Source organism: Zonotrichia leucophrys, chromosome 3 (assembly GCF_028769735.1).
Source record: "Zonotrichia leucophrys gambelii isolate GWCS_2022_RI chromosome 3, RI_Zleu_2.0, whole genome shotgun sequence".
NCBI classification, from domain to species: domain Eukaryota; kingdom Metazoa; phylum Chordata; class Aves; order Passeriformes; family Passerellidae; genus Zonotrichia; species Zonotrichia leucophrys.
The window spans coordinates 24,246,317-24,380,396 of record NC_088172.1 but is presented as its reverse complement, the minus strand read 5'-3'; the positions used below and the strand labels follow the sequence as shown (position 1 = coordinate 24,380,396).

The following is a 134,080-nucleotide window of genomic DNA, read 5'->3' as shown; positions in this document are numbered from 1 at the left end:
GCTGATCAGCTGTCGGGGAATGGGAAACTTACAGAGGGCCCAGGACACTGCACAGCAGAGTGCAGAACAGGAGGGCAGGAAAAGCCATGCAGTCAACCACAGAAATCACTGCAAGAATGAGGAAGATAATCTACATGTATACATAATGTGATACAAATGTTTTTGTAGGTAAGATGTGGAACATTTCAGAAAATCTGGTCTTCTGCAGCATCATATGCAAAATTTTAATCTTAATCATTCCTATATGATCCATTTTCTAACCTTATGACACTATGATCATGTGTAGCTATAGAAGTTATTTTCGTATTAGAATTTGATACCTCCAACTATGAGACTTTTTGTAGGGAAAAAAACAAAACCACAACGAACCAGCAAAGCTCAAAAAAAGAATGAGAAACAGCAAGAGGTGAACAGATGAAAAAAGTGAACATTTGGAGGATAGCTGTGTTTCAAATCTCAGCACACCATGTATGAGGCAGAGTACATAAAGGCATCATGTTCTCTACATTAGTAGTCAGATGAGCAGTGAAGTAGTTAATGCCACTCCCTTCTTCTGTCTCCTGCCAACATCAGTATCTTTTCTGACAAATCCTTTTGCCAAAGGATATAAGTCAATTCCTCTGGTCTTGTAGGACCATTTTTCCATTGTTTTGATCAACAGGCACTCTGTGCTTGTGAACTTAATCCTTCTTGAACTTTTTTGACTTAGTCCTTCTTGAGCCTCCTGTGCCCAGTATCCCAAACAATGTCTTCATAAATAACACTAGACCTCTCTGTTCCTATTGCCCCAAAATATTTTGCATGTCGCTACATCCTTGTATTACATTTTGCTTTTTCTTGATCATTCACTGACAGCTCTTAGACCTGTGACCAACTGCTACATTTTTATCAAGTTTTGTAATGGATAAAAAAAATTCTATTATCTTTAAATAATTTCTAACCTTGTCTTTTTATTTAGTCCATCATACCATCAAGTTCTTTATGTATAATATATCAGTTCTGTGCTGACCAATCTTCTGGTCTTTGGTCATTTCTGGTTTTGTTGTTTCAAATCACTAATGGGATTATGTGCTTCAGTAGTACCAAAAAGACAAAAACTATGTCAGAAACTCTGTGCACAAATAACTTTGAGGTCTGTCTTGTCACTAAATATAGAGTTTTACTTCCTCATAAAGCAGTGGGGAAGATGTGGAATGGAGCATGTGCAATCAATTATTCATTCAGCATTTTTTGTGGTGAAAAACAGATCTAAGTCTAGAGGAAGAGTTTTCATTACAGGCACTTTTTTCAATGGATTGAAATTGATCTCTATGTTAAATGTTCTCTAAGCAGAACATTTAACCCAGCTGACAGTAGACTTGATTTTCTTCACTACCTCTCATGAATGATAAGGAATAATTTGGGGGTTCTCCAGATTCACTGACTGTACATTTAAAATCACTTCTCTTGCAAATGCCTTCGAAAAGCATGATTAGCCCAACTGTCTGGGAAAGGATCAAAACACACACACAAAAAGAAGCTGCAGAACAAGTAAACATGGTCAGTAAGAAGTAAAAGAAACAGGACTATCAGACCATCAAAAATGCAGACATACAAATTGAGCAAGTAGAAAAAAAAATATAGGAACACTCGTGATGGGATAATGCACAGCCCTTTCGAGAAGGAAAAGAATGCAGGATACAGTGGAGCTAGAGGATGCCACAGACATGCCAAGTGGGTGTTTCTCAGAAGCAATTAAGTTTTTCTGATATTCACCCATTGATACTTGCACTTATTCCTTGTCTTTGCATTATGCCCTGGACTCTGCCCCGTCCAAAGGTTTTGATACTTTTGCTACATGATTCAGGCAGCCAATGAGAGAAGGTTTAACCTCAAATTAGCTTTAGATGAGTCTGGCTTTTGTGATCTGAAAATAAGAAACTCTTAAGACTGAAAAGTCAAACTGCTTCACTAACACCTGTCTCCTACTGCACACCAAACATTAGAGCTGCACACACTGACATTGAGCATATGTCTGAGGAGCAACCAGCAGTGCTGTGGAGGTGACTGATGAAGTTTCTTTCTTCAGCCCTGAAACACTCCTTATGTCGGACGACCTGCATTTGTGGGTACCTGTTACTTTGCTCAAGCACCCACTTTCCATTTGACACTTAAAGAAAGTGAATATCCCCCTGAAGGACAGAACCTCAGGCCAGGTTATCTTTGTCAGATCTTGTCAGATCAAGCCTCACTGGAGGACTTCCCTTGCTTCTGGCTCCTCTGGTGATGCTTGTCCTGCTGTTCCCTCGCCCATGGCTCTGGGGCTGCCGGCACCGAGCGGTCCCAGGGGCATCAATACCTGCAGCAGCTTTGGGGAGAGCAGCAGCTGCAGCAAAGGCTTCACTGGGGTGACAGCAGCACTAACTGCTTCAAACTGTGCTTTAGGGAACACTTGTGGTTTAGATCCTTTCCTGTGGTTATTTGTTATGAAAGTGAGGCATAAATTTATATCTATCCATTACTTGTAATAGGAACAATTCAAAAGGCAGTATGTTTTTTCCATTTTTTGGTAGTGATTATGAGATGGCTGTGGTTATTTTTTAATTGGTTTGTTATTTCAATTAATAGAAGTAAATGTGCTGAATTCAATGGTATCTGAACAGTACGGAGCTAGAAAATAATATGGTTTATAAAGAACAAGCTATTTACTGACCATTCTAACATCTGGAATTGCTTTTATTCAGTTCTTCACTGACCATGGCCTTTATAATGAGAGAATGGAAGTCATTACTGGATTTACACATTAAGGAAATGTTAACAAAATGAAAACAGATTTTCAGACAGAAATTGTTTTCTGTATGGACCACCTTGTCCTTGCTTGAGACATTTTAAGGAGATTCTCTACGTGCATGAAACTGAAAATTTCTTTTTTTTTCTAACACTAACATGAAAGACTAGTGTGTGCACATGTGCATATAATCCTTAATTGTGAAGTGTGCTACTTCACAAAATCCACATACATGCCTTGGAGCCCTGGGAGTCTGCCCAGATGGATGTCCAAGATGTGTGAGCCACATTCATATTCAAGCAGATTATTGTTAATACATCCACCAACATGTTCAGGCCTAGACAGAAGTAAGGTCTTGCTCAGATATCAGTAATATCTAACCTTTATTGCTAAAAATCAATATTTCAGCTCTTCTGACTACACATGACATGACACCTATTTATCTCTCATGTCCATGTTCCCAGATACATATGTGGAGTTAATCTCCGATTAAAAATGCTGATACCCCAAAACTCTATTTTCCTAAGAAAAAATGAAGAGCCCTTTCTGCGCTATACCTCTTGGACCAAAAAAGAATTTTTTCTTTATATCACTAACACTTTCAGAAAACTACAAGAGAGAAAAGTTCACAGTAAAATCTAGTTTTGTTGCTCCTCCTGGGAATATGGCATGGTAACAGTAATAGCAGCTAATTTAACCAATTCAAGCTTATTCAAGAGAAACTTCTTTCTATCAGGTGCCAATTTCTCTGATTCTCATCTGCTTAGTTATATGGTCCTTTACAAAAAAAATTATCTTCTGAAAATTCCCTTGTAGTTATTTCACTCCTTCTCATTTGTACCATCTATTGTTATCAGAATGCATGTGAGGACAATTTCTGAAAATTACTTAAGCTGAATTTCTATTCCATGAGTAAGGTCTAGAGCATACTGTCTGGAAGAATAATTCATTCCAAGAGAGAGAAAGGAATTATCTTTTTTAAGAAATAGCATTTACTGCAGGACAGCTGATACAAAATACTTAAAACCAAGAGCAAAATGTGGTATGTCTAAAAACAGATATTGCAGTATCAACAGAACTGCTAAGTTTTTGTAGCCATAACTTTTGGGAATGTATAATTATAAGCCATTTTGAACTGACTGGCATGAAAAGGGACTTTTTCAGGGTAGGTGGGTAAACAAGCAAGAAGTGATAGCAATATTCATGGCAAAGGTTGCACCTCTCCTTGGATGTGCTGGCTCAGGCGAGGCTGCTAGCACTGCACAGGAGGTGATCTCATCTGTAGATAGGGATCATGAAAACCATTCCATGGTGCATCTTGTCCACACATGATCAGCAGCTGTCTGAACAGAGATGATCAACACCTTGGGAAGTCATTGTTCTCACATGCTTCCCTTTGAAAATCCTGGATAAACCTTGCTTTTACCTTGATTTTTTGAGCTGCCGTTTGAATTCACCCACTATTTCCTAAGGAATCTGATACACAGTTAAACATTCATGACAAACAAATCCATAGATAAAAGGCAAAATAAAAATGGTAAATTTAGATAAAACATAGATAAAAGGTAAAATAAAAAAGGTAAAACAAAAAGGTAAAGTATATATGCCACCAATAATGGCATATAGCAGCATATATACTCATAACAGTACTCATCTATTAAGTGATCTGTTTTAAATGTTCCAAGTGTTCTTTCTGCAAATCTCACTGCAGTCAAGAAGAAGTATGACTGTAATGAGCAGGACTGCAAAATGTGAGTGTGGCAAGGCCCTGAGCTGGCTTTGAAAAGAATATGCCTAAGAATTCTTTTCCAAAAGAAGACCAAAACTATTTTAAACATAGAAAAAGACAGGTTTTTAACAAAAGTAGGAGGAGTTTTTTTTTTAAGCAGCTGGAAGAGAAATAGAAAGATTTTTCAGGTGTTCTCACAAGCTCCTTGCAAGCATGTCCTTGCTTCCAAGCTAACCAACAGTTAGTGCCATTGGGTAAGTCCTGGCTTGTGTCCCCTGGTCCTAGGGGGCTCCCCAAACCTTCTCTGAGAAGGAACTCCAGCTCTCTGCTCCAAGTCTCTCAAACACTGCCTGCTCTGGGGCCCTGCACTCGCACAAAGGCATGACCCTTGTGCCACAGGGTTCACCTTTCTTGGTATTTTTCAATAACACAAATTTATAAGAGTCAAATAAAATGAACCTCATCACTCAAAAATAGAAATGGAATTGGGAGTCACTCTTCTAATGTTTTGGTTTTTAATCTAAGACCTAAAAACTTTGTGCATTGAAGAGAAGCGACAGGGAAAGCATGAAGAAGGATGAAAAAATAAAGTAAATTAAATTTTAAATGGAAAAATAATGACTGTGTCCTTTCAATTCTGGTGCCTCTGAAAAAAAGTTGCAAATAAATATTAGAAGTATGTTGTTCATATTGGTCTTACAAATGATACAGGGATTTTTTTTTTCCATTTAAAAGCTAGTATTTTGTACTAAAATGCCTGCCAGCTGCCAGCTTCTTAATAGATACTTGTTAATGAGGACAAGGTCTCTTGTGATCTGTTTCTCTGCAGAACAGGACATCTTAATTGCACTGGGGTTTTCAAATATTTTGCTTTTTTCATGAAACAACAACAACAGAAAAGCAATTAAAAATCAAACAACAATCTTGTCTCTTTCAAACTTATTACTACCTAAGAGCTGTTTTGGCTGTTCTGCTAGAAAAATGAGAATGAGAATAGAATGAGAATTGGCAATGAAAGAAAAGCAAACAAAATCCGAAAAAATCAGCAGAAAAAATATAAAATTTGATAATTTTCCAAAATTATTCCACCTAACTTTCAAATAATAAGGATAAATAATAGAGCCGTAACTCATATTTTGAAGATACTGCAACTTTCAGTCAGAATTGGATGGGAACAAATTATGCTTTCCCCAAGCTATGCAAAAAGAGAGAAAGGAACTGAAGCAGCCAAATGTCCATTTTGTGGATGAGATGGGACAAACAGATGAGTGGAGGCCAGTGGAACATGTACAGCAAGGATTGTGGAGAATAAGATTGCTATCTGTGCAACTGAAGAGAATTGTACATTACATTGATTTGCCTGCAAAAGGTGCCCATATTACTACAGGTTTTAGCAGTGAATTTTTTTCTCCATTTACTAATTTAGCACACTCTGTTATTCTTACTCTTATCTAAGCTTTGTATGTGGAATGGCTGTTTAGCCTTGGCAGGTCATTATAAATTCAAGAGCCAACAGGAAAGAGCACGGCTGCAAGTGTGATATTTTGGTGATGATACCTGAGTTACAAATCAAGATCCCCCGATTTCACTGACATTGTGACAATGCCCTGGGGCAAAGAACATTGTTTTGTTTTGTTCTCTTTTTAGTAATTATTTGTCTGCATTCCCGTTCACAGGACTGTCTTACTGTCTAAAATTGCTTAATTCTAACCAGAGACTGTAACAAACAACAGAACATCAAAGGTGACTAGAGGAGGAAGATCAAACACCAATTAGTCAATCCGGGGAGCAATTAGAGGACACTGAAAGTGCCCTTAGGGAGAGAACAGGACTGAGCTGGCCCACCCTGGCTGAACAGTCATACTGGCTTTGATCAGCCTGGAAAGCATGGATGAATTAAGGGAGGTCTGTGATAGCCTCAGCCTCAGACAACCTAGCTGAACACACCCTCTTGCCTCTTGGTGCACCTTGGTATTTGACCTGAAAGTTTGAGAAACTGCATCTTTCTGTTTTTAAATACAAACATCTATATGGAAAAATAGATATTCTTCTGAATGTCCTGTTAAGTATTGCATTACTTCTGATTTTCCAACGACCTTTGTTAAACTATTGCTGCAATCAAACTATGGTAAAATGATTTTGCTCCAGACAAACTGTTGCATTTCACTGGAAGCTAAGGTCATGATGAAAAGATCAGACCATTCCTGTTCTAGATTGTGTCATTTTGGTGAAGTTGCTCATGACTCACCCTTTAAGCTTGTGAGGCATCTTGCCCAGGCGGGTCACCCAAGCTCAGCAGTTGTTAACAGTGAGGTGTCATTGCCAAAGGGTAAGTCAGGTGATGAAAAAAACAGATGATGCCTGGAGGGGATGTCTGAAGACCTCTTGGCCAGCCTCCTGCTGAGGTAAGGGCTATTGCCAGCAATGTCTCATAGCAGCCATGGCTTTGTCTAATCAAATCTTGAGAATCTCTCAGAAAGAGGATTCCCAGCATTACCATGTAACCTGTGCTCGTGCCACACTGCCACCCTAGAAAAAAGTATTTTTACACAGCATCTAACCTAAATTTCTCAAACTGCAATTTATAACCATTACACCTATATCATCTGCCACTGCAAAAAATTGCTTTGTTATATCAAAGTTGGTACTTTCTCTTCCAAGTGTCACAGATTGCTGTTGGATCACAACCTTAACCCAACTTCACCAGATGAAATAAGCCCAGATCCCTCAGTCTATGCTCACAGTCATGTACTCAAGGCCTTTGGGCATCTTGGTGTTCCTTCTTCTAGCTTTTTGTCATCCCCTTAGATCTGGCAAGGCAGAAGAGGATGTGTCCTTCCTCACAGGTGGCACCTCACCTGCACCAGCTGTGGCAGAAAGCCTCCTCCTTTGATTGCTGCCTCTGTTTATCCTGATTATGCTCATTCATTTAAAACTGAGATCAGAAAACATCTACACTGCTCTGGAGAGTTGAACAGCACTGCCTCCAGGATCCTTCCTAGGATTCCATATGCCCATGGCTGGGGCCTGTCCCTCCTGCCATGGGCATATGGAATGGGCTTGGGATCAGCCCCATGGGGGAACCAGCGTCCAGCACAGCCCTGGGATGCGTGGGCAGGGCTGTGGGGATGGGGATGGGCTGGAAATGGCAGTTTTGTTTAGAAGCAGGTCTGCTTGCCCTCACAGGGGCTGTGGCCTTCCCCACAGCAGCTCACTCTGCCCAGGGACCAGCTCTGCTCTTCCCAGATTGTCCCAGCACCCCAAGAGCCAGGCCCCTGGGCTCCGGGTGCCCAGGATCAGCCCAGTACCCACTGGGAAGTGGGCACAATGCCACAGCATTTGTCTGTGTTCAGCAAGGGCATTGCGTTTTATTTATGATTGTAAACATGTGGCTGGTGGCTCTGATCCTCTGAGGCCTCCAGGCACAGCTGCAGAACAAATCATAGCCTGGAATCTCTTCTGGGTGAGGTATTTCCTCAGTGTAGTCGAGGGATTAAACTAATAACACCCAATTTCCCGCTATGCTGATATTAAGGAAAATTACTCTGTGGGAAAACAGGAGCTCATTGGTTCAAGTACATTTTCCTTTGGGAAAATCTCTTCAGGGGAGTTTTCTTATTTTTATTTATCATCAGAGGCAAACTCTTCCATTGTATGTTGGCTGGCCATGTTTCTTGGCATTTTAAGTGGCTTGCCAAAGCAGAGCTTAATATTATTTATTTTATTCAGTATTTTTCTTAGCATATAATTAAAAAAGCCAGAAGGATAAAAACAGGTTCTCCTCCTGTGCTACTTTTCAAGCCTGGCTTCACTGGCCAGTGCAGGTTGGTAAGTTTTATACCTCTACTGTGTTACCTGTGAGAGTTTTGTGGAAGCAAACCAAAGGAATTAGGTCTAATACATCCTTATTGCACAGCTGGTAAAAAACCAAGCTTATGGTTTATTTTGCTAAATATCAGATAAGGGGTAGGCAAGGTCCATTTCCTGCATGTAACAAACTGTCCCTTTGAAAGGGAGGACACATTAAAATGCATTGTCTGGAAGAACAGAAATATGTAGCAAATGTAAGTTGTACTGTTTGATTTAAGACACAGTAAGCATCTTTCCTTGAACACATTCACTAGCATCAGGTAGTCTGGTTGAAGTGAAGATTCAAAGGTAACCTGGAAGACAAGCTTCTCCTTTTGTTTTGTCAATCACAGGAATTTATTATTATAAAGAAACTAGCAACACTTGTTCAGGTGTCTGCAAGTCACCAGGCAAATAAAGTTATCACATTCCACAGCTAGGCACACTCTTGTTCAAACTTGGACAGAACATCTTTTATGATGGAGCCAGTGCAGGAATAACTTCCTCCAGAAATTCATACTATATTCAGGAAAGGAGAATGGCAGTTTTTAAAGATATCAACATCACTATCCCCACTGAGAGGAAGAAGGATTTGTGAGTATTTGGAGACAATATCCTCAATGTTCTTTGCTGTGCCAGCAGATATCATAAACCCTCAAATGCCCATGGTCAGAGAAGTTACCTTGCCTCTGACAGATGTGGCTGTGAAGATGCATGAGGAGTTTCAAGAATGATGTATCTGAGCATAGCCTAAAGCTTTCCTGGACAATTGAGAAATGCTTATGAATTTATGAATTTTAATAATTGCTGACATGCCATCCAGCTACTCTATGACATTCACTTGGCATATAGAATAGAAATAAAAGGAAGATTATGTGATTTCAAAACCAGTTTGAGTTTTGTTTCTGCCTTTAAAAAAATCAACAATCATTTGTTTTTAATCTTTAGATCCCTGTGCTGAAAACACTTTAAGTATACATTTCTATGGTGCTCCATTCAAGATTTTGTCAATCTGGTCCTCTTAACTCTCACTATTATTATTGCCCCAAAGGTTCTAATTAATGATCTAGGTCATGATTCAGTGTCTGCTAGAGACAATGCAAAGCATTTTCACTGTCAGGTATCTGAAGAAATGTTGAAATGTCTAGAATGTTTGATTTTATACCCGAAGATAGAATGTTAACATGGAAATATAAACTAAACTGAAGAGGATTTGAGTATATATTTCTTATACTGAATTTTTAGAAAAACAAAATATAAAAGTATTACCTATTTGATCTTTTAGAAAGTTTTTTTAGTACCTCACCAAAGCAAAATCTATGAAATTAAATTACTGGTATGGAATAAAACCAGCAAGTGGCAGTATTTGACAAAATTTGTGAGATGGATAGGAAGCTTTTAAAAGCAAATGGAGATTTACACTATATCTAACTATAAGGTAATAATTTCTGCTAGCATTTGGAAAGAAACATATCTCATTTCCAGCATATTGTTTTTCTTTTTCTTTCTTGCTAGGTCAACTCTTCAAATAGAGAAATTGGAAACAGAAGACAAATTTCCCATGGATATTTATATGCAAGGTCAACAAAAATGACCCTGCACATTTTATAAAAATTCTTCTATAAAAACTGGCTAAGAATAGAAACACATATCAAAACCATTTGGAAGTTTTATTTATCAGAAGTCTTCCCTGCCAGCAATTTAGAATAGCATGCAATGAATATTAAAATCATAAAAATATAGAACTGTTTAGGAAAACATCACCTTTAAGATCACTGAGTCCAACTATAAACATAACACCCCATTGTTCTGGATTCAACAGGGCATAAAAAAAAGTCTAACTTAAATGACTTATGAGGCATCAATACCATATTCACCAAGAGCCTGGAAGTTGCATGGCAACTGAATGGCAAGAATGCTATAGCACATGTTACATCTAAATTGCCTAAGGACCATTAGAGTATCTATGCACTTTTATTCTCACTGTCAGAATTACAGGTGTAATAGCACAGATAATTCTGAGGCATAGCACAATAGTCTATCAAGATCCCAAATGCTAAAACCTTTTCAGAACAATTTTAATTTCCTATAGAAAACATAATTTTAACTATGTACTTTTTTCTGAAAAATAAATCATCATAAAGCACCAAAATTACACAAAGTAAACTGTCATCATATTTTCCTAAATGCTGCAAATATCCCAATTTGGTGCTATCTCTCTATGATTGTGTTTAATTATCTAACCTCAGATGTTCTGCTGCTTTCAGTACAGGCACTGCAGGATGACAGATTTACAGCTGCCAAGATGCTCTAATGGGAGTGGCATTTCTGCAACAAAAACTTAATTGTGCCAACATTTGCACTTTGTGGGTCAAAAGTGTCAGAGGTTTTCCTGGACCAGGAAAACAAAACAAATAAATTTTTCAGTTTAAGACATGCTTATATCCCAACACTGATTACAAATGCAGAAGAGGTGATAACATAGCAGCTGCTTGCTGAATTGACATTGAGGTGATGAACTTTTTAACCTGATTATTCAGTAAATTCTCTTCTACTTCAGACTGGTATCTTCTGCTGTAAAACAGCTGATGGGGATGCATACGGTTTCTGAGCAACTTAGGATGTTGAAATAGAGGATTTAAGCCCAGCCCTGCAAGAGTATTTAGAAATGCACCCAATGTAGAAGTGTAGAATCTTACCATCTTAACCGGTAAAATTCTTCTAGGAGTCTCTGACCACCCTAGAAAATCAGTAATCATACTGATGGCAAGTCAGCAAGCCTTCCTTACCTCCAGACACAGACTGAGCCCACAGGCTCTCAGTTAACCACTGGGGTGGTGAAGGGAGCAGTTCTGTTGCTTTAGAGAAAGAGGCATAGTGACTCATGGAAAACACAGTCAAAGATAATGAATCATCTCAGTGTATTTTAATTATGGGGCCATTTGTGACTTCCAGCATCACAGCAGACTTCCATGGTCTGATTTTCTTGATGAGAGGTATTTGACTTGATGTTAAAAAAGGAAAAAAAATGTGTCCAAAAGTAATTCCCAGACTCATGGGCTAAACACAGGTTTTCACAGTGAGATTCAGAATAACAGAATCACACAGTGGAGGAGGTTGGAAGGTACCACAATGAGTGATGTGGTCCAACCTACCAGCTCAGACAGAGCTGTTCTAGAGCACAAGAAAAGGATTGCATCCAGACAGTTATCTCCAGTGAGGGGAATTCTACAACTTCCCTGAGCAATCCGTTCCATGAATTACTATTGTTAAGTTTTAGGCAAGAATGGCCTTTACATTGTTTCTTGAAGAAAAAGAGATTCAGGCAATGCTGCAGAAGTGCCATGGCTTATTTTTGAGGTGGAACTGGGGGTGCTGACATCCATCATTTATAAGAGAACGTGTTGTTGTTAGACATATTAGGTTAGTTGTGATCACTGTTAGTGTCATCATAGGAATGTTGTGCCAGTGCTCACCTGGGATAGGCAAAGGGTGGATGATAAAGTATTGATCTGCTTAGGACTGACTGATATCACATAAGAATGACAAAGTATTTAGGGCAATGTTAGAAATTTCAAAGCCAATCTAGTTTTTTTTTGGTTTTGTTTTGTTTTCAGGCAAGATTTGTTTTGAGAAAGTGTTAAGATCATGTCAGCTGTGGCTGCAAGCATTATTCCTCTACGTGACATTCTAGTGGGTCTCATACCTCCTTGCCTCTGCACCCACCTACCCAAAACCACCACCAGAAAGTAATTCAGGGCAAATCCAACAGATTGTCCTGGCTCAGCAAAGTCAAAGTCAAAGTCACAGTGAACAGTTCAAGGGTTGTGTATGTGGGTTTTCAAACCAGGGCAGAAATGGAAATTGGCTTGCTGGACTTGGTTCTTCCCAAAAGGGTTTCTCTTTCCCTGATCTGTTTGTCCTCATCTTTTCTCTTTGCTTTCTGTTCTCCTTTCCTCTCCATACCCTTTCTTTCCCCTTCCCCAGTCCCCTCATTTTGCCTTCTCTCCTCTCCTGTCCCGAGGCGCAGGGTGCCGTCCCGCTCGGAGGGACCCCCCCGCTGTCCATTCCGCGCACGGCGGAGCAGCAGCAGCAGCCCGGGGGGCGGGCGGCCCCCGGCCCGGCCGGCTCGGTCCCGGAGCGTGCGGAGGGCGGCGCGGAGCCCCTCGGGCGGCCGCCCCTCCATCGCTGCGCCGGCCGGGGCGGGCCCAGCGCCGTCCCCTCCTCCAGCCCGCGCGGGGCCGGGATCGCCCCGCCGCCGACCCGAGCGGCAGCCGGGAGCGGAGCGGGCGCGACGTGGATCTGCAGGAGCCCCTCTCCTCCTCTTCCTCCTCTTCCTCCTCGCCCTGCGCCCGGCAGCATGGCCCGGTGCGAGGCGGCGGCCGCCCCCGGGCTCTGCCTGCTGCTGCTGCTGCTGCTCCGCAGTGAGGGGCTCCTGGCCCCCGCCGCCGCGCAGCCGCCGCCGCAGCGCGGGAGCGTGTGGTGCCCCAGCCGCTGCCTCTGCTTCCGTACCACGGTGCGCTGCATGCATCTCATGCTGGAGAGCGTCCCCGCCGTGTCCCCCCAGACCACCATCCTGTGAGTGCCCGCGGGGGCTGCCGCGGGGCCCGGGGCAGGGAGGGCGGCAGGAAGGGAGGGAGGAGGGGATGGATACCTGGGGCGAGAGGCGCTGGGCTGGGTGGCGGCGCAGCCTCAGCCCTTTGTCTGCGGTCGGGGGAGGGGGCCGGACCCGCGGCCGTGGCTCTGCCCGAGGGGCCCGGGCGTCGCTGCTCTGCTCCGGGGCTGCGCCCGCCGCCCCCGGCCCCGCTCGGCCCCGCCGTGCCCGGAGCGCCCCTGCCCGGGTCCCGCGGGTCGGAGCGGTGCCCCCGGCTCTGCCGGGCTCTTAGCGGTGGGTGTTCTCGTTAGCGTGCGGGTGCTGTGTCCCAGCATAGTTCGTCCCTAGAAGGATTTCAGTGCTTCCTTAGTATCCTGTTTAAAAGTGTATTCAGGCGGCAGGGGGATCGACAGGGACGTAGGTGACACTTTCTGCTCAATTCTTAGACATGTTGGGAATGTACGAGCAAACCGGGACACAAGCCCTGGGCTTGCTGGAAACGAACCGGGCTCAGATTCCTGCAGGGATTTGCGAACATTAGTTAATACCCAGTTTGTTAGTTCAGGCACAAATGTGTCAGTTCAAGTGCCGTTCCCGTGGTCACTGTTTTGGGTGTGATTGCACTGGTATAAATTTCAGTATTGGCAATGATTGACATTTAATTCACATTGATTTGACTGAAGCAGTTACCTTTCCAGGCATATTTCCCTGCAGTAAAGGCAAAGTTCCAAATGAACATCACACACTATTTTGTTTCGTGGCTTACTAAGAGGAACAGATTTGTTCCACTGACCTGCTTATATGTTACTTGGGCTCGGAAAGCTCTTGGCACCAGCCCTGCCCTTTCCTTACACACACTCAGCCGTGGAAGCTGAGCAGAGCTTGGCCCTGGGAATTTTCTGCGGGGCCTCCTGTCATAAATTAACTTGTGACTTTGTCAGATATTTTCAAAAGGGGTCTATAAAGCCTTGCTGTGTTTCAGCTTCCAACTATTATTTAATGTGAAGAGTACAGTCATTTAGCATTAACTGAGTCCCTCTTTGGCAAGAAGTGCAGGCTTTTGGCAGAATTGGATTAGTCCTGCAGTACTTGTAAACCTTTTAGGGAACAGTACAGGAAGTGGGTGGTTAATGTTTCTTACATTTGAAACAAAGTACATTTACAGAACACCTTTTGCCTTGAGATTACAGGAAACCGTGTAATGCTAGTTTTTGTGAATCATCTTAAATGAAAAAAAAAAGTCTTAGAGTGGAGTCAAGTCTTAATGGCTTGGTTTCGTCTTAAAGGTAGAAGGGTCTGCAACAGCAGAAAATATTAGATTAAACCTCGCCGGGTGGAGCTCCCCTTACGGTGGGTATTTATAATCTTGCAGTGAGTCAGAGGAGAATGTGTGAACAATGCAAGCATTATACTCGTCTAACTCCACTAATATATCAAGTTGTCTAGTATCCCAAATGTGAATTATCATTCTGGTAGAATGCAAGCTACCATGCTGAAGAAGTAATGCAGAAGAAGTTTATGTTTCCAGCTTGACAAAGAATGGTTGTTTTCAAAATATGCCTGCAGATGACCAGCATTCTTCAAAACCTAGTGGTGACCTTACTTGTCATCTAGTGATGGGTATTATCCTTTCTGAACAACTGACTGGGGAACTGTTATAGATGAAATAGGCAGTATTACATCTGTAAATACTCAGTTACTCCTTCTGCAACAGTTCTGCTGAATGGAAATGAGCTGGGTCAGAAGATAGTCAGGCAATATGAGTCTTTGGGACAAAGAACAATGGTACAACTGATTAAATAATCAGTAGTTTGAAGGTACCAATCATACATAAATAGCTTACCTGTTTTAAATGAATTGCTTAGTTTTAGCTGTAGGAGGCACTTTCAGAATAACTATTACATGTCTGAGGTACTCACTGAATTACCACTCATTTTTCTTACTTACCTGCAATGTTGAACTGTAGTTCTACACTGCACTTCACAGAGGTAGCCCATCACCCACAGAGGGCTTTCTACACTCAAGAACAGTTTCATTTTTAAGCATGAAAGTAAGCAGTTATTTAATCTCTGGTTTGACTCTCAATGCTTGACTTTCAAGTGGTGCCTGGATATTAAATGTATTTTCTTTAGTAGTGGTGTTGATAGTTAGATAATTAAAAATAATAAATTAATTTAAATTGATCACCTTCCCCTTTCAAACAAAAATTTAGGAAATCCTGCAAAGTATTTGTTGATGGGTTAAGTCCATTTTTACTGGCATTGATAAATTCCATGTTCTCATCTGTTTTATTCCTTACTTACAACATAGATTGACTGTGCAGAGTAATTTTGTAAAAAAATATCACCCTAAGTTTTTCCTGGTTTATAAGTATTTTGCTGCTTCTGAAAAATGCCCCATTTTGGAAGCTGCATTGACTTTGCTCTACTTCACATATCATTTGTTACATGGATTAAAACAGCATGGGGCCCAGACCAATGGTGCAGCCAAGTGTTTTCTCCCACATATCAAAAATGTCTACTCCCAATCTCAGGCTCTCTTTTGAAAGCTGTTCATAACATTTCTGGTTGCTGACCTTGCCAGTGCTACTTCTGGCTGTACATTTTCTCACTCTTCCCTGCTCCTTCACTTTCTGGCACTTCCCCTTCCCTGCTGCAGGCTCGGAACCATGGTTTAGATTGATTCTGCAGGGTGGGTTCTGCCAGTTTTGAAAGAGCTCAGGGAGCCTCGCGTAAGCATGGGGTTTCATTTTTACCTGGGACAATTTGGGACTTTTTTGGACAAGGGCCAGCATCCCAGTCCTGTGCCAGCTTCTCTTAAAAATGGAGACCCGTGTACAAAATGGTTTGAAAAGCTACTTAATGCTATAAATACAATAATGGAAATTTCATTTCATCTCTGACTAAATACAGAGTGCTTATTTTCACAGAAATAGGTGAAACATATTTATATTAAACCCTTTAAACTGTTGAGGAATGTAAAATTCTGGGTATCTCCTCTTGGTCATCCCCCTCCTATAACGGTATCCTGTCTTACACTTTTTAGAGAATGTCTGTGTTCTAGAGCAATTTCGTGTATGTGTTGTTAGAAATTCTGACAGAAGACTTTTGAATATTGATGCAATATGTTACTATTTGTATCTAAACACAATCCAAATCCAAACCTGTCTACAGGACTAGCTACACATACTCAGACCAATACTGAAATTTGTTCACAGTTTTTCTTGGCAGCACCTCATTGCTCTCTTGTTTCTTGCTAGCTGTACAAACAAAATTGTATTCGCTGCACATGAGTCTAACAGACTGAACAAGAAAAGAAACTAATGTTCTCTTAATAGCAGAAAAGGTAAAAATTGACAAAAATAGTTGTCACAAAAGAAAGTGGACTTCATTTGCGCTGAGAATGACTTGTAAATTATTGAGGAGAAGATTTAATTTTGAAATAAGTCATCCTGTCTTTGCTATGTGATTATTACTTTGTCTGTAATTATTATTACACCTGCATGTCTGCTACAAATAAAACACCTTTTCAACATGAGAGTATAATTTTAAGTGATCAGACTTTAATAGGACTTCTTAAGTTGCAGCCATTCCAACTGAATAGCTTTTGAAGGTAGGCTCTGAATGAAATTGAAGGCAACAGTTCGTGTTGCATGTTACTGCTTTTGTTACATTATTCTAACATATACTCAATATTGGATAGTTTAGGGTGTGTACTTTTTTATTTACTCATTTATCAATGTATTTTAATTTCTGGTTTGTACTGTAGATGTCAAACGGGGGAGTTTTAGTAATTTAATTCTATGGTGATTTTCTGGACAGCTGAGTAAGAAGTACTTACATTTTTTTCATCTCTCCATAAGAGCTTTTGGTGGAATCTAATGTATGTTCATAATGCCAGTGAAAACCATTATTGAGGCTTCCCAAGAGTATCTGTCTTAATACAAATAAAAACCCCACAACACTAAATGACACAAATCACATCTATTTGGAGAATATGTGAATCACTAAAGAGGTAGGGGTAATGGAAATATAATGAAATTTCACATTTCATGGTTGATTTGTGCTAACATTATACCTCTTAGCAGAGATGTTTAGGAAAATGAAATGGGTGATATATATGGAGACTGTGAATGCAGAAGTCTCTGGGCTATCACAGCAGAAATCTGCATGCTGTTAGCAGATCTACTATTTGAAATGATGCATTTTCAGCCTGCAAACAACCATCCCATTTTCATCTGAAAATACAAGATCATTGTGTTCTGTTAGATCTTTGAAACCCTTTTAGAAAAATTCCAGTAGATTAAAATTAAGACAAAATAAAATAAACACAACTCATCAGGGTGAAGGATTGCAATCTCAAATGTGGACTGTGAGTAAACTTGATCACTTTATGGGTAAACATCAGTTTGCATGTAGGAGTTAGTCGTGACATAACACACCAGAAGATTTTGTTCAAGATGCAGGGATTTATACATACTTAATGTTAAAAAAAGAACTACAGATTCTGAAGATTTATTTGAAGGGTTTGAAAATAACTTAATACTGACACAGCTATTGGCACTCCTGTTTGGTCAGCAAACTGCAGTAGGTGTCAGTGATGATTTTCTTTAATGACACAGAACAGGGGAGGATAAGCACAAGATTATTTCAATAAAAATTATCTTACATCCTCTTTCATAGAAATTTTATGAACAAGTAAAGAATTCAGTTTGAGATCAAAACAGCTACATTTAGGTCTCCATGCACCAGAGTTTGCATCTGTATTTGGTTTGTGAATTTCCCTTCTAACAAGTACCAACTCAGCCAGTACAGTTCATAGTGCCTGGAGCAGAGCTCAGCTCACTCAGAGGGGGACACCTTTATTGGAAATGATAATTTCTAACCTCAGACTATTGGGCCTGTGTCATAGCTGCTTGCTCTCACCCTAGGACATCTAAATCAACAGTGGGCACCCCTGGTCAGACAGCTGAATTGATTAGCTACTGTTTGGACAGATTATTAATTTATTTGTGCCTCCTCCAGCCCAAGTGTGTTGACTAGTCTTCTGTTGACAATAAAAGGAGATGAAATGTCTGTATGTAGATGTTGATATTTGTCTAAATCAAAGTTTAAAGTTTTTTTAAGATGAGAATGTTTTCATAGAATTTTCAACAGAAAGAAACTACTTGCAAAAAGTAGGCAAAGGAGTCTTAAGAGATTTTTAAAAATTAGCTTTCAAAGTGCGTAAATTGTTGCTAAAAATGGTTGTTTTCTCTCTATTAAGCCCCATCCTGAGTCCCAACAAATCAAGTGGATACTGCAAAAGATGCCAGTCCTCCCCAGCAAAGCAGCTGTGGAGGGTGTGTAGGAGGTAAAGCCTGCTCAAACCATTCCCAGGCCGTCTGGTTGCACTGCTGATGGAACGAGCCAGGACCAAGGCATGAGTGTGTTCAGGAGACATTTGCAGAGCTTGCAGAATGTGTTTGGCCATTAGCAGGGGGCAGGAGGGCGCAGCACTGATAGTGTTTGACATTTACTGGGAGACAAGAGGCAAAGCTGCTGAGGGCTGCAGCAGAAGGCCCAAACGAGTCTTCGCTTCCAGTCACGGGATTCACTGGTGGGAAGATATTTTTGTCATCTCAAAACTGTGCTAGCCCTCATCAAATCCTTTGCTGAAGAATGGGAAAACATATGGAAAAAAATCATATCCATCATTTGCTGCAAGTAGCTTACTATACCCTTAACACACTGTCATCAGAGCAATACATTGTCATATATTACAGGGACTAAATACAATTTCTTATTTTCATCTTGTTTTACTAAGATGCATTTTTAAGCAGTAAATACTTAACATTTGAATATTAAAATGATAAATATGTGTTTATTTACAGAAAGATACCTTTAATAAGTAAACCATAAGATCTGTTTGACCTGACATCTGTTTTTAGAGGGTGATGGAAAGAACAGCTTATGAACAAGTAGACAGTATAGAGCAGCATATAGTTGTTTATACCTATAATAATTTTCAGATGTGGATTTTTGGGGCTAAAGATACTTCAATATTTTCTGTGGATCTTGATGGATCTCTCCTCCCCAGATTGCTTAACCTCTTTTTTTTCAACTAATTTAGCTGTTAAGTTACATTCTAACTTTGAGTGACAAGGAGTACTACATGGTGGAAATTGCTGTCTTCTGTTTGAAGCCTGAAAGTTGTTAGCTTCACTTAGTGTTCCCCATTTCTTCCATTGGAAGAGACAGTGAGTCTCCCTCTCTGTCAGTGAGCCCTCTCTATCATTCAAATGCAGCCGTGATTTTGTGGTCTTTGATCCTAAGCTTCTCCATTCCTTTCTTTTTAATACTGGAGTCTTCTCAATGAAAGGTTGGTATTAATTTCTCATCATCTGGGGTTGTTTCCCTGCTCTGCTGTGTTTGGAGGTGAGGGATTTGTAACTTTGCCCAGTATTTGCATGGACAAATGTGGTATGAGGTCTCATGGACTAATCAAGGGAGGCTTAAGATCTTGTCTGTAAGTAGTAATGATCTCTTCTAGGCCTGCCATTTTATTTGTAAAGTTTGATTTTCTCCATATACATTATTTCTCCATATACATTATTTTATATTAATACGTGCATTAGGTCTGCATTTTAATAGCCATTCATGGACTGTTGGTAGTTTTTTTTGCTGTTCTTTCTAGGGGGACTTTGTTAAAATAGACGAATATCATAAGCAAAACTTTGTTCTTTCTGTGGTTCATCACTCTTCCATTTAGGAATGAACTGAGCAATGCGCAACTCAGCACAGCTCTCTGTAAAACTCTACTGGTGACCTTTCCCAACTACAAAAATTCTTCATTTACTGCAAACATCTCTTCATATGCTCATCTGGACTTGTGGAGTATTTGCTTTATATCTGTTTCAAAAGATTGTCTTCTGATTCCCAAAGCTTTGGGAGTTTGGACTGTTGTCACAACAAGGTTTTTTGTTTGTTCTACTAAAATGTTTTAGAAATCTATAAGGATTATACAGATCAGTGGATTGCTTGGTGTTGTTGTCTACATCCACTATTCACAATTTTTTAAAAACATTTTTCTGTCTTTCTGATTCTGTTTAACAAAGAGCTTCAGTGTCTCTGCTGTTACTCAATTTTCCCAAACAACATAATTAAAAAATGATGAGTTCAATGAATTTTCAGCATTACTTTGGGGAATTTAGGGGCATGAGGGACAGTGAATAAGAAATTTTTGTGTTGCAGAGACAAACATGGGATTACGTATTGGAAAGAGTAGGAAATGGATGCTTGGGCATGAGTAAATGTATTCTTTCTCTCTTAATTCCCAAAGGCAGCTGGTGGAAAAATAACAGGGAGATGCCTATCCCTGCATCATCTGAAGGGTCTGGATCTGAAACAGGGAGAGGAGTGTCTCACCTAAAATGGTGGTAAACACATGCCTAAGAGAAAAACATGATTAATAAATATTCTAACCTCCTCCATTTTCTGAGTAGCTCCTACTGATTTTTCTCCCAGCTGAGGTCAGTGCTCATTAAGAGATGACATGGGGATGCCATTAGCCTGCAGAAAGCTTTGTCATTTAGGTGTTAAATAAATGTTAGGCCTGTCATATGTGCTTATGGATTGCCTTGCAAGTAAGCTAAGTTTAAATTGAAAGGTTGCAAGTCTAGCAGAAAAGAAAATTAGGAAATGCAGCCAGTGAAGAATAGAGCTTGGTATAAAGATAGAAGGAAACTGCAGAAAGAAACCAACATAATATAATAGAAGAAATCGATATTGCTATTATGATGTGAAAAAATAGCAGACAGCTATTCAGGGAATAATAAAAGAAGAGAAGTAGTGCATTATGCTTAAAATTGCATATTATTTTATTTTTTTTTAAATTGCAAAATAGCCTTTAGAGGAATATTTTACTGTGTATAATGGGTAAAATGAAAATGCTAGATTAATGCTTGAGACTCCAATTCTATTTTGAACAACTAAAAGACCAATTAAATTTTAATCCATCTTGATTCATGTTTTAATATGGTATTTTTTCTATTATTTATTTTTGGATTCAAATTTCTGGGACTTTCAAAGCTGACTGTAGTTTGTTTACAGTATTTTGTGATCAAATATTTTGTAGACTCTAGATCTCATCTTGCAGAACTCACGCATAGCTTTGTATAAATGAGTAATTCCCAGGCTTCTGATTTTTCCTGGACACGGACATTTGCTGAGTCTCTTTCCAGCAAGCCAAAGTGTTTACATCCTTAGAGGATAAGACTTCACTTACAGAAAAGATCCATTTATAAAGGTGACATTTAAAATCTGTATCACACAATCTAAACATTTATAGTTGCTTGTCTTTCTGGTGAAGTCTATGTATAAAAAGAAGTTAGTATTTCAAAAACTTATGTATATATGTGTTTCTGTATATTTATATGTACACATACTGTACATAATGTGTGTGTATACAGATAGATGGATAGATAGATGTAGGGAAACAACTGAGCTAAACTGTCTAATTTTTTTCCATTTGGATTCAATGAAAAAAAAAATCCAAACCAAAACAAAAGTAACTTTAAAGGCTTTCTTATTGCAAATGTGGGCAGAGTTTCAAGACAATCCATAGAGATGGTGCAACAGGAGCTGACTGAGCTGGAACGGAATGACTCAAATGTTTCCTTTTCCTTCCTTTGCTTATCAGGCTGCCAAATTTGATTTCTTTTTGGTATGGCATTATTACTGCTGCTAATGAGAGTCAAGTGATTCTGTTAAACAGAAAATTGACTGTTTACTACAAATAACAAAGAGTCTCAAAATCTTGAGAAAGACTCACAGAAGAGAGATTAATGTTGTCTCTCATCTTCATGTCTTTTTGTTTAATCTGTATTTACAAAGATAAGCAAAGATTAGGACATTGAAGAGTTTGTGCAGTGGCTGGTAGGGTATCTTGAAACTATGTGAAAGTTTGTAGAATAAAAAGTGTGACATTCTGTGTGATGTAGCGTTCTCTTTTAGTTTTCTTTTCTGAGTTGTTTTTTAAGTTTCACTAAGGAAAACAATGAGCAAATGTATTTAACTCCAAATTAGTTTTACTGCCTGTGACATTGCTCTCTTTTTTGGTGTGATCTGTTGTTGTAACTTTCAGATTTTTTTATTCTCTTTCCAATTGCCACTCCCTGTATCTTTCGGAAACATTTTCTTTCAGCATTCTTTCCCCTTAAATCACTTATTACAACAGACTGCTCATTGCCTGGCTGGTCTGAAAAAGGAAAAATATTACTTGGTACACGGTGTTACCTTAACTAATGACTGTTTTTGGTAAGGAGGATGATGACTGCTAAATGTCAAGTTCTTTGCACTGTGTTAGCCAGACTGGATTTAATAGCCTTTTATTAGCCATTTTGCTGCTGGTTTCCTTTGTTGCAGAAAAAAAATAAAGAATAAATGAGTCCTTGCATGCTTGATTTATCTCTAGGCAGTGTGAGCATTGTGACTGGGACAGCATGAAATTCAGTGCAGACTTCTCACAACAGTGAAATTCAGAGGTTTATAGCCTCTGTCCAAGGTCCATCATGCTCTACAGAAGCAAATATTTCACTATTACAAGATCTTGGTTGTCCACTTTAATATAAAGTTTCACTATTTGGTGTCTCATGGTGGCGTCTATTTAATGATAGATTATAATCATAATCAGATTAAATCAGTCACCAGTTTTCAAATCTTTAAATTGATGTCTTGTCACTTTTTAATGGTGAGAAGAGAGAATTTTTCTTCCCAATTTTTTCAAAATATTTTGAAAAATATGAGGGGCCATGTTTGTTCTGGTACACAGACAACCTTAGCGAGCCATTCAAAACTGAAACATAAATAAATGCCACATTACATTGTCTGCTAAGATCAAGTAAAGAGCTAGAGCAGCAGTATGATGGTGTGACATATGTAGATTAAAAAGCACATGGCCTATCAAAGCAGGATACCTTTTAAGGGATATTTTGTCACTCTTTGGGATAATAGCTAATTTGGGTTCAAGAAAGAAGTTTTGGTTTCATGGCATTTTGATAAACTCTCCATGGAATTGGAGAAGTGATAGTATTTTTTTCTTACAGCCATAAATTGAATGAGAAAATTCAGATCTTTGACTTTGGTAAGGTTCTCAGGCTCCTGTAAAAAGGGCCTAGGTAATTGAATTAATATGTCAGTAGAAGGAGAGACTTATACAGGCAAAGAGAACTGCAGAGCTGTGGCAGAGCTGTAAGAGCAGGGAGAGCAATTTGATTTTGTGAATTGGTTGCTTGCTCTGGCCAAATTCATGACATTAACTTCCTGATTTAATTTTATTGCCCTGGGAAAAGCTTAAGTAAATGCAAAAGCACCTATGTAGGGGGTAAAATAAATTAAAATGTTTCCTAGTTAGACATTTATGTATAGCTAAAGGATGTTAACTTGTAGATTGGAGACTTAGTTATCAGGTATGTAAATAATGGCTACCAGACAATTATTAAAGGTCTGTAAATACCTTTCTTAGTATGGTAACATTTATAATTTATTTAAACCATTTTTAAAAACTCAGGATATTATATTTTTTCCTGAGTTCTCTATCAATAATCTAAATCACTTGAAATTTCTAAAATGCTGATACACGTTGAAACATTTTTCTTGATTCAGTCAACAACAGTTTTGAAAACTTAGCCAGAAAATCCTCTTATCCTCCATTGTGATATGAGTATTTTCTTGGATGTTTTATACTATGTCAGCTTTGTGTATTTTCTGGAGTAGATGTTTTCTTCTTGATATCCTCTATTTTACTTTAAAAATTTGGATACATCTTGCATGGGAATAATTGAATGTAAGATTTAGAAAAAGAAAAAATATGTAAAAGGAGTCTGGGATCCAGTATTCATTAGAGATTTCTAATGAACAGTTATTTCTAACTGAACAGCAATTAATTGGCTGAAAGCAAGGTTTATTTAAGAAAAACAACAAAACAATCCATCTTTCAGTGTCAATCTTTATACTGGTCATATCTGTATAAAATATATATATCCATCAATAGGTGTAAGATAGACTTGTCTTTTGAAGAAATCTGTGGGATTGTCAAATACCTCAGATAATACAGAGGAAATTTTCTGGTTTTGATGAAGTTGCAATGTGAACAACACTTAAAACAAATATGACAGGTAGGCAAGTGACTTGTGTACAGCCCTCACACTCAGGTATATTATGTAGGCTATTTTTGTAACTCCATGGTGTTTATAATCTCTTATTCATCAGAGAAAGAAATAAGAACTAGCTGTGGTTTGGCACTCACCATTTAACAATATCAAGTTAAATTCAAACTAGTTTTGTCTTTTCAATGTTGGTAAAATTTTGAATTCACACTGTACATAGAACACAAGCCAGATTACTTAGATAAGAGTTTTTCATTACCTTTCATTTACTTTTTTTTTACTCTGAATATCTACAAGGAATTGTTTCTTAATAGTGCTAGAATAGAGCAAGTGTCTGTCTCACATGTCAGACATTGTCTGCCACAGAATTTCTGTCCTGTTTGGTTGGTTGGTTAATTAAATAACTTTTATATACTTACTGGCTTTTGCAGGCTGACTTCACTTTAAAAATACCTGTATTTCTCTGAAAGAATATTTCATTTGTCAGGAATCAATCTTCTGGACAGTGTAAACAAAAAGTTGTTTTTTAAAAGAACGTTATGATTTGAGTGGAATTAATTTATTTTATTTTTTTAAATTTTGAAATTTGGAGATAGTTCAACATTAGGGTAGACCCATAAAATAAATTAGTTTTAACATTCAGACCCACATGTAAGAAACTTCTGATAGCATCAGGATTTGTAAATCTTTTTTAGTGCCTTTGGATATTTAAAATTTGGGGTTTGTTTTGTTTTGTTTTTTTCTTGATTTGTGTCTCTTTCCTTATGTAAATCTGTTGGTTTAAACTGCATAGTGATGAAGCTTCAGTGGGCAGGAAATAAAATGTTCATTCAGTTCAGGCTTCTCTTCAGCTGTGTGGTTTGGACATGGGAAGGAGTTGTCCCTCCAGAGCCCTGTACAATCTCTCAGGAGAGATTTCAGCCACAGGACTGCTGCAGTAGCGCAGTATCTGACAACTGAGGAAACTTTACCAGTAGAAAATTTTTCATTTAAGTGCTGAGTTCTGGGTTTGTGACTTGCAGTCTTCAGCCTCTTCAGTTCCTGAAGTGTTTGAAGTGTTTGTGGAAGTCCCAGCCACAAACTGGTGTTTGTGTGCCTTTGGATCAGAGGGTATATTTGTACTTCTGACCACTCTTAGAACAGTGATCGTTTAACTGTGGGTCCAGAGGATTCTTTTGCAGTTAAAATTTGGTGATTAATACTTCTGGGAAATAATTTTTTCACAGGCTTTTAAGCCAAATATTTGACATAGCAGTGGTCTTAGTTAAGTGCAATATTACTAATTTATTTTTCAAGTCATGTAGATGGGTTTTTTAGTAGTAGAAAAATTATAAGACTCTTTTATTCAGAGCTGGAAATTATTTGGTAGATATATCTGCTTATTGAAATATCTGCTTATTGAAACTAAGATTTTTTTTTTAAATGGCTGCAGCTAGAATTTTTTTATTATTTGGATTGCATATTAAAAGAAAATAGTAAGTCTAATGTATTTAAGTAGTTGGTCTATTAAGTGTATTAATGCTAGTATATAGCTACTTGTTTTCTCCAACTTTCTCTTTTAATTTACCAAACAGAGATTGTACCCTTTTGCAGTAAAAAAAAAAAAAAAACAAAAAAAAACCAAAAACAAACCAACAATTCAGAAACACCCTGTGAAGGGTCCTTGGCTTTTTTTTGGCCAGCAGTAGTTGCTCATTCCTGCCCGTGGTCTTCACCATTTCTCAGAGTTATCTGGAAAAGAAGCAAGAGAGGAACATTTGGTTTGTCTGAATCATTTCCCTGGTTTGGTGGCCCGGTGGTGATGTCTGAGAGAGGGGAGGAGCTGCCTCCTGAGCAAGGGGCCTCCTGCCCCTGGGGCCTCATTACACCTCAGAGAAAACCATAAAATTAGCTGAGTCTGTGATGCAGCTTGAAGGGGCAGTTTGGGCAAACACAGAGCACTGAGTGCCCCTTCTAGAGAAAAAGCCCCCTTGCACTTTCTGTCCTTGCCAGGGATGCGAGTGCCACCAGTTCTTATGCTAGGTATTTATTATGTGGGTATTTTAAACCATCTGATATTCCTTAAAGGCAGGTTTGTACTTAATTGAATATTTTAGAGATACTTCTGGTATTTTCATGCTACTTTGGCAAGAGTAATCAAATGTTTGCACTTTTTTTTTATATACACACTAGTCAAAAGTGTTGTTCTTTATGTTTGAGCTGAGGAAAGACCCCTTGAGAATCCCCATTTGCTATTACTGGGCAGCTTGGCTGCTCTCCATGTGGCCCAAATGGTATTTATATGGCCTGGGTATAGCTAGTTTGTATGGGGTAATTAAAGCAAGAATGTCTGTTGAAACATGTTCAAAATAGAAAAATCAGATTGAATTAGAATTTTAAAAATGGCATTACACTGTGAAGACTGAAGAAGGATAAACTTGTCTTTGATTTTATTCAGAAGTTACTGTTTTTGTATTATGAACAACGTGGAAGTATGTAAAAACATTCTGTCCACACATGTTTAATATTTTTTTCTGGTATCTTCAGTGTTGTGTCAATAGAATGGAATAATTACAGAGAGATTCAGAAGAGTGCTTTCTAATTGATTGTAGGCTTAATGCTGCCAGTATCAGAACTGCTAGGAAGAGGGTGCATGACAATGCAAAATAGATGTGATCTCCTGAGGCTACTGGAATTAAAAATACTGACAAGACTAGTAAGATTTACTTGGAAATTTCAGATACATCCATAATTTTCAGCAATCCAGTTTTTCTAGCTGTTTTTAAAGATAGCCAATCAATTCAATTTAGGTAGAGAAAGAAGAAAAGAAATGTGCAGGAGAAGAAGTTGTAGGCTAGTATTGCTTAGCTCTACTTTTGCAATGTGAGGTAAAAGACAATGGGTATTGATTGAGTCAAGCTATGGAATATAATAAAAATGTATAAAGCCTAATGTTTATTATTAATCTTCTATTATTCTCTTGATGCATTCTATAAGGTAACTTGTTCCCTAATGAGTAATAGCTCTAAAACTGCTTTTTGTTTATAATTTTGCTATCTGTGTGAGAATGGACATGATGTAAGAGGATGAGGGAAGCAATAATCAGTTCCCAGATGTTCTCTTCTCTGCATGTCATTAGGTTGGGTACTTTAGGGTTGAATGTAGCCATTTGCAGTACACTTCATAGAGAGAAAACAACTTCTCCCAAGAGACAGGAACGCCCAATTGCCTGCCTTGAGGCTGTCTGCACTCCTGAGGAAGGGGGAGATAAATATCAGAGGAGTCCTAAGGCCCCTGGTCCTCTGAGTGTTCTTTTACTGGAGCAGGAGGAGCTGGAAGCAGAGTCAGAAAGCAGCTAACTTATCTGCTCTTGCAGCCTGTTGTTAACCTCAGGAAGCAGAAAATTCCATTCCAAGAGTTGCAGCTTTTTCATTGAGGTGACCTGGGATTTTCCATGAAGTGGAAGGAAGAGCTGTTGCTTTGTCTGAAACCAGGGATCCAGTCTGCAGCCAAGTGATAGAGTGCCTGAATTTTTGTTGTTACTCTTTATGCAAGCCAACAGTGTTTCCATTTTAATAGTAAAATGTCCTTAGCATTCTACAAGAACAACTCTCCAAGTAAATTCTAGCACCTCCAAGTCTATTGGAATCTAATATACCTATCACTATTGGAAACAAATGGGAAGTACAAAACAGTTGGAAATATATTCCAACAAAACCTGCCTAGTGTATGGGGAAGAGTGACGCATAGATTTACAATGAATAAAAGCTTTTGAGTCAAATTTAGATGTTATTTTTAGATGCAGTAATTCCTTCAATTTTCCTCATCCTTTGGCTTGATGTTGGTCCTGAATTGCAGAACTTTTGTTTGAATTGAAGGAAACAAAATGGGCATTCTTTAGTGAGGTCATTGGCATTTTAGATGCCGGATGTTATTTATTGGCATAATAAATATAATACAAGCTCACAAGCACTGCATCAATGAGGCTGCCTGCCTCGAGGAAAGTCCCTAAAACTGCAGTGATGGGGAAACCACTCTTTTATACTGGCTCATTAGTTCACCTGTCCAGCTTGTTCATTCATTCAGAGCCCTCTCTCTCACCCGTGTTCAGCTGTAGGGTCTTTGTAGCTGAGAGCTCAACCCTGCACTGATCCTCACCCAGCACAGGGGGTACCCAGATGGATGCTCCTGTGGGAGAGGTGCTGAGTGGCAGAGTTAGAAAGAAGCTTAAGGCACTCTGGTAAAACACAGGTGATTATTCTGTGTTGGTTTTCAATTATGAATATGCACACTATTTGCATCCATTTTCCTGAGAGGTCTAATCTACTACAGAACAAAATCAGAGTTGTGTTTTTCCCTACCCATAACTATTTGAAGTTTTATGGTTTATTTCTTTTTAAATCTTTCAAGAGCTGCTGAAAAAAACCCAAAAAAACAAAAAACCAAAAAACCAAAAAACCTATGAACTTGATGAACTTCAGTGTTTGAATTTTTTAAAGAAAAATTATCAGTGCTATTCTTCACTTAAAGGTGTTTGTTTCTGCTGAGCAGAAACTGGAAACAAACATGCTCAAGCTGAAATTTGGGAGCAGACTATCTGATTTGGAAGCAGACTATTAGAGTCTGTCTAATTTTTAACAGTGAATATAGTTTACTGCTATAAGGACTAGCAAGCCATTAGATTTTGCTTGATTAATGGTCTTGAATCACAATTTTATATATTTCTCAAAGGGATGGCTCAGCTCTGACAGCAATAATTGCCTTAAGAAAGGAATTTCTCTGTTGTTGTGTGACTTATCTTGTGTGAGAGGTTCAGGAATGATAATGTTTCTTTCTGGCTTTCAGTTTTTTCCTCTGAGAATAGCAGTATTTCATGGACATAGAGTTTAGAATTAAGCATCCCCGTGAGACAGAGAAGTGGAGAAACAGTATTTATTTTACAGAATGGTACATGGGAGGAAAATAAGACTAATTTATGACTGCATAACATCAGAATTTCTGTGGTCTTTTCACAGTAGTAATTCACAGGACTGCTAACTTTAAAAGCAAACAAAACTAGTGCATTTGTTTCAGTGGTTCATGCTGAGCCATAAACTAGTCAGCTTCATATTTTGGTGTCTTCTTTAGCCTACTATAGAGGAGAAATGTAACTTTTTATTCAAAAGTCCAGTTGAAACTGCATATTCTTAAATATTAAAAAGGAAACCAAGAAAAGGTTGCATCTCCAGCTGCCACTAGTCCTCTAAAATATTGCATTGTATCACAGCTCTTTGCACAGACTGTGCCAACCATTAGTTTGATCCAAGACCTTTGCTACCTCAGATTTGTGGTAGTGCAGCCTGCAGATACAGCTGTTGTACTTTGTTTTATTGGGCATAGCACAAACACAGGACGAAACATCAGCCCTTTCCCAAGGTCATTTCTGTGAAAAATAATCAGTAATGAAACATGTGGCTGTGCTGTCAACAGCCTTTTCATTGTTTGGTTTCAGCAATAGATCCCCCTGAGAGAAATAAAGACAGATTTTGCCTTTTCTTGTAATTTCTCAGACTGCAGAAACAGCAATTGCATCTCTGAATTCTATCCATGCTGGTAAAACTAACACTAGTTGTGTTAGTTTGGTTTTGTTTTGGTTTTTTTTTTTGTTTTTTTTTTTTTTTTTTTTTTTTTTAAAGATAGCATGAGAATTAGAAACCATTATAAAATAAAATTTCTAATTTCAAAATAATTTCTGTAGTGGATGAATATTGAAGGACTCTGAAAGTGGATAAGACAAAGAGCCACAATCACACCATGGTAAAATTTCCATGTATAATTTTTGGCAAGCCTACAGACCTAAAACTTTGGAGCAGCAAATCCCACTTGAGTCCTTTTAATGGCACTTTTAATGGCTGGTTAGAAATATTGGTGACAAGGGCAGCAAAGGGATCTAAAGACTTAGTAAGACAATACTGTAGTGCATTTGATTGAATTAACATGTAAATGTTTTCCTTTCAACTGTAATGGCAAAAAAATTGTTAGTTAAAACAAATCCTTAGCTCTTGGAGAAGGATATGTAATAAGCTCTGTGTTCACCAAAGCTGTAGCTGAAAAAATAGTTCTTAAGACATGTGAATTCAAAATTCCTGTTAGCAAATCATACATATTTGTGCAAATCAGATATTATTTTAATTAGATAATTGATATATCATCTAGACTTCATTATTTATATTTTCTGAAGCCTGGGTTTATGATGAAGGCGAGTACTGCCGAATGTTCTGCATCCTGTTCAACAGATTTCAATATTTTTATGGTCCTACCATTTACTTTTGGTACTGAAATTACAGTATACTAAGTACTATTGACTATGATACACCCTCACAATGTAAGAATAATGTTTTAATTTCCCATCTCAAAATGCAGTGGCTTTTTTATGTGCTGCATGCTAATGTACAGATAATAAAAATATCTCAATATAAATTAGAGAAAATTACATATTGTATGTAATAATTAGACTGGGGAAGATTAACCCAGAAAATGAAACACCAAGAAAAAGAAGAATGATATAATTTTGTTTGTAAAAGAAGTTCTAGGGCTAAATCTGAAAAGGAGGCCAAAAAACCCCACAAAAACTTGGTTTCTCTAGTGTTCCAGCCAGTGTTACTCTGCTAACAGATGATTACTGTAAGTAGTGCTGCAGCTGCAAGTAGGATTTGGTTTTATGTTTTTAAGTGGTGTCTGTGTCTTTGTTTGTTCAACAAAGTGGCACATTTTTTTTACAAAGCAGTAGTTAAAGCAGCATTAAAGTGTCATTGACATCATCCAGTTACTCCACTGACTTGATTATATAACCTCTTTTGTGCAATTTTCATGCTCTGCTCTGTTTGAATGTTTTTACTATGCTGATGGCTGTTTTTCATTTCCTGCTGGGATGACCTTGAATAAAAAAAGAATAAGAATAAAGTAGACATAAGCAATGTAGTCTTGCTGGCATTTGCAGATCTTTTGTTCTGTATTGAGAAACATAGCAGTTTGGTGTTCAAGGTATAGGTTATTTCTGCTGAATAGTAATTCATCTGTAGTGGTTAGGAAAAAAATGTGTCTTATTTTGTTCTTTTGGATTTAGCAATGGTAAAATCATCTGGTTATGACAACTCCTACCTTACAAACGCGTCATAAAAGTGCTAAATGCATGAGGGCAATTATGTAAACTTAAATTATTGATTTACCTTTTAAATCTAATAGATCTACAAATCTAATGTTTGTCTATTAATTTGCTCCCTTCCTTTTTTTTTTAGAGGAAAATGAGATTAGCTAGTTTGCACCATTTTTCCAGATCCAGTATATATCACACAGCTGAAGGAATTTATTTTCCGTTTTGTCACTTCTTGTTGCCAGTCAGTATTTCGTATCTAGCCTTACAGATGAATGAGTGCACTGTGTTTCACATAAGAATCTTTCTCAGACTGTTTATAACACTCAATAGCAGAATGTTATGACAATGATAAATGCATAATTTTAAAGCTTGCATTATTTCTCCCACTACCTCCTTTTAATTTATCAGATTAAAGTAATGAAGATTATATTACCTTATACTTTACAATCACTTATAGAGGAAGAGATTTAGATTTAAATAGTTTTCACTGGACCTTTAAAAAGCATCTACCTTCACAGCAGAAGTTGGACATTTGGGAACCTGTCAATTTTTAAAATACTTAAGACAGTAGTGTTCTTTCAGATTTTCTTTTCGGCTTTTACTGCTGTGGTGATTTTGCTTAGCTGAGGAAATAACTCTAAATTTTAAGTTCATTCATGTCTTGAATCGATGCTGGTGAACCCTTGAAACAAGGTAATGAGATACTTGCCTCCTTTTATTTTTGCTAGTAAAAATCAGGATTTGGTTTCATTGGTAAATGCTTTAGTATTTTTCTGTCAAATGAGAACTGGTAATAAAAGTCATTAATGGGTCAGCATGGCATTTGAAACAGCATATTTATGACTAAGTTGGTTTTATCCAAATTGCCTTTGTCTTGTCCAAAGCTAACAGATATACAACTATTTTCAATTTCAAGTAGGAAATCAGATGCTTTCAATATGGCAGGCTAAAAAAAATGCAGCTCTTCAAAACTTCAGTTTAAATACTTTATTCTAGTGTGCCAGTAGTAAATTTGCTTTATTCTGTATTTACAGATACTGGTTTTGGAGACAGTCCTAGGATTTGGTGTTTTAAAAAAAAATTGTTTTGTTTTACTTACTCTCCTTTTCATGTAGTGTTCCTTAGCATGAATGTGTGAATGTGGTCCTTACTCTGTGATACCTGGGAGCAATATGCTGGTCAATAGTCCCTAAAATAACTATAACAAATGTAAGTGCAATTTGGTGTTTAGGTTGATCTGTTGTTTGCATTTAGTGTTATTGAGCAAAGTAAGAGGATATTTTCATGTTTGGACTAGAAAAGCTTAAAACAGATCCTTGGAGATGAACAAATTATTAAAGGGATCTTCTGAAGTTGGGAAGTTCAGGCGATATGAAGTAGTAGGTCTAACCAAAAAGTACTGAGTAAGACATAGCTTTATGTTGCACAATTGGTTGGTGTCAGTGCAACTAATGAGTGCTTGGTTTGACCAGCTGTGTGTGTCTTCCTCAGCCTTAACAGTGAAAACAATAACAAATTTGTTCTTTAATGTGACAAGGAAATGGGATCAAAAGTCTATTTTTGCATTTATATTTTTCAGTATCTATTGTATTTGTGGGGACACTTGTGGCAGGAAGGAATGATGAATCTGACTCCATGTTCTCAGAAGGCTAATTAATTATTTTATGATACTATATTATATTAATGAATACTATACTAAACTATACTAAAGAATAGAGAAAGGATTCTTACACAATGCTAAAAAGATAATGAAAACTCGTTACTTTCTCCAGAGTCCCAACACAGCTTGGCACTGACTGGCCATTGAGTCAAAACACACCAGAAATCCAATGAAACAATCACCTCTTGGATAAACAATCTCCAAACACATTCCACATGAGCAAAACAGAGGAGAAGCAAATGAGATAATTATTGTTTTCATTTTTCTCTGAGGCTTCTCAACTTCCCAGGAGAAAAATCCTGGGCAAAGGGATTTTTCAGAAAATGTGAATGCCTCAAGTATCGGGAGAGGTATAAACAGAAGATCAAATTACATGTTGTGGTTAAAATCTTCCTTTTGCATATAGAATTCCCCTCTCAAGCATTTTTTAATAACAGGTGTCCAAAGCAAAGTTATCTCCCTTACTTAATCTAAGATTTTGGGGCTGTATTGGTAATTCTAGATTTGAAATCTCTTTAATTGTCTCATTTCTGTGACATGCAGAGTGAGTTTTTTTGTGAATGTCCTGATGTTATGCTATGCATACATACAATATCTCCCAAGATAGATGCTTTTAATTACATTATCACTTAATACATTGTTTCTATATCCATGTTACAATTGGCTAATTATATGTGTATATATAGAGAAGGATGACTGTAGAGGAAGCAGTAGCATAACATGTTAAATTTTGGGTTTAATTTTTTTATTAAAGATCTTAGTATTGGATCATGACAATTTTTTTTTCTGACACAGATTAAAATTGAAAAAAATGAAAGGCATTTTTAGTATGCTCTCTAGCAATGAGGGGATCTCTGGGACATCCTCCAAGCTCTAATAAGTCACAGGATGCCCAGTCCTCAAGGAGAGATGAGAAGTGCATGGCTGGGATGGATCAAGCAGAGGAGAAGCCCTGGTGTCTTTCCTACTGCTGCTCCAGCAGTTCTTTATAAGGAATTTTCACATTTGTCCTGCTTAGGATGATACTTTTTGTAATAACTGCTGACTAATGAGTGCTTATTGTCTGAGATCAGTAGGTTACCATTGGTGGAGTGATGACTTGGACTGACCAGTTCTGGTGTGAAGTATGCACAATCTGATCCAAAGGTGGCTGCCTTTTGAGGTGCATGATGAGAGCACATGATATGTTCTTCACAACCCTACTTTAAATCCATCTGACTTAGAGCAGTTAATGATTTTTCTGAATTTGATGAAGCAACAGAATCTTTAAGCATATGCAAAAAAGGGACCTGAAATAATATTATTGAAATATGTCAAGTCTAACCCTTTATAAAAGTAATGAAATCATAATCCTTACCTTTCCACCCTGTATGTTGCTTAACAATAACTAGAAAAAAAAGAATAAAGGAAAACTGCACTTTAGGCATTTTATATAAAATGTTGCACTTTTACATTCAGTGCATGGTTCGATCTAAGCAAAAACAATCCTTTCTCTCAGAGATTTCAAACAGAAAGTTCTTTAATTAGTTCTTCCTGTAAGTTGCTTGATGTTTAAGGTCAATTTTGTACTGTTTGCTGTGTACCCTGTGTGACTGTCATATGTCCAAATAGTTATTAAGGTCTTTAGTATTTATAAAGTGTTAATTTGTAAACTTGCAATGAATTCATATGGCCCAATGTTGCCATACCCCATTAGGATGTTTTAAGAGAGAAACCCTGTCTTTCATTACTGCACACTGCCAGTGCAAGCTTTAAAGAATGTCCTGTCCTACAGTGCCAGGATGTGCCATGGAAGCATTGGATCTTATGGGACAGCAATGGTTTTCAATTTTTATATACTTAGAAATTTTCACTGTGTTTAATTAAATAAAAATATTGTTGAAAGTTAATTTTCAATGCTAAATTAGAAATAGTTTAAAATGGGCACTGTAAAGAGGGGAGATAAATGGATGCTGTTAGCTCACATACAGAATTTATTAAGAACAGGATTAATTTTCATCCAGACGAAAAGTGTCTGCAGCACATTTCTCATTTGCTTTGTGACAGAAAAGGAAACATACACAAATATTATATTTACTTCCATGCCATCCATGTGGGCCTTAGGGATCTTCCCAGAGCCCTGTTCAGGTAACAGAATGCAGGAGCCGGCAAAGCCAGAGTGTGTGTGCACACCCTGCCTGGCACATGTCCTGGCCATGGCTGCTTGCAGGGCTGTGGGACCACGGCCATTCCCAGGCGCTGGAATGTGAATCTCAGGAGCATCCAATTGCTAAATTGACCGCCTGCTCCCTGGCACGTTCTTGGCCCACGCAGCCTCGTGCTCTGCCGAACATTTCCTGGTCATGCTCCATGGATTAGCGCAGAACAGAGCTCCTGAGTGCAGCCAGGAATAAAATAACCCTTGAGAGTGTTCAGTTTGCTGGCTATCATGGACGTGTTTTGTTTGTTATTCAAGCAAGACATGCTTCAAAATGATGGGCTTGGCTTCTGAGGAAGCCTGTGCAGCTGAAGTGGATTTTTCAGCTTGAATTATGTTGTCTAGCTACAATTTTAAGAAGTAAATGTTTTCACTTTGAAACATAGTAAAAGAGACAATCTGAATTAGTTGTAAGAGATTTTTATTTTAAAAACCAAATGCATGACATTTATTTTTGAGTTGTTAGGCAAAAATTGTTAAATACCCTAAAATTCAATGCCATCATCACAGGTGTTTGCATTTCTTTAAATGGTAATTTCATTTACTGTTTAAAGATTAGGAGAGGGAAAAATGACAGTGACAACTGAGTGGCTTCCCTGAGTCTGCTGTTTTAACCTCCTGGTGCACTCTGGCTGGTCAGTGGGAGTCAGGCTTGCTCTGGTCCAAAGCACAGCATCCAGCCAGGATATGTCAGTTTGTCAGAGTGAAATGGGGAGCAGTGAACAAGGTGAAAGAGAATTGAATGGGCAGGGAACAGGCTTTTGTGAGTGAAAGTCATGTGGCACAGTTGGGCCGGAACTAGTCAGAAAAAAAGGGTCAAGAAACCTCATCATGCTGATTGACCACACATTATTTCAGCCACACAAAATGCCTTTGAAGATCTGCTCCACAATGGCCTATTTGTGCTACCCATACTCATTTTTCAGTTTTAACACAGTCCTCATTCCTGCCATTCACTCTCCAAGGGGACATTTCCGATTGCTGTTGGGCTTTTGCTTTGAGCTCTTCTGTTCCCTGAAATCATTCTGTTATCATAAGCTGGATATGGTGTCTGTGCTGTGGGGGCATGGCATTTCTCTGATTTCTGCCAATTCTGTTGGATGCAATCTTTCACTTCAATAAGTGAAGATTTCGTCTATTGTTTATGTGAATTGTATATACCACACCCCCTAAATTAATGCATGCAATGAAATTTCTATTTCCTTTATCCACTTGTTTATTTTCTTGTTGTATAGGGAAATTATTACAGTTTGACAGATTTCTTCTTTAGAAGTCTTCAGTGGTTATGATTTAACTTTTATCTTCTTAATTTGTGAGCTGTTTAACTCTTTATTTTGGGGGATTTTGTGCTGAAAATTAATGAAAATACTTTGAGTGAACACTGATAAATGTTACTTCCTTTGAAGGAGGAAATATTCTTTGAATGAATGGACCAAAATTATAATACTACGTTGTAGTAAGGTTAACATTGTTTTTTCCCTCCAATTTTAATTGTAGTACTGACTTTGAACAATACATATATATTCTTCATAATTGTACTTGCAGATACAAAATATACTGTGCTCTAGAGAAAATTTATGTGCTGTGTTTTATTGCAGCTCCCTTTTCTCATATTTTTATGTAGAATGAAAATGAATGGGTAGAATTTCAAACCTGATGTCTTCTTTAGCTTTAACAATATGAGAAGGGCAATAGTGTTAGGAGTTGAGATAAGTATCACTATATATGATGTTACATGCAGCTTGGTACTGCATGCAATAATGCATGTAATTACTTTGCCTGGTGTTCCTAATCCCCAGATATCCTCAAGAGTTACTGCAGAGTCGATTGGATACATCAAAAGGGGGGTGATTTTGCTGCTGACCCAGGGGGCTGGCTCCTTGCTTGCATTCATGAAAGTTTTAAATTTTTATTTATTGCCTTTGCACTGGTGTAGGGAATAGACCTACTTGTCATATGGATGAATGTACATTATTTTATACCTAAAAAAAGAGGGTTTTAGGAGCTAAATATTGCTAGTTGTAATGGTAATTTGAGGCTTTTGAGAAACACTGTTTCCAATATTCCATTCAAGAATATTGAATTTTTGCACTTTTGAGTATTTTAATCAAAATTAAAATGCTCTTTCGGAACAAAATAAACTTTCAGATGATCTAGAAAAATCAAGAAAAGTAAAGTGGTATGTCATGTCCAATGATTCTTACTGAGGGATCTGCTGTATCTTCTCTCAGTGCAGGATATGACATTCCATGGTTGTTTGGAATATCTTGGCACCTGAGGTTCAGAGGCAGCATCTCCTTCTCATCGGGAACATATGTGTATGACACATAAAACGTCTGAGTGATGAGCAAAACAATGCTGTTAAAGTAGAACTAAATAAGTGCTTTTGTGAAGAACAAGTTAGGGTTTTAAAAATTTGCGTTTCTAAATCTGGAAATCCTCAGTTTGCTGAGTGTTGTGTAAAAGGGCTTTCCAGCACATCTACAGGCAGTTTAACTACACATCTAAATAAAAGATAGAAGTTTGCATCCCTCATTTTTTCCAGTCACTGATCAAGTATTTTGGTGGAGTGTAATGCAAACAGAACCACATGTCTAATCCTTTCTCTGCAATGAACAGCAGGCCACATCCTAAACCACTAACATAGAAAAAGTCCTTCTGAGGCCATTATTCCAGAGCAGAACAAGTCCTGATGGGTGGATTCATGAGGAATGATGCTTAAGTATGTTCTTCATAAAAGACTTCAGACAACGATTCCTGCCATTAGTGCAGCCTCAGCCAGTGGGGTTGTATGGGATTGGGATGCAGCTGATTGAGTTTTGTCTGCTCTTCTGTATTTCCTTTAACCAAATTGCAGAGAGACTTTTGTTAACATATTACCTGTGAAAATGCAGAGCACATTTGTTTTAATTGAGACCAGGCATGGTGCAAAGATTACAGTTGTGACACATTTCTGAATCCTCTCCTAAACTTGTCAAACAGCCTTTGGAATTGTTTTGCTTTGGAATTGTGTTGTGTTTTATGGACAGAAGCTGGTCAGTCATCACAAAAGACTTGTGCTTAGTTCATTTTTTCATATTAAAAAACACGAAGCTTTTTTAATTACATGATTTTTTTTTCTTTTTTTATTCTACAGAGACCTGAGGTTTAATAGGATTAAAGAAATCCAGCCTGGAGAGTTTAGAAGGCTTAAAAACCTGAACACACTGTAAGTCCTTTTTCAACCCTAAGACTCTTTCCCTTTTGACTTAATATGATCAATTTGATAATGTGTCATATTTGCTTACTTTTCACAGATAAGTAGTCTCATAAATTTGAGCTGTAGCATTTACACAGATGGGAGAAGTGGGGATTAAGACCAAAATATTTGAAGGCAAAAATACATGTATGTTTATCAAAATAAAAAGAAAATTATTTGCATACTAGTATTTTACTGATATACTTTAATTGAATTTCATGAAAAAATGCAGACCATTATTGTAAGATTTTTTTTTCTGACATGGTGCTAAATTGTTTTGCTGGAATATCACATAATAAACCATGGGGTTACAAGAAAGCTGATTAAAGGCTGAGATGTGCAAATGTGTTACAGTTACAAAATATTTGACAAATTCTGATATTCTGAACACTCCTATTCTAATGTGCTTACCAGGACTGGCAGGAGCAGGAGTCAGATGGTTTTGTTCCTACTGAGCTGCCATTTATGGAGATCTTTGTTATCGTTTACGATTGTAAAGAAAAGTCTTTCTAAAAGACCTTTTACAACCAATAATACAATTAGTATGAGTATTATAATTTTAACTTTGTATCTGCTCTATCATTCCTTCAGGCATCACTTTTAAAACAAATGCATGAATGTTTCTCTTCTTTAATATATTAGCAGGCACAAGGAGGAATTAAGGCAAACAATTATTTTCACTTTTAAATGTACATAATTTATGATTGCAAATGTGACTGTTTCCCAGAACACAAGTAGTGTAAGAGCTGAAATACAGTTGTGATGTCAGTGAGCTTTGGATCACTATTTATCTGCAGGTAATCATGGCAAATGTACTGAAACATCTTGTACTCTATATTCACACCAGAAGAAATGATAGGACTTTCCCCAAAATGTATATTGTCCAAATCTGTGCTGCCAAGATATTCTTGCTAACTGTCCCTATTTCCAGTCTCCTTTGCTCATACTTCTGTTTGCAGCTGATCCCCAGTTTTGAATTACAATTTCTGCCAGATATCCAGCTCAAGTTTTAACTGTCCAAATCACTGGTCTGATATTCACAAGTCCCAGATAAAGACAGGATACATTTGAATTCCTTTTGCTTTATAAAACCAGTGTATGAGGGATGAGTGCAAATCTGTGCATACAGACAGTTGTGTTCCTATACGATGTAAAGGCCCAGTACACAAGATATTGCTGAGAAACATCTGGGAAAAGTCACTTCAACTTTTTTTCTCTAACAGATACTCTTAGGGGAAAAAGCATTTTCCATTTCATACTATGTTGCCCCTGCTTTTACACTTTTTTCCCTAGTGTTTCTTTATGTTAAAATAAATGGTTATTTATTTCTTTTTGTAGGCTTCTAAACAACAATCAAATCAAAAGAATTCCTAGTGGGGCATTTGAAGATCTTGAAAATCTGAAATATCTGTAAGTTAAATGAAATGTCACTTCACTGTGTTAACAGCTTCTTCAGTGAGAAAGTTCTAATCTGACATGGTGATATCTGACCCACTATATCAGGAGATAAACTGCACTGAAAGTCTGTGAAATGAATTTATGGGTGGGGGCAACTGTTTTTCTTTAAGTTATTGCTAATAAAAGACTGCTGTCTGTAGGCAATCCATTTTAAAGGACTTACTAGTTGCTGTTCATTATATGCAACTTATAATTTAAGAAGGGATACATTGAAAGGTGAAGGAAACCACCTCTTTAATTGTTCACTGAAACCTTCACACAGGTACTTTTTGTCTTTTGAAAAGTGATTCGAAAGTAGCTAGTCCAAAGGTTGTGTCAGCAGAAGCTTGTAATTTACCTAAGCGTATTAACTATCCCTAAATTTTTCACTGAATTCATAAGTGAAAAATTCAGTCAAACCCAAAATATTAGAGTATGTATATGATTTGCTGTTCCAGGTTTTCAGTCAGCCTGTATATTTTAAGCCTAACTTCTCTCTTTTTTGACAAACATACCAAGGTTGTTAATTATATGAATAAACAAAAGGCATCAAAATGTTATTTTTGTCTGCGTACTAGACTAAAGCTGCATAGTTAGTTGTCATGGATTCTCAGCTCTAGTTTCTGGAGACGACCTTATGGATTGTCATTTAGAAAAGTTTCACTCCATTGTCTTGGAGTATTGATTGATGGTTACTTGAATGACATACAGAAGAAAAAGGTCACATTGAGTTTTCATTGCTTCGGAAACAATTCAGAAGCTGAAATTTCCATGCAGTTTCCAAGAATACAGCCAGAAGACCTCTAAGGAGGTGGGAGCAGGGAGAAAATCACATAAATTTCTGCAGACACATTTGCCTGTTTTTCCAAGTTGTGCTTGATTACGTTTCCTGCTCTCCTTTTTATGTGTATTGTCTTTCAGTAATGAAATTGTTTAACATCTACACAACAGGAGGGAAAAGACTATTGAACAGACAGTTGCCAATGGATTATTAAAGTCCATGATGATTGTATTTGTTACAAGAAATGTCTGCATGTAGTAGTATAGTACATAAGGTTTTACTATGTGAGGTTTGCTAAACTTCTTTCCATAGTCAGCAACTGTACAAAGATTTTTCTTGATTCTTATTACTTTTTTGTTTTCACATGCCTGCCTATACCCAGCTGTAGTAAAGGTGAAATAAAACTTAACAATGCAGAATGTTCAGTTCAATGAAAATGTGAAAAAAGATGACTGAACTCTGATTTGTTTTCATATACATGTAGTAATGGCTGTCAGTATCTGTATTATTAAGAGGAAGATATTTTATTTTCCTGTTGTTCCCCGGGAAATTTAAATATAAAGTTCAGTGTGGTAATTTATTCAACTGCAGGGAGCTCTTTAAAGCTGTCCTTTGTTTTGAAAAAATAAATGAAGGGGTTTTTTCCTGTTTCAAAGGCTGTGACAAATGTTTAAATTGAACAGCCTTAAAGTTAAAAAATTTGTGGTACTGGTCAGGTTATCAATACAGAAGACTTAGATGTAACAAATCAATACTGTTCAGCAGTTAAAGTTTCAGCTGAGTTACTGAATGCTAACTGTATTCTATTAAATGAAGGGAATAAATCAAAACATTTCTTTCCAAAAGGATTCACTGAAGTAGAAATCAGGGGGGAGAGATTGTGCAAATGTTAGAAATACTGCTCAGATTGCACTATTATGAAGTCAAATCACCTGGACAAGTTGAGATCTAGTATCGTCTGGTCCTGTTGATATTTGCAAATCTAACTTGTACTGTCATGTTTCATAAAACTAGATCATTGATCCATGATGTTACTTCTGTTCTCGTGACAACTTGTACTGGATTGCATGTGGTTCTGAAAATGTATAATTCCCTGACTAATTTTAAAAAACCTGTCATTTCTCAGTGTCCCTGATTTAGCAAAATGTGAGTATATATAAATATAAAATCTATAACAATTAGTAAACATGCATATTTAAAACTAAAACCAGTCACAATTATATATTTTTATATAAAATATATAAAGTATATCACAGCGTATTTATTTTTTTTAAGCCAGTCACTGAGAGATAGATGTTAAGTTCCATTCCTGTATGACTGCTGAAGATCAGCTATTGCACTTTCAAACAAAATTTTTTTCAACAGGATCTAAATCAGGATTTTCAAATGCTTCTTTGTACTATCCCTTTCTGAAGTTGAGCTTTTAGTTTTATGAGGAGTGCATGTTACCACAGTTATCTGTATGAAGAACACATTTTGATGAAGAGTAATATTTTGTCAATTTTCTCTGCATTAAAAGTATTCATCACTGTAAAACTCGGTCTTTGCATCATCAAAAGAAAATTGTGCACATAATTTTTTTACATTTTTTTAGGATTTTTTTATTGTCTTGGTTTTTATGTAATTGAAATTCTGGCAATTATAAAAGCAGTTTTGTGTGATTTTGCTGTGCTGTTTGTGGTAATAATTTGGTTTTGTATTAATATACTAAAGGTTGGAAAGAATGAAATGTAATTATTGTTTTGTTGTGAAATCAAGAGGATACTTTTTTTTTTCTTTTTCTTCTGATTCTCTGCTTTTCTGTCATTCTGTCTTTACTCCATATACTTCAGTGTTGGCAATAAAGCTCTTTAGTAAGCTTCCCAACCTTATAGTATAGATGCAGGTAAATTTGTGGAAACATGATAAGATAATTCTTCCCAAGCCTAAAAGTCAACAGTTTATTCTCCAAGAGAGAAGATAGCTGGGAATTGAAAGTAGGCACATTATTACCATTGCAACATGTAGAATATTAGAAGATTTTGGAACCAGAAGTGGAAAAAATGAATGTGAGTTAAAAAAGGAAGAAGTCAGGAGGAGTTAGGGAGAAATTTATAATATTGGTTAGCAATTAAAAACCTTTCCAGATAAGGAGAACATATATTGGGCATTTACACAGCAGTGAGCTAGAAGATAACATGAAGGAAGTGAAAGCAATAAAACTGGGGAATGAAATTTGTCAACAACGTTGTATATTGGCCTGGTATGAAATGCATAGATGAGGAAACAGACATGAAAGTATTACCATGAGCATATGGTAAATGGTAATTTGTAAGACTTATGAAGTGTGTCAGTTCCAGAAATGCCAACAGGGAGCATGCAAGTTTTGTTTTGTGTCTGGTGAATGAAGTAATAATAGGAGAGGTTGTGTTTGAGATTAGGTGTCATTTCCTTCCATACCTTCTGCCACTCTTGCTGTCTTGGCCATGTTACTTGGTCCTCTGGGCACCTCCAGTGGTTCCAGAGCTCTTCTCTTTGCAATTCATGTTGCTGGTTCCACTGTCCTTCGTGTTCCTATGTAAACCTGTGTTTGGGTGTTTATTTACTTGTGAGATTTAATGCTGCAATGCTTGTTACTTTTTGCCTTTTTTCTCTCCAGTTCCAAACAAATATATCTGAATCTTACTTTCCTAGAATCACATGATTTTTAATATGGTCCATTAAAAAAAGAAAAAAAGAACTCCCCAATAATATCCTCACAATCTAGCAGGCTTGTTAATTAAAGCTACTTTTTCTCCCAAATTTTCTTGTAACTGATTACCTATTTGTTCATTTCTGAAGTATATGGCCAGTACCTCTGATCTCTAGCAGCCTTGCTTGCATTTCTGGGAAAAAAATACTCTTTTATTTTTTTCTTTAACATTTCTAAAAATAGAAATTAATAAAAATAATAAAAATTGATATTAATAATTGTCCGAAAATAACTTAATGTCTTAATGGAATATATCCCTTTTCCATTTCAATCCACTGTTTATTCATCTCCTGAAAATTCTAATATTCAGTTCTGTAAGAGAGCCTTTAGGTAAATTAAATGATAAATAATTTTTTCCCTCATTGTACTACATTTATTTTCAGATAATGTAACTGAGATAAATTTTGAGAATGTTAGTTAAAATTTAAGAATGTTTACAAAGCTTTACTTCTATAACACTGTATGTGCATGCTACCATTTTAGAGGGACGAATTTTTGTTGTGAATGATACTTATTTGTACTTTATATTCTGACATGTCTCTGTCCATTAGGCAAATAATTATATGTCTTTCTTTCTGTTGTCCTCAGTGAAATAGCTACAGTTAAATGGAAGTTTGGTTAACACATTTGTCATAGGATGTGTAGCCTGAGGTTACTGGGGTTTCTCTGTGAAGGGAGGATATGGTTGACTGAGGTTGGTTGAGTTTCCTGCAGCTGAGGGTTTTCTGGTCAGAATGGAAAAAAGCTTTGATTTAAAGCTGAAAACACCAAATAAAGGCTCGCTGCAGTGGCTTGGTAAGAACTCCTAGAGCCTGCTCCCTTCCCTGCAGTATGCTGGTAAAAGTCTGCAGTACTACAGGCATTATCCCAGTCTAATTCAACTCCGATTTTCACCCTCTGCTTCCTTCTGTCTGCAGAGAGTAAATGAAAGTTATATGAATGGTTGTGGTAAAATTTTTTAAAAATCTGATGAATTCAGATTTTTTGAATAAAATTGTTGAAATGCCAGAAAGAGATGATTAACTGAGGGCAGTTTTCAAAACTGTCTAAGCCCACTTTGGTTCTCTGGTCTGACCTGAAGTACTCAGAAATAAGAGAGATTTCCACATTGCCAAGTGGAATTAAGTGTATTAAGAAAGATAAATAACACTTCAGCTGATCATTCCTCAAAATTTGCTAAGGAGTCAAAAGGTGTGTTTAAAATTCTCACAGGAAAATAAGATAGGAATTGAATTTCAGAGAGGACAATTAAGGAGAGAAAATTGTAATGACTGTGATCCTCAAATGAATTGGTAAATCTGAGCCAAAACAAATATTTTAATACTCATGAAATATTTTTTTTCAAATAGAATAAAAACCAGTTCCACATAAAGAAAAATCACTGTTTTCAAATGATTTTAAAAGTTTTTACAGTAATTTCACAAGGCAGTAATTTTTTTCTGGTTTTTGAATATTTTTAAAACCTCAGAAATTTTTATTTCCTTGTTACCTGTTCTTGGAAGAATTCTGCTTTTTTATTCAGATGTATATCTATGTTAAAAAAGCACACAGGAATCTCTGTATATTAACGTGGTGGATTGTCAGCAAGCAGTGCATTGGAAGTTAATTTAGATTCAAAGGAAGGATATTACTCCTTATTGTTCCCCAAAGTTGTCATTAGTTTAATATCAAATACCTACAACTTCTTTCCTTGTTAGGGCCTATTGTGAAATGTTGCCCATTGTCACATCAGTGTAAAAACTGCCACCACCTCCAGCAGAGCCAGTATTTTTTCTGTTGCACCAAAAGGAGTTTGCAATATTTCCAGTAAGTTACTGAAAACTGTAATAGAAAACCCAAAACCATTACTAATAAGATGCCTGCTAATAAAGTCATTTGTGGTACAAAGTGTCTTCATCCCCTTTCCATAGAAACCCATGCCTGATTAACTGAGTTTCAAATCATTTGTCAAATAATTGTGAAAAAGTTCTTAACCACAAACCTGTGCCTATCCTAACACAAAAAGAGTGACTGACACTGAACCCCCAAAGTATTTCATTTGCTGCCTCCATGCAGAAACTGCAGTCATCAGCTAAACTGTGTGATTTTTCTCCAATACCCCCTCACTAAACCATCCTTGCTGCTAAGAGCATGATGAACATGAGAACATACACTGATCCTTCCTGATTTATTTTAATTCCATAAAAAAGGTGTAGACAACACATATGATCATACTGATACTCTGCATGTGTATTTGTTTATTTTGTTGAGTATCAGTGGGGACCTAATGTCCATCTTCTGCACAGTGATAAATATACAGTGCCGCTTTATGGGTGTGATACCAGTATTATAACTTGTATTTTTTGTGAATATTCCAAAGGTGACACAGGCGGAGTTAGAGAAATTTCTCACTGTTTGTTCTCCAAGTCCAGTAAAAGACCCACTCTATCCTAATTTGAATATTAGCACCAGTATTCAGATGAGTATTTTAAAGAAATCAAGAGGCCATCCCTGGTGTGTTCTGGTAAAGACACCTCTAATGCAATTCTGTCCCATTAAGTTGAATTTATTTTGACTTTTGGCAAACCAATCAAGAGAACAAGGGACAAAAATCCAGTAAGTTGTGCTATGAGCACTGGAAAGCCCAAGTCCATCCGGGTGTGAGCCTCAGGGTCTTCAAGGCCCCAGACTTATGTCATTTGGGATGAAATCTCAAGGATAGAATAATTTTATGTTTTTAGTTTTTGATTTGTATTTTTTTTTCTAATATGTAGTTGAAAAACTGTCTTCACGTGTCAACTTAATTCTTCTTTTCCACCTTCATGTAGCTCTTGTTTGTGTACTAATATTACTGATTGTTTCTTGTTTCAGCTATTTGTACAAGAATGAAATCCAGTCAATTGACAGGCAAGCATTTAAAGGACTTGCCTCTCTAGAACAACTGTAAGTGCCTTTTCTCTTCTGTGCTGTCATCTCCATGGTTCCCCTGCAGAGGAAAAGTGCACGCCTTGATCCGTACATCCTACCTGCATGCTCTGCACGTCTGCACCCCTGGGTTGGGCAGAGAGCCCCTTAATCATTTGCATGTGAAAAAACCACAGTTGATCTCTGTGTCAAGTTCCTCATTTCTATGTTTGTCTTTTATTTGTGATTTGAATTCCTGATGTCCCTTTACATTGTTACATAGCTTTGACAAAGGAGAATTACTGTGGAAAATGTTGAAAACTAATGTGTATTGCTTAGAGATAGATTCTGCTTTAATTTCTGCAGGTTTTTATTATATCTTACTTCCTTTCACTGCAGCAGTTACTTTGTTTTATACGGCATAACTGAAGCTGAATTAGCCTCTGCAAGTTCAACCCTGTTTTGTTATACTTTGAAACAAGAATAGTTTTTAAAATAAAAACCTTGCTATAATTTATATGTGTTAATCATTGCCATATACAGATACAGATGTTTAAAAAGTAGGAAAGTTCATCATTTGCAATGTAGATATTTCAGTAATGTCCTCCAGACAGATCGATTAAAATCATACTTCTTTTCCCGGATAATGAAGAATAATTTCTACTGAAAAAGAATGAAGAATACAGTTCTAAGCATGACAAAACTCAGTTGGATTGATTCCATTAAGTTCAACTATGTTTTGTTGTATAATCACTGTAGGAGAGACATTGAATTGCTGGCGTGAGTCCAGAGAAGGGCAGTGAAGGGAGTGAAGGGGCTGGAGCACAAATCCTGTGAGGAGCAGCTGAGGGAGCTGGGCTTGTTTAGTCTGAGCAAAAGGAGTCTCAGTGGAGACCTCATTTCTCTCTACCCCTACTTGAAATGAGGTTATAGTGAGCTGGGGAGTGGTCTCTCCTCCCAGGTAACAAGAGGAAATGGTCTCAAGTTGCACCAGGAGAGATTTAGATTGGTATTAGAAAAAATCTTTTCATGGAGAGGGTGGTAAAGCATGAAACAGGCTGCCTTGGGAAGCAGTGGAGTCACACTTCCTGGAAGTGTTCAAGAAATGACTGGATGTGGCACTTGAGTTCATGGTTTAGTGATGAACATGATAGTGGTGCTAGGTCGATGGTTAGACTTGAAAATCCTAAATGTCTTTTCTAGGCTTAACAATTCTATTACTCTATGATCTACATTCATTGTGATAAGGTTTAGAAAAAGGAAAAAAACTGTAAATGTGTAGTTGTTTCACAGTTTGACTACCAAATAACAGTAGCAAACCAATGAGTTCAGTAGTGTATAAATTGGGAGCTGAATATAAATTTTTAAACTGATGAAAGATATCAGTGTATTACAAGTATTCTCCATGTACCAGTTTCCTTTTTACTGTGAGCCTCTAATGGATATTAGTAGACACACAGTATATATTAAATAAAATGACACTTTATATGGGTACAAAATCATACATGCTCCTTTTAGAGTGCAATGGATGCCTTTTGAAGGAGGAACTTCTATGCAAAACAGAGGTGTTAATTAGAAAAAGTATTTAAATATGTATTTTTTTTCCTTAATGCCTTTCTCTTCCTTCTCCTTTTACTCTAGAAATTATTACTGCACCATATTGACAGCAACTGGTAGGGCATACTTGCATGCTAATAGCAATACATAATTTCTGTGTAGAATTTGGAATACCAAGGCCCATTTATTGAATTACTAATATTTCCAATAGAGTGTTCTTCCCCATGCCACAAGCCCCATATGTGCAAGTGGCAATATTTGTCCTTTTTTCTTGTGTTCTTTTTCCCTGTTGACCTATGTTATTACTGAAAAACATAAATCAGTTTGGAGTATTGACACCTTCTGAATGCTCTTCTCCACTATGTGGCAGTTAAGCCTCTCTGCCTACTGTGATATCACACGGTATCAGCTTAAGCTCAAACTTTTGAGACATCCACATTATTCAGTATGAAACTGAGATTCAGGCTCAGGGCTCGAGTCTCATCTCCAGCTGGGAAGATTGGCTATGGAGCCTGGCAGAGTCACTGCTCATTGCCTGCCCTGTCAGCACCTGCAGCTGCTGGGAATGGGGGGCAGGTGCCACCCCACTGCCTGCATCAGAGCTCAGTGCCTTTTCGAGCTCCTCTGCTCCTCTCCTGAACACAGAGCTTGCCAGGAGGGAAAATGGGACTACATGAAGCCAGTAGCAGGCTCAGAAATAAATTCAGTGCAGAATAAGCTTTGAGATTTTTAGTTTAGGAGAGATTTGGCATTTACGCATCTTTAGCATAAAAATATGTTCTGACTCTACAGGGTCTGTTTTAGCACATTAGCTTTGGAGAAAAACTGCTGACAAGACAAGAGTTACCCTTGGCAAACAAGTTTCAAAGTGTCTTAATTTCAGTTTTGAACTGTATTGACAGTATTAACTCAATGTTTCTGTATTTGTGGTCTCTGTGGCCACAAGTTATTGAACACATTTTGCTACTGGTTGTGTTAACTCAGCCAAATGCTGTTCTCAGTGCTCAGCAGTGTTCTCAGAAGTCGACACTGTGGACCACATTTCAGGGAATGAGTTGTTTCACAGCTATTTCTTGTACTCCAGTGAAGCAGAATTCAACTGATTGTTACTTTTTAAAAAATATCTGATCAGCAAAGCAAACATATTTTTCGTGATTGTTGTTGTTACCTGAAACTAAATGTAGTTAAATGTAACTAAATTACACTAACTAAAACCTAAATTTACTGTTGCATGTATAAGGGACAAAACCCCCCAAGTGTTTACTACAGCTGGCAGGTTCCTCCTTAAACCTCTGAAGCAGAATTCTTAGCTGCTGATGTAGTCAAAATAGCTTTTCCTTTGGAAATTTCTGCCAAGAAAATAAGATCTTTGAATCAGATCTTGAAACCTGTTTGTGCTAGGGTAAATTCTGAAGAAAAATTGGCAGTTTTAGGTGCTTGAACACACTGAGCCATACATATTTCGTCAGCCAACTTTTCACCTGTGGCTGGGCATGAAGGGAGAGTGTTGATGAAAAGTAGCTGCTTAGTACCAGTTTAGACACTGTTAAATCTGCAGGACATATGTTTGGGTCTGGCACAGAGAGCAGAGAGCTGCAGGAAACTTACGTTTTTTCAGACCAGCAGCCGGACAGCAGACAGAGCACCCGAAAGGCAAGGAGGGCTGCCTCTGTGTGCCTGGGCTTACACAGCTGCTCTGTGCCTCTGTGCCTGGCCTTGACCACTGAATCCACCTGAAATGGCACCAATACCCTGCTGGGGAGGTCATGAGTTTGGATCCCAGGATCTAGCTCTAAATGGAGTCCATTTCCAGATGTATATACATTGCTTTCCTTTCAAAGATCTGTCACATTTTTGAGATCTCAGTTTATGAGTTGTATATATCAGGGACAGAAAGTGTACTCCACTATTTAACTAGTGGTATCCCCAATTATTAATGGAATTATTTAAATCTGTTTACCTAATCCTAGTTAGGCATTTTCTTGTAACTTTCATATTAACATACTAATTTTGTTCTTTATAACCTGTTATTAGTTATGCTGTAGGTTATGTACACCTATACATATTTTTGGGGGAATTAATAGACAAAAACCTTAACTAACATATAGTGATACAGTTTGTTATATTAAGTATATTTCATTCAATTCAGTTTTCAGTGTTTTTGAAGTGTTGCTATTTATTTTCTTGTTTTATACTACAAGTTCCTGATTTTTGCATCTGACTCTATGTCAGATATTAGTTAATTAGTTAATAAACAAACAAAGGAACCCAAGAGGTATGACAGGGGTGTTGAGAAGTTAATCCTTATTATTCTACAATAAGATTAGCTAGGCACAACAAACTGGAAACAGATACTTGTCTAGCCTTATTTTAAAAGTCTTTAGTGAGGATTCCATAATCTCCTTAAGTATCCTGTTCCAGAATTTTATATCATTATCACAACATACATTTAAATATTTTTCCTTGTGGTTTAAGGCTGCTACTTGTTGTCCCTGAGCAGGATAACATCCTTGATAAATATGGAACATATATGTTTGGTCATTCTTTTTCAAATAATCAAAAGGGCAAACGTGCTGTTTAAATATTCAGAACATGGATTATACTCAGCTAATGAGTATTTCCCCAAAGATGTGATGATGCTATTAGTAAAAGAACAACTGGCATATTTAATAAAAGTCCTCACCTACAAAAAATTCAAAGCTACATAAGATATAATCCAAAATTTAATGCTGTGAAAAATGTCACTGGGACTGAATTTTACAGTAATTTTTTGTCCTATGAGATTAATAATAAGAAATCTATACCATGCTTATTTGATAAAATCTTAATCTTCCTCTTGAGGTGTTTTATTTGGACTTTTTTTCCCTATAGGTATTTCCTTTCCTTCTATTTAATTCTTGATAGTGTTTTTAGAATTAAAAAGGACAGATATGTTGGTATTTAAAAATCACTCTTGCATGCTTTTTCTTTCAATTTCATTTTGAAAGTCTTTTTAATATCTAATTTATTACATGATACTACTATTTTTAATGCTTTGTACTCTGAACATAAAAGATGCCTATAAATATATGCTAGTGTGAGATTATTTCCTGAATATGGTTACCTTTAAAGTGAATTTTAAATCCAAGGATCCAAGGAAATTACCATATTAATTAAAATATTAAAATACCTTTACAAAACTTTAATGTGGTACATGGAATAAAATAATAGAAGTGATAAACCTAAGTGATAAAACGGGATTAATGTGTAGGTCATAATGCCAAGGATTTTTATGTTCTCTTTAGCGTAGACTTGAAATGCAATCTGGTTTCTGCATCTATTTATTTTGAATTACAAATTATTTTGGCCAGATATTGAATACCTTGTTCTATTAATAAATTGCATGATAAGTTGTTCAGGGTCTTTTTTAGGTCATAATTTAAAGACCTGCAAAGCCCAACTAATTTGTGTAGCCCAACTACTATGAAGCAGTTAAGAGTATTTTCCAGCTGGATTTCATGATTTGATATTTTTGAGCTAATTTAGACAGTGTGATATTTGATGAGATAAAGTTAGCTATTAAAATGTTCTTCAGCACCTGAATTATTGTATCTGCAATGGTGTGAGCTTGTAAACAAGGCTAGGTTTATAACAGAAATATTTTTTTTAAATTTGTTTGGAAAAACAAGGTGACTTTTCAGGCACATATTGATTACATCTGTAATTCTAATAGTGAGTGCTAAACAGCCATTATGGGCTGGAGCTTTGAGTTTTGCAATGTATATACTACTTAAACTATCTGAGAGAAGTATTCTTTCTTTTTCTCTCTTTCTAATTTCACCCTGATTTGTGGCCCTGAAGAAGGGGTCGTGTGACTCAATGTATCTGCTTTTACCAATGTTATTTTTGTTCAAATAAGAGATGCCTACAAATCTTGCCTTGTCAATGCCAAAAAAGTACAGGAGATTAATTTATTTGGAATATTAAGAGATGTGTTTGCAAGCTGCTCATGAGGCATAAAAATGCAAGAAGAATTAAAAAAGTTAAAAAGGAAAAAATCACTGCTGCCTGCAAAAGAAGTAGTGTTTATAATTTTTTTCCAAAACAAAAGCTGCTTCAGAGATAACAAACCCTACCTGTAGTTGTGCCTGGTTTTTCCCTTCATCCTTTTTCATGGCAGTGATCCCCACCTTGCCTTGCCCCTCCCAAATGCTGCTGATCCTGGAAGGTGGATGAGCAGAGCCCTGGCTCCTGGCAAGCAGGGCCTGCCCACCTCATGGCTGGGCCATGCCCAGTCCTTGTCCTGCCAATCCTTCCTCACTGAGGTGTCTCTCCTCTCTGCTGGCAAATCAAATGAATCTTGCAGGAAATATCTGCCTTTGAGATCTGTCTTTTTAATGTAGAAGAAATCGCTCTGTATTTTCAAAGGGGAGATGAAAACTGGCAGTCCCAGCAAGGTGATGCAGTTCTTGGTTCTTCATGCTAACAAGACCATGCTCTGTGCTCAGGACACTCTGTGGCGCTGCACTGGCAGTAGGCAGGCGTGACACTCCGATGTTCTTGATCAGGACACCCCGATGTGCTTGATCAGGCCCGTGCTGATTTATTGGCTTTTTCTGTGGTCCCCATTCACGTGACACCCCGATGTGCTTGATCAGGCCCGTGCTGATTTATTGGCTTTTTCTGTGGTCCCCATTCACATGACACCCCGATGTGCTTGATCAGGACACCCCGATGTGCTTGATCAGGCCCCTGCTGATTTATTGGCTTTTTCTGTGGTCCCCATTCACGTGACACCCCGATGTGCTTGATCAGGCCTGTGCTGATTTATTGGCTTTTTCTGTGGTCCCCATTCACTGCTCGCTGGCATCGCTCGCTGGCTCGCGCTTGTCCTGGGCGGCTGCCAGGCACGAGCCTGGCTCCCCCTGCACGCGCCTTCCAGGCTCCCTGCAAGGCTTGGCTGGATCCACCGCTGCTCCCGCTTTTCCCTCTGCACAGCCACCATCTGGCTCAGCATGGGCAAATCCCCATGTCCTCCTTGGCCTTGTCGTGCTGAGGGATTGGTGTTTCAGGAGACACTGAGCTCAGAGCTGTTCTCACTGTTTATAAAGGACAGGCTTTTTGTTCTTCGGACCTCAGTGATTTCTGTATAAACACATGCTCCAGAGGTTCCTGAGTTTGTCAGAGGTCAAATACGAAACTTAAAGGGTTTTGAATACATTTGGATATAATCAAGATCCAAAGTCTATAAATCATTTTCACAGTTTCTTGTGCCAGTCTTATCCATACATCTTGTATTCTCATCTGCAGGGTTCAAGGGTAGCTCCACAAAATAGTAGATGCTGGAATGATCCTACCTTTGCAGTCCATTTTCACAATAGTTGCAGGTTAATAGTCTGGTTAATGGTCTTGTTGTGTTAACTTTGTCAATTTTACAGCATTAACAGCTGCCTAGATTTATTGTTGTGTAATGTTCATAGCTTGGCATCAGCATCAGGAGAGCTCAAACAGCACCAGTTGGTATGAAGCCCTTTGTCTAAAGTCAAATTAGTGAAACTTGGGTTTATATTACAAATTTGGGTTTGAGAACATTCACAGCTTTAAATGCCAGTGTTCAGGGACTCATGGAAATGAAAACATTTGGCCACAAAAAAAGTTATTGTGCTGGAAACTGTAAATGTTTTCTGAATAACCTCTAACATTTTTCCTATTTAAAATAATAATTTTCTTTTTTTGATAAATTGTTTCAAGCATGCATATAATAAACATCAGAGTTGGCAAAATAGCATTCAAAGTATTATCTCCAAAATCTCCACAGCAATGTTTGGACTTTTTTGCTTGTATACACACACTCTCAATATAGTGATCTGCAAATACGTCTTTGTCATGTCTTCTATTTCTCAGATTCAAATATGAGATTCAGATGGTAACAGAAAAAAGCTGCTACATCACTATGGCCATTTAGATCTGTAAACATTATGGAAACAATAAGTTCTATAAAATATTTCACCAAGAAAATTATTTCAGTATTTTTCTTTTTGTTTAACATATTTTCAGGTATCTGCACTTTAATCAAATAGAAACGTTGGAACCTGAATCCTTTACTCATCTTCCAAAACTTGAAAGGCTGTAAGTTTGTTTTTCTTGGGGTAAGAGTCAGAAGACAGCTTGCTTCCTTCTTTGAATTAAATCAAGCATTTTAAACTAAAATATAATATTTTTATCATTGCCATAGATGGTTTTGAATAAATTTTTTTTAACTGTAACTGCTACATAGTCTTTCCAAGAGCACTTTAGTGAGGCTGACCTTAGAGGCATGCAGAAGTGAGCGTTGCCTGTGGTTTATTTTTCTTTTGCAAAACTACTTCCCAAAGATCTGTTATCAATGTTTGGCCTAAAATAAATGTTATGAATGAGGAACGAGACTATTTATTTAGGACCTTTTTAATTTCTAATTTGAAACTTATGAACTCCCTTTCTTGTAGTTATTTATGGCTTCTTTTTCCCCACATGGACATACCCAAGTACACCTTGGAGGCCACTTAAAAATACCAGACAATGAGTTGCTGAACAGGTTCATTTTTTTTTTCCTTAAATTTTCTTAGATTAATTTCTCTTGAAAACCTTCCAGAAGTATGTAAATGAAATGAACGCATCACAAAATCTGAATTATTACATGCATATTTCTGTGTTTTAACAGGTTTTTACATAACAACAGAATAGCTCATTTGATTCCTGGAACATTTAGTCACTTAGAATCTATGAAGAGACTGTAAGTAAATTGAATTATTATTGAACTAATGAAATCTTAAATAACCCAATTAGAATAATTAGACTGTATCTTCTCTGCAATATTTATCTTCCTTGCAAATGCCTTTTATGGTGCAATTGTTTTAAATATTACTTTTTTTTTTCCTAACTGTGCTCCAGTTGTTTATGTGCACAGATTGAGAACATTGTTTTATAACTATTTTCTTTAGTTACTGACTGAAGTTTATTTCCTATATTGGGGTTATTTGTAATCATTGTTTTATAGACTAAATAATACACATAGATTGTCCTTTGGGCAGTAAAAATAACACACATTCTTCTAATAAAAACTACCAGAATGCCTATAAGCAAGCAACCATCACCTGTATTGCCTGTTGGCCATTGTCTGTATTCCCAGATAAAGGCATTGCTCCATTTACAGAATCATGTTGATCCTTGAAAAAGATGGCTGAGTCTTGCTCACAGAGCTGTGGCTGCTCCTTGTTTTGTGCAGGCGCTTGGACTCCAACGCTCTCCACTGCGACTGCGAGATCCTGTGGCTGGCGGAGCTGCTCAAGACATACGCGGAGTCGGGTAACGCTCAGGCGGCTGCCACCTGCGAGTACCCGCGCAGGATCCAGGGCAGATCGGTGGCCACAATAACACCAGAGGAATTGAACTGTGGTGGGTTTGCCACTTCCTGATGGCTTATTTTTAATGCGCTGCATGTACCTGAACTGTATTTTTTGGGGGAGTAAGAATTTGTTGTTCTGTTTATTAACACTGACCACCTCTGGATAATATTGGTTATTTCTAGAAATCTCTCCGCATTCCTTTTCTGGTTTTGTGTGCTTTGTCGCAGACATCTTTTCATTAAAATCCTTTCTTAGGGTTTTTTCCTGCTGAAGCTGAGAAGTTTCAGCAACAAATGTAGACAATGGTTATCTGCTGCTGTGGAATGCAGCAGGTGGATCTGTGATCGGTCTCCTGTGGATGTTTGGATTTACTGATCACTCACGGCAGAGCTGCTCTTTCTCTCTGTCGGGACACAGATCTTTGTTATTCATTCTTTTCTATTCTTAGCTTAGCTAGCCTTCTGAGAACTTTTCCTTCTATTTCTTTTTAGTATAGTTATGATGTAGTATATATAGCGTAAAATAATAAATCAAGCCTTCTGAACATAGAATCAACATTCTCGCCTGTCTCTCACCCTGAAAACCCTTGTGACCACCGTCACAGTGCTTCTGACAGGATTGATTGCTTTTACCCTTCAGCCTATCTTTAATGAAACACATATAAACATGCTTGAAATTTCCCCTTGAAGAATGAAAGGTGATTATCCTGAGGGAGTTTATTTTTCCCCTTTATATTTCAGTTCTAATCATAACAGGATTGTCAGCTAGGGTCTATGATGTTGTATTAATATTATTTGGTATCATTTATTCCCTCCTATATGAGGGAAAGGAAAGAAAGAAGCTTTACTGAATTGCCCCTGATGACACAGTTCTGGCCTATAAAATTTTTGTTGATGTAGGAATTGGGGTTGGGCCACTAATTTTTTTTTTTTACTCAGCTATGATTAATAGGAGTACCCCACGCAGGCACTGGAACCCTCTACCACTGAGGATTAATGGAAAAGCACCTTTGTATTCCTTTTGTTTGTGTATATTCCTTCACCCTAGAGGTGCAAAAACTTGGCACCCTATGACTTTGCCCAATACCTCTTGTGTTCTGAAATCAAAATGCAGATTTCTCATCAAGCTATGGGCATTTGCCTGCCCACTCACATAATGAAGCCAAAGTATAAAATGAGTAAATTATCCTTTTGGTTATGTGTTGGATATAATTCTGATCAAGAGAACTATGACCATAAGCATCTACAAGGTTCTTGAAAAAGATAGTACAAAGGGAATTTGATGCAAGAATAATGCACATGGCATCCTACCAGCTCTTTGCACTTCTAAGGAGCCTGAATATGGAAACTGTAGGAAACAAGCTGTACAAATTATTCTGTGAGGCAGGTTAGGCACTGATACTTATCTGGAGGAAGTTATTTTAAATGGCACTTGTGCTTGCTGCTTTGAAGTTTTTCCTTCATAGGCAATTTGAATCTCTGTTCAAATAAATAAAACAGCTGCTTTAGAACCTGATACAAATTTGCACAATCTATTTCCAGTCTGCTGAAAGGTCCTAAGGAACAATGAAGGAGGTCAGCAATCCCACAGTCACTTTTGCACAGGGAAAAGTGCATTTAATCCTGACTAAGCATATACATATTTAGTCATACATATAAAGTCAAAACATTTGTGGAAAATATTTTTTGCAAGATGTGTGGAAATATTTTTATTTACCAGTTTTTAGTAGTTTTAAAATAAGTAAGAGTTCCTTGTATGTTTTATTGTTGATATAGAGAGGCCAAGAATTACATCAGAGCCTCAGGATGTGGACGTTACCTCAGGGAATACAGTGTACTTCACTTGCAGGGCTGAAGGCAATCCTAAACCAGAAATTATCTGGCTTCGAAACAAGTAAGTTTGAAAGAGGAAGAGAGAAACTTGTTGTAATTACATTTGCCTGTGGATGTGTGCATTTCTGGGTGTATGTCCATGTGCTATATATGGTAATATATGAAATAGTTAAAGCAAAAACATACTATAATTAAAATAAGCACATGAAGTAATGATGGCTCATAGCTTTTTATTAATATTTTTAAGCATTTAAAAGCTGGTAACTAGAAAGTATTTTTACTCTAGTGCAATTTGTAAGATCTTCAGCTGTAGTATACCTGCAAAGCTGCTCACACCTGTAATACTAAATCATTTATATCTAAGTACCAGGACATGTGGAAATGTTGTATGTACAGTGTGTGGATTACTTAGCATTTGCATATGTTTTGGAGTGGAGCAAAAGATACTTTAAGGACTCCAGCTGGATACAATTAAAGTTTCAGAGAACTCTTTCTGGAACCCTAGCTCCTCAGAAGTATCTTCCCTCCAAGGTTGAGCTTTGTCCCGGGAGAGGAGAGAGACATCTGTTTCCAGCCTCCTCAAACCAGTACATGGAGGGCAGGCAAGTCTTTAGATCATAAGATTGCAGTGTAATTCAGGTTAGAGGAGGTCTCCAGTGCAGCCTTCTGCTCAAAGTAGGATTATAACAGGTTGCTTTATCCAGATGGGTCTTAAAAGCCTCTAAGGATAGAGATAGCACAAGGTGTCTGGGCAACCTACTGCATCCCTTTCCTTCACCACGTAGAAGATGGGAGAAGGTTCTATAGAGGATGACTGTCTTTATACAGCCCAAGGGCCATCCTGCTGCAGAGTTGCTGCTCAGTCTGTGCCCAGAGACTGGCTCCCTCCAGCTGCACTGGGCACAGCTGAACCAGCCTTGTGCCAGCACATCACCCGCTTAAACTGGTGTGAACTTACAATGGACACGTGCACTGTGAGTTTACCATCAGTAAATAAGCTTTGGTTTAATAATGCTCTTATACAAACCTGACCTGGAACATAAATTCCCTTACAGTTTCTTTAAAGAATTTTAATTAGTCAGTCGCAGATGAAATAGCATGGTTTAGAGTCCTGGTTCTATATCTTTCTGCTGATGTCAGTGAGAACCCCTAGTGCAGCAAAGGCACAGCATTTATGGAGTATGTCAAGAACAGAGCCTTGAACTTGAATGGTATAATTATTTCTTTAAAATTTTCTCTGGCTGAAGTATTTATAATATACAAAGAAAACGTATTCAGAATACACATATGAGTTTTAAGAAGAAGTTTGAGCTTGGGGTGAGAGATTATTGACTCTGGCTTGTTTCCTGGCTGCATGAATGAGAGCAGAGCTATTTGCAAGGTAGTTGAATATGGCAAGATTTCAGTCAAAAGCCATCAGCCTGTTGAGCAGTATGTTGAATAGATAGATCAGTAGGCTGGGCTTTGTACATACAAGGCGTGATCTCATCCTTCCTCTGTGCTTTCTTCATCATGTAGTGAGGGGTGGGCTGTGAAAAAGTTCCTTTAATAAAACCCCCTAAGATTTCTTAGGTTACATCACAGAAACTTTTCATCCATGACCTAACCTGAAGACCTGACCTTAACTTATATTTTAAACCAGTACAAAGTATAATCAAGTTCATTAGTGCTTCTTGAACAATCCAGGCAGAGCTTGGCACAAAGATGGTTTTATAGCAACTAACTTCTCTCCTAGCGGAAAGTACCTTGAATATGAACTTGCATGACATACTTCCAGTAGAAACAGTTTTAATTGCTTTGCTAACTAGAACAGCCTTTTAAAGACCAGGTATGTGTATTGTTCACTCTGGTTTTTTTTTTTTCCCTGTAAGCTATTCCTCATAAATTTATTTTAACTTTTCATTTTGAAGATGCATTACTTGCATAAGCAAAACAGTTTCATGATTTGTTTTTCCTCTTCTTCTCTTTAGGAGAAAATGTAAAGTTCCATTATTTTTAACAAAGTAAAAAGTTTTTTTCCCCACAAGTTACTTTGGGTAATTTATCTCCTGGGTTTTATTATTTGGCAGTTTTCTGCACTTGTGATTTAAAGGTTTAACTCTAGCAGATCCTTTTCTTCTCAGTAATGAGCTCAGTATGAAAGAAGATTCCCGTCTAAACTTGCTAGATGATGGCACGTTGATGATTCAGAATACTCAAGAAACAGACCAAGGCATTTACCAGTGCATGGCAAAAAATGTGGCTGGAGAAGTGAAAACTCAGGAAGTTACTCTTAGATACTTTGAGTCTCCAGGTAAAGAACATTAGGTTTGAATTTTACATTCAGATAGAGAGTTGTTTTGATAATAAGATTGCTAAAAAATAAAATGCTTTGGCGCTTGATATGTAGATTTGTTGGGCTTGGGCCTCTTAAGACTTAGATCATGAAGATATCCTTAGAACAAAAATACAACTCAGCTGGTTAATTAATATGTTTATTGTAGTATGCAATTTTTATAATAGTCTTGTAGGCTGTAGAAGGGTTAGGAGAAGAGGCTTTGCATTGCAACATTTCTCAATGCTGTAACGTTCTCTCTGGATACCAAAAACCACAAGCTGATCAAGCCATTCATGGAAGCTTTGGCACACTCTGTGCAGCCATCCTTGCTCAAGAACCTTTTAGCTCTGTCTAGCCAAGGCCTCATATTTGCAAGGACTAAATTCCTGTCCAGGACTGTAATGTTTTTAAAACGTGGTCTTTGCTGTGAGAACATTTTGTTTTGACACACAGCACCAGGTAAACTTAAAATGTCACTGCAAATTACTCATGTACTTGAGAAAGGTTACTTAAAATGTGGCTTAATCAGTTTTGGCTTTTGTGCACTTACAGCAATTTTTAGCCTGTTTGTGTTTTGGGTCTCAATGTCCATGACTCTGAAGAGACTTTTATAAACATCAGCATAGGAGAGCAAAATGTTTGAAAATTGTTTTAATGGGAGTTGAGAAAAAAACTTCAGAGCAATTATGAGCTTTTGTTTTTGTCTATTGGTATCTGCAGTTAGATTAGACTTAAAGCAAGGCACAGCGTTTGCGCCAAGATTAGAGGTATCCTAGAGCCTATTAAAGCTCTAGGATAACTGTGTGTCCCCAGTTATAGACTATATTTGTCTAAATTAGAGCTGTGCAAGCTTGAAGCTGTATTTAGGCATTGCTGTTTCCTCACAGCCAGGCCAAGTTTTGTGATTCACCCACAAAACACCGAAGTGCTGGTTGGAGAGAGCGTTACCTTGGAGTGCAGTGCAACTGGGCACCCTCAGCCACGAATTACCTGGACCAAAGGTGACAGAACCCCGCTACCAAATGACCCTCGTGTCACCATAACTCCCTCAGGAGGACTTTACATACAGAACGTGAAGCAGGAGGACAGTGGCGAGTACACCTGTTTTGCAACTAACACCGTAGATAACATCCACGCCACTGCATACATCATAGTCCAAGGTAAATAATGTTAAACTGGGAGAGACATACTACTTGAAATTGTGGGGATTTATCTTTTCTTCTGAGCTGACTGAGCCAAACTAAAAACATAAGAGTTTTTACTTCTAATTGCACTATTGTAGTTCATGGGGAAGTTGCTATACATTTCACACAGAGTAAGATATTACTTACTATTTCCCTGAAAATTATGTTTCTGATTATTATCAGAAGGTTAACGTTTTCAAATGTTAATTTCTTATGTTTTGTTTGCATGGAGGAACAAACAAACATTGTCAAATTTTTTAATGATTAAATATTTTCTGTAACAGGCAGAAATGCTAGAGATTAGAATTTGTGCCTGGAGAACTAGAAATGGAATTTTGAATACAGATCTGTGCCACTTTTCTGTTGTGGACACTTCAGGGAATGTGGAAACAGTTTGATAGAAGCTATCATTCTGCCAGCTGAGGCATTAGCACAGCTTTTCTGCGAAGCAAAAGTCAAAGTACTCTAACTCGTGTGATTGCAATAATTTTGATATTGCATGTCAATAGTGTGATTATAAAGTATTTGAAATCAACTATCAGAAGTCTCCTGTGTATATAGATAATATTTTTTGCAAACACTTTCATGCTGTAACTTTTATTTACAAAATACTTTAAGTAACCTTTAAATTTGTTTGCTTCTGTTCTCATGTTAAAATCTTTAGTTGGCAAACAGTTAAGATTGCAAATACCTTTTTAATGAGTTCTAAAGCTATACAAAACAACTTCTCTGTGTGGTTTGTTCATTTATTACCAGTGGTTCATTGCATTTTGAGAGCTGAACAAATACTTTTCACACAGTGAATAGTTAGTGCACAGTGCTACTGCCGAATCTGCCCCATGCTCCACTCACTGCTTTCATGGAAGAAAACAATCAGCTCAAGAAAGTTTTGATTACGTTACTTTTTCTTCACAATTTAACTGGGAAGTTTTGAGAGAAAGAGAAGATAATATTATTAATCCAGGGAAGACTCTATGTTTGATTCTACAAGTTTTACTGCACCTCTTATTTTGGATCTGTCACAGTAGATCCCACATGCCTTCACTGATATCAGGGCCAGGTTGTGAGAGAGATGTTCATTTTGCACAAGTGGCTGCCCTAACTCTCTTCTCTCTGGTGGTCAAAATATAAAGAAATCCATTAGCCTCTGTCTTCCCACCAATATGAGCTATTTCAACTTACACAGGAAATAGCATGCAATTTAGTCATGCATTTTTCAGTTCTCTTTTTGAAATGGCTTTATTTCCTCCTCTGTAGCTCTACCTCAGTTTACTGTCACCCCACAAGACAAAACAGTGATCGAGGGACAAACTGTTGACTTCCCTTGTGAAGCACAAGGTTATCCCCAGCCTGTTATTGCCTGGACCAAAGGAGGTAAGTGTGTTCCATTCTTACTTTTAAACTACCAGGATAGTCTAGCAGTCATATTGGAATCACTTCTTTACTGAAAGGAGCTGCATGTATTTGTTTAGATGCTTCAGTCTCTGAAGGAAACAGAGTTCATCTCTTTCTCCTTTAGCTGGATAAGGCAAGGTATCCCACAGGAGATAGCTGCTCAAGCATTTTTCATTATTAGGTAAAAAGAGTCACTAAAGTATGTGTCCATAATAGATTCCTAATAATAAATGTTTAGGAAATATCAGGCAAATTACATGTAGCAGTATGTATCAATGCAGAAGAAATGGAGATGGCTGTCATTAACTGGAGGTCTGAAATAAGTTGGGATGTGCTCTCTTCAGGAACCAGAACTGTCCAGCCTGTACTGTACCAGCATCTCTGTCACTTAATGCACGTTGACACAAACAACGGGGTGCACTCTGCTGACTATTTTATCAAGTTATGGCTCTAAAGGCATTAAGCCAAATCTATCAGGAAGAAATATTGTAGTGGATGTTTTATCAGTAAGTAAATTAAGTAAAAATTCCGTTTGATTTGAGTGAAAAAACTCTAGCGAGATAAATAACTCTTAGGAAATTCTAAATTTTCGTACATAAAGCAGATTTTTAACAAACTGATCATCATTTTGATGCCGGTAATGTCCCTGCTTCTCTCTCTGCTTAGACTGCTCCAATCAAATGAAATGTTCAGAAAGAAAGGATAGGGTACAGACACTGATGTAAATCCATTTTTCTTATATTACATTTTTTTTCAGGACCATGTCTATATTTCTGTGGATTATCTAGGCCTAGGCCAATGAGATAAATTGTGTCTTGCACACATGGCAATAATATGATATGAGCAGTAACACGTGTTGGTGTTTTTATACCTTCTCATTTGGATGCTTTAGCATGCTCCTTAAAGAAAAATATTTATTTCTACCATAAACAGAGAAGAAATAAGAATTTTTATTGTGTGCATATGCATAATGTGTTTGCTATTCATGTTTATCTTCTTAGAAATAAAGGTTTCAGACTTCTTTTCTTGTTTGTTTTGGTTTTGATTTTTTTTTTTTTAATTTTAAGAAACTTTAATATTTTCCGGTGTTTTATCAAATTTAAAACCTGGGTTTCCATTTCTTGAACACAAAGGAAAAATTCTTTGTTGCTATAAAGAGCAAATGGTGTTGTTGTGTGTTTCAGGAGGCCAGTTGTCTGTTGACAGAAGACATTTAGTTCTCTCCACTGGGACGCTGAGGATTTCCAGGGTTGCTCTGCATGACCAGGGGCAGTATGAATGCCAAGCTGTCAACATCATCGGATCCCAGCGCATTGTTGTGTACCTGACTGTACAGCCCAGAGGTACAGCCCATGCACATACAGCTGCTGGGAAGGAAAAAAAGAAAAAAGAGAAATATTTAAGCTTACATGAAAATACACAGTACCATGTGTGATTTTTTCTGAGTATATCTCCTTGTGGATCCCAGCTGGTTTCCAACAAATAACATGTCTGGACACTTACCAGTATTTGTGCAGGGTATCATTCCTTTAGAACAGTCTGTCTTCTGGGAAAGAGGTTTATCTGATTTACTTTTTTTTTTTGTAAGAAGTGGAAGTTTGCTTTGAGGATGACAGTATTCCTATGCATTGGAAAATATTTTATTTTGTGAAAAGTCTAGTTTCCAATGAGGCTCTATAATATTAGTCAAGTGGTGTTATTGACATAATGTTTCATGTCCAGAAACAGAACACTTTCTTTTACAGAAGCAGAATGAACTTCACTAAGAAAAGTCATTCTTTGTACTGAAAATAAAACTGACACAAAAGAAAGTCCTAAAACACCAACCCCAAACTCCATTTTTATGCTTTTTTTTTCAATTAAACTCTAAGTAAGTTACTTCTAGGATAAATTATAATCATATTACCATTCATAATTTATTTAAGTACTTTGATGTTTAACTGAATTCAAGGAGATAAAACATGGAATTCAAAACATTTCTTTTTACTGACCTAACTTAAAACTGTATATTAGTAAAAGGGGCTCAAATGAGCTTAGAAGTTTGTCAGAAAAAAAAATTCTATTGATTTTTTCTTAGTTAAGAGAAGTATTAGGAGATAGATTAATCAAAATTGAGATTTTTTTTTAACCTATATAAAATGTTGATTAAAATAATATAAAACAAGTATCAGTTTTAAAAGTTTTTATAGCTTTCTAGCAGTGTTAAATTTCACTGGACTTGGGTAAAGTTTAATAAAACAATTTTTGTGCAAGTTTGGTTGCAAAATTCAGTCAGATAGTAAATGCAAGATTAAAGGCAGAATATGTAGCATGAAATTGGAGCTCTCCACAGATTATTAGCAATGCTGCTTTCAATTGTGCGAGAAGAGAAATTTTCTTCTTTTGGGCTTCTAACAAAAGGGCTGTTCATCTGAGGAATGTTTAGTCATTGGTCACTGTGGTTAAGTCAGTGTTAATAAACACAGATTAATGGTCCAGGTCTGTTTGCTGGCATGACTCAGCTCATATCCACAGAGCCAGACTCTCTTACCTCCCAGTGCTGGACACCTGTCTCTGGATGCCTTATTTGAACTGGTTTCTGGTCTTTAGAGGCATTTATCTACAGTTTAACAGTAGGGCCAGATTTGGTTAGTAATATAAATGACTGCAATGGAGCCACATACTTCTCTGTAAAAGCACAGCCTCCAACCTCTCCCACTCCGCCCTAAATATCAGTATCATGACATGAGTAACATTGCAGTGTATGTTACAGCAGAAGTAGAATTCTTAATGTCTTCATAATCTTGTATGTTCTTCTTATGATGGTATCTGAGTGCCAGGCATCAGTTTGGATTTGAAGAAAATTACAGTTTAAAATCACATTAATTGTATATACAGTGGATTTAGGTAACAGTGTACTCCGTCCTTAGAATTGAAGCTGATTTTTCGGTGTTTTAAGGGCTGAGGCTTATAGGTGTCATGGAGGTGGGAGCTATGTCAAGACTCAGTGCCTCAGCAAGTCAAGCTGAGAGACTCACTTGACTGAGTTGTAGAAGGCTTTGCTTTTGTCATCTGAGAAAGTGCAGTTATCGCTACATAAAAAAATTAAAACCACAAAAAATAAAGATGACAGGTTAATGCAGTATTCATTCTGATGATTTTGTACAGGTTTAGCTATTAACAGAAATTATTTTCAGAGCTCTAAATTAATGGAACTTAAGTGGTTTTGACAACTACTAGCCTATTATGTTAGAAGTTAAGAGTACTTTAAGATCATCCTGAAGCAGACATCACAAATAAGGTCATAGATTCATTAAGTTTGGAAAAGACCTTTCATGAAATCCAACTGTCAATGTAGCACTACCACCATGTTAACCATTAAACCATGTCCCTAAATGCCATATCCACACTTTTTTTGAACACTTGCAGGGATGATCGCTCTACAGTTTCCCTGGACAATCTGTTCCAGTGCTTGACAGCCCTTTCTATGCAAAAATTTTTCCCTATATCTAATCTAAAACTCCTCTGGTGGAACTTAAGGGCATTTCATCTTGTCCTGTCACTTGTTACCAGCCCTTCTCTGGACATGCTCCAGCACTGCGATGTCTTTTATGTAGTGAGGGGCTGAAAGCTGGACACAGGACTTGACATGGGGCATCACCAGTGCTGAGTACAGGGGGACAATCCCTGCCCTGCTCCTGCTGGCCACACTATTGCTGATACAGGCCAGGATGCCACTGGCTCTCTTGGCCACCTGGACACACTCTGGCTCATGTTCAGCTGCTTCAACCAGCACCCTCAGGTTCTTTTCCATGGGGCAGCTTTCCAGACACTGTCCCCAGCCTGCAGCTCTGCAGGGGTTGTTGTGATCCAAGGGCAGGACCTGGCTCTTGGCCTTGTTGTGCCTCACACAATTGGCCTCAGCCCATTTATTCAGCCTGTCCAGCTCCCTCTGTAGAGTCTTTCTACTCTCCAGCAGATCAACACCCCCACCCAACTTGGTGTTGTCAATGACCTTGCTTAGGGTGCACTTCATCCCCTCAGCCAGATTATTGATGAAAATATTAAACAGGGCTGGCCCCAGTACTGAGCTCTAGGGAACACCACTTGTTACTGGCCACCAAGTGGGTGTAACTCCATTCACTACTATCTCTGGGCCTGACCATCCAGCCAGTTTTTTATCCAGGAAAGAATATACATCCACACCGTGGGAAGGTAGTTTCTTCAAAGAGAATTTAATCCCTAAAATGAAGTTATAAGCAACTAAAAGCATGCAGATAGAATCATGTAATAGATTAAAAAATGTTCAGTAACTGATAAAACCAGAGTGCTGACCTATTTTTTGATTGTCTTTTGCACAAGTTGTATTTCATAATTTATCAGTGTATCATTTGGCTTTTTTAGTGACTCCTGTATTTGCCAGTGTTCCCAGTGACATGACAGTGGAGGTGGGCACAAATGTGCAGATCCCATGCAGTGCTCAAGGAGAGCCAGAGCCAGTCATTACATGGAATAAGGTACTAAATATTGCATAATATGCATGTACTACATATTACATAATACACAGTTATTGCAAAAAGGCAGCGGCCTTTCCATCTCTTTATAATCAATTATTGAAAGTGCATATTGCCCAATTATTGCTTCCTGTGGTATCTGAAAACATTACCTGAAGTCCAGTCAGTAAGTATTTAATACAGAGCATGCATATAGATACTAAACTTGAATTTTATATAGATAAATTTACATATGTAGTTATGCAAATTACTGTGCAGACCACCTAAAATTCATAATGTATACCTTAAAAGGTCTGTATTCATTGACATTCTTTGTGAATAGCCTACTAATTTTCACACTTTCAATGATATTTTTGATATAAAACAATAAGAAATGGTGTATTGAAGCCATTTGATACTGCTATGTTGAGACCAACCAGGAGAGGCTTTGGTAACTTTCTGGTAACCTCTTTGTGGCTTTGATTTCCATTCATGTAATAATTTCTATATCAAACTACAGAGTATTAGCAGAGTTACCAGTGAATTAATGAGTTGCTGATATTGATATTCATTTTTTCTGAATATATTCTTCAATTAGTGAATATTATAAATTTACTCTAATGAACCTTGAATAGCTTCTAAATATGTAGCACATGAAGAACTGATATACATCAAGCTCTTGAGATCTATTTCAGTTGGTTAATTTTGAGAAAAATAAAATATGTGTGTTTTCTCAAGTGGTGTTATCTTATTTTTGGGTCATAGATCTTATGTGGTGAATGCCTATTAAAATACTTTGATTTGTAATAATGAGTAATTTTAGAAGTAAAGAAATATAATGTACATTTTAGAAGTACGTGTGATTTTTCTATATAAGCGTATTTAAAACTATCTGACTGTGAATTTGGCATACAAAATAAAAATATAAAACAAAAAATAAAAGCAGAAGAGAGAAAAATGACAAAAAATCATGTATGAAAATGAGTGTTTTTTGATTAAGTCAACTTTGGGCTTTCCTGCAGGATGGAGTGCAGGTAACTGAGAGTGGAAAGTTCCATGTTAGTCCGGAGGGATTTCTCACCATTCGCGATGTTGGCACAGCCGATGAGGGGCGCTACGAGTGCGTGGCCAGGAACACCATTGGATACTCCTCTGTCAGTATGGTGCTAAGTGTAAATGGTAAGATACACGACTCAGTGTGACTTAGATTATTAGTTTTAATAGATTAATAGTTATTAATCTATTTTATTAAGTTTTTATACTTAGTTATTAAGTTATTATACTTAGATTAATAGTTTTGTCCTAATTATCTAACATGTAAGGTGAAACAAAGTTGTGAAAATACCAAATGAGTTATTTTATTCATGTGTCTATTTTCCTCCCATGATTCTTTTTTTTCCCATATTTTGCTAAGATGGTAATATCATAATAGGAATATCTCTAGGTGTTAAGCTCCAAAACCAGCTATGCTTTGGGCTCAAGTTAATCTTTCAACTTTCTTCTTGAAATATTATTTAGAGCTTTTAGAATTTGCTAGTCAAATGTCCAGTCTAAATTTTAGAAATAACTTGACTAATGTCTTCTGGCATCTTCAAAGGGACACTTACAGCATGTCATTGAAAATTAGGCTGCAACTATTGCAAAACAGTTCAGGAACATCATGCAGACCTCAAGAAGGTAATAGAGAAAACAGAAAGAAAAGGATAATATTTGATCTTGTTCTAATTATTTGAAAGTAATAATGGCAAATAATAGTTATCAATTATTACTATGTAATAAATGGCAATAAAGCAGCAAAAGAAGCTAAGGAGATGTATTTGCTACAAAGATTGATCCTAGTGCTTTTCTGACTCATTGACTAAACTGATTTTTCAGTTAAATTTTGATGGAAAATTAAAGAAATGGTATGATTTCTGTGTCTCAGTAGGGAATATGAGACAATATTTTCGTATCTTCAAAAGATTAGTATAGAACATAATTTTTTGGTATTTTGAAGATTAGCGTGAAGATATCTTCAATATATTGGATATTATTTCCCAGTGTTATTTGGGATGTTGTGTATTTTGTTTACTAAGTTGATAAAAATGTATCTCTGATTTTTCTAATGTATTGTTTGCCACAGTATCAATAAAACTATGATGTTACCTGTCTTAGGTTGCTTTTAATATACTTTTATATTTTCTTCTATGAAAAATATTTTTTAGTCTGTGGAGATTATTCAGAAGAGAAAAATTGTAGGGCTGAGAATCATTCAGTGATAAGTTTCCACCTACATGTATGAAGTAGAAAAGGAAAGAAAGTCTATGAAAATCAGTTCATTTGGCTACTCTGGAGATGCATAGCAAAACCACATTTTTGTTTAGGAAAGATTAGCTAGTTCTCAAGTCACTAGGAGTGCTGAAAAATGAAACCATGAGATGAAATAAAACCCCAGTGGAAATGAGTTTTATTCACTTAGTGCAGGTGTAAATTGATCCTTCTCATCTGCTGAAATCAGCAAACTACAAAACTACTTATTAGCTGATTTCCAGTAAATAATTGTAATATGGGTAATTTCTTTTAAACTATAGCATAAATAAACCTAAATTTAGTGAAACTACACTTAATTAATCTGCATTCCATCTGAAGCCATAAATGAAATTTCTCCTTCAAACTAGTGGGATATAAGATGCTGTTTCACTGTGGCTGCTTTAAAAGCTGATGCTGTAAGACAATCAAGGAGGACAAGTGGACAGATTTTAAGTACTGGTTAATTGCTGTGTAGATTGTATTTATAATGGCATAGCCAGAAATTACTAAAAACTTGCTTGCCATCATTTCTTTTAAACATTCTTTTATGAATGTTTCTAAATCAAATGACTTTCCTAAGATTGAGACCAAATAAAGGCAAGTGTATAGAAGCTGTGAACAGGTTTTGCTGACTGTGTTGGATAATATTTTAAAGATGCTTTCCTTGAGCCATTTTCTTCTGTCCTTTTCCATTGTTTTGTAGGAGTCATTCCCCCTCCCTGCCCAAATTTATAAAAAAGTATTGTGGGAGACTCTTACAAGGAGCTTTAACTTCTAACATTTATCAGTCTAAAAAAAGAACTGCTAGCAATAAATAATCTAAACAAAAATCAAGTGCAGAAAAGTTAACATCTGACCAAGGTTTATAATTCAGCCCACATATACCATTAATCAGAAAGATAGCCCTGCAAGTAAACACGAAGTTTACATCTAATGTAGACAGCACTGAGGAGGGTAACCAGCCACTGGATTTCTAAAGACTGCAATTTTGCATTGTTTACATCATTCAAGGCACACAAACATGCTGAAACAACTGAAACTTAAGATTTAAACCTGTAAATGCCATTTCTTCCTAAAATAAGTAGCTTATCTGATAGTGTTTCTGTGTGGTTGCTATTGAAAATGAAGCTGTCAAGCAAGTACAGCTGGTAATTAGGATGGATCAGGGACTACTGCCCTCAGGCAGTGTGGAAAGGGTCAGCTGATTTTGGATGCTGGGAATATATTGCCAAAAGCCTGAGACTGGCCTCAGGGCACAGAAAGGGGCTTCATCTGCAGCTATAGAGTTCCAGAGACTGTTTTATTTGATGGTATAGATGGTTAAGTTTGATTAAGTGGGTCTAGACTATGAAACTCATGTAGAGACAATTTAAGCTGCCACTTAGGAAGGAATAATGAAAAGTTGCATAGGGAAAAAAAAAAAAGAAATAATGCAAAGCTTATAAACAACAGTTTTTATGTCAGATGATTTTGTACATCTGCTGATTTTATACCAGTATATTTGCTTTGGACTTTTTTCCTGCTTTACCCTTCTTCCTGTGTGACTTCTCCAATCTAAACACACTCTGGAAATTGTTAGCTGTTGCCCCTGGATCTGGTAGTTCTTAGTTTACACTGAAAGGAAGGTTATTAGTCCTGCATAGTTTGTACAAACATCCAGCTGCAACAAAGCACTGTATAAAAAGGCCTATGCGTTATTGAGTTTCCAATGTTGTATATGGTTTTTAAATAGCATTTAAGCATGTGAGGTTTAATCTAGTATTAAAGAGATAATTGTAAAGTAAATTGATAATTGTAAAATAGGAAAAAAAAAATTGTAAATAGATAATTGTAAAGTAGGAAAACAAGTAGTGATCTAAATTAAAAAAATTTTTACTGCCCTCTAAAGTTAATCTGCATTGCTTATTATACTGAGACCAGGAGAAGAATAATGTTAATTGATATTCATTCAATGATGTAAATTATGCTCATTATGTACCACTTGCAGCACATTCCTGTAAGCCCTTTAAGTTCTTACATTGATTTCAATACAAATTCAGAACTAGCTGAAATCAAAGGGGAAATCTGCATTGATTTCAGTGGTTGTAGATCAGACTTTTGATACCAACACCTGAAACCTTTAATACACCAGAAAAAAACCCTTAATAATTAATTTTTGATTTGGACATCTGCATTTGAAATTGTAGGTCTAATTAAGGGACAGGTAAACACTGTATGCATTTATCTTTATCTTGGTTTTGAGTTATAAGCTAGATGACTTTTAAGCTCATGTTAACTTCTGTTTTAAATTAATTTTTTTTCTACTTTAATATGCCTTGATAGCATTCCAAAATGGTTAAGACTTTTATATTTGGATGAACTAAGACTTAAAGAATAAGGTTTACTTTGTAGAACTGAAATGATGTCGTGTCTAGACTGTTTTATGGAAGTATCTTTTTGTGTGTGGCCATTTTTGCAATAACATGTGAATTCCTTTTTCTCCAGTTCCTAATGTCAGCCGAAATGGAGATCCTTTTGTACAAACGTCAATTGTGGAAGCAATTGCAACTGTTGACAGAGCAATAAATTCAACACGTACACATCTGTTTGACAGGTATCTCCTTTTTTTTTTTTTTTAATTGAGAAGTCAGAATTAATTTTGTATATACTAGAAATAATGGGAGATTTATTAAACAAGAAACCATTTTGTTACTTAAAAGACATTGTTAGTGTCTGGTTGTTTCTGAGAATACTAGCAGTTTAACATGTAAGGATTCCTATTGTTCATACACTCCTGCTCAGATCTCTGTTCACTGCAGCAGTTCTTCTGCTGAGATAATGTATATTAAAATGCTACTAAATATTTAATTACTACTAAATGTTGAATTTTTTATTATTTTATTGAATTTTTTTCTTTTTGGTTTGCCTTCCATTTTGAGATGAGTAACCAAGGTATGTACTAATCAAGTTGCTGAACATTTTTATGATATATGTAGTGTTGTTTTGTAACTCCTGTGTACACTTATTATTTCTTTCCAAATTATCTATCAGTCGTCCTCGTTCTCCAAATGATTTGCTAGCCTTATTTCGATACCCAAGGGACCCATACACTGTTGAGCAAGCAAGAGCTGGGGAAATATTTGAAAGGACCTTACAGCTTATTCAAGATCATGTACAAGATGGTCTAATGGTTGACCTGAATGGAACAAGTCAGTATTCTTTCCTTTTTTTTCTGTTTTGACGTGTATTTGCCTTTTTAAGTCATTATACTTCAGGAGACATTAAGTTGCTGAGGTTTGGTCCCAAGTGCGGAACCATTACATTGAAATCAGTGAAATATTTGAGTTTGCAAATCTTTACCAAATTCCATCCTTGGTTTGCACATTGTTCACTATATAACTCTCAGCTCTCTGAGTGGAGTGTTTTTTCTCATACTGACATATTAGGAAAAAGTTCAGATTCTGATTCTTCTGCTGGCTGAACTTAGTATAATGGAAGTGCATAATGTATCCTGTTTGTTAATTATCTGTGTGTTTATTTATTAGGATCATTGCTCATAGCAGAACAGACTTTTCTGTTGTGTGATAAAAATAAGGAGTGTTTTGTTCCTGTTTCTTTAAGAAAAACCATTTAATATCAGCGTGCCTTGGCAAGGAGAAAATATGACACAACAAGAAGGATTTGTATACCTTACAAATCGAGGTTTCTGCATGTACCACAATAGTATTCAAAGAATTATTCGCTACTTTGTAAATGAGTGTCAAACTAAGCTAATTGCTTTGTTTAACACTGACATGATGTAATGAGAAACACAGTTCTTGTTGCTTTTTATAACTAGCAAAAAAAAAGTGTGATGTTTAATTTCTGCCTTTTAGGTATTGGATTCCAGTCAAACTCATGAAGTCCAGCTGGAGTACATACAGCTGATGTGTGTAGACATATGTGTGGATAGGCTTGAAACATAGGATTGAGGCATTTGGAAATAATGATAGAGTTTTAGGAGAGCTTTTGAGACTTGAGACAGAGCCAAAAACTACACTGACAATCTAGAGGAAATACTTTTACTCATTATATTCTTTTTGATGTTTATAATTGAGTATTTATTGTAACTTCTGAAAACTTTAGCACTGGCCATGAACTATCAAGTATTTATAAGACCAAAGCAACAAGCTTTGTGGTGTACTGTCACATTTGCTAGTGAAAGCAGCTTGTTACTCATTATTAGAGCTGAGTAGATAATTCTTGATGAATTGTTTACCACAAAACCTTACTCAAAATTCTTTGAAGGCTGATGTATTATAAGAGCCACTCTGTTTGCTTTGGTTCTCTGATTAGATGCATATGCAAGAATATTGAATATATATGCTATAAATATACAGTACTAGCAATATATAAAATGTGATGTGTGAGAACTGGTTGACTAGGATTCATAATAGCGAAACACCTAAGGTTTACCAAAACTGGTATTAAAGCCTATGGATATTAGCTAATAAAAACAAAAGTAGGCAACTTTCAGTGATACTGGAAATTCTCTTTGCAACCAGATCTTACTTTTCAGACCGACAGCATCCAAAGAAACCTGGCTTTTAGGGAAACTTGAATAATAAAATAAATCTGTTTTCATTTAAATTGGCCAATACTCCAATTTTTAATAGCAATTTTTGTTCTTATTTCATTTTATTTTGAAATACAGAGCCAAATGAAAGGTGTTATTTAGCACTTTAGTACTGAGAACAGTTGAGAAACGTGACAGTTTCCCACTCAGAGATTTTGGGGTTTTTTTTGCGAAACCTTTGAATATCCTAAGGAAAGACGATGCAGCCAAATTCTCCTTCACAGTGCCAGACTGTATAACAAGGGGAATGGCCGTTAATGGAGGTTCAGATTAGATGTTAGGAAACAGTTTCTCTCCAGAAGACCAGTGCAGCACTGAAACAACTAATCCAGAATGGTGGAGGAGTCTCAGACTTCTCAGTTTTTCAAGCTTGCTGGACCAGTTATACAGGTATCTAGTGCTGGAAACAGCTCTACTTCTAGCAGGAACTTGGTCTGGATAAGAGGTCCCTTATAATCAATATTTCTATGACTCTATGAAACATCTGTCTTGCTTCAAAAAAAAAAAAGTTAACATGTGAATTGAGCTAGACAGCTTCTAAGCACTGGAAATGCCCAGCACCCAGCCATTTAGAGAGTAGAGGCAAAGCTAGTGCCTATAATGCGAGAGGTAATTAAGGATTAGCAACTGGCATCAGAAAGCCAAAATCTAATCCATCATAAGACATTATATCCCACTTGAACTTCTAAAGAGAGAATCTGAGCCTTTTATTTTAAATTTACTGAAGGTCATTCCACCCGAAAGGTTCACAGTTGAGTTTTGCTCGCAACTTGATTTCAGAAATGGGGGTGGCAATCAGGATAACCACAAATGTTTATTTGAATGAATAATTGTCATAAGCAAACAACTCCACAATGAATGATGATAATTTAAACAGCAGTGTTATTATAAATAAGTTTTCTGGGCGTAGTTTTAGAATTAAACTGCCCTGGTAGCCAGAATATTTTTAATATGCTATCTATCAATTCTATCCTCAAAGTGTGTATTTTGCTGCATTACCCAGTGGCACTTCAAAGTATTGCTCTGTGGTTTTTTTTCTTTTTTCCTAGTATGGAATATTCCATAAAATAGTTTCTGTATGTCCACAGGAGCATGTTAGATTTGCCTAATGCAAGCACTAAATCTCTGATATCTTTGCTTTGACTTGCAAGCCACATGGAGTACTCATAGCCTGAGGCTGAGAAAACAGCTTCCCTGGCTGAGCAACCTTGAGTTGTGCAACCCAGTCCCTTTCAAGGCAAAGACAAGGCTGGGCTTTAGGTAGTTTGTTTGCAATTGCCCTGCATTGTGGAATTTGGCAGAGAGCCAGTTGTGCCTAGCACATGTTTATGTGTTGAATTTAGATGAAGACCATTGTCTTTGCAGGCACACTGGGACTGAACTCAGGACTAAAAGTAACATTTCCCAACTGTGTGCAATTGACCGATACCGACCCCTTGCAAAACTGCATTCAGTTCATATTTTTGAGTGCTTGCCATCATGCTGGGAACTCCTGTAGCCTGTGGGAGCACAGTACCCCTCTACACTCACTCATTTCCTTCTTTCTTTTTGCCTTTATACTGTTTGTTTGGTTTTATTCCTGACTGCAAGCTTTCCAAATCAAGATCCTTGCTGGTGTATGATGGTTTCTAGTTAGTGAAATGTACATCTACGCTGCCAAATACTCCACCTCCTGGATGTTTTCCTGGATCCTGGAACCTTGTTCATCCAAGCTCTATATCCATTAGTCACTCATGGTGGGCCTTTTGCTTTGGACTAGCGGCTCCTTTTTGAAGTTGTCCCTCCTTACTTCCCTTGGTATGATTTGTGATAGGGTCTTGAACAATGTGAATTCTTTTCAACTTAAATGAAAAATCAGGTCCAGGCCCACATTCAGTCTAGGGGTACAAAGTAAAGATTTTCTGAAGAAAGCCTACTGGATACAGTAGATATGCTTACTCAGCAGCAAAAATTTTACTTTACTGTGACATTTCTCTTGATCCACACAAGCTGATAATGTATATGTAGCCAGAATTTCCCCCCCTGAAATTAAATTCAAATGTTACTAAGTAAAAATCACTTTTACAATGAGTCCTAATAGGCAGCAAGGGCAAGGCACAGGCTATTTGCAGTCAGCCAACACTGTACTGGGAGGCCTTATGGTCTTCAGTCCTTCCACATGCCATCATACGACAACAGAGATCATGCAGTATGTAACCTTAGTTAGAGGTTCTAAAAACATAACTCCAATGAATTACAGTATATATATTTTGTAGGTATTATTTTTCTATGAACTGAGAAAAAAATACAGGAAAATGATAAGTATGTTTTAGTCCCAGAGGTGAATGGTGTGGATTGCAGAGGGAATCTGTGCCAAATGCTACACAAACACTACTCTTGTATAGAAACTCGTCCAGAATAATGTGAATATGAGTTACTACACACCATTTGTCCTAGAGATCATTCCACATTTAGCTCTATTGCTGGTGGTATTTTACTTTTTCATTGATTTTTTTTTTCTTAAAATTTGCAACTTTCACTGTAATAAAGCAAAACAAAATAGTATTGCTCCGTGAATAAGCAAGCCTCAAAAGCTAAAGTCTTGAAGTGCATTTAAGTGTTACTGACATTTTTAAAATGCTTTTAGTAATATGAGAAAAATGTTCTATTTGTCTCAATATGAGGCTTTTCTTTCTGAAAATATCTCTGCTTTCCTAAGTGACCAAATAAATAGTGAGCTCCTCTTGTGATCATTTTGTAAAAGTTGCACTTGAATTGGCATTTTAGAAAGTTTCCTCCTGACATAGTGGTAGTGAAGTTGTTCAAATGGCCTAATGCTCAAATATACGTATATAATTATTGCTATCCTTATCTAAAAATAGGGATGTTTAATCTGGTGAGAAATGTAAAACAAAATAAAAAACAAAATAGCATTTCAAATACATACTCATGGTCTGTGGGGGGACCATGAGTCTATGAATTCTCTGATAGTTTTCTTTCTCTGTTTTCTCTTTCAGGTTATCACTATAATGACCTTGTATCCCCACAGTACTTGAATCTGATAGCCAATCTCTCAGGCTGTACAGCCCATCGACGAGTGAACAACTGCTCTGATATGTGCTTCCACCAGAAGTACAGGACACACGATGGAACATGCAACAACCTTCAGCACCCCATGTGGGGCGCTTCTCTGACAGCTTTTGAACGTCTGTTAAAGTCAGTCTATGATAATGGATTTAATTTGCCTCGGGGAATTGAACCCAGACGACTCTCCAATGGCTACCCCCTCCCAATGCCTCGCTTGGTTTCAACTACTCTGATCGGCACGGAAACCATAACTCCTGACGACCAGTACACTCACATGCTCATGCAGTGGGGTCAGTTTCTTGACCACGACCTTGACCTCACCGTGGCTGCGCTGAGTGAGGCCAGGTTTTCAGATGGTCAGCATTGCAGTTCTGTTTGTACAAATGATCCTCCATGCTTTTCAATCATGATACCACCAAACGATCCCAGAGTTAGAAATGGCGCGCGCTGCATGTTCTTCGTACGCTCCAGCCCAGTTTGTGGAAGCGGCATGACATCTCTGCTGATGAATTCTGTGTATCCACGAGAACAGATCAACCAGCTGACTTCGTACATTGATGCGTCTAATGTGTACGGCAGTTCGGACCATGAAGCACTAGAAATCAGAGACTTGGCAAGTCAAAGGGGTCTTCTGAGGCAGGGCATTGTACAGAGGTCTGGCAAGCCCCTTCTTCCATTTGCCACTGGCCCACCAACAGAATGTATGAGAGATGAGAATGAGAGCCCAATACCCTGCTTTTTAGCTGGTGATCAGCGCTCTAACGAACAGTTGGGTCTTACCAGCATCCACACATTGTGGTTTAGAGAGCACAACAGAATTGCCACAGAGCTACTGAAACTCAATCCTCACTGGGACGGTGACACAATATATCATGAAACACGCAAAATTGTTGGTGCAGAAATGCAACACATAACATTTAGCCACTGGCTCCCTAAGATCTTTGGAGAGGTAGGCATGAAGATGCTTGGCGAATATAAGGGTTATGATCCCAGTGTTAATTCTGGCATAACTAATGAGTTTGCAACTGCCGCTTTTAGGTTTGGTCACACACTCATTAATCCTTTTCTGTATCGACTGGATGAAAACTTTGAACCTATTCCACAAGGCCATCTACCTCTTCACAAGGCATTCTTCTCTCCATTTCGGATTGTAAATGAAGGAGGCATTGATCCACTTCTAAGGGGATTTTTTGGTGTTGCTGGTAAGATGCGTGTCCCCTCACAATTACTCAATACAGAATTAACAGAAAGACTCTTCTCCATGGCACGTACTGTGGCTTTAGATCTGGCAGCTATGAATATTCAGAGAGGCAGAGATCATGGAATTCCTCCCTACCATGATTTTAGAGTTTACTGTAATCTTTCTTCAGCTCAGACTTTTGAAGATCTGAAAAATGAAATTAAGAATGCTGAAATCAGGGAGAAACTTAGCAGGTGAGCCTGAGGTGAAGAAAAGTCAATTATCTAAATGTGCATGCAAAAGCCTTATCTGAATGTCTTATCTAGAAAAAGATACTTGCTAAGACTTAATGGGATTTTTAAGAAGCTTCCATCAGTACCAGAAAATAGATGTTAACAATTTCCACATTCAGATAATTTCTCTACTTCTGCATCCTATGAACAGTAGGAAGAAATACAGTATATATGCAGTAATATATACTGCATGTGTTAATGAAATTATTAATTTGAAATGCCTAGTTTTGTAAATGCTGTTAAATATGAGTGCTATTTCAGTGTAAGGTCATATTAAATGCCAACTTCAGACAAGTATTTAGATTAGTAAGATAGTAGTAGATAGTATTTAGATGTTCAATTCCATTAATTCTGTACAGTGAAACAAATGTCAGTATTGCCCACTGTACTATCATGTGGACATCCTTCACTACCAGTAATCAGTTCTTCTTTTAGAGATTCAGTGTTTCAAAGTCTACATCTACCTGCCACCCCTAGCTTATTTGCTCAAAATTAAAGACAGAGAATTAGTCTCAGCTTTAGTAATATAAAAAGAGTGTACAGAAAGAGTGCACAGAGGCACAGGAAACACAAACTGTAAAAAAGAAACATTTCTAAGAAATCAGAAGAAAGCTGCTAGGAGAAAAAAAAATTGCAGGCTAGACATGCAGACCCACCTGGTGTATACAACTTATGTTGCAGGATTTCTTGTGTATACACTCACAGCTTGTTCACAAAAGATGTAGTGCTATCACTACATTTTTTCCTGTGAGTTATTTGTATCTCTTAGCTTCACCATGTACTGATTATTTTGTAAATATAAAATATTTGTTATTCAGTATTTGTATTTTTCAATTTATAGGTTGTATGGCTCCCCACTGAACATAGACCTATTTCCTGCCCTGATGGTGGAAGACTTAGTTCCAGGGAGTCGACTGGGGCCAACTTTGATGTGTCTGTTAACCACACAGTTCAGGCGTATTCGGAATGGAGACAGGTACATTAAAATACCATGGAAACGAAAATGAATTTTAACTTAAGGATGCTTAATAACAGTTGCAATGTCATGTTTCCAAAACAAACAGTGTTTTATCTTCATTTATGATTTTAAAATATATGTGAAAAGATGAAGAATACATGTTTAAAACATGGCTAGAAGCCATGATTCCTTATTAATTCTGTTACTTTTTGTGGTGAATGTCATACTGACCCCCAAAAACACAACAGCCATCATATGTTGAGTTTCCTTTTGCCAGGTATTCAAGTCACTTGCCTTTTTGGAAAAGTGCATGATGCTTCTCTTATTGTTATTGAGTTATTTTATTGGCAAAGAAATTGTGGTTGTTACTTAATCATAAGTTGGAACAGTATTTCTATATATAACCCCTATGCATGCAGTCTGAACAGTAAGCAGTTAGAATCAGTAACTTAAGAAATTTTCTTTTCCATTTAAAGCTTTCTTTTTATAGTAATGCATTATTTATATTTGCTATTGATAACAGGCTTTTAGCCCTTTATGTATGAAAAACAAACTATTTGAAACCATACTGTTTACTTCTTGAATATAATTAATTAACTGAGCATGTATGAGAATGTCCCTGAATCAATATAGTCATGAAAATAGTTTACAGAAAAAAAAATCACTAGTGAATTAAATCATCTCACTTATCTTCATAGTAAACTAGAAATAGATTAACTGTTCTTTTAATCTCAGCAATTCCATCAAAAGGTTTTCATGACCATAAGGGGGTTGCCAAAAGAAAGAAATTATGGTCATTTAAGTTTCTTACTTAAAAGAACCCTTAACTTCATAGTCTGGTGCCATTTTAGATGTCCAGAAATACTCAAGACATCAATATGAGAATAGAAGAGAAATCAAATAATTCCTTGAAGATTTCATCCCTTTCAGAGTGTCAGCATGACACCAGCTAGTGCTGAAGTGACGCCAGGAACTAAGATTTTTGCATTTGGATCAGTCCCTTGATAGAATGTTCAGAACAGGATTTATGAGATAATTCATTTAATTCTGAACACAGTATTGAAATATCTTTGAAAAACTGCCACTTGTTTCTTTTCACTAGCAGACTTGTTTTTTCTGTGAGATTACAGGTTATGGTATGAAAACCCAGGTGTGTTCACGCCTGCTCAGCTCACTCAGATCAAGCAGACATCTCTTGCCAGAGTTTTGTGTGACAATGGGGACAACATAACCAGGGTACAACATGATGTCTTTAAGGTGGCTGAATTCCCTCATGGATATAGTAGCTGTGAAGATATTCCTAAACTGGACCTCAGAATGTGGCAAGATTGCTGTGAAGGTCTGTATAGAGGTGGATTTGGGGGCAGTGAAGCGTATGTAGTTTGTTAACTGTCTACTTTATTTTAAGAAGGCATTTTACTATTTTGGGGGTTTTGTTAAGATATTGCAAATTCTAATCTGAAGCATAGCCTCTGTTAAGTGGGAAATCATTCCATATTCTATCTTAAATAACCACTTCATAAAAATGACATTGATTTGAGCTTTGCAAGGTGTAGATAATTGTTTACTTGGTTTTTTCTTTTGCGGATAAATATTCTTGTTTGTTGCCATCTCCTTCAAAAGTTAGGAGCATGGGGTAATTTTTTTTTCCTGAAAAATAAGCTTTCTTTCTTCTAAAATAGGATTTGTTTAGCTGCATGGAGCGCAGGACACTGCTTGGTGGCCTGTATGTTGGCTTCTATGTCACAGATTTTCTGCGTGGCCTCTCTTCAGCCATCGTCACATCAGAATTCTCTGCAACTGTTACATAGTTAGAATCCATTCCCAAGAGAATCTTCTGGATCGTGCAGAATGATTTTCAGTAGCATCAACAACAAAATGCTTCAGAGGACAATGACCTCTCTTTCTTGAGATCTCCTTGACAATGTTGTTATCATTTTCTTTGGACAAAATTCAAATGGCATGCCCAGGCTGTAGAAGTATATTCAGGAATTTTGGGAACTCTTACTATTGAGAAATTGCTGTCAAACAAATTCCTAGTATGAAGAGCCTTGCTCTTATTTCAGAGGATAAGGGTAGTATTGGTTGATATTATTAGAATCTGATCATTTCCCTAATATATTTCAATACTAATACCTTGTAGATTTGCTGATGAAAGGTATCCAGATCTGTGTTCTTCATCTTTTCTACTGCTGATTCTCTTGAGTTTACTACTGCTGAGTAGGATATTCAATATTCTGTTGAAAGAAATGCATGTATAAAGAACTGGTGGATTTCATTTTTGAAAGAAGTCATAATCTTCCACTAGTGTCTTATCTATTTAACTCTTTTGTTAAAATATAATTGTCCACAATGACAAAGTTCTTTTGCGATACAGCTCAGAATTTAATGCGGAAGGTAAAAGTTAAACTGATAGAGGATGTCTCTTCGGTCTGCTACAGATACAGTAAATACTGAGGAAGGATTTACAGTCATGTGACTGTACCATGAGAACAAACTCAGATATCACTCATAATTAAAAAGATAGATAGAGATTTATTATTCAAATTTACTGCATAACTTAGCTTTTAAATTGATTACTGTATTGTCTTATCCAGTTAACAAGTCTTTAAAATAATCGCTCTCTAAGGAAATTCTTCCTTGAGGACTGTTCAAAATGTCAGTTACTAGTGTGAAACTAACAGAAATAAATGCTTTCAATTTCAATAAGATCTTGTACAGTATTCCCCATATACAATATCCTTCAGGCCTTACTCTAACTTTTACAGCTTTTTTTTTTGGTCAATTACTTGGGTTTTTTGAAACAATGTTTAAAAAACAGCTTTGCCATTCCCAAATTAATGATAATAGTTTCTAAAAAGCTAGACATTGTTGACACATTGTAATTTTAATACAAAGTCTTCCAGAATCTCTTCAAAATTTCCCTGGCATATGCCAGAAACATGGGGAGAAAATCAATTATCACTCTTTAAATGCTTTACCATAAATAAAGCACATTCTTCAAATTCAGGATAAGTTCACTTTGCCATGGTTCATGAAGCTTGACAGACAGTTTCACAAATACATATTTTATATTGATTTATAAAAAAGATAACGCTGTTCTGAGAAATTATGTGTTGATTCTCTAAATGTTATATTATCACTGAGCCCTTTAGAACAGATGTTATCTTTGGAAAGTCTTTAGAGTATTCTTGTGTTCAACAACCCAGTTTGCACTTTCATTTAAGAAAGTTGCTACCAGAGAATACCACTGGATGCAGCAGAGTTAGACAATTGTCCAGCAAAAGAAAGGGTAAATAAGTACTGTTTTATAAAAAAAATCCTATTTGTATCCCCTTTTTCTGAACTGCTGAAGCCTTGCAGGGGTTAATGAAGAGAAAGTGAAGTATGCGTGGCTTGAGCTGCTTTCTTGCACAGATGAATAATGGTGACGTTTTCTGTGGAATCCACTTTAAGTAGCTGATATAAAAAATTTCTTTCCTTCCGTAGCCACTGTTCCTCTGAGGTGGGGCATACACTCAGGAACAGCATTTTGAGTTGAATACATTAAGGGGGTTTGTTTATTTAAGTTTATTATTATTCGTTATTTAAAAGTAAAAAAAAAAAAAATTAAATCCCTCTCCAGTTTTAAAATTATTCTAATGATTTTAAAATTAAAATTATCCTAAGTTTAAATCTCAAGTACAGAAGATTGCTCATTGCTCTTTATGTATGTTTCATAAGTGACTCATGTGTTCAGCTGTTTCAGCCTGGTTAAAAACACATCTGGTTTTGTTGTCCTTCCTGTTTTGTTAAAAGTCAAAATGCTTTTCCATATGAAGAATAGAAAAATTTCTTAGTTATAAAAATCTGCCTTGTAGATTTTTGAATAATGATAGCATTTCCTTCTTACAAAGCAAAGAATTATTCCTCTTTATAATAATAAAAAGAACAGATTGACTTTAGATTTCAATTGGCAAATCATACAACAGAATTACTAGTTTATTATGGCAAAAAGTAGGAGTTCCACTGAAGTGCACAAGTTTTCTTCTGTCTTATTTCACTTTCTACCTTTGTCTTGTCAGAGATGATGAGTAATTGCTGGATTTGCTGCTGCTCTTTTTTTGTGCAAAGAGCACTCGAGCTTCAAATATTTCAAACAAGAAACTTTTGGTGCTTTATTTCAGGCTCTCTAGTGCAAGAAGTGTATTTTGAATTTGTTTTATTTTTTTAAAGTAATCAGTGTAGGCTTTCATGATTATTCAAACGAAAATCTTTAAAAGTTTCACACTTTTTGGTTATGTTTTGTGGGGTTGTTTTTGTAAGCCGAAGTAAAAAATTTCTTTAACCTTTTGTTTTATGTCAAAACCCTTGAGGTTTCACATGGACCCAGGAGGACAATGGACAATGACCCTGGAGGAAGTGATTCAGATAAGATGCAAGTCATCCTTATAAGTGTAAACTGATTTGGAAAGATTTTTCTTAACTATTTCTCAGTTCGTGAACAGCCTATCTCCTCTGTCAGATATTGTTCTTTTTCTTTGTTTGTTTGTTTAATTCAGGAACACAGCCTTATACAAATTATGATCAAACATTTTAATCCCACTGAATTTCATTAGAAGAGTTAAGATACATTCTTAATCTGAATGCTTTCAGTATATTAGACCTATGTTTATGAACTCTTGTATTTTAAGACCAGAGAAACAATTATGCTGTCTGTTGCTTCTCTACTGACAACATTAATCTCTTATTATGCACTTCTCATTATGTCCTTTAATCTTCAACGAGAATACTAAACAGCACTGGGCAAAGCACTAAATTCTGTGCTTTATAGTGGAAATAACTCTTTAAAATGTTAACAGAAATCTCTATGTGAGACTGGAAGTTCTCTTTTGACTAAGGATATTGTTCACCAAGAACTCCCAAAATACCAAAATGATGTGATTTATGTCTGAAAAGATTTTGTCTTTACCCAGAACTTGTATGCTTTGGTCAGGTCATATATCTTTGCTTTCTATGTTCAAATTATCTTTTACATTTAAATTTACATTTAAAGATAGTGTCTGTTAGCTTAGTAACAATTCAGTCTATGCCAGGCTACGAAAATTAAGTTCCATGGTCTATAATTATAAAGAGGTCATCCTTTTTAACTTTGAGTGGAAGTGTTTAATATAGCCCAGTGTTTTTGTATGATTACAAATTTTACTGAGAGAATCAGTATTTTTATTTGTATTAAATCCAAACCAAAAATATTCTGTCTTTCTCAGGTATCTATGATCCATTAAATACAATTCTACATTCATAAACATGAAATAAGGAGACTTAAGTTATGACATTGCTTTGTCTTTGCTACCAGGAGTTTAATGCCAGTAGTTGCCATCCCTTCCAAAGAGCAACAGGCAAGCAACAGGCTTCAATCACTGTGTGTAAATTCAAACTCCTGACTCAGTTGCCAGATCTGTCCAAGTTCCACTGCTGGCAATAAAGAGATGTCTCTGGAGGACAGTCAGGCTGCAATCTCGCCTTATGTCAGTGTTCATTGACTCTAAGATCAACATGGGTAGGAAAGCATCCTAATTGAATTGTCTCAGTGATTTCTACAAATCTAGGCAGCTGGAGGATTTCCTTCTTTTGTATGGACTGTTGCTGCTTTTCTAAGACACTCTTGACTTCACAGTCTGGTGAGCAGGACAGTTCTTAGGTCTTTATTTGAAAAATTTCCATGGATTTTCAGTCTGTCTGAAATTACTTTTTCTTACTGATTTGTATTCCGAAAGCTGCATATTTTTGATCTTCAGAATCCCCTAACTAGTCCTATTTATTTTTTCGCTGGAGAGGTTGGATTTGCTTCGGTTTGGTGTCAAGAACCTAATGTTTCTCCTTTATCTACCTGAAGACCATCCAAGACCTATTTACATCATGAAAGTGTGATATGTTTTTAAATATCTTTAGTCTTATCATTAGCTATATATTATCAAACTGGGCATTTGCTTTCCCAACATTTGAACCTTCTAGTTCTGGTAGTAGACTGATCTTGAAGCTCAGTCTGTGAGCTTTGAGATAAACTACAGGAAACATCTTTATTCTTAAAATTCCCCAGTACATCAGCTGGCAGATCACAACTGATGCAGATGTTACTTCATCTTCTACCTTCTATACATTTTCCTTTTCAGATGTTTAACTAATCTTTTTACAAAAGACATCTGTTCTGATCTGAGCAGATTAGTGTTGAATTTCAGATCACCACATTACATTTTTGATGGTGTTCAATTTATCCTTTATTGGAAAGTCTTGTTCAACAGAAGAAATGAAGATATACTGTCCAATGTGAAGGGTTGTGGCCCATTTTGGCAATAACAAAACCAACTGTTTTGAGTTAGGCCTTCATTTTGTGTGAAAAGTCGCTTTCCTATGTTGTGCAATTTTTAAGTAGCTGCTTTGTGAAAACATCTACTCAAAAAATCATTTTACATCAGATATTTTTAGTTTCTCCACCCTTTTACTGGTCCCACTGGCATGTCTACAAGTTCTTAATACAAATGCTTATAGTAAAAGCAACCTAATTAACTACAGTAAATCTTAGAGAATCAAACTAGTGTCAAATAGATATATGTGCTTTCCTTCACATTTCCTCAGTCTTTCAAGTTGTTTTGTTTTAATCTGCTGTTAGATTAATTCTCCATGGCCTAGATTTTGAGGAGTGATTCATTGAGAATTAAGATTGCACTATAATTCTCCATCAGGTTTTTTATTATCCAATTTATGTAATAGTTGCATTTTTAAAACCTTGTGGGAAACAGGATTTTCTAAAGATGTGGACATGGCTTCCATATACAAATAGAAATGCCAATTTCTTTATGGAAAGGGTTTTATATATTGGAACAGGCTGCCCAGGGAGATGGTGGGAGGGTGATCATCCCTGGAATTTTTCAAGAAATGACTGGATATGGTATTTAGTGCCATGGTCTGGATGACAAGGGGGTGTTTGGTCAAAGGTTGGGTCTGAAGATATCAGGGGTCTTATCCAACATAAATTATTCTGTGATTATGTGTGAGTCTGTAAATGGATCAGCTTGACACTTGTAGTGTAACAGTAGCTAACTTCTGGGAGATAAAACTGTCCACAGAGAAAAAGAATTCTTAGGTCACTTTTAAACATTCACTTTTTCTGCAGAAAATTAAATGGTGTATAGCTAATTAAATGGGTATAGCTAATCTGGGGACATATTAGTTAAGCTGGGGAGGGGGGAAAGCAGAATTTCAGGCTTTTTAAAATTTATTTACTGCTACTGCTAAGATATTCTTTATTAAGAATAAAAGTTAAAAAAAAAAGGGAGACAGAAGAAACTTCTTCATTTAGGCTGTCTGAAAGCTGATGCATTTTGTCCTGCACCTCTCAGCAGTGACATTCCTCCCTGTTTTACCTGAAAGAGAAACCAACAACATGAGCTGGTAATTTGGCACATTGACATATTTGAGTTTTAAAAAACTCAGAAAGTCAGATCTGTGTACTTAAAGCTGCCACTGAACATATGGTTCTCATATTTACCAGTCTAAGGTGATAAAACCTTCCCAAGATTTCAGACCTTTGTTTCTAAGAAACAACCCAAGAATGAAAAAAACAATGGGCCATTGTGTTATTGTACAAAAAACCCCCAAAAAATCTGTATTATGTAAGATGACTATAGCAGTTACTAAACAAAGGAGGATAGCAAAAACTTTTCACATATTGCTTTCAAGAGAAACTAGAGACTTTGTGATACTCAGGGAAACTTTAAGCAGCACATTGCCTTGAGGAAAAAATTCCCCTGACCAGAATTAGTTCATTCTTCAGGAACCTTTCAGTATGATCCTTTTTCTCACCATACTAAATATAGAAGTGTCTAAGGGTGTTCAAAAATGCCTTCATGCCGAGCCTCTTACAGACACATGGGTCTGTTCCCATCTGAACGAGTTTACTTTCTGAGTGGACAGCAAGGAGGTTATGTGGGAAACAGCAGAACACAGAAGAAGAATGAACAATATGTTGGCAGCAAATAGCATGTAGTTCTTTAGTGGGTGCTGTTTTTACAGGAGGAAAGTAATGCATTTATTAAAGAATGGGACAAATAGCAAGGAAAGTACAGGGAAGGGGAATTGTGGATAACGTGTTCAAGAATGATCTGTAGATATTTGTTTTGATCTGAATTTTTTTATTTTGTCAGTAATCCTCTTCTTTTTTTATGTCTTAAATGATATTAAGCCATTAAGACAAATATGTTTTTCCTAACAGAGAAATTATAATATTTTAATATACATAAAAGTTCAACACAATTAAGAGTAGTCCAAGATACCTATTTTTTTGTAATCAGAGCAGCCTTCCATTTGTTTCTCTAGTTGCTCATTTAAGCAGTGTTTATAGACTTGAAACTTCTGCAGTAATTTGTGTTAATACTTAGGTATTCAATCTAAATTCCAGAAAAAATACTTTATAAATATTACCGGGATCCTGATTTAATTTGTTTTGGTGCAAATTAAGAGAAACATTATGGAAAATTACTCCTTCCCACGTTCAGTTGCTTTTATGGCTAATTCTGCTAATATCAGACTTAGCTGAGAAATGCCTATGGCGTCCTTTATTTAGACTTTCCCTTCAGTTTTAGCAGACTCTGCTTGTAGCAGTTGATCATGTACTTGGTTTCTGCCTCAGCTTGGCCCATTATAACTTGCAGCTTTAAAGCTTCTGTGAACAGAAATGAGAAAACTTCTATTTTCTCATTGTCTCCTCTATCAAGCGCTGTTGCAGTTTTATTTTGTTTTCCTTTTCTGTCTTAAATGGGACTCTTTCCAAATACTCACTGTGGTTGAAAGGCTAAATAAAGTGAACTGGAAGAAAGACATTCTTTATCCTGCCAAGATCTCCTCTTCAGATCCTAGAAGAAGATTTCTGTCATAGCTCATTTTCAGGCTAGAGATTTTTGCTCTGTGGAAGGAGTTTTAAGGTCTGGTGATACATTCAGATTCCCAAGATTTGGCAATAAGACTCATCAACCTATAAAGCATGTCTGCAAATTTGGAATTAAAATGAAAATTCTCTTTCAGATGGCAAAAATAACAAGTAATAATGGCTGGGATAGATGAGGTACCCACAAAGTGGTTTTGCTGTCATTGTTTTTCTTCCTATGTAGCTGCCCTGTTTGCCCAGAAAATAATTAAAAGCCAAGAGAGTGAAAATTTCAGAAGTCAAAAGAATAAAGTAGGAGTATATGGGTTTGTTAAAGTTGTATTTATTCCTTTGTTTCACACTAAAAATCTGGTCTGTGGGTAATCACATTCTCTGCATCTAACTAGCTTAAATGTTCTATCACTGAGATTTATTCATCTGCCATCAACCAGTTCCAGAGGGATCAGACTGAATGTATGACTTGCCTTTACCAATTCAGAAAACCCTGCCAAACCATATTAATATTGTAACTGCTGAAATATGCTGTTGTTTATGTGTAATTTCTTGTCTGTTTTCAGACTGTAGAACCAGAGGACAGTTTAATGCATTTTCGTATCACTTTCGGGGAAGACGTTCTCTTGACTACAGCTTTCAGGAGGACAAGCCCCTGAAGAAAATGAAAATGTCCAAATCAGTAAGGTGAGGCTTTTTTTAAAAAAGAATTATAAAAAAACTTTTTTTTTCAAAATGGAATGAAACTGAATGATTTCTTTGGGAGCACATGCCACTTTTTTCCAGTTCCTGCTTTCTCAAGTTTGTGATTGATGTGTTTTATTCTGACACTTCTGCATATCTACTAATAATAAATCACTTTTTTTTTCAAGCTCAAATTTGTGTAAAACTCTTTGTGAGTAGTATAAGTATAGTACTTTTGTTCTTCCTGCATTTTTCATGAAAAAAAAGTCACTAATGAAGTGTAATTTGGAGATATGAAATGCCACATTCCTACAGCACCTGCAGTAACTTAATTAATCTAACTGATTTAATTTCCTACTTGGACCTTCTAGATTCTCCTGTAGAAATAGGAGGATACCAAGTGGTGATTTCAGTTGCATAAAAATTTGTGATAACGATAAGGATTGCTCCTGGGGCCAAAATACTTCAAGCAGGAATGGAAAACAGCAGTGCTAATAATATTGTGTATAACTCCCGAATCATCAAAATATAGCAAGGAATTAAATCACAGTTTCAGTCACAAATTATGAGCTGTACAGATCCCTGCCCTTTCATGGGAATGAAAACTTACCTACGAATTAGTGACATGAAATGAGTTCTGCTCAGACCATTTCTTGTGAGGATCCTTCATGATGAACAAATTTGAAACACCGGAATTACAGCTCTTTCTATTCAGTATGCACTCTTTTATCAAATAAAACTTTCTATTTGAGTGATGATGATGATGATCTAGCAGAGTGGAAGTGGCAAGGAAAGCATCTAGACAGATACATAGAGAGGTAAATGAATTTCAGCAGTTTCAAATACTCTGGAGGTGTTATAGTGCTTGAAGGAATACCATGATTGTGTTCCACTCAGTTGGGAGGAATCTGTCCCAAAATAAAAAATCCTTTAGGTGTTAGGATTTTAGACAAGAAAAGACAGCAACTATGGATAAGCTGGTCTATAGATAATATGAAAAGGTAGGTTCCTTTGAAGTAATCCGTGAAGAAGGATGTTTTGTCCATCTTTGTAAATGAACTGCTAGAAAAATTTACAAAACAGCAATTCACTTTTTAAGGGTGCCTTGTCCCATAATTCTAAAGTTGCAATAGGAGTTAAATTAAGTCAAAATGAAAGCAAGAAAAAAACCCCCTTACATTTAAGTACCAGCTCGTTTGACTCTGTTTCAGTCTAATTACTAATTAGGACTACAAAATAGTAGATTTACAATACTTCATTTATAGCATAAATAAAGCTGAAGTAACCTCAGTCACTGAACATTCCCATGAGTTCTCATGCTCAGTGTTGTATTTAAATTGCATTTGTGGTGAGAAGAGTTTTTTCCTCCTTTTTTTTAGCTTCTCATTTTCAATAACTTGGACAGGTGGGGAAGATTAAATATTTTGTTATACAATAGCAGCTGGTTTACTTGAACTTTGGCATGTTATGTTGTTTAGAGTTCTTTTTCTCTAATTTAGATTAAAAACTATGGGAAACTGAGTAGCTTGAACCCCTGCCAGGAAGTGCTGCTTTAATTTATGCAGAAAGATTATAAATCCTGAGCGCTGATATATGAGAATTTCTTTGCCAGTTCATTCTTTGGGTATCCCTTAGCACTGGAGATGACATGCTAACCAAATAGTAATGCCTGTTATTATTAATGGATTCAAGAATCCTTAAAAAAGTAAATGGATTCAAGGATCTTAATGTAATAAGAGACTTAAAAATTAGTGTTATCCATACTTTTGAATGCCTGTTTATTCAAGGGGTACCAGATAATATATTGCTAGTTACAGACAGTTCCTTTTGTTACTCTTTCTCATCAACAGATTGAGTTGATTACCACAATTTAGTGTTATATATCTGTTATGAGATATCAGCTGGAAAGACAAAACACTACAGACAAAAGACTTTAGTTTTTGTGTACTATAAGCAGTATTGATGTCAATTGTTTGTTTAAAAATATTCATACCTAGAAGTACTTCTCATTTATTTATGAAATGCAACTTTCTCCTTTTTAAAGTCATATTTCTTAAAATACATGTTTTGGTACAAGCCTGTAGAGGAAGAATCTATGGTTCAGAATGTGAAATGTGAATTTCATATTGGAGGGAACACTATTTAAGACTCCCTTACTTTAGCCTGCTTTCCTGTTGGAGATCAGGGGTGAATTTAATGTGATACTGTATAGTGTCACTGGTGACAACTTTTTGCGTATCCCTGCATGAAATACATAATTTTTCTAAGTATAAGAAATTCCCTTTTGGTGTTGATGCTGACAGTAATCTGGAGCTCACCTGTCCTGAGTCAGTCTTCAGCACCAGCTGTTGTGGTTCATATTCCTACATTTGTTGGTTGCTTTTCTTCTACATTTTTGTTAAGTGTCTTAAAATATCTAGCCAAATAAAAACAATTTAGCTGAATATCCTGACTTTGCATTTATTTGTTGCAGTTCTGTGAAACAGAGCAAATATTTTCGAAATGCAACATCCACATCTGATGAAAATAGAAATGTACCTGCAGTGAATGACTTCAAAGAATTTGTTTTGGAAATGCAAAAAACTATTTCAAGCCTCAGAAATCAGGTAAGATGCTATAATGAATTTATTGTAGTCTATCATGTCTGATTGTAGATTTAATTAATAATGTTTTCCTATAATCTGTCTTACATTTTTTAATATTTAGACATCCCCTGCAGAAAATACCCACCACATAGTACCTCAAACAAAAGCCAACACAGAAGATGGTGTGGTATTCTTTATTTCTGTGTTCTTTTGAAATCATACTGAAATATTCTACAGCTGGACCCTCTTGACTTTTGAATCTGAAGCCTTGTGTAACCACTGTATACTAAACACAGAATTAATCTTCTAAAAATTTGTTTTTAGTGTTAATAAAATATTTTTTACCATTTGAAATGTGTACAATTTTTGTAAAGCAATGATTAAAATGCAGACTTCAGAAGAAGTAATGTGCCAGACTACAGCTATAAACAGACTTAAGCTTTAGATCACTTAAAGAAGACTTTACAATGTTTGCAGGTAAACTCTATTCAGCCATAGTGGAATGCCATTTTTAAAATGTACACCAAACAGAAGTTATTTAAAAATTCAAGTAAACATTTATAATTAAGGTGCTTTTTAAAAAAAAAAAATTAATTCACTTCCTTTCCAAAACATTTTTGACAGTTTAAATTTGTCTTTTTGTAGATGAAACATGAAGATTTTTCTCTTTGTATGCTCTAGCTGAGTATTTCAATGGTAGGAAAGATGTATTTTCTGTTAGCTTTCTTTTGAAATATTATCTTCATATGTTTTACCTGTTTCTAATCTTTTAGCATTATAAAAACTAAGCAGTGAGGAGAAAAACCCAGACAAGTATAACAAGGATTATATAACATGTATCATAAGAGAAAAAACAGAATACTTTTCACAAATAAAAACTTTTTTTGATTCAGTTGCTAACTTTTTTTAATGTTTTCAAGATAAAAAAACTTGAATCACGCCTCAGTAATTCTGATTGCACTGATGAAGAGGGTAAATCATATTCCAGCAATGAAACCTGGAAAAGGGACCCTTGTACTGTGTGTGAATGCAAAGTAAGTATTTGGAAATTAATTTAGTGATAAAAATGATAATTTTGTTTTTAAAACAGCAGTTCCAGTTTTGTACCTGATAATTTCTGTGTAATACTTGCAAAATTTTTTTATGGTTCTCAGGATTTTGTTTGCAGAAAATTATATTATTAAGACATCCCTGCCCTGGACATTCTTTTTCAATCCAGCTGTTATCTATTATATTTCTGTTTTCATGGATGTGTAGTTACATGGGTAAATTTAATTGCAAAGTGAAACACTTTGGAAAAAATCCAACCAAATGCATAAAAATCAATAACAGCTTATCTGACTTATTGCTAGATTGTAATTTTCTTCTATCAGAGAAAAAAGTTTTTAAAAGGTAGTAGAAAAATATGTTAGTGCTTAGTCCCCAGGTCACAACATTCTGTGACCCCAGTCACACCTGAATGTTGGACAAAAGCATATAGGCTGCTTTATCAAAAAATGGGCTAATCCAGAGAGTGCCTTCACCTTCTCAATGTAAGGTTATACTGAAGCAGACTCTGTGCAGTTTCCATATTAATCAGGTTCTTACAGGGAAGGAATGAGAATATTTTCTGCAATAACATGAAAAATGTATTTTCTGTTTGGAACACGTGGCTAAGTTTGTTTTTTTTCTGTCATTTTTCCCCTGGCACAGGGTGGTCAGATTACCTGTTTTGTGGAATCGTGCCCGCCCGCTGACTGCGAAGCACCTGTGAAGGGTGAAGGAGATTGCTGTCCAGTCTGCTTACAACAAAATACTAATAAAAAGAAGCCATAACTCTGCTTTTTAAGAATTTAGGGTGCATACTCCTCAAATCATATCAGTGCCTGCTGATGGCAAAAACTGGTAACTGCAGTCCTAACAACAGCAAGAAATAGAGATTTACAATATTCTAATGGTGCTGTAACAGTATAACAATGTATCATTTTATTTTCTGCCCGTGAAGGTGAATCACAATGCAAAAATTAACAAAAGGGAAAATAGCCAACAGGTCAAAGTTAATTGTGTGTTATACTTCTCAGGTTAGACAAACTCGAACTGGTGCTACTTTAAAAGAACACTGTCGGGTAGTTTTAGGTACCCAAAATGACTGGGTTTAGGATTTACTCTAAAATGAACACTTTGTTTCCTATCTTTACTTAGCAACATTAAGTAAATGTCCCTTTCTAGTACCAGTCTGTCTTGATACTTAACTTTTTGCTGTTATTTAGTAAAATGCCGGGAAAAGGAAAACACGAGGTCACTGTGCCTGAGCAATGCCATATCCAGGCCAGTTTCTGCAAACATCAATGCATGGAAATTCTGTTAAATCACACTACCACTGCTGGGCCTGGACCAGCAAGGAAATAAAGAAAGCTACTTGACAACTTTCAACATCCTTTCCTTAATTTAAGGAGCAAAATTAACCAAATTTTCAAAGCAATAGGAGCTGGAATTAGTAAGGAAATATAAATACCTGTAATTGGAAGAAAGCAAAAGCAACTGAATGTGTATTATAGAGATAATTGACAGTGTTCTCATTCTAGGGAAACATGCATGACAGAGTAGCATTTGATCTTAAAAATTAGCAGAATCCTTTTGTCAAAACATTTATAATTGCTTGATGAAATTTTTTGTTTGTTTGTTTCATTTATTTTAAATTTTGTAACATAACCATCCAGGTCAGTTTGAAAGCATGCTTATCTTTATCTCAGATCAGCTCATGTAATTTTATGGCCCTGTTTTGAAAATGTGAAAAGATGTCACATGCCATTTTGTATACAAAGATTCCTACTGATTCATTGTGCATGTTGTCAATAGACATATGTTCCTGATTATATTGTGGCACTGTTGAAAAAAGGAAAAATCAAAATCAAGCAACATGATTAATTGTGGATTGACTACTTTTTCTGACAAGGTGTTTGATTTTTTTTCCCAGTTTCATCTAATGAATATATATATATTTACCTCAATATTTTTATCATTCGTGTTAAAAATGGTCCATCAATGGACTTCATCTCCCATTTCAATGTTTAACATTATAGAGTATATGTCTACACTAGCATTTCAAAGTTGTGTACTTTATAGGATGCAAACTGTGTGGTTTTGACCAGGAATTAGACTGAGTGAAGGACAACTATCATACCTCATTTTGCAGTTTTTATTCTGTTTATTCAGAATTGATTCTTTCCCTGAATACTTAATTTGTTAGATATTATTGCCTTGTCCTTTAGTCCAAAGCCAGGACTCACAAGAACCAGAACTGGTTACATGGTTCACTGACTTCTGAGCTTAAGTGTTGAAATTCAAGGGACAGTGATTGGGGTATCAAAGAAATCTGCACAAAATTAAAACTTCATATGTTAAGTATTTCAGATTATGCAAACAGACTGAGTACTTAATTATTGCATGGTAGAACAAATACCTGTCTAATAACTAACCTAGCACAGCAATATGAAATCCACTATCATATTTTGGCACATAATTTTTCTGATTACTAACATGAATAATTTCTAATTTGATAAACTGTTACCATGACACACATTCAAACTTTGTTGTAACTTTGAAGCTTACTACAGAAACTTTGTTTCATACTATGGTAGAATCAATATGTACATGTGAGTGCTGTGTTAAAGGTGTGTGGTACACATGGAATTGCAATTTATATTTTTAAGAATATTTTAATTGATTTTATATACAATGTTTTGATTTATGTAATGTTCTTTTTTAATACTTCTAGAAATTGGGTGGCGAGCATGTTTGAGTATCACATGGTTCCTAAAGATTGCCATTCCTGTATTCCTTTGATACTCTGTTTTGTTGACTTTTCTTGAGAGTCCAAACCACATCTCGTCCTGTAATTCCAACTCAGATGGAGCTCCCATTGACCAATAGCAGAAATTCTTCAAAGAGGAAGGGTTGCACAGCTAAACCAAATATAATTTAACTGTCAAAACAGTTAAATAAGGCAGTAATACATCCAGCTGGTTACTTGCATTCTTTCTTTTCAGTTTTATAATAAGTAAATTTTCTCAAGATTTCTGCTTATAGGAGAGTTTCTATTTTATACATTATAAAATAGTACCTTATAGCTGATTGTTCCTTTTCTCCAGCCTCCAAAGTGGGAGGTTTTCTTCGTTGTTCACTGTTTATTCATTTGGTATATAAAATGGGCTTAGGAGTCTGGATATGCTTAAACAAATGTAACAAGTCTAATATTGAGTTATTTTTCACCATCCATTGTTTATAAACCAGGAAAAAAAGGTCGTTATCCACAGTGTAAAATGTAATCAGTCATGGATTGTACTAGTTCAGTTTTATTGCAGTGTCTTTAGAATCAGCCTTGACGTTAACATTTCTGAAACAGTGGCCAATGGCTAGCTGACCATTTGCTCAGTATCCACTGTGAGAATATTGCTGTAATATGATGCAAATTTTACATATTTATTTTCCTTTTTTTAATGTTACCTAAAACAAAGTTGTCATTGTTGTTATTTTAATCAGTAAATTTACCAAAGAACTGTTTGCACTGTATAATGAATGCTTTACAGTTAAAATAAAATGGGCCACATTTCCAAGTAAATTTCAAGATTTTTTCTTGTACATATATTCTTTAAATTATTTACTGAAGTTTCAATGTTAGCCTTTGATAAGATTCATATTACTTATCTTAAGCAGGATTGTCATAATCAAGAGTGTTTCTGAGTAGTAAGCAATGGGCTAATGAGGCATGTAGATTCAGTAGTTTATGTAATATTACAACACATATAATTAAAATGTCTCTTCACTGTTTTCTTCTAGATGATTGGAAAAATATACCACAGGGTTAGGAAGAATATTTAAAAATACACTTATTTCTTAGCAAAATGCATTTTTTAGACCTTAGTGCTGAATTTAATTTTTTTTTTATGGGAGTGCCATAACAGTTAAATACAAACACATGCAAATTTAAGCCTATTCTTACAGTTCCTCATGTCTCCAAATAGGTCCAGTCATGGCTTGCCTTCCCAAGCACTTGATTCTACATTCATTCTTTTTTCACATCATTTCACCAATGGATATTCAGGTTCATGCAATTTCAGCTCAAAATGAATCTTCTGTGCAAGAGATCTTCTTTACCTCATTTATTCTTTTTATCTCGGGACATGAATTACTGGTGGACACATGATGAGTTGCTCTCATTCTCTAGTGAAGTGTTAGGATCTCTAGGACACTAGGGCAGTTCCTTTTTCAGATTTACTTGAAATTCATTTGAAGAATTTTGTGATACAGTATCGCTGAAATTAATACAATTGTAAGTTACCTTACTTTGATATGGGAGAAGTTAAAGAAGGTTTCCAAGAGACAAGGTTAAGAATGGTGTTCAGGTGCAGTTAATTGCACTTCACTATAGTTTATACAGTTTACAGTTTTTTATAAGGCAAATCTAGAAAAGCAAAACTGCAATAGGTCATTTGTGTGTTTTCCGGAACTGAAATATACTGCTGCTCACCCACACTCAGTGTTAATTGCCTAGAAGTTTGCTAACAAACCTCAAAGTGTAGACATTTAGAATAAAACTCTTGCACTGATACTGATATATTTTGAGGAAGACTCGGTTGCATTTGAAATAAATAATTTTTTTTTTGTTATTTCTTTTAGTTGATTACAGCTAAGAATAATTTGGTTGCAGTATGATTAAAGTCATCTTTATAGGGAATGACCTCCCATAGTCATTGACTTTGTTTTGTAAAATAATATTTTGCTGCCATAGCCTATATCGTTATATCATCTAAAGTATTTTTCCTTATATTTTCTTTCAAATCCTCAACTAGCTTTCATGCTTTATGCCTGTAGTATGTACCAAATCAGAAATCTTTGTAGAGAGATCATTAGACATGTTGGACTGTTCCGTGGTTTTAGTTTGAAAACTAGATTAAGGTATCAAAAGCTGGTATATGTGACTAATTTTCTCAAAACATCTGCATTATTCTGTTGTTGTATTGTTAAAATAGTTTAAGTTATGCATAAGCAGTATAATAAAATTATAAAATTACCAGGAGAAGAAAAGACTCCATAATGTCCTCTAATGGTCTCTCATCTACAACATGGGGTTCAGTGAATTATAGTTCAGAATTCACTGGACTAATTTTTGGTTTGTATAAGAAAAAATATAAGATTAAACTGTCCATCCAATATATGATTAAACTGTGTCAACAAAAAATACTAATATGAGCATATGCACATATCTCATTCATGCTGGAATTTTGTCAGGCTCCCAGCAGAATGAAGCATTTTATCCTTAAAACTAATGTGAACCAATAAATTGCTAAATGCTTAATGAATTGCTCAGTACTAGTACAGTCCTGACCAGCTTTGGATCCTGATGTCAGGAGATTGTTCTGAGTCACAAAGAAGCAGCATTGTTGCTTAACAGCATATTTTAAAGCCAACATACTAAGAATACCAGACTCATGTTTTGCAATTGTTCTGGCTGCCTAGTTCATAGAGCCACAGAATCAGCTGAGTTGGAAGGCACCCACAAGGATCACTGAGTACAGCTCCTGGCCCTGCATTTCCAAGATTCCCACCATGTTCCCGAGAGCACTGTACAAGTGCTTCTTGAGCTCTGGTGCAGTGACCACTTTCCTGTTCCAGTGCCCAAACACCCTCTGGGTGAAGAACATTTTCCTGATACCCAACCTAAACCTTGCTGAGACAGTTTCATGCCATTTCCACTAGTCCTGTCTTTTATGACATGGTTTGTTACTTTCCTTTTTTTTCTCACTTAGCCTGCTATGACATGGTAAGGAAACCTCTGCACCTCCAGCATAACTTCTTCTTTTCTTTTGGGCCCAATGAATTTGCTGTCCAGCTGGCAGTGTTATGAATGGTCCTTTCACGGGGCTTAAGCATTACAGCCTGCTAACAGATGGAGCAGAGTACAGATCAGATATGTGTAAGTTACAAGAAGATCTGGCTAGCTGTGTTTGGCTTAAAAGCTATGAATTGAATATCTGTTTGAATCTGTTCAGAAATGGAACAAACAGAACAGCAATTCCTGCAATAAGGGAACAAACCTAATTATTGCATTTGGTAAAGATGTTTGTGGTTTTTTGATGCCTCCCTCAGTGATACAGCTTTACATTCCCACAAGTCATGTGCTGTTGCTTAGTTGCCAAAACAAATCTCATTATTTACTTATATCTTTATGAGATGCTGTAAGTGGTGAATCTCATGTGCAGCCATCCCAAGGACTGAAATGGCAAAGTGCATCATGTCTCTTTTCATAGAGATAAGCATGAAAAAGGTGTCCAGAGGCGGGGGGAAAGTAGTCAGGAATTGTCCAGAGAAAAGGAAATAAGATACTGTTTTGTTTTAGCAGGGAGAAAAAAGGAAAGATTTCATCAAGGCCTCTGAAATTTTTTAGGCAAATGCAAAAATGCATTAGGAATATAGGAGCAGATTAATTTTACTGAAGTGACACATACTAGGCTGCAATAGACAGTCCAGAGGCACTGGGAAGCAATTTCACCATTTATTGAACCAGCTGCTAGTGGTAGTAAGGGAGGATTTTCTCTTACACTGAAGATTTTTTTTTTTCTATCTTACCTGCTTTCACAGCTAGAGGACTTAAATGTGAACTTGAATTCAGAATTGAAGGTCAAGGTGTTTATTAGGGCATATCATCAGCCTGACCCAGAATGGCAGGACCTGGCTGGTGAACAAGGACAAGAGAGGCCTGAATGAGATGCTTCAGAGAAAGATTCAGAGTCATTCAGTTAAAAACATTTCCCAGAGGGACATATGGTGGTTCCTGTTCTTTTCCTGTGCTTGGGTGACAGATTTGGCACTGTTAGTTATGGATTTCAATAATAGAGATTTCACACTTCCATGGAAGTCTGCTGGGAGACACCAAGCTGAGGGCTTGCTCTTTCCTAGGTCACTCTTTTTGTAGAAAGCCATCTTTCTACACCTGAGAGGTAAGTGTAATGACTTTCATATACAGAGAGCTATTCCATTTCCTGAAGGAATACTCAAGCTGTTTTAACCATGATTTTCTCTATCTCTGGGTAAAAATCAGTTATTCAGCAACCTACATTTTTATTTAAAAACTCAAATGCTGTCACAGGAAAGGATTTTTTCTTAATTAGGCTTTTTGGAAATAGCTTTCTTGAATGGAGTGCAACAGACTGGAGACATTGCAGAAGTGGAATAAATGTTTTCTTCCATCTGAAATGCCTTGGCAGGATTGCATTCAGCCTTGGATGTTGCCAGGCTGTTCTCTTATACTGAGAGTATTTAAATATTGCTGTGGGATTATTTGGGATTTCTTTTATATCCACAATCAATTCAGGCAATAACAAACAATAAGTACCTTGCAGTCAGAAAAGGACAGCTTGTTTCTGCTACTGGCAAACATTATTGTAGATTTTAAAACCTTCATCCTATGTTCTTTTTTTTTTTTTTTTTTGGTGGAATACTATTGTTACTCCAAATCCTATTTCACAAGCAGCTAGTATTTTTTATTTGATCTGCAGGTATATATTAGAAAATGTCATCTTACTTTTCTGAGTTCAAGGATTTTGCGCGTTGGGAGTGATAAAAAGGGGCATAGCTCCTACCTATTGCTTTAGATTAACAAACTTTATAAAGTCCTGACAAGTCACTGTTGCCTTCTCTAGTAAACTCCATTTGTCTAGAGTTTTTTGCATTAAAGCACAATATTGTGTTTGAATAGTGCCTTTAAAAGACTTCCAATCTTGGCAGAAAATTTTAAAATGTTGCTTCCACATGACCATAATTTGAAGTGTAGTAGGGATTTCTCTCATAAAAAAATTCCATTTGCAATAGTTTTGTATTCTAGTACTGAACTGCTCATCCTAACCCATAGTTTCACTTTTAAATTAGACCAGCCTTCTTTTTGTTTTAATTTCAAACCTACAAGGTTTAGATGGGTGCCATTTGCAGTGTAAGATGACTCTTCACTAAATGACACCCAGAATTAATGTTCAGCCAGATTTTAGAGCTGCTTTTAGCTATTTTATAGGCCTGAATTTTTTATGAATCATTCCCCCATGAATTTCACATTTAACTATGTTACTCTAATCAGAGAAACAGTCCAGAAAGTAAGCCAGATTTATCAGTAATTGTTTTAATTTTCTTTATAAAAAGTTATTTACTTACATAACTTGAAATTTAAGTAGTCTCGTAGAGATGTTCTGATGCAGTTACAGTGAATCCATCTTGTAGATTCTTTGTAGCAATAATTACCCAAATATGACTGACCACACTTGAGAGAATAAGAAAGCAAAGGAAAAACAAATAAACGTTGAGCTGCTGCTTCCCTTCTGTGATGAGATGTTCACAAATGAAAAAAAGCTGGTCATGGTCTCCAGCTTTTTTCCCCCCCTCATACCTTCTGCTGTTTGCTTCACTCTTGATGCACTATTTAAAGGTACAAGAGCTTAGAGAGAGGCTTTGACAGAAGGTCAGGACTTACACTGTGCAGTAACACACAGTGTAGGTTGTGTTCTCCTAGTAATAATCTTGTCTCTTCCTTTCGGCTTTCCTGTATTGTAGCTCTTAGTTCTGTCTCTAATTTAAATTAGATTAAAACAAGAATAGCCCACACTTATGAAAGAGCAGAAAAATATGTCTAAGGAAATTGTTTATATTAGAAGTTTAAAGAGTTTGGGCTACATGAAGCTATAGCTGTGGTCAGGAATTTTGCATATTTTAGTGCTGGATTTGCACCACTGGAAAATAAAATGACTTGGCTTGCAAGGTTGGCAGATGTGAGAACTTCCTAGTGGCTCTGAACACCACCACAGCTTGGGAAAATTACTCAGACACAGAATGAACCTGAGTTCATTCAAGCCTTGGTGTCTCTTTTGAGACTAACACTGCAAGTACCAGCCTGGTGGGCTTTGTGGCATCACTTGTTCACAGGTGGTTAGAAAGGAGAAGTGTGCTTCTGTTCTGTGCTGAATTACTGGTTACGATTTTGCTTCTCCACTGGAAACTTTGCAAACCATCTTACCTGTCTTGTGGAGGTATTAGCATTAGCAGTATTTAACTATTAAAATCCATAATAGTTTTTATTTGACTATTAGAATATTTATGCATACATGGTGTTTTTAAAATTAATTACTACTTTATATAGTAAAATATTAAAGGGATAAAATAGTAAATATAAAAGAATAAAAGAAAATGGAAATGCCACAACAATTACTGCTTTATTTTGTAAACCAAATCTTGAGTAGTTGACTGCTTATTACTAAGTATAAACTAGAATGTTAATCCCAGACTTTCACAGAAAATGTTATAGCTTTACTTTCACAGATTCTTGCAAAGCAACCAAGATACTAGTACTAAGTCTGGTCTGAAGAAAGCTGATGTCAGTGACTGTGCAGCTCATTTCAGCTGTTTTAAAATCATAATCTTAATTTTCCTATGGGATTATAGAAAATGTAAGTACTTACAATTTAAGCTCTTAATAAGATATGATCTTGGAAAAGTGTTATAGAAACTGCTTACCTAAGTGGACTACTATTTTTCTGGTTTGTCTTTCTATCTTCAACCAAACAGGTGGCCTTTTTTTCATTCTGAAAGCCCATAAAAATCTTTAAATTAACATTAAAACATTAACATTAAAATCTCATAAAAATTGCCAAGCGATAAGACAGGGCTAGAATCTTCTTTCTGCTAAGTCAATGTGATGATGTCATTGACACTTCATGGTCAGTCCTGGGAAAGACTCTTGTTGGGCCAGGATTTCCACCCAGATAATAGAATAATACTCCTGTAGTTCTTGATTCTATGTGTTAAGGAGAAGGAATTTGGTGTCTTAGATACAAGATCAGGAGATCAGTTCCAGTAATGTCATCTTACTACAGTTCAATATGACACCACTGAACAGTATATTTTCATTAGGAAGAAATCCTGTTCTCTGTAATGTCCCAGACCTCTGTCCTAATTTTTGTTTGTTTACACAAGTGCCCAGTGCAAGTAAACTGAATAAACAGAGCAGTTAGTTGCAGCTCCTAAAAACAGAAGTATCCCAAGGAACACTCATGACCAATTTACTTAGAAATCTTCCCTAATATGATTGCCAGGGATAATATGTAACTACAATTTAAGGACAGGATTTCACTAAATGTATTCCTTTTCTAGGACACCAATAAAAATCTTGGTGATGTTATCCTAGAAAAGATTTAATTTTTTTTCCTAGGTAGATTTTATTACTCAGGGTCCATCCTTGTGAGTGCTAGCTACAAATGAAATTGGAATCCACATAAAAACTAGCTTTTGTGGTTTGGGCAAGATATCAGGAAATCCTTCACTCTTTAGAGAATATCTTTGACTCTTCCAGCAGATTCAGAGAATTCTTCTAGACAGCTTGCCAGACTGTCAGGATGATGGCTGCTATCTCAGATCTCAGTTAGCACATTAGGGTCTTCAGTGAAGATTCCCAAGGCTTGTTACATCAGTCTTGGCACAGCACACCAAGGAAGCATGCACAGGATCATGACTTACATGAACACATTTCTCTCTTGAGCCCTGAATAAAACCTCTGGCAATCAGGCAGAAAATCCATACTTCCCTTTTGTCTTGTAAACTTGAGAGCAAATTAGCTAAATATCTCTATAGAATACATGAATTTCCAGCTGGAGCCAGAAAGGAAATCTCCACTGAAAATGGTATTCCTTTATTACATGTATTTTCTTTTAATTATGAAATATTTTATATTTATATGAGTTAAAGTCTTTGTGACTGTAGTGATTACATGTATTTATTTCTAAGATGCATATATTTCTTATGCCTATCTAGTGACCTCTGTAGTCCACATGACTCTCTGTTGCATGATTCTGGTGACCCTGTACCTAAACAAGTGATCCAAAGTCCTCACCAAAATGTTCTGTCAAAGGGAATGGATGTAAGAGAAAACCAGCATTTATGGTCCCATGGGGACTCGTTTCCTAAGGGAGTTAACAGATCTTTTGCCAAGCAACCATCATGAAGTGTCTGGATATGGCAACAATTCACAATTATTTTGAACGAAATGTTTGGGAAAATGGAAGGAAGGGTTTTTTTGAGGTGGTTTAAATAGAACGCAATTTTGGGAGGAGAAAAATGGCCATTGAACATTGAGCTACACTATTAAATTCCTCAAAGTGTGGAATAATCCCTGAAGTAAACTGAGGGAATTAATTTGTTCAGTCCATGGTGAAATCTGCACAGAAGTGAGTGCAGGATGTACAAAAATAAATAAATATTACATTCTTAATTTTCAAGATTTGCAGCATATCTAAATACATTGTACCTGCTTTTACTTATATGCTGATTTACTCATTATCACCTAGAAAGTTCTATTCATTGTGAAAGAAATACCACCATATAAGAACTATTTGCAGTACTTAAAATGTGGTTTTGTAAGTGGTAAGTTGCCATTACTGTGTTAATAGATTGTGTATTCCTTTGATTTTAAGATGGCAGGATGTCATGGTTTCACCCCATCCCGCAAACGACCCCAAGCAGCCTCTTATCCCCCTATCAACGGGTATGTGGAGAGAGTCAGAAGGGTGAAAGCTAGGGAAAAAAGCTAGAAAACTTACAGGTTGAGATTAAAACGGTTTAACAGGGGAAGGAAAGCAAAACAAGAAATTAATTCAGTGCTTCCCAAGCTCAGTCATCTCCAGGAGACCAAGGCCCCATCACGCACAATGATCACTTGGGAAAACAAACATTCCCTCTTCTTCCTTTCTCCCCCCACTTCCTATACTGGGCGTGATGTTGTGTGGTCTGGAATATCCCTCTGGTCAATCTGGATCACCTCTCCTGTCTGTGTCTCCTCCCAACCTCCCATGGACCTCCAGCCTCCTCACCAGCATGGCAGCATGGAAAGCAGAAAATACCTTGGCTCTGTGCAAGCCTTGCTCAGAAATAAAAAAAAAATGTCTGTGTTATCAACCCTGTGTTCAGCACAAATCCTGAACACAGCCCCATAACAGCCACTGGGAAGAAATTAATTCTACTCCAGCCAAAACCAGTGGTTAGGAGCCTTGTTCCTTGTATCAGAGATTAATATTTTCACATATTTATCTGTATATTGGTTATCCATATATTAGTTGTTTTTCAGTAACTGGGGTTTCTATTCTCTGTTACAATTCTGTTTCTCTGACCTGAAGGCAACACAGAGACCTGTGTACTGAAAAGTGGAAATGAACTATTAGGGAGTACTCTACAGTCTGCACAGTATATCCTTTTTTAAATGTGTTTTATATACATGATTGAACCAAAATAAAATGCTTTTTTAAAACTAAAAGTCAGAGGTAGAATTAGTTGCCTGAACTGGAATAAAAAAGCAAGAAAATGGTTTTTAACTCTAGCAGTCAAGCTGTGAGTTAGCCTAAGTATTTAAATAGAATTTAGGAGAAAGTTTTGCTCTTAAACACATTGGAGAGGACACTTGGCTAATGAAGCTGCTCACCTTCCTGTCTGCAGACTTATTGGATTTACATTGATACTATTTGACATCTTGATCCTAAAGTATATTCTGGATCAAGGTAGACAGAGGGAAAAAACATCTCTTAACTTTGTTTGACTAGATTTGGAGCAATTAATTGAAGGCAGGATGGCCTTGAAGATAAGAAACAGGAAGGTTTAGTTCTTGGATTAGCTTTTGGCATGCTCAGGCAATTAATTTAAGCTCTCAATATTTAAGTCTCCCATCTGTAAGAAAGAAATAATAATGCAGGCCTCTTAAAGTATTTTAAAAATTCTGAAGCTGACCTGTTGTGTCTCAGAGAAAGCTTACTGTTGTTCTTTCTTATGTGCTATTTCCTTTCCTTGTTTATTTTTCATTTTGGTGATCTTTGCCTTCATTTTGAATAGAAGTTTGGTTGATCAAAGGAAGACAAATCTACCATGTACAACACCTCCATGAACTTTTAACCAGAGGGGTAAGCTGTGTCTTAGATGGTCTGATTACGACAGAAGTTTTCCAGGTCTGGGAGTGGCTGGTAATGGCCTTGCAGTGCCTGTCATTTCCTACCAGCTGCCCTGTAGTGGAGATCTAGAGTTCCCTGTCCTTTCTTCCTTCCCCTCATGCAGATGGAGTTAGGCACGTGAAGAATCAGTGAAACCATACTTGTGCAAATCTAATTCCTGTGAGATAGCCACAGATAGCCTGTGCCCTTAAAAATAAATCCTCAGATCACTTGAACATCGGCTTGCCCATCTGAAACCAAACTGAAGTAAAAATGCACTTAATATAATTTGAAAACAATCATAGAACATCCCAGAATTTCACTGAACCCCAGCGTACTTGAAATCATCATCAGACAATGCACAGGCAAAAATATTGTCTCTGCTAGCAGATAGAATTAAGTTTTTATCAGTTTAATATTCTGAGATGTTTGATGAGTCCTAAATTCCATCTTTCATCAGAATGTCTGATGTTTTCAGACAATCTCCATCCTAAATTAATCTGTAAAATATTGTCTTCATCAGACAAGACATGCTTCTACTTTCTCAAAACACTAGAGTTTCTGCAGCCATGCAACATTCAATCATCCTAATCAGAAGTTTGTTTCTTTCAAGTTGTTCATCAAGAATTCTTGATAAAGGTGTAAAGATGTCCCTTTCATAAATGTACCTGATGAAGGATGGGAGAGGGGCTAATTTCACAGCTGAATTCAAAATCTTCTGACGGAAGATAGGTAATTCTTTATAGCATGAATTATATTTTTATACCCTTCCTCCTAAGGAAATTAGCAGCTTTAAATCTATTATAAGAAGTTCAATTAGAAATTTCCCTGTAAAAAGTTGAGCATAGGTAGAATTAAGCAAAGTATTTCTTAGATACACCCTTACTCTCTGTTAGTCTTTGAATTCCTTGTATAGTTTGCATGAATGTTTTTACTATAAGATTTATATGCTATTCACCAGTAATCTTGTTATGCTGTGGCAAATTTTCTGAATGACCATTAACTGCTTGATGTCATACCATGAAAAGTAAATGTGTATTTGTATATACTCCTAGTAGGAAGAAGAACCTTTTGCACTTATCTAGATGCTATTGACAGAATTTACTGTGTACAATGGTAGACAATAAATACAGTATTTCTCCAGTGAGTAGAAAGATCTCTGAAGATAGCTACTTTATGAGAAATACTACTAAAAGGTCAGATAAAAATGTGATGCTGGATATTAAACTTAATATAATGCACAATGGCAGTTAAGAAAATAAAAATGGGCTATATGATAAAAGAATATGCTTAACAGTGAGCAACCTACAATAACCTTTTCCTTTAGGTAACTGGGAAAAGGCATGCCAGTGCTAATTTTCAGTTACTTGATAATACTTAATGTAAAAATTTACTGAGACTTTTATTTTTTTAATGCTTTGACAGTAATTTAATGGCTTATAAAGCATCAGAGGAGCAATGCAGCAATGCAGTTTTGCTGATGTAGCTCATTATGCTTGAGAGGCTGAGAGCTAGGTGGTGCCTAATATTAAATGTTGATTGAATGAAGACAGAGAAAATTCACAGACTTGAGAACCACTTTATCTGAAGGCTAGGCTGTTATGCATGCAAGAACAGCTGATTGCAGGCCAGGGCAGTGATGCAGACATGCAGCTGACTCCAAGGCTGATGAAGCTCTGTATGACAGTAAAGGGAATGATGCCAGGCTTCATACCTGTGAATGAGTTAGAAAGAACCTGCACATTTCCATCTCATTCCAACTAACCTGCACATTTCCATCTCATTCCAACTAACATTTTCCAAAAAGTTAGCGCAAACAGGCCAAAGAGTTTTGAAGAGTGGCAATTTTTAGATATGGACTAAATGGACTAAACAATGCTTGGGATAACTGGCAATTATGTGAGCTGCTTGAAGGCTACAGGTCCATGTAATTTCTATATTAGCTGACAAGCCCTGTTTGGGTCCAGACCTGCTGTCACTTCTCTGATGTACCTTTCAGTTTGCCTTCTCTTCTGCATTGTCACCTTGGTTTCTTGCTCTTTTTCCTCCCCTTGTATTCTTAACTACTCATCTTAACCCTTCTATTCCATTAGATTTTCATCCAGGTTTGCTTGTCTCACTCCCACTTTGCCTCCAGATTGGGCTTAGTTAGAAAAATCAAGCACGTCATCAAACCTCAGCAGAGTAATTTTGAGTCTAACACAAGAAGACATTGCCTGTAAACCTGATACCTGGATTATATCCATGATGTGAGGATAACAAATGGTTTACTAAATAATAGACTTCATAAATGCATTATCATTTCAATTAAATGTTCCATAGCATTTCTGAAAAGTCAATAAGAAGTGAACTATAGTGCAATTCTCTGCTGAGCTTCACAGACAGGCCTAATTCTAGGTTTGTGTAAGATGCTGAAAAAACTCTTTGGCACATGATATCATCACCAGACACTAGAGTCATCACCAGAGATATAATTTGATGTATTTCTTGTGGTTAGTGGGCCACATTATTCCCCTTTGTTAGGAATTGCACTAGGCCTTTGGGATTTTCAAATGCAGCTATGCAGTTTTGCAGATGTAGCTTATTGTAAATTGTTAGATAATGAAGATTTAGATTTGGGGGGGTGAAAGGAAAGGAATGTATTCAATTTTTCATTTTCTTAGTATTATAACTAAATGTCCTTATATTCTAGCTCACTTAGCAAAAAAGAGGCTTGAAAAATAAACATTTTATTTGGTTTATTTTTTTCAAGAAGTGCCAGCTTCTCTCACACTGATCCCTTTACACAGCACTTTGCTATGTAAATGTCATAATTTATATTTCAAAGATGGGATGAACTGACTGTGGGATAAAGAAAGACTGTGTCTTATACAATGGCTAGCACACAAGAACAATACAGAAATTTTGTTAGTGATGCATAAATATTTGCAACAAAATCATATTTTAATCATTGCCATTCGATCTCTGAAATGCAGAGACAAAAGATAAACTTGATGTTCTCTTGGCAATAGAGGCAGATTATTTCCTTTGAAATTTTAGTGTTCCAATGAAATGAAAAAAAATAATTTCAATAAAATATATAGATCTGAAACCTAGTTTGGACATTCCAGTGTATATGTCTTGCAGCTGAGTTGTAACATGTAAAGAAGTACATGCAGGGTTGTAAAGCCTGCAAATACAGCCGGCCAGAGTTTTTTCTTTAGAATACTATCTACCCAAACATTATTTTTAAGCCAGCAGCTTAAGATGTCTGACGAAACAACTGGTCTTTACATTTACTGCTGAAATGTGTATATCTGGGACAAAGCCTCTTGTCTCTGACAAGTGCTTTTTGCTGTATATACTATTGTCCTCCCTATTCACAGCATTAGTTAAGAAACACCTCATTTACCTAACATTGATGACATTTCAGGAAAATTTATGAAAATAATTCAGGCAAAACCTTGTATATCTGAATGGGGAAAAACTTTGGTAAGCCTGTGAAGACATTTTAAAACACTTTTTTAAAAGTAAATCCACCTGAGAAATCCTGGATATTAAAGCACCCCTATAGAGCTGTTTTAAAGGCTTATCTCTCCTGTCAATATCCAGATTCTGTGGATTGGTCTGTCATAGTCCATGGCCTCTGCATACAGGAAGATTTGTTATTCACCACCTTTAAGAACCAATGGCTGCATGAGAGAAGCTCCATCTTGAGCCAGCTTGGGAATTTCTTGTTATGGATGCCACCAGCTCTGAGGCCATGAGACCATATATGAGCAGAGCAGCAGATGGAGCCTTGCAGGTTAGCAGGGTCTCCTCACACATTCCTGATCCCTGCCTGAGGCTTTGCTCCATCTACTCCTCACACATTCCTGATCCCTGCCTGAGGCTTTGCTCCATCTACAACGTCACTGCTGGCAGACAACGTGCTGGGCCTGCCCCTGGGCCCAGGGATGTGCTCACAAAGCTCCTCTTTTCAGCCTGAAGACAGACAGGCCCTAACTCTCAAAGAAAGAAATGGGGATTACAAAAGATTTTGTCACATTTCATTATATTGAAGGGAAGCAAGGAAGGACTTCAGCAAATGTTGCGGCTGGTAATACTTGTATATGTGAAAGAGTTTGCCAGTAATTTCAAGGGCATTCGCAACAAGCTGAACGTTGCTCAGTCTGGAGAAGTCCATTCTTTGGGCTGCCATTTGATCTTGGCCACTTTTTCAAATATCTTTTACTCTCAAAAGTGTAAACTTCAAATGTGTCTTTTCCCCAGTAAAATAATTTATGAACTTGGAACAACCTTATGAATTTCTTCTAACTCCTGCTAAAACCACCTGGTTTACACTAAATTGCACACAGGTTTGAGGCCTTCTCTCTTCAGTTTCAGGTATACAGGACAGGTCTGAAAAGTATATTCACAAATCCTTAATGTACCCCCAAACCGGGACACTAGGCAAGCTACTGTGTGTTGATTTTAAGCCTTGCAAACCTCCTGACATTTTAATGTCCTTGACAGAAAGCAGCAATGATATGTTTGCTATTTGTTTTGCAGCTGAAAAAAATCAGAAATGTTTTCTCTTTTATTAACCAGACCAGCTTGTGGACACCAGGGAGTTGTTATAAACCACCTTTTTTCAATATTTTACTTTCTTCCAGGTGGCTGAGGAAAATAATGCATCTGTTCCAAATCTCAGCAGACCCACACATTACAGACATTACCGGAGCCCTAAAACAAACATGTTATGTAAGGCTGGAAATGTTTCAAGAGTTCTCACAATTATGAATTCATCTGACATTCACTTGAGAAACAGCTTGGAACAAATTATCTTTCTCAACTAGCTAGCTGCACCTACCTTGTCCTCAGTGTGCAGGAGGGGTAGGAAGGCAGTGGGGTAGGCAGTGTCCTGTACTGAGCCAAGAAGGGGCAGAGAACATTCCCAGAAACCCAAAGTCTATGACTGGGAATGACATAAGAAGTTACCAGTCCCAGGTTTTACTATTCTCTGGTGGTTTGAGCTGTAATATCCATTGATTTAAATTGAGAGTGACACATGAGGAGTTAGCAACTTCTCAATAACTCAAGGTGGATCTCTTCTGCCAGAATTAACTCCTTTGCTTACTTTATTTAAACTACTTATACATGGTTTCATCAGGAAAATCCTCCTTGTGACACACTTCACAGTTTCATGGAGTTTCTGGGAAATCTTTAAGACCCCATGGGTATTTTAGCTTGTTTCTACTTGGGAGAAAGCCAATACCATTTATGTTTTCTGTGACAGGGCATTTTAAAAAGATTTTTCAGTAATATTTTTCAGTAATATTTTATCCCCATTTAACAAAAAATGTTCAGCATAACTATTCCAGGCTATTTTATGGTAACCTCATTTTTATACATTAGTTTTTCTTAATTGTTCATCTTTATAGATGGCAAAGTTAAAGCACTTTTATCTCTCCAGAAGTGATTATACTTTTAACTGCTTTGCTGTTATTTTGAGACATAATACAGTAAAAACAATTGTGCAAAATTTTGTGTTGCCTTAATTTAAAAATTGTCACCCCTTGTCAAAGACCCAGAAAAATACCATTGCTTATCAGTATAATTTAAAAAACCCCTGGGCTTAAGTACTCTAAATAATGCATTTCTGAGAAGGAGGAAAATTTATCTGTGAGGACTAGGACCTGAGGGAGATGCAAGATGCATGAGAAAACAGAGTAAACAGGGGAAAGAAGAACAGAGATTTTACTCTGTAGAAGGGCTTAAGCTGTTGATACAACCACTGCATTGCTACGGCTTCTTTTTAAAGGTGACTGCCTTAAATTATTTTAAGTCCCATAGCTTGAACTGATGCCAACCTGTCTCTATTTAGACTGTTGCTTGTTTTTTTACTTATGCCTGTTTCTAATTCCTGCTTTACTGTAACCTCTTTTAGTCTTTTTGTATTTATTTTTCCTTATTTATAGTGTTCGTAAGTTTTCCTCCAGTTTTTAGCCATGAAGTGTGTGGCAGGGAAGAGCAATGATCTTCAGACTGCCTTTGTACAACTCCCTTAAGGCTCTCCCTCAGCACATGCAGGAGTGAAAAACAGCTCTGCACTCGGATATCTGACCTGGATGCCCAGCCCAGGATGTTATCAACATTTGCAGTCCTCACAATGACTGACAGTGAGCTTTGATAATCCAAAGATCTTGTTCTTTTCTTTTGTCATGCTCTACCAACAGTTTGTTGGAAGTGATAAAATCCAGTGTGACTGGAGAACAAGGACATACTTTGTAAACCCAGCACTTTTTTACTACTTGATTAATGATGCATTCATGTGGTTGAAATGCCACTATTCTTTTCCCCAGGACTCTGTAGACCTAGGCACTTTCACTGATGTTTCAAGGTACACTGACAGACCTTATGCTGTTAGGTGTGTTTGAAGCAAGAGATGTGTCTTGATAAAGCGGAAAGGAGATAAGAGGGTGAGTGCATATGTTCTTGCTTTGAAGTTTTGTCCAACTTGGATCTTGCATCCATCTTCTTCCTGCTGCTTCTAACATCCTTCTTCCCTGGCCATAACTTCCTGAGACTTGTGCTCTCCAGTGATAGAGAAGGGGTGTTGGAAAGCAAATAAATACAGCAAAAAAACCATGAGGGGTTTAGATTTCCTGTATCAAGAGAAGACAGACAACAATAATGCTAAAAATTTCTGCCTTATGCGATATAATGGTGAAAAATATAATTTTTCATTAAATATAATTTGGAAAATAAATTGGTAAACATGCTACTAATATAAAGTAAATTTATTTACTAGACGGACATGTATGAATTTGAGGATTACAGGGACACATGAGGATGATTTGTCTTTTTTTATCCATTAATGGTAATTACTACAGTGACAGGCAGTAATGCATAATGCAAATTGAGACTGCTGTATAAGCTGCATTCTGCTTATGGTGCACTGATGGATCATACTTTGAAAGGGCCAGTCCTAGTGCAAGTGTACACTTCAGCTCTGAGAGGTCAGTCTGTGCATCACATCCAGTGGGCCCCCTGTGTCCTGGAACCCTGTCCAGATCATTCCACGTATGGTAGAATTCCAAATTAACGGTGTGGAATTCCAAAGCCTAGCACACATACATGTATTTCTGCTAGGAGGTGCCACTCAAAAACTGCCAAGAAAACAGTGTACTTTACCTAGGGCAGAAGGAAGGGATCTTGAATCTGGTCTCAGAAGCTCTGGTAGCTTTGTTACATCTGCTGCTGAAATTCTGGAAGTGACATGCAGGAATGAGAAATACATTTTTCTCTACAGTTTACACTTAATGTGTTGAAATTTTTCTGCTGTCTTTTCAAATAATGGGAGAGATTTCAAAAGACAATGCCTGCTGAGAATGATGAGGTGAAGGATTCCTAAATTTGCATTTAGAGCCAGTGTTTCTGAGATCAGAGACATAACATAAAGGATCTCTTTCAGTGGCACTCATTTTTCTGGTGTGGAGCCCAAAAGAACTCTTCAAGCTTTACAGTAAGATGCAAGAAAATGCTTTTAAGCAATCATTTGATAGAAAATACTATTTTGCTAGTTTGAGCATTGTGGGATGCTCAATTAGTGATTTAGACAATGACTAAAATCAGTTATGACTATGAACTGTTCACTGTTACAGTTATTAATATAGTTGTATTCTAGTGACATTTTTATATGTTCTGCTGCATAGATAAATGCTTATAGAAAGTGTATTAAACATACATGGTTTTAAATGTTTGGTACAGGTTTGATGTTCACATGTAAAATCATGTTATGAACTTCAATTACTGTGCCAGGTGTTCATCTTCCCCAGCTACTTCCTCCAATTCTCTGCTGCAAATTCATGCTCCAGATCCTCTTCCTTTCCCTTGTGCTCCTCAGGAACATTTCCTTCCTGCTCTGTGAGATCTCTACAACAAAAACAAGATCACATATCTTCGGTATATCAAGCTGATCTCCCATACATCATCATTATTGAAAATTAATATTTTTGTTTATGAAAATTCACATAAGATTATGCTGTGACAAGAAACTCAGCTTGGTGAGTTCTGGTGGGAATGCTGCAGATGTCTTATGTAGGTGTTAATAGGTACTTCTGCCCTGGAGTAAGGCAATCCTACTTATACCTGGCAGTGGCTTTGATGCACCTCTAAAAGATGACTGATGCTGAGCAAAATGAGCTGTGGGGCTTTGTTCAGAGGATACCCAATTAGAAACCCTGAAAGAGTAGAGATTAGTCTATGGAAGCCTTAGCAGTAGTGGGGAAATAATAATTACAGGCTGAAAATTACCTCTGTACCTCAAGCTCAATCATAAAACCACAGAGCCTCGTGCCAGCTCTGTATTTTCCATCCCCTTTGTGATACTTGGATCTTTGTTTGCATACTGCAAGTTATAATGACAGTGTACATTATTTCTAGGAGACTGCAGAGATCATGCCTTTTCCTTGCTCTAGTCAGAAAGGGTCTGTTTTTCTCATAGCATTTCTTTTTCACTTGTCCTCAGAGCAACTGATTGTTCCTTTGGTTACCATGGGGACTAGAAAGACATTCAGCATAATCATACACAGTATTTTTAGAGGCTGCCTTAAGCCTGCACAGCCCTAGTAGCTTGACACCATGCTATCTATATTTATGTAAAACTTTATCTCCTCTCTGAAGGAAATGTGCATTATGAACTCTGGACAAGCTCACAAGAAGCAACAAGTAGCACTAGTAGCCATATCATTAGCTCATTTTTTTCCATTTCTTCATCCTGTTTTTTAAAAGAAACTTAAAATAAAAATGGGGGAGGGGGAAAAAGTCAATTCAACCCTTTTTAAACCTCTCTGTGTCCAAAAGCAGAGATTGCCCTTAAGCCAACAGAATTATAATTGCTTTTGTCTTACTCTCTTAGACATAAATGACATACAGATGTAATCAAGACCAGAGAAAGTTAACACAAAGGCCACTTCATTTGTGTTCTGGGAGTAATAGAACAAGAATCACTCCATGTTATTATTCATTAGATCAAAGCTGCATTAGGCAGGAATCTTGTATTTATGTTCTAAACTTGGATTTCCCTCAGCAAAAGGGCTTTAGGCCCAAGCTTTGTTGATTAAATTAAATAGTGAAAGTCTGATTAAACACTTCAATGAAAAAAATGAAAAAATACTTGACCCATGGTTCACATTTATTTCTGCCTCATTTTACTGAAAAACTAATTTTTTTTTAAGAAGTGCTCTGATGGAATACAGTCCTGTTTATTTTTTTCAGTGCATCTAATCATTTACATGTCAAGTGATTTTGGATGTTTTGGTGCTAGAGCAGAGATGCAAGGCACTTGAAACTGTCCTCTGCTTGGCCTGCAAAATTTCAGGTATCTAAAACCACTCAGCAGTTTAGAGATCCTTGCCCTATCTTTAAAACAATGCCCTCTTTAAGTGGAAGCTCATTGTAAAATTTTTCTGTGGCTGAACCAGTAAATCCTCTGCCCCTGACACTGGGATATTTTCTTAAGTGTTTTTTCTTACATTTGCTGGGCTTTGGCATTGTAAGAAATGGTATCCTCACTCTTTTTGGAAATAAAGGGAAATTGAAAAAGCTCTGGAAAATTCCAGTTCAAATTTGCCCCTTTCTCTTACGTGAATAACTATGTCTCAAATATTCTCAAAAGCTGACCTTCCCTGGGCTTTCTTTGTAAAGCTGACCCTGTTTTACTTCTACTGTGAAGGCCCTTAAAGGCTGCTTATCAGATGATCTGGCCAAGACAGAAGAAAGAAGGCTTCATTTCTAGGCACGGGTCAGAAAACTACAGTACATCCACCAGAAATCTTCTATTTACAGAAAATTTCTCCTAAGAAAGAAACGTTTTCTTAGAGCCACTTACAAAAGACATATGGCTGTCTAAAATGCACTGAACATCAGCTTTCCCCATGCCATCTCCAGGTTAATGAATTTTAGCTCTGTCCTGCAGAGTTATGCTATACCACAGCCACCACAGCCTTTCCTGCTTCTCTTCTCTATTTCAATCTTATAGTATCATTTACCCCTGGATTGGAATATGCAGCAAGTGTTTGTGTGAAAAACACTCAGCAGGAACCAAGTTGTGTGTTTGATCTGATAAAGCCTCACATCCCTGACTCCCTGAGCTGCTCATGCTATGAGGTTACGTGAGAATTCATGCATACTTGAATGTGACGGGCTGCTAAAAATAACAGACTCCAATGTACATGCACACTGACAGCAGAAATGCCAGACATTCCTCACTGCTCCAGGCTTTTCTACTGAATGTGTGTGCATATGAAAAAGAAACCAGTCTGAGGAATGAAACCACCTCCCATTAAGGCAGAACTCTAAGAATTGATTTAGCAGTTTCTTTGCTAATTGTGCATAGATTCTTTGTTTCAAATAATTGGCAGCTGTAGCCCAAAGTACGGTAGGTCTCCTCCTGCCCTTGGCTATTCTGACAATTTGACTAACTGTGAAAAAAATCAAAGGGAGGGCTGCAGTCAAAGGAAATTTGTTATTGAAACAAAAGTGGATCTGCTTCCCTGCCAGACTTTCCATGGACAAAAGGGTATTTGTTTTCCCCTTGGTACCCACTGTGGCATGGGTTTCATTAGAAAGTTAGTGGGCCAGGGTTACAGCTGTACAGGATTGCCAGCCAAATTTTGCAGCCAAATGGTCTAAAGAGAGCACAGCTGTCTCACAGTACAATGAGGTGAGGAGCACATGATGAATAGCTAAGTCTGTGTCTGTGGGGGAAGTGGGGAAGGGGAACAGCTCACCAAGGATATTGCAGAATGCAAGCAGTACAAATTATTCAGAGCATTTGCTGTCACTGAAATGAGTTATGTATCTGATAGTGCCTGAAAGAACAGATGGATTGAAACTAGTATGTCACATCCAGCTCATCTAAGCTCTGGCCAAGAAGGGCGGGGAAACATTTGAATTCCCAGCTTCAACATCATTTCTTTGCTTATGGTTTCCAGTAAAATCCCAGTGCTGGAAGAGCCTGTTTCCCATTTCAGATGCAGCCAAGATTTTCAAAAAACAACAATTCTCAGGAGATTTAACGAGATTTTTTCCAAAACCGCATGACTATTTGAGAAGATTTTGCCATGGTTGGTTCTGCCATCAACCCAAGATGTAATTTTGGTAAACTCCAAGCATAAGCCAAGACCAAAAATCTCTCTTTCAGCCCATATTTACTAGAAAATATATAATATGTTTTGCTGTTGATAGAAATGTGTATATTTGAATTCAATAGTAGTGAACAAATTGTATTTATTGAATTTTATACATCTTCCTTTGAACTTTAAAATGCTGTGTAGCATCAATTGATTCTAAGAACAGCTACGCTTAAAATTAGTCTGATGTGTGTTAAATCAAGAATAAGTCATTCTTTGTTCCTTTGAAACTTTCCAGAGCCATGAGAGAACTGATACACCTTACTAATCCTGCTGGCCTTCCACACCCCACCCTGTAGGCCAGGACACCATTTAAGCTTGGCCACAGCCTCTCTTGTCCCTGTCCAAACTGTTTTGTGTCTGTTTGGAGATACTTCCATCTTTTTTTGCCCCTGTTCAGATCCTTGGCAGTCCATCAGTTGTGGACCTGGATGTGGGGCTGTTGATGGGCCGGCTACCAGCCCATGGTCCTGCCCAATTTGCTCAGCCCTGTAGGACTGCACCTACTTGATGAGGGCATGACTTGCCCTGTATCACCTTCCCTGTCATTGCCCTGAGGCAACAGCTGGCCCTTGCTACTCCCTGGCATCAAATTTTTACCAATGGATTTATTTTTTCTTCTTTTTTTTTTCTTTTAAACAGAAGTACATTTTTTGTGCACAACTCCACAGCACTACTTAACTCTGAGCTGATAATTACACTTGGATTCTGTCTTTAAAGAAATGGAAATATGGTCAAATTTTGTCATGAAATTATTTGTGTAGCTTGCCCTTGTTTCTGACCCAGCTCTTTATGTGGTGTAAACACTCTTTGTACAAATACAAGCTGATACATAGTATGGGGGGAAAAAAAAAGATTACAAGACTGGATAGTCCTCAGTGTTTGGCAGCAGCTTCATATTTTCTGAGAGACTTCTGTTGCCAAAATCCTAGCTCATGAGGCTGACATAAGCAGTAGTGATGGATGAACTGGCTGCATGGACCCTGCTCCTGATACACTTACATGGGAGAAATAAATCATAGTGGCCAAACATCTTTAGTACCAATCAACACCAGAAATGGCCTTGAGTCTTTATGTCCTCCTTGTTCTTTTTGTCACTTTTAAAGTCAGAAAAGATTAAGTCATGCCATGTTTTCTTTCCTCAGCCCTATCTGGATTTTGCTGTCCTAATTCCTTCAACATTTATGGGCCATGTTTTCTGTCATTTCTGTTGCTTGTCTGAACTGATCCACATTCTTCTTGATCTGCATTGCCCAAAAATGGACATGGTGCTCCCCCTGAGGTCATGCTACTGACAAGTTACTTCACACGTTTTGCAAACAAAACTATTGTCTATCTATCACAATATGGTATGTTCTGTTTTATTGTAGCAGCCTAACACTGAATAACTTTCAATTCATGGCTCATCCTTCTTTAGAGACCCTTTTCTATAGCAGCAGAGATCACAATTATTCAGCCTGTCATTATACAGCTGATCACTCTTATGTACAGAACTTGACATTTGTTCCTGATGAATTGCATTGTATTCTTCCCCAGAAAATATCTCTAATATTGCTCAGTGATTCTGTTTAAAGCCTATTTTTAGAACCAGTTTTGTTAGCAGAAGGTGGCTAAAGCCACTTCTGATCACTGATGCCAGATTATCACAGATTGTTGTTTGCTGTGCCAGTTCTGTCCCTCTTTTAGAGTAGCTCAGACACTGACAACACAAAAGACACCTCCACTTAGATGTCTGGGGTTAAGCATCTACAGGCATTTTCAGCACTTAAACTTCCACTGCAGGCAATGAAAATATGTTTAAGTGTAAATTATGAATATTGGAGGATTATTTACTTAATCAGCCATCAGTACAATGATTCTTGAGTGTTGAGACACCTGAGCCTGGCAGCAGAATGACAGAAGTCATTCAACCTGGGGACATCTGGGACAGCAGGGTGTCAAAAAGAAGATCCTTTCAAAAGGTACTGAATGCCTCTGATAGATGGAACCAACCCCTACACAGTTAATATGCAGTTCATCTCCATAGGTTACTTCCAACTCTAAGTATTCTGTGATTTTGTGATAGTCAGTGAAAGGAGGCAACAGCCACAAGTTGTTGCAAGAGCAATTCCAGCTGGATATGGGGATAAATATCTCATTGTAACATTGGTTAAGCACTAGAGAAGTAATGCTATGGGATCTTCATCCTTGAAACAGTAGAAACTCAACTTGACAAGGCCCTGAGCAGCCTGACCTGGCTTGGTAACTGGCTCTGAGACAGGGGTTGGATTAGACAGCCTCCAGAGATACCTACCAACCAACCAAACCTTTTTAATTCTAAACAGCATGCAATGTTACTGTAATTTCTCTAGTATTGCATTCACATCACATTTAATTAGGCAATAAAGAGACAGAAGAAAAAAGAGAAGGGTAGGAAGTAATTGAAGCTATTTGATTTCTTTAACTGAGAAAAAAACAAAAGTCTGTGGCAACAACTGCCATTTAGTTAATTCAGCACCCTTAATTAAAATAAATAGCATTTCTTTATCAAGCCTCTTTATCAAGTTTATGGTGTATTCATTCTTTATATGACACTTCATTACTGTCAGCCATGACCTGAGAAACTTGACAGATGGAGAAAGAACAGCAGTTCACTGGCAGAACTGGAAACAGAATGTGCTCTTCCAGTGTTCAAAGCTTTAGACAATTTTGCCTGTTTCCTGTTGGGAGAGCTCTTTTTTATACTGCTGTTTTAATGGATAGTCAAAACTAAATTAATGCTGTGCTTGTTCACACTTGGACAAAATATGGCCAGCTTGCTAGGTCATGTTAGAGAGCACTTCACCAGCAATGATCTCTGCTGATGTAATTTCTAATTTATTTGTTTTAAATGACATTAATGTAATCTGAGTCCCCATGTTCCAGTGAATTCCTGGACAGAGTAAAGGGAAGTCATACATGGACTCTGTTTTTTCTCCCAAGATCCCAGCACAAAATAGAAATGGGAAGAAATAGCCCCCATAGTAAAAAGCTCTTCTGTTCCAGCTGTTCTATTATGACAGCTTGAGCCCCTGGACGTTTTGTCTCCTGTTGAGCTACTCCTTTTCCTGTCTTGTTTTCTCCAGCCTGACAGCTAATTTACTGGCTCCCTATTCAATTCTGCCTTCCTTCAGACTTTTTTTTCACTGCCTGTTTTATAACATTGCTATCCTTTCTGCATTCATTTTTGGGTCATGGTGGTGTGGACTCCTGGCAGGTCATTGTAATTAATCACATGCATGAGTCCAATCTGCTTTGCCTCTCTGAGGAAAACATACAGCGGGATTCCAGTTTTCCTGGAAAGTTTTACTGTTTGAGCTTTGTTGTATTCTCCATAAGTTTTGACAGGACAGGATATCTTACAATTTGACTCTGCCTTTTCCTTTGGCAGTCAGACAAAAAAACCCAAAAATCAGGCACTATTGCTTTACTTGCAAAGTTTGTTCAATTTATCTAGATTTATTTTTTTTCCCTGTTGGCTGAATAGATTTCTTGCAGTTGAGTTCCTGACTTGGATGCATAAATCAATTTGTTTCCCACCTTTTTCTATGTGCATTTATTTGTACAGTCCTACCTGAGGAAAGGTGGTAATAAACAATGGGCATGACACTGGCAAATTCGTTATATTAGGACTGTAAGTAATTGTAGGAAATATTTGCAAAGAATGCTACTAATGGTGAAAGCAACAAAAGATGCTAATTATTTTCAGAGAACTATGTGTGCATTTCTATCCAGCAGTGGTTGAAAGCAGATATTTCAGCTTGGTGTTACAGGGTGCTGTGGCAGATACCACCTACGGGGAAGTTTTTTCTCCTTGAACAGTTGGAATCTGGTTCATACCAAAAACCTGAAGACTTATGTATCAAAGAAAAGTTCTGTGAGTATTTTCTATCCTCTGGATAATTTTACTATTCATACAAAGGTCCAATACACTGGAAAACAGCTAAGCTATTTGGCTTCAGTAATGTCATGTTTGAATCTTGTAAAATCTGTTCACTCTTCACAACTCTTAAATCATATGGGAATATCTCTTAACAAAATTCCTGCAGAAATGAAACAGAAAAAAACACAGTGTTTAGAGCAGATAGAAGTTCCGGTAAAATTATGAGATTATGGAAAGGAAGGAAGATCTGGATTTTTCAGTCTAGCAGATAGTAAATGAATAGCATTGGAGCAAATATAATATTGTTAAACCAAAGTAGTAACATCAGTCTCCAAAGGAAATAGCTTGTTTTAATCCCCGTATCCAACTCCCTCTGACATCAATAATAGCTCCAAATGACAATCCATAGTAATAGAAGTCTGTAGGTGAGTTAAGATGACTGTTTCTTGGAAAACTGAAAAAAATATGCACTGTGGATAATGCAAATCTTACTTGTTCTAACTGCATTGATCATAAAACCAGTTAATGAGTGCAGATGCCACTAGTCACACATAGAAAAATCTAGGCATTTGTGGAGGAAAACAGAAAAGAAAAACAGCTGATGAAATACAGTACTCTGCTGGAGACTGTTTCGGATATGGGACCGTGCTAATTTTGGATGAGATCCATTTCACCTATAACCTCTATAGCAATAAATTAAATAGCACTACAAAACATCCAGTTTACAGTTTGGATGAAGCCATCCTGATTTAGTGGGATAAACCATTTGTTATTAATGACACAAACTGTTTCTGCCTCAGTGCCAGAAGTGGTTCCTGGGCATTTTTAACTTTGTACTATAGCTATAGACCTAAGGTCCCTTCCTTCTCAAGTTAAAATTTGAATGCCTAAAATCTTCTGCGTTTCAGACAGGAATCTTAACAGTTGCCACTTCAAAAGATGCCCTGAAATTACGGGCGTCAATACTAACTAGGCACATTCCAACATAGCTTGACAGTTTCCAAGACCCTTTAACAGATATTTTTCATTCCATTCATCTGCAGAGGGGCTATACTTACTTCTGGCTTACTTTTGTGCTCAGTATTTTGCCTTCAAGAGAGAATGAAGGCAAGGAGCTTCCATCTAGCTATTCCATATTTGTGTGCCTAAATATTTCTCTTTTGAACCAAGAATTAAATTTTCTTCTTTGCTGCTTGAATTTTCTGATCATTATTCTGTTAGGCCAAAAAAAAAATAAGCCCACTGTACACATGGTCTTATCAAGGAAAAGCCAGGGATATGCTATATCCTTGTTCTGTGTACTTTTAAAGACAAATGTAGACTTCTAAATTACCTAGAGCCTAAAGTGGGAGGTGGATTTTATTTATGACACTGGAGCTGCAGAAGGTGCTTCTGCTGGGCAGAATGGCTGTCCCTTTTCTGGTTTATGGTGATGTCTCCATCCTCTAAACAGACAAATCAGGCACTGATTTTAAACAGTCATAGTTCATGTTCACAAAGACTATACTTTAAATTTTACTCAAGTAATCTGCCTTAAGTTCATTAAATGCTTATTTCGTACCTATGAAATGTGAGACTTCACCTGGCAAAAGTGCTGCCTAGACCATTCTAAGCTTGAAAGACAATATAGAAAATTACAGATTTCAAGTTCTTTTCATGCTGTCCTTTAGAATACTGCTAGATCTGTTCTGCAGTGCTGAGAACTTACAAAGCCAGGTGAAAAAAAGCAGCAGGCATTAAAAAGAATGAAAAAGATTAGATTCAAGACCTACTCTGAACTAAACCCATTTATTTTTACAAGGGGCATGTTATACCTAATAAAACTGTCTACAGGAAACTTATATTATCAGGATCACAATAAGAAAATTGGACAGAAAACTGGGGTTTATACGGCGAGGGTAATTAAGCCCAAAATGCAGCTTGAAAATAGTCATAAAAAGTGACTTTGCTCTGGGAATAGTTAAAACTTATGGCCAAAAATATGAAAGGGCATTCATTGGCTCAGAATCTGAGACAATAATTTTGAATCTGTCTTTATTTGGTCTGTCACAAAAGGCTACATATTTACAAGGCAACTGTGCACCTGGGGCTGCTCTGTGGCACTGAGGCCAAGGGGCAGAGGACAGAATCCATTATCATCTTAGACACCAAAGCAGGTTGTACATCCTTTGAGATCAGCTCCTGGGCTGCATTAACATTCAAGCCATACCTGGAAACTGTTTGATAGAGTACTAGGAAAAATGGTGCCAGGGAATTTAAGAGTTTAACATATTCAAGCTCCAGTGCCCAGGAATGTTCCCTGGCAGTGCTTGATTTGTTAACACAGAAGTAGCCAAAAGCCTTTTGTTTTAGACTTTTAAAATGACACTTAGGACACCACTAGCAAAAGATGATCTCTACAGAAAATTAAAGCACTCACTGCAGAAAAAAATGCAAAGGAATTGTGAAGGTGATGGATGAAGGGATATGAAAGGCGCAATTAAAAATACAATTTTTTATTGGATAAATCACTGAAAAAATCAATATCTATTAATCTTACTTGATTTTAAAATTCCAAAACAAAGGCACTACGTTTTAAAATGATCAGTCTGATGGCATTATGCCTTTTCATTCTGAAGCATTACTTCCACATTCCTTCCACATTCAATCAATATTGATCATCTTTTCTAGCATCATGTCTATCATTTTATGGATGTATCATTTCTATAGAATAATAGACCTATGCAATGTTAATCCTTATGTACTATTCTTTTTCATTGTCCTTATTCTTGTGGTGTTTTCATGTTTTATATTATTTTCTTTCCAATTTTCCAACTTCTAATTTATACATTTTTAGTGTTAGTTTTCTGAATTTTCAAGATATCACACTAGTTATAGCTGCCTTCTTATTTTGTTTACTGGGTTTTTTTGTTTGTTTGTTTATAGGCTTATTACATTTTGAACATAAAGCAAAATGCCCATAATTGATTTCTAATTGACATATGATTTTTCTGCCTAAATTCTTTCTCTTAGCTGACGTGGCTCATATTTCTTTTCAGTTCTGGGAAATGTCTCCTTTCAAAGCACTAATTATGTATATTACTGCTTTGGACTTTATTGTGCTTAATGTAGCAAGACTGATCAAACTGAGTTTTTGTACTTATACTGTCATTAAGTTTTGCTTACACAACAAATTCAACTTTATCTCTCACAATGAGATTTCAATTCCTTGCGTATACATTCAAATAGAATAAAAGAACTACTGTGTAAAGCATGCTGAAATTTCAAGAATGTTTAAGTATTGTCAGTATCACATTCTTGTATTTCATTCATATTGCTTTCACTGTATCAGAGATTTATTTTCCCTAATTATTGGGCTGACGTTTACACTGATGTTCATTCTGTTCTATAGAATGAATCAAAGGTTTACAAAAACACAACAAGCAATATTTCCATCTTGTTGTCTATTTTCTACAGCTTTGATTTTTAAATGTTAAGATTATTTTTGGTCTAAAAAATAATTTCCCATACAATTATTTCTGTATCAATTATATAATATTGAGCTTAAGATTCTAATAATTAATTAGATTAATTTTATTGAATGAATTATATAACTTCATATCAAAGATATTTATTCCAACTCCAGGTAGGGAAGAAAACATGACCTAGATCACAGTTGATGTTCTACTTGCCATAGGAATGAATTTGGAAAGAGAATTTTTTATTTTGAGGTTATATATTTAGAGAAGTTGAGTAAGTCTGTTGAATTATTTGGGCTTCCTTATTATATGGTGTAGAGTTCAACTATGCTTCTATAACTTTGCATTTCCCTTTTTAATCCTCCTATTCCCCAATCTTTTATTTATAAGCACTGTTGTTAAGTGCTATTGATGTCAAAATATGCACATATTTTTATTGTTCTGTCATTTATATTCTAAAAGATGTGTGAAAACAGAGATGAAGGGAGTTATTTTTTTACCTATATGTTATAGCTGACAACACAGAGGAATCTAAATGAAAGTTCATGCACAATCTGATATTTACAATTTTTTTGGCATCATATTGCAGTAAGCAATAAGAAGATGAGTGTTACTTCATGCATTGTCCATCACCACAGTAATTATTACCTAAGTTCAGATAAAATGGACGTTCTCTAATCCAGGGTAACAATCAGAGGCTACACGAAATTTGAAACTACTTCTAAGAAAGAAATTAAAACCTTTTCTGGAGAATTTCTCTGCCAAATGAGGACAAGTAGAATAAATTTTCAGCAAGCTCTATCACTCAAGCTGAAAGAGAAAAAAAAAGAGAAAAAAAGAAACAGGTACTATTGTTTCTGTAAGCTCAGTGGAGCAATCCTCAAGAATCTTTCTATTTTAATTGCATTTTTATCTTGATTAAAAATGCTACTATCCACAGTTTTGGTTCCATTTAGTTATTCTTTTCCTAGGGGACCAGCAGGATTGCTGCTTGTACAGTGTAAATATCAGATCCTACTCTCTAAATACCAAAATACTGAAAGAACTTAAAAATCACAGGTGTTTCTGATGAAATATAGCTTGCAGGAAGAGAATATCATAAGCAATCCAATTTGGAAGTGTTCCATATAGAGCAACAGGAGTAGCGTGTTCTAGAAAACACTGCTGGAGGAATTTTATTTAGAAATTTAGAAAAAATCAGGGAAACTACCCAAATTAAATTATAAAATAATTGTGATCTATATTCATAGCCAAACCAGGAGAAATTAAGTTAATTTATTTGTTCTTTTAGTATATAAAGCTGGCTGTGCCCTGGAAAGCCTCAGACTGTGGTCTATATTTCTCTCCCTAATGGCTGCTGAATTGCTAGCTCCCATTCACATATTAATTCTTTGCAAATGTTATTTGGTGCAAAGATTCAAGATGTTCAGTCTTGAAAAAGGCTCAGGCTTCAAAGCACATTTGTCTTTCCCTCTCTCACATATTCCAACCAGATTTTTTTTTTTTTACTAAACAATGGGAAATACCTTTCTCACTGGGAGATTTACTTCTCCTTACAAGTATCTGACAGCTAACCTTGGCAGTCATTTTATTGTAAGAGGATGCGAGAAAAATTTCTGAAAGTTCTGGGGCTCTGTTCATCTGGCAGCTAAAGGATTCCAGCACAGCTTTGCTTGGCCTCAGTCTGAGAGTATGGAAGCTTTAATTGTCCATGTGAATTCCTTAAACCAAAGGGAGCCTGAAGGCTGAGGGCATTTCCCAGTATATCTGTCTGAGAGGATATACATTGGAGAGTTTTTCTGTGCTTATATTTCAAAATATTTTAGTTATCAAAAATCTACTGTACTCATTTGCATTCATTGAATAATTACATTGTATGGCTATTAATGCATATCAGCAGTTTCCCCTATTCATTATCTTTCTCCAAACTCTAAATCACATAACGGAACAGTATAATTTCCTATTGATTCCTGGTATAATTTTGAATGATTTACAAACTGATGCACGTTGATGTTATTGAGAGTGTTTCCATTCCATAATTGGCTGTAAATCAGACACATTCTGGTAAGTATAATGTTTTCAAGTAATATTTTTGAAAATTTTTAAGAACATACAAATCAATCTCAAAGCTGGGAGAACTATGATGTGTGGCAATGAGCTTTGTAAGACATAAATATGCAAAAAAGTATCACCTAATGATAATCCCACAGAAATCAATGTGGAATGACTTTTAAAATTCCTTCTTATCAGGAATTTTAATGTCATAACTTTTTTCTTTTTCATTTAGTAAGTCACTTCTTTTTCCACCATTTGCTCAGGAACTTTTTACAGGAAAGCTTACTGTCATGATGTTGCTATCATGATGTTGTCCAGCCATGAATGCACCTATATTCCCAAACATTTGCGACCATGGAAACAGTTCTCCAGGAGCAGTCCATCCCAAGTCCAGCAGAGGTGTCTGCACCTTGCATAGGTAAAATACCATAACCTAAGTAAGAATAACACTTGGAGAATGCCCAGGTAAAACTCCATAACAGTTTTAAAGTGTTCCTAGTTCTTAATTTGACTCTGTCTAATGTGAACCTTAGCATAACCCTCATTAGATGCCATGTGGTTTGGCTTGTGCAAACAACTGGATTCACAAATGTTACACTTGTGTGAAGTGGTGCCTTTCCCATCCCTGTGATGTGTCAGATCCACTGACAGGAGAATAAGCTGAAAAATTCACCTTTGCACTCTTGGACATGAGGACTGGAGAACTAAAGAACATTGTAACCAAGTTTTTACATCAATATTTGCAGTGAGGTGAAGTTTGTACCAGATGGAGATCCAAAGCATATATTTCAAATACTGGGTTTCTGCTACTTTTTGCAACTTAAGGTTTTAAATTGCATTCTCCATATGAAGGTTTAGGAAAGAGAACATTAAGGAACTATGAAGGAGAAAGGGCTATATTACTTGTAAGAATTGCTTCCCAAGACAGACTCTTAATCTTGGCAGAGAATCACAGGCTTGGTTCAGGAGAAAAGCAGAAATCAGCCTGACAATTCTAACAGGACAATTTTGACTCTTCCTACCCTTGAGATTTTTGCACAGTTGCCTTTGTGTTACATTAGCTGTAAATCAACATGTGAATACAGTAAATAGTTAATTAGAAAAAACCCCTGTAATCTGTGAAAACAGTAGTTTTATTGATTTCCCCTTATACTGAAGAAATAGAATTTAAAAACAGTTGCCACAAAATCATAAAAAACTGCGAAACAAAGATATCTGCATATTTTCAGACTCTTGACCATGTGCTGTTTTTCTTCTTACCTACTTGATTTCAGAAATGTTTAGTTAAATCACTGCAATTGGGACTTAAAAATTCTAGAGAAGAAGGGGACACACTATTTACATTAAAAAAATTACAGTCTTGTTATTTGCAATAACAAGATGTTCCTTCTTAAATGGGAAGGTGCCAAATGTCTTTGAAATATCAGAAGAGAAACTGTGTGAAGCATGTATTTCCTCTGGCATTATACAATATTTTTATAATGGATGAAAAGCTAAAATATTTTGGAATAAGCTTTAGATGAATAAAATTCAAATCAGACAGAATGTCACTGAAATGAGAATACATAGATGTAATTAGTAGCAATCCCTTGAATTTATGGCTATGCTAGTCTGAAAAGCCTTTTTATGTCTAATTGCTAGAGTTTACATCTAATGAAATGGGCTTGCATTTCTTCTGGTCTACAGAGTAATAATTTCATGGACTTTTTTTTTTTTTCAATAAAAGATTTCCATAGAGACTACTTTTCAAATCTAGTCTGAGTTTTTGCTGCCAGAATGGCTTAGTTCCAAAAGTTTTGTGAATGTATGTTTTTAAGTGTTGCCAGAATTAATTCTGAAGTCTTCTGTCCATGCAGAGAAAACTATCAAAAGTTTTAACCCATTGCCTGTTGTATACCTGACTTTATTAAAGGATGATATATGATTAGATCCTCAGTCAGCATAAATCAATCTAGTACAACCACGAAGATTTTTGCCAGCTCTGATCTAGTGTCTAGTCAATCCTTGGCCTGTTCACTAAAACAACAGATAAGTTTGCCAAGTTGGACATAGTAGATTAATTTGAATTCTGCTTTGATATGAGAAAAATTGGCCTATACTATCAATCAAAAATGTTTTGTTTGATGTCACAGGTAAAATGAAATCCATTTAAATTCATTTCATTTCTCCTTCTCTTATACTTGGTGAGGGTTTTTTTCCAGCAAGTTTGTACAGATTCAGATAGCAGTCTGTCATTGTTTGTTCTGGATCTTGACCCAGCTTCTGCAGAAGTCAAGGGCAAACTCCCATTGCTGCTGAGACAGATTAGTCATCAAAGGCAAAGAAATCCCTGGAGTGCTAGTTCTTCACAGGGATATGCAGAAGGAGATGATCACACAGCAACAGTAGTCATAGTAGACTAGAGAACATAGTAGAAGGGATTTTTTTTTTCTGGGTATAAAGCATTCAGGATGTTTATTAGAGCTTTTGTCATGTTATGTTCTGGAATTAGCATGCTTTTCCATTGCAGAAAATTAGCTGGCTTTTTGCCAGGTAGGATTTTTATTACCATTTCCACTACTTTTTGGATTTCTCTGGAAACATTTGTTACTCCAGACTGTGCATGAATATTTGTCTGTTTTTCCAATACATGTTAAAAATTTTTTTGTATTTAGTAAAATGTAAAGAAATCCAAGTAACAGAAATGAAACAGAAAGCATTATGAAATTTGGATATGATCTTTCAAAGCTTTTTCCCACAGCTATGAAAGTATTCCTCAGGAGAATTATATATACTGAAATATTCGTCATTGCTGGCCTCATCAGTTTAAAGGAAATTTGGGTAAGGCCCAGAATTTAGATGCCACAAAATACGTGTCACAAAATCGATATGTCTTAAAGTACACAAGTATTTTTTTTATTTTCAGAAGTCACCTGTTGTGTAGAAACTTGGTCAAGAAACTAAGGGAATTCCCAGAAGATTGCCCTAGACATCTTTTCAAAGATTGAAGAGAGGAAAATTTTAAGAGGAAAAGAAAAGAGGTTTCCATACTTCCTATTTAAGCACAGGATTCTTATTTCCCTTTTCCAACTTGTCTTTCATGATCTCATATTTACACCTCACTTTCCTCATCTTTTATTTCTTCTCTGAGACTGCTGTGGACAGCACGATAGTTCCTGACAGTGTGCTGGCACAAGATAATATTTGTATTAGCAGTGTTGCTAAAGGATTTGGAAAGATTTGTCCTGTAATACCAGTACTGGATACTCAGGCATCCAGACAGTGTAAACTGGTGGTGAGTCCCATCAGTGTAAAGATTTAAGCATTGTAACTGGTGAGTGAGTGTTGGCTGCCTTTGCTAAGGTTGGAAGCTGTGCCACATAAGATGCTCTACTTTTATACTAGGGTACATAAAACACAAAAATACAACTGACACATGATGAAACAAAAAGATACTAGATATCTTATGGTTAAGGATATACCCAAGACGGGGACTTTTGCTTGTTTATTATCCTAGCAACAACCTTTTTGTTTCTGTTTTCCTCTTTCTTAGTTATAGGAGTTATTCAGCTTAGAGGAATGCATGGTTATTGTCCACATATTCTTAGAGCCATGCATTTCTAGTCCCTGTTGGGACCTCACATATTTATTACACAATGATTATTCCCTATTCTTTGTGGACAGATGCTTGTTTCTAGAATTTTGCCACTTTTTCAAGTATTTTCTTTTCTCCTTTTGCTCTAGGTATCAAATAAAGGTAGTTGTTACATATTGCTGTGGAACTACTCCCTATTAGAGAGCTCTTTATTAAAAGATTATTTTTTTCTCATTCTCGTGCAATCCTTCTCATAATAATTGATATGACTCCATTTACTTCAACAGATTCCACTGGCTAACGTGTTGCAGCAGGATCTTTCTTCAAACTAGATCTAGACTTTTCACAGCCAGTCAGAAACTGGTAATAGATATAGCACAAATCCTCATTTGTACTTTGCTGGATTAGGATTACACTGTAGTTAATAGTAGTATTGAGCCCTTTTTTTTTTCTGTTTTAATTTGTGCATTTATCCTTGCAGTAATTTTGTTTCAGTGAAAACAGCTTCATTTTTTTCAGCATTTATCCTTGAAACAAGATACAACATTGCATCCTGAAGGAAAAAATTGATTTCTGTCTGAGACATAAAAGATTTGCTTATAAGCACTTTGCAATCATTCTAGACCAGAAACCCAAAAGGGAAGCCAGTCTATTGTTTCTATTAGGAATAATGAATACAAAATAAGATGTGAAGATTCATTATTCAGATACTGCTTTTCTGAAACCAGTGGTTCTCATGAACGTGGGAGACTAGCTGGGGCTTGATTCACGTGTATTTTTTCAGAAACAGTCTCATGTTTGAGGGATAATCTCATTTCACACAGTTCGGGAGAAGGGCAGTTTTAAAGTGCAGTCAGTAAAATGACATTAACTACAGTGAATACACATATGCAAACAAACACAAAGTCCTGTGTGAACTGATCCTCAGCTTCCTGTGGGAATGACATCTTCAATGGATTATACTTGAGCTCACTGAGACTCAGCTGGGATGACAGCTGAGCTGGAAGCTGTGCCAGAATACTCGCTGCCGTCTGGTTTTGTATATGTTTGTGATACCTATACATAGCCTGGGCTGTCTGGGGTGGAGACAGTAAAATTGGTATGATGGACAATTGTAAAAGGAGCCTGATGTGTGATTATTCTGAGCAATTTTAACATTATTTGAATAGAATAGAATAGAATCATTAAAGTTGGAAAAGACCTCCAAGATTATCGAGTCCAACCTCACTTTAATCACTACCCACTATAGAAGTGAGTGCCACATCCAGTCATTTCTTGAACTCTTCCAAGGAGAGTGACTCCACAGCTTCTCTGAGCAGCCCTTTCCAATGCTTACCCACCACTGCAGTGAAGAAACTCTTCCTGATGTCCAGCCTGAACCTCCCCTGACACAGCACCTGTCCAAGCCACGGGCTGCCAGCTTCTCCCAGACATAACTGTAAAGGACAGTCACAAAGGATTTATTGAAGTCCAGGCAGACAATATTCACAGCCTTTCCCTCATCCACTAGGTGGGTCACCCTGTCCTAAAAGGAGATCAGATGGATCATGCTAGTTCTGCCTTTCCTAAATCCATCCTGGATGAGCCTGATCCCTTGGTTGTCCTGTATGTGCCATGTGATTGCACTCAAGATAAATTGTTCCTTAACCGTATGTCAAGATGCTTCCTGAGATGTGTTCTCTATTTATGAAGTGTTTTATGGCTCAAGGATTTTTTTATTTCAGTTGGTAGTACTGGTTAATTTCATGCCTTATGCTTAATTTATTTCTTGATAGCAAGGTAACTTCTGAAAAGTAAAAACTCATTAAGTGTAGAAATTAGATGCACAGAATGGAATTACCAAGTTATATAAATGGGCAACATAATACAAAGCACTGTATAGAGATCTGGCTCCACCTTCATGGCCTTTCTGTTTTTGAATGTGTACTTAGAACTGCATTACCTTTCTTCATCAAAAATGTAGGAGCAGTAAGTGAACAGATTAAAATACTAACATCCTTTGACAAAAACCATGAAAGTAATGTGAACCCTTAGTTTCTTTAAAACTACTGCCATTAAGTAATGCTATTAGGGTCTCATAGAAGTGATTTATTGAAGTGAAAATTATAGCAGGGATATAATCTACATTTCAAGAAGAAAAAAATTCAGATAGGAATAAGAAGGCTCATGGCCCTTGGCTGAATTTGCTCTAATATGCCAATGTCTCTGGTTCTGAGTGGCAGAGTTGTACCCAACAGTCCAGATGGGTCTCACTGGTGCTGAAAAGAGGGGAAGGATCACCTTCCTTGTCTTGCTGGCAATGCTGCCTAGTACAGGAGGCTATTTGCCTTTGCTGTGCTGTCCCTTTGGTAGCTGATGGTCAGCTTCATATCATGAGGACTCCCAGGACCTTCTCTGCTTTCTGATGGTTGTCCCCACCTTGTTCTATTCCAGTGAGAGAGCACAGGATGGAGTCTTGGTCTCAGTCCCCCTCAGAGGAACTGGTTTCACACACAGTTCAAGGCATAATGGCTTTTCAACTCAGCCAGCTTCACTTCTTTTGTAAAGCTGACTGTTGTGAATATCCTTCCCTTCAGCCTGTAGAATATTTTTAACTATTCTGTCATAGCCTTATAAAATGAATAGGGATTTATGAGTAGCAGCCTCTGTCTGAATAGAAGTTAACCTGTAAAGGAATCCAAGGAGCAGAGATGTGATAGAAGCACTAAAGTGGAGCAGCTTCACAGGATCTGTGATGTACATCCTTACTCCCCTCCAACTGAAGTTATTTTATATATAAGTTATTTATATATAAGAAGATAGTTTTGAAATTATCATTATTGCTTTTTACTTGCCAAAGCAATACTCAATATGTAATTAAAAAGAAACAACTTAAATGCTTGTTTTTAAACATAATATCTAGGAAGTATCTTCCTTCAGTTTATTTCTAGCTGAGGCTTAATGATTGAACAAATCTTTGCAGACTTAGAGTATTTTCTATCCCTGTTTGATTGTGCTAGTCCACCAATGCTAAATAACTCCTTCAGGTCTGAACAGGAAGGAGTATTTTTCTTGACATTCTGAAACTGCCATAATTCCATGGTTTCTCTATGATTCTAAGTTTGCTTGACTCCAGCATGTGATTTTTAGATATAGAGAAGAATACGTTCACTGTATCCTGACTTTATAAAAAATCATCAGAAGTCACTGCTAATGGATAGCTTGCCAACTGGGGAATGATTTCATATAATTCAATCTCAAATTAAGTTCATTAGAGTGGACTGAACAGTATGAATGCTAAAAGCTATCAATTTTAAAAGAATAATTTATGCTAAAATCTCCTGCATATTAAAGAAAACAGAGTGACAGTATAAAATGTTGTGTGTGAAGAATGTGTTCCCTCTAAATTATTTTTGGCTTTTTATGCTTTGTGCATTGAATCACTGACACTTCATTTATATGTATTCTCTTTGAATAACCTGAGAAAGTGAGGGCCAAATAGGAAACTTTTTAAAGGTCTTGTTGATTTGGTTTAGGAGTAAGTTTCATGATATACTTCATATGCTACTCAAAATCAAGTTGTTTGTCATAATTTAGCAACATTTTACAATGTGCATTTCATTCAATGCCCTTTTAATCTTGACTGAGTATGCATTTTATATATAGTACATATACAGTATACAAACTCTGGACATATTATGCAATCTCAAGGAACCTCATATGTAGCAAAAATTATCTAAGCTCTTCTTTTAATTAAATAAATTATTTGGGTTTTTTCAGGTTTGAAGACACGGACTGTATCTACTGTCAGTACAAAAAAAATTAAAAAACTGTTTTATAAATAGGGCTCGGCTAAATGCAGCAACACAATCTGTCTTTAGTTGGAACAATAACTTGGACTGGACTCAAGAGTAGCCCCTTTTCTTACCGTGAAAGGAAGAAGCTTTGAGATGAGCAGCTCTGTAAAACTTCTGTGTGACACATTTGAAAAAAATTATTAAGGATGTTATGTAAACTCTGTGTCTTCGTGCTTTGCAGGGGGAGGAGCTCTCTGCTCCCATCTTTTGGTGACCACAGGAAATCTGCTGGTTTTATCTATACATTATGTGTAGATATCCAGAGCCACATCTGGGTGGGGAATCTGGGTCTTCTGACTGGATAGATCTTGCACATGAAAAGATCCAAGTAACCATGAGCTCTTTTCACTGATAGAGTAAGATCTGAATGCTGACTCAAAAATCTTTGCAGTATGTACTTTTAAAAGTCACTGGTAAGTTGCACTGCAGAAATATAAGGAGAAATAAGGGCTCCTTCTTCAGGTACAGATTCTTCTCAAGGAGAAGAAGCTTTCATGTATACAGGTTATTTGTGCCAACTTTCATAAACATAAATTTGATTAGTTTTGCTTACATGTGTGTAGATTTTAATTCATTATTAGAAGTGTAGACTAAGCATTGATAACCATAGATCTATACATGCTTCAAACACTAATTCATTCTCTTTCTGAGAGATAATTTAGAATACTATTCACTCAAAATAGAAAGAAAATGTCTTAAATATGTACACCACAGATACAATGCTTTGGGGGAGTTGTATTGAAGTTATTGTAATTCACTTTATTTCTACCTACAATACAAATACTATCTGGAACAAAATTCTTGCAAATCATTCTTTTTTATATCGCATTTCATCTGCAGCCAGTGCACTGGAAAAAAAATTCTGTATACAGAGGCTTTGGTTTTCAGACATGGAATTGGATAAAATGTTTCTCCATAGTTTAATCACTTAACATGTGTGAATAAATCATCTTCATTCTCCTTTTGCTCTCAGAGCATCTTTCCCAAACTCTCTGACACTCACAAGTTCTGCCTTCATGTCCCTGTGTATAATAATATCACCATTACCTGAAGTAAAGAAATAAAACAAGATCTAACTCCATTAGACTGCAGTGAAATTGAAGCAAGGAGAAGAGAAATTAGATCCTGATTATTTAAAGTGCAGCTGTGATGGAAATGAGGCAGGAAGGAGAAGTGTGGGAGCCTGAGTAACAAACCCAGAGAAGTGTATGGAAACTTCTGAATTTTCTCAGGGGTGTTCTCTGCCCTATAACACAACAACTTTGTAAATCTCCAACATAGTTATACAAAATTTTTCTCTGT

The 134,080-nt window shown here is 36.7% G+C and overlaps 1 protein-coding gene across 1 annotated transcript; it reads left to right on the top strand.

Moving 5' to 3' along the window:
* Positions 1 to 12,592: 12,592 nt before the first annotated feature.
* Positions 12,593 to 95,400, top strand: PXDN (peroxidasin). The gene is made up of 23 exons (XM_064707651.1): positions 12,593 to 12,923; positions 38,193 to 38,264; positions 39,633 to 39,704; positions 46,094 to 46,165; positions 53,720 to 53,791; positions 54,363 to 54,434; positions 54,927 to 55,096; positions 56,823 to 56,940; positions 59,003 to 59,172; positions 60,084 to 60,356; positions 61,638 to 61,754; positions 62,960 to 63,118; positions 66,159 to 66,271; positions 67,270 to 67,426; positions 71,021 to 71,129; positions 71,567 to 71,724; positions 76,127 to 77,630; positions 78,511 to 78,645; positions 79,758 to 79,966; positions 88,108 to 88,228; positions 90,699 to 90,831; positions 91,731 to 91,844; positions 92,503 to 95,400. Exons 1-23 carry the CDS (start codon positions 12,706 to 12,708, stop codon positions 92,623 to 92,625), a joined length of 4,461 nt encoding a protein of 1,486 aa, XP_064563721.1. The 5' UTR covers positions 12,593 to 12,705; the 3' UTR covers positions 92,626 to 95,400.
* Positions 95,401 to 134,080: the final 38,680 nt, after the last annotated feature.

Excerpts from the sequence above, each read along its gene's own strand:
- PXDN (XM_064707651.1), top strand. The coding sequence starts at position 12,706 with ATGGCCCGGTGCGAGGCGGCGGCCGCCCCCGGGCTCTGCCTGCTGCTG. Across the intron at positions 63,119-66,158 it reads CCTGACTGTACAGCCCAGAG|TGACTCCTGTATTTGCCAGT; the intron begins GTACAGCCCATG and ends TGGCTTTTTTAG. Across the intron at positions 71,725-76,126 it reads GGTTGACCTGAATGGAACAA|GTTATCACTATAATGACCTT; the intron begins GTCAGTATTCTT and ends TTTCTCTTTCAG.